We start from the raw sequence: 144,179 nt of genomic DNA, 5'->3' as shown, positions 1-144,179 counted from the left end.
TCAATTTGCCGTCCCTGGGAGTGGAATCTGAGGAAGCTCAGGAGTTATGGCAATGGGCATCATGGGACAGTGGTTACACACCCGTATCTGGTATTCCTGTCAGAGCAGTGGCTCAGTGATCTTTTGCTGGTGAAGCTTTTAGCGTCCCCTTTGTCATGGTCACATCACATCCTGATTACTATGGGATTCTTTGAAGCTGCAATCCACTAAGGTGAGGCTGGATCCATTAGATTGGTTCACCCCTTGCAACTGATGAACCCAGAGGGGTTTCACAGGGTAGTTGGGGAGTGTTCCTGTTGCTTCGCTACATGGTCCTTCCAAAGTTTTTATTGCTGTTTGGAATATAGAGTTGATTGAGGTATTGGGTTGGATCATGCCTATGAAACATCTCCCTTTGGCAAATGCTGTCATTTCTCATGATTTAGGGAGTTGAGGGAGATGAAATGGGAGCTGTTTAGAGCAGCACTGGTGTTCAACTAAGGACAAACTTGATTTAGAACATCAGTTACAATGGCAAGATGCCTCTCTTCTAGCAGCAAAGACAGTGAAGAGGCAGTACTATTCTGCCCGTGTTTTGTCTGCAGATTGCCACCCCAGACTTGTTTTATAGCCCCCATGAGTAAAATGGAGCAAGGAAACCTTTTGTAGGGATGGGTGGAAGAATTTGTTGAGCACCTGTTGGACAAAACTGCTCAGATTTGCTCACACTTGAATGCTGGCCTTTAGGAATGCTGCCCTAGGGTAGTCTTGCCTGGTTACCTGGGAATGTTCTGAATTTGTTGGACCTGAGGAAGTGGACAGGATACTTAGAAATGTGGGCTCAGTCACCTGCTCTTTAGGTCCATGCCCTTCCTGGCCCATGGAAGTAGATAGGTGTTGTGTGAGTGGGTCCTAGCAGTGATTAATTTTTGAATAAGGGGATTGTTCCTTTACCTCTTAAGGAGGCTTCATGTGCCCCCTCCTCAAGAAGCAATTGCTAGATCACACAATACTGGACTTTTCCCCAGTAATCAACCTTTACTTGGGGGAAGGTGATTGAGAAGGTGGTTGTGTAATCCCTTTGGCAGACCCTAGATGCATCAGATTATCTGGATCCTTTCCTTCAGATTTGAGATTGGGTATGGAATAAAATCAGCATTGGTTGCACTTTTGGATGATCTCTGGCAACAAAAAGGCAGTGATGGGGATCTATCCTTGCCTTACTTGATTTCTTAGAAGCTTTTGATACTATTGATCATGGTATCCTCCTGGACTGATTTAGAGGATTGTGAGGGGGCAGTACAGAGTTGTACTGGTTCACTTCCTTTCTATGAGGTCAGTTCCAGTTGGTGGTGATTGGGGAGGAGACATTCCCACCCTTGGTCCCTGTTATGTGATGCGTCACTTTCCCCTCCCCTATTCCACATCTACATGAGCCCACTGAGTGAACATATCTGTTGACATGGGATGAAGTATTGCCAGTATTCTGGTGATAATCAGTTGTACATCTTGGTCCCTGGTGAATTAAGCAATGCTATGGATATCCTATCCTGGTGTCTGGGGGCTATGAAGGTTTGGATGGGAAAAAACATACATCAAATGAACTCTGACAAGACTCAATGGCTTTAGATTCTATTCCACCAGGAGCTGTGATGATGCAGTGGTTATAATGAAATAGTGTAGGCTGACTGCCCAGAGCGAGGAGTTCAATCCTGACCGGCTTAAGGTTGACTCAGCCTTCCATCCTTCCAAGGTTGGTATGATGAGGAGGACCCAGATTTGTGGGGCAATATGCTGATGTTATAAACCTCTCAGATACTGCTGTAAAGCGCTGTGGAGCAGTACATAAGTCAAAGTGCTATTGATATTTTTATTGCTTTGGTACTGGAAGTGGTTGCCTTTCCCCCAGCCAACTGTGTGCAACTTAGAGGCCTTTTTAGACCCATGACTCCTGCGCAAGGAGCAAGGAGCAGTCATGGCTAGGCAAGCTTTTGAACGACTTCATATTGTGCACCAGTTGTACCAGTCTTGGATCAAGGAGCCTGTTCTGACCTAGGCTTCCCAAGAGCATGAAGCAAACTCCTTGTCCCCACAAAAACCCCTTGTAGTAATCTACTGTGAATTCTGCTCATTCACATCCAACAAAGTCTTTCAAGGGAGGATTTACAGTCACAGACCTTTTCTGTGTTGGAGAACTGACAGGCTGATATCTGCAAAATTTGGCAAGGAGTCTTGGAGAGTTATGAATCAATTAAGCAAACTAATTGTCTCTTACAAACTCCACTCCCTTTCGCTCCTCTTTATTTCCTCTGAGAGAAGCCATTCATTGTCCACCTGTGGCCTTATTCCCAAGTCGACCCCTGTTCTTTAGCTATTCCCTTTGTCTGGCAACTCTGCACATGCACACACTGGGAACAGGCTCCAGCTGTTCATATGCCTCACTGATGTCTGACTCTGAAGACATCTGATAACTGGCGTATGGCTCTGGTCCCCTCCCTGCCTCCAACACAGAGCCCTCATCAGAGCCTTCCTCAGACTCCAGGACTGGCCCAGGTTCCAACCTCTTCACTGTCCAAATCTGCTGCCAGCTCTGCTGGCCGCTGGCAGGGCACAACAGAACCCTACTCAGTCATTTTTGCCCGGTGACTGCCTGGTTGGACTATTCCAATTCACTTTACATCGGGCTGTCCTTGAAAAGTATTTGAAAAAGTTCAGCTGTTGCAAAATGCAGCACTGCAAACAGTTATATAATCTATAGCACATATTACATCTCTGCAGCAAGAGCTATATTGGTTCTTAATTTGCTTCTGGTTCCAATTCAAGACCCTGGTGTTGACCTTTAAAACCCTACATGGCACCTTATTTGAGGGACAGCCTCAGCCAAATTTTCTCCCAGTCGGGCCACCAGATCGAACAGAAATGGTAGCTACATTTGGTGGGTCACTGCACTTTCTTTTTTTTTTTGGTCTGGGTACCACATGTGGAATTTTACCGCACTCTCTAAAGTGAGGATAGCCTCATCACTTCTAGGCATCTGAAGGTCCATAAAACTTGGTTATGCTGGCAGGCCTCGGGATATCAGGGGACAGATAAATAAATGAGGTGGAACGTTTACTATTAACTTTCCTCATCTCTTAATCTTGTTTTACCTGCTTTTATAGTTTGTGGTTTAAATATGTGAATGATAATGATTTTAGATACTTATTTACTTGAGAGACCGCCTTCTGCCGATTACCTCCCTCCGACCGATTAGATCACACAGACTGGGCCTCCTCCGAATCCCATCTGCCAGTCAATGTCGACTGGCGACTACACGGAGGAGAGCCTTTTCTGTTGCAGCTCCGACCCTTTGGAACGATCTCCCCGTGGAGATCCGCACCCTCACCACCATCCAGACCTTCCGCACGGCCCTTAAGATCTGGCTCTCCCAGCAGGCCTGGGGATAGGTTCCCAATTTACCCGCCCGAGTGTTGACTGTTGAATGCAAGTTGTGTTTTATTATTTTATTTTGTTCACTTACTGTTTGTCTTTTAGTATTGCACCCCTTTCCCTGTAATTGTAAGCCGCCCTGAGTCCCCTCAGGGAGAAGGGCGGCCTATAAATCCTAATAAAATGTAAAAATGTAAATGTAAATTTAGTTTTGTTGTACCCTACCCAGAGTTACCTCCTTGTGAGATGGGAAGCTATACAAATTAGATAAATACTCAAGGGACTGCCTGCCTCCCATGAAATCTGCCTGGCTGATCCTATCCTGCAAGGCTGGTGCCCCTCCAGGTTCCTTTGATTGAACAATGTCATTTATCAGGATTCTGGAAGTGTGCTTTCTCCGTAGCAGTGCCTGCCCTCTGGAACAAGTTTCCCCTTCAGGTCTGGTAGATTCTAGTCCACTGTTGCTTAGAAGAGCCGTGAAGACCTATCTTTTCACCCAGGCCTTTGGTGAGGGAAAATGAGACCCTCACTTCATTACATTTGCCAACTTCTACCTTTAATGTCCTATTGATTTGATATTGTTCTTGTTTCGTTGTTGTGAGCTGCCCAGAGTCATTGACAGATGGGCGGCATCCAGGTTTAATACTTTATTACCATTAGAATAAATACATGAAGGAAAGCTAGGTTAAGAGAAAGGGGAAGATGGAAAAAGTTGTGGTTATATAGAGTTGTAGAATTCCTGAAAGAGAGAGAGATGAGAAGTTTAAAGAACAAAATGCAATGCATGAAGTGGTTGTTTCCTTAAACTTTTTTTTTTGCATACCACATTAAGTGGCTAGCTCTGAAAGGGACTAGAATGTTGGATAGGTATGGCTACATAATGTTCCCCTTTCCATCCACTAAAGGAGTCACTACTGCTGGGTTCTTGCTGCTACTGAGAATGGGAATGCTGCCATAATGAATTCTTTTGCTGGAGCTAAAGGGGAAGTTAGCTTGGGACCAATGGCAATCTGTGCAGATGACTACCAAGGGCTGTAGAGTATCCATTCTATTCTTTTCAACACAGAGAAATGTGTATCCTTTCAATACCATCTAATGGCCATGTAGATTTTTGCTGAATATTTTAAGCTTAAACCATAGTATGTGGCAAACATTTTATTTAAAAGCTGCCCTTCTTGGTATTAAGCTGCCCATCTTGGCACTAAGAGCCCTGGTGGCACAGTGGTTAGATTGCAGTATTGTGAGCTACTTCTGCTGACTGCCAGCAGTTCAGCAGTTCGATTCTCACCAGCTCAAGGTTGACCCAGCCTTCTGAGCTCGGTAAAATGAAGACCCAGATTGTTCGGGGAAATATGCTGACTCTGTAAACTGCTTTGAGAGGGCCGTAAATCATTGTGAAGCAGTATGTAAGTCTTATTGCTATTACAAAACAGACAAAAACTCCATAGATCCCTCTACTGCATTGCTGAAAAAATAAATTAGAAAAATCACAATATCATGGATCTAGGTCCATGATCACAAGATAGAGCCATTCATTGTAGTTACAGTATATGGCTTAATGTATCTCAGAAATAATTCTTTATTTAACAGATCATAATCATGGTGTAGCATGCTATGGGCACAAAGTCGTAGAGTCCAGAATTGTGGAAAGCCCTGTTATGCAACAGAAGGTTAACCTTGATTTTTAAAGCTTAGCTATTAAGCTATTAAGACCTGATCTTATAATTTCTATGATTGATGAATTTGAGTCCTTGATTTATTTTACCACGAATCAAAACATAACTAAGGTGTGCTGGTTATTTTGAATTAATTACATGTTATCGAGATGCATCTTTGCCCCTTTTGCAGGTCTTCTGTGAACACAGTATCGGTGACAAGTGGAAATTTAATCAACAATATTTTCTCCAGCATTCAAGACAACAAGAAAAGTTTCACCTGCTGATTTCCTGGCTGTCAAAGGGCAGGAGTCCAGCTGCCAGGGAAAAGAAAAAGCGAACAATGCTAGCTTTCACTGTGTTCTTAGATAAAACATTACAAAATCTCTTTTTTTTGCCCTTTTATTAATCATTCCAATGGCCAGCTAATGCTTTCTGGGTTTTGCCTGACTCAAAGGTACAACAATTAATTCTCAGTTGACAAAGTTTATATTTTTATTAAATCAATGATAAGTTACAAAGGAGGAAAAATATAGAATTATATGTACAGCATTTCCAAAGATAAGCCAAAGGGGATTATGGGGTAGGAGGGAAATTCCTCAGAGCCGCAAGAAAAGATGAGAGCTTTTTGCCAGGAAGTGATAGAGGGAAATTAAAGAGATCTGTACCAGCCAGGGTATAATGCCAAATGGACAACTGGTTGGATTGATTTATAAGAATAGCCCCTCCCCACTGCTTTTTTTTTTTTTGCTCCAATCCTTCCCTTCCTTTTGAAATCAAAATACTGGGATGCATATTGATTTACACCATCTGAGAATTTTATCTCTTTAGCTCGGTAAACCTACAGCATTTCTTCATCGATGGCAAACCTTTAACCACCATACAGTCAATGACTACGCATGCATGGTGGCCTTTCTGTACCATCCAAAATGTAGATTTGCAATGCTGGGGGTATGAAATAATCTCATCAGATGCCACTGCCTTTCAACACTCCGCATCTGCAGATATCCTTAAACCCAATTATCCTGAAACGTTTTTTTTTTTTTTTTGTCATCCTGGTTAATTTTTTTTTTCTCTAGAAAAAAACCTTTGGCATTGTACCCAATTGCGTGAGCTCAACATAATCAGGGCTGTGTGAAACCTGTGATTCCTGGAGGAATCCAGCAAAATAATAATAATAATAATAATACTACAGGATGTGCTGCTTGGGAACTAGCATTTATTTAGAAAGGGGCAGGTTGATTTTCTTGCTTCTCCCATGAATTGTAAATCTGGGTACAATGCAAACAAACAAACATTCCTCTCCCAAAATTACCATGCACAAAGGAGATATGTATTATGCATAGTTGCATATTCTATACAGGTCAGATAACGAACTTTTTATGGCACAGGATTGTGTTTGCGTGCATGCAGAATTTTAAATATTTTTGCTTCGTTTTACTTGAATGCAGACACTACACACAGCCCTGGGCTTTGCTAAAGAGTCAGTTGGTTCCACAGGAGAGGCAGAGCAAAAGGCAAGTTCAGTTTCTTTTCTAGCCTGATTCACTGAACAAGCACATTCCATCCAATGCCTTGTTATAAAGGTAACAGTTTGCTATTAACCTTGTAGTAGTTGAATAAAGAAATACAACATGCCAACCTGAGTCGGCAATCTGAGTCACTTTGGAGAAGCTATACTGTTTATAACCAGTTAGGTTGTAAAATCCTTGGCTTGGCAGCATATTTTCTGTACATTGCAAACCTGTAACTATTTACTCAGGAGCAAGCTACGCTGAATTCCTGCTAGACATGACCTCAATTTATTGAGACGATTACCAAATGTAGCAAATGTGGTTGTATATCTCTGGGATGACATCTCAGACCGAAGGGTCAGGGTCAATTACAATTCCTGTCTCTTCGCTCAAATGAATTTATATGCATTGACAAGTCCCCTCCCAATAGCAATAGATAAGAGGAAATGGGGATAATGGGGATTCTTTTTGGAGCATGTACTCATTCCTTAAGCCTGTATTGAAAAGGTCCTTGCCATCTCCAGGTAAAGCTAAGAAACTCTCTCTGATACTTTGGAGAGCCACTATCAGCTAGCACAGGAAACAACATACAACCAGAGATGGCTGGTTGTTGGACTTGCTATTAGGTGGCAGTTTCCTATGCTTAGAGTAAACATGGTGGGTTTTTTTAAAAATTATTACTGAGTAAGCCTGTTTAGAGCTGAACAATGAGGGATTGAACAGTATTAGTAAGCACTCATTGGAGACAACATCCCATGAGGGTAAGATAAATTCAGAGATGTGTTCATGGCATGATAACTATTCTATGACCTGCTAAGAAGAGTTTTCCTGAGGTATCTGCCATAAAAAAGACCTTGGAGTAGGTGTCTTCCATTGAGACTAAGTAGAATTGGCAGCCAGTGCTGGAGATTCAAATTTAGTAATACACTACACTATCTGATTCGCCTTTGCCCAGGTTTTTAGCAGGGAAGCCAAATATAAGCCAATGGCTGCTATGCAACTCCCTGTCAACAAGAGAGGGCAAAAGTTATTCTGGTAAAAGTTACTCCTTCGGTCGCTTTTTGTTCTAGCCAGCTTTTAGGGGGAAGCAAAAATTCAGAACCCTGTGTGTTTGTCAGAAACAGCCATGGTTTTTTTTTTAAAAAAAATTGAGATTCTTATATAGTTAGAATGAGATACATAAGCAGTTTCATATCAAGAGAGAAATACTTAGAACAGAGAACCAAAAAGTTTGCTTCTTGGTATGTTCCGTCATGTTTAAATCCTATATGCCTTCTTCTTCTTCTTTATCGATCAGATTTTTTTCTCCATTGTATCCCCCTTGAAAACAACCATCCATGAGATATAGCAGTGGCACAGCATGTACTCTATCATTACCATTGGTCAAATAAGCTTCATCTACTCCCACAATTGAGTTAAGACCTTTCCCAAGACCTCCAGTGCCTTCAATTTGAAACAGAGAATTTGTGTATGATTCAATTTTTCTCTAAGTAAACTGGTAGGTTTCCTAACAACACAACAGGAAATCAGATGGTGAGAGAAGCTGTTTCCTGAAGGAGATCAGATATATTTATGGAAGGTAAAAAAATCATAACACTTTGAGTGTGGAGCAGTAATTGTCCAATGGAGGCGAAACTTTAAGTTTAGATGGTCTTAATCACTACAGACTTCTCAGCTAGGATCAAGTAGGAACTATGGAGAAGAACCAGTTCTCTCTCTTGACTCTTAGTCAGCACTGCTCTCAACAGCTGCTGAGATTATATTCTCTCTCATCTCCTTACTTTCCAATACAATTGATTTGCCTCTCACATCATACTTAGTCTTCCCCCATGTAACCTCATTTTGGAGTGGCCTGATGTTGATGCCATCTCATGAAGCATGGGAGGGCCCACCCAAATTTTCCCCTCCCTGCCCCACAGCCCACCTTCCTGCTTCAGTATGGGGAGAACTTCTGTCTCTCACCCTTCTTGCTTGCATTGGCTGTGGAGATCTTGGTCGTGTAGGTGGCAAGGTTGCCATTGTGCCCCGTGGCTGAGGAAGGGGGCAGTGTCAAGAAGGGAATGGGTTTCAAGCCGATGAAGTTGGAGAGGGAGATGGCATAGGGGGGACCAAGCAAGGCTGGGGGAGGTGCGGCCACTGCTGTCAGCGCTGGGGCTGGCGAAGGGGTGAGGGGCTGGGAGAAAGTCATGCCGAGGTCAACGGGGGGCGTCTGGGAGGTAGATTTGGCCGTCTCTAAACTGAAGAACAAGAAGGGAGAAAGAATGAGACCTGTGCGTGCATGCCCATTTACATATAAAAATGCAGACATCTGTGGACATATACTTGGAAGTATATGTACCAATGTGTGCTGGAACAAGCTTGCACACAGCATAATATGCATAGGTATGGGTTAATATGTATAGTTTGCTTAATACATATATAACAGTATGGTTATGGATATGGATATGCATTCACAGAAAGACGTGTTTTTACTGGCATGCATAATGACATGTGCAACAGAATAGGTACACACACACACACACACACACAGACTGGAAATAGTGAACAAGGTGCTCTGAAGCATTTCAGCATCCGGATAAGATCTTTTTCTCCAGAATCCCCCTAGGACTATGATCATACGTTGACGGTAAGGAATCTTTACTGTGATTAAGAGGAGCTTATTTCCTCGACCAGTGTTCAGAGCTGGTTATGGGGAGGATAAGTTATCTTATACCCGTTAGCAGCTCCTGTTTATATAATCAAGACATCCCAAGGTATTTCAGGCACTCACGTGTCTTGGATGCATGACCAATGGCTTGAATCAGTATCTGAATTTTGCACCCTGAAACCAATTTCCCTGTCCAGGATGAAGGCGGTGAGCAGCAGCGGTGATAAAATTTAGCTTACTTTGGTTTTGAATATGTAAATATATTAGTATGTAAAATAAGTGCCAGGATGATTTCCATCAGAAAACTGACTGTATAAACAGGAAAGCGCATCCTCCAAAAAGCAGGCCATGTCCTACCAGCCTGTACCCCAGTGGCCATGATGCACAAAAGGAGAGCAACAGTTACTTCCTGCTCCAAATCTTAAAGCATCTCAAGTGCCAGATTGTGATACACCATGGCAAATACCCTTTCATGTATTCCATTCAAGTGCTGTCGTTTTGTGGATAATAGGCAGTTATTCCACACTGAAAACAAGAGTCCTTTCTGAACGGAACTGAAGGCCGCATCGGTACTTGCAGCTGCAAGGGGAATTTGAAGGGGAAAACAGAGGCAGCTGCCCCAAATACTATAGTTAATGATAATAGTCTTAGGCTGGCTCATGAGAAACTCAAAGATTGGAGGCTGTCATCTAGGCTGGAGAGACAGTGTGCAAAACTATTGACACCCCCCTCCTTGTGGGGGGTGCGGTAGGATGTTAACCGTTTAACATTCCTGTTTATTAAATAAAAGGCAGAATGGTTGCAAACTGACAACTCACCCACCATAACCAAGGGTTGCCTTTCGGTTCCTGCAAAGCTATCCATCTATAAGTCCCAGGGCTTAGACACAGGAGGAGGAGGAAGCCACAGCAATACCTGCATACACCTGTGACCATGGGGTCTCCTCCCTGCCTCATCTCCCCCAGAGGCTGTACTGGCTCTTACCAGGCTGTGATGAGGTACTGAGCCAAAGTGATGCTGACTGGTGTGCCTGTGATGGTCACATGACGTTCAGAAGAACCCTCCGTCTGATTCCCGATCTTGATGTGCGCTCCCGACATTTGCCGAATCTCACTGATCTTGCTTCCCTGGCGGCCAATGATGCAGCCAATCAGCTAAGGGGAACAAAGAAAAATCGCCTTTAGGAGGGAAGGGTGCGAGGAAGTTCATCCCCCCAAAATTCAAACCTTTATTGTCAGAGTACAACATGTGTACAATGAGCCTCCCTTTGTGCACCCCCCAACACAATACAACTCACAGTGAAAGACAAAAAATCCCTAGCCCAGTGAATCCTACTAACAAACACCCAGTCCTATTCCACCATGTGAACTTATTGCACGTCAATTGTACTATATTGTTGTAGAGTTATGTTTCGTTTAGCAGTCTGACAGCCCATGTATAAAAACTGTTCTTCAGCCTGTTTATGCAGCTGCCTATGCTTCTATATCTCCTTCCAGATGGTAGGAGAATAAAGAAGGGCAGACCAGGGTGGGAGTCGTCCCTGGGGATTTTCCTCACTCTCCTAAGGCAGCAAGCCCTAGCGATGTTGTCTAGTGATATCAAGAAAACAACTGAACTAAGTCGCATGGAGAATACTGAATCATTAAGTGATAGATTTATTGCAGTGAGAAACCGGGGACTGCCGGTGCCTTATTTACAGTAATGTTTACTTTTTAGGCAAACACCCCCCCCCCCCAAGATACAAATAAATGCAGTAATGCCTTATTTAAGTTATGGAACTGGTAGGGCATCCCAATCTGTCACAAACGGGATACAGCACTAAAACGAAATACCTTGCCAAAAAGAAAAGTAACATTCAGAAACAGATGTTCCACAGATCGAAACAGCAAAAAGGAGGCTATCATCCAATCTAGCCTGAGGCCTAAGGATAGAGTCAGATTTTATGGGATTTTATAAGGCCAGGATGGAGCTGTATAAATCTGGAAGGAAATTGTGTTCCAGAGGGCAGTTGTGTGACAGAGGCCTGCTTTTGGGTCTAACTGGGTGATTATTTAATCAATTATTTATTAAATATCTACAGAATATGGCAGACTACTGGAGATAGATGGTTCCTCAGATAACTAGGTCCTAAGTCATGAAGCACTTCATCAGTGGTGGGTTTCAAAAATTGTTCGAACCTACTCTGTGGTGTGGCCTCCTTTGTGGGAGTGGCTTGCCGCCCATGTGACCAGATGGGAATGGCTTGCTGCCCATGTGACCGGATATGAAGACGCCGACAACACTTGTCAGAACCACCTTAAATTACCTCACAAACAGCACTGGCATGCATAAGAATATGATGTAAAGTTGTTTTTTAAAAGGCATCTTTGGTTTGCATTAAAACAACTTCAACACACGCAATGTTCTGATTGCACCACAAATGCAGTAGTCATCCTTACCTTTCACAGAGGCACTGAGTTTAATAAATATGAGCATGATAGTGTAGAATAATCATATCCAAGGACCAGTGGTGGGTTTCAAAAAATTTTGGAACCTCTTCTGTAGGTGTGGCCTGCTTTCCGGGTCCACTGGTGGAACCTCTTCTAACCGGTTCGGTAGATTTGATGAACCGGTTCTACCAAATAGGTGCGAACTGGTAGGAACCCACCTCTGCACTTCATACATGATAACCACACCCAAACTGCATGTGGAGCAGAGGTGGTATGCGGCAGGTTCTAACCAGTTCTGGAGAACCGGTAGCGGAAATTTTGAGTAATTCAGAGAACCAGTAAATACCACCTTTGACTGGCCCTGCCCCCATCTATTCTTTGCCTCCCGAGTCCCAGCTGATCGGGAGGAAATGGGGATTTTACAGCTTCCTTCCTCTAGAGTGGGGAGAGAATGGAGAGTTTACAGTATCTGTCCCCTGCCAAGCCCACCAAGCCACGCCCACAGAACCGGTAGTAAAAATTTTTGAATCCCACCACTGATGTGGAGCTATCATTTTAGCTCATGTAAAGGTTACTATAGGGACATATCATGGCACCCCAGATTGCTCACACTGTTGCATTCTGGACAAGCTACAGCTTCAAGAGCAGCTTCATCTACAATGATGTGGAGTTCATAAGGTGATAAAAAACATGAGTGCCTACCTTAACACCTCCCAGTCTAAGTATGGCTACAAAGTAGAACACTAGATAAATTATGTCAAAGTTTTCTGGCTACAACTTCCAGTTGTTGCAAAAGCTATGAATTCAAGAAGACTCCAAATTTTGTATCAGTCCTTGAGAGGGGAGTACAATCCTATTTGGGACCAAAAATGAAACCTCTCCAAACTCAGGAGGTGCAAACATTCACAGCTACTCAATCTTGTCAGAGATGAGCCTAAGTTCATCCTTTCCAAGCCAGGATCATACAACCTTCACATACTGGAATTAGACATTGATAATATCATTTGGCTCCCTCTAAGCCAAGATGCATAATTTGACCCCAAATTGACAGATCACTTCAGTATGTGGCCTCATGCAGATACTAATCGGGAGAGGTGGGAACAACAAAACTTAAGCCCTCCTGCTTAAGAGCCAGGATTCTGGCTCAATTTCTCCCTCTTTGTCAATACTGACTGAACCCAACCACAGAGAAAGGAAAACCACCACAGGAAACACCACTCTCCACCTCCTACTCCCTTCAGGCAGTCCAGAAAGATACCATTGATTGATTGATTTGATTTATTACATTTATATGCCGCCCTTTTCCCCGAAGGGGACTCAGGGCGGCTCACAATTCAATCAGGGAAGGAGGTACAGACAGGGGGATAAAAAAGACAAGACATAACAATACAAAATTTAAAAACACACAACAAACCATACCATTCGAGAAGGGGGGCAAAAACTCTTTAGCCCCAGGCCTGTCGGAACAGCCAGGTTTTTAGGGCTTTGCGGAAGGCCTGGAGGGTGGTGAGGGTTCGAATCTCCACGGGGAGCTCGTTCCAGAGGGTCGGAGCAGCCACAGAGAAGGCTCTCCTCCGGGTAGTCGCCAGTCGGCATTGGCCGGCGGATGGAATTCGGAGGAGGCCTAATCTGTGGGATCTGATCGGTCTATTGGAGGTAATTGGCAGCAGGTGGTCTCACCATGATTGATGTTATCAAAAGCTGCCAAGAGATTAAAGTAGAACCAGGATGATTACAGCTCCTTTGTTCCAACTCCATCAAAGTTACCAACAAATTCTAATACCAGCTTGATATTATGCCCTGGTCTGAAACCGGACTGAAATTGGTCCAGACAATCTGAATCTTTCAGGGGCCACTGAAAATGTAACCTAGCGACATACTCCACAACATTCTCTTTCCAGGGAAGGTTGGAACCTGGATGAAAGTGGCCTAGGACAGTTGGGTCCAGCAAAGGCTTTTTGAAGAGAGGACACTATGTTCAAGGCAGGAAGGGCCACCCTTCCCTCAAAGAAACACACCACACTGACCAATGGCACATCACTGCATGGCCATCACCAGCCAGGAGGCCCATAGATCTAATATAGAAGTGGCCAGATTCATCATGCCAGGGATACTGTCCTTTTCTGGGAGTCATGGATTCCAACTCAGATGTTAGTAAAGGATAGCATCAATCCTGTTTGTAGCTGAGTGGGTCCCCAAGATTGCGCTGTTTAAGCAATTTAGCTGCAAAGATTTGTTGGACTGAACCACCTTCTATTAAACAAGCGAGAGACTGGATGGGAAAGGTAAAAAAAAGAATTAAGTCATGCAGTTCAGGTTTCTACCAGACTGTGGCAGGAACTGACCTACAATAATAATAAAGCAGTGCATCTTGTTTTGTAAGACTTTCTCTTTAAAGAAAATATTCCATCCTTCTTTTCCTTCTGCATGTAAAATTGGGGCGCTATGTAAAGGTCAATGTTGCTTACTACCCACATGCTTCCTGCCTTCAAAAATGACTGAATAAAGTCTTCAGTTTCCCCAACAGTATCTGCCGGTATCTGCAGAGCAGGCTTGCAGCTGGGTTGGCTGTGTGGGTGAGCAACTGGCACATTCTTCTTTTAGCTTGATATTCTGGCTTTTGCTCCCAGAGAGGAGTGAGTGTGAGGCTCCTGAAGTTGGGGGGAAAGTGGGTTTAAAATGCATATTTTCCATCCCTCTCTCTTAAGACTTTCCTGTGTGATTACTGTGCCTTGCTGTCTCCTGCTAGCCCTGTGAGGTAGGACAGGACAGGAAACGGGCCCCACAAAGATTCTAGGAATGCTATGTTACTGTAGTAGGATATAATAACAGAATCATGAAAGTCTACAAGACTTCCTCTCTGCCCTCTCTAACACGAAACAGAATCAAGACAGGACTATTTTGAGATCCTTTCTCACTTTCTCAGGATTGAGTTGTGGTTTCATTCCCCTCAGCACTTACTCCTTTCCAAAATCATCTCTACATTCCTTTACAAACCGCAGTGACAACTGAACCTTGTGACAAAAGGAAAAAGCCAAATGCTGATCAGACTCAAGTAACTGCGGATGCAAAACAAACTGTAATTCCTTTAATGTCTGATTGTTTCTAGATAATCCCTTCATGGTACAAACGATTAAGTTACACGTTTCCATGTCAGGCTGCCATGAAAGATGCAGCAGCACAATTAGTATTAAAACTCAAATTGTGATTTCGAACCTTCCTCCCTGGGATGGCCACCTTGGTATAGATTGCATTATTCTTTAAAACATTTGTCTTAGGTAGCGTGATGAAGCTTGGACTTTTTAAGCATTACTAAGCTTAGGAATTGGCTTTCCACCTGCTTCTTTGTCTTAGCAGAATTATAAATAACACCATAGTCTTTGTGCTTAGACCTGGGATAGAGGTAGCACAGGTCACTCCAGTTAATTATCTTTGTCAGATTCCAGATGGTGCAATGCCCTACTTTTAGTCTCCTCCTCCTCCTAGAGGCCTTTGAGATCAAGGTGTTCTTCCAGACTGTTTGTGAGGAGTGGAGGGTTGGAAGCACCATTTCACAGTGGTTCCATTTGGCAGATATAATGAAGAGTTACCCCAGTGGCTACTGTCCTGTGAGATACTAAAGGGCTTGTCCTCCTTCCCTTCCCTTCCCTTCCCTCTTTTTATATCTACATGAATGTTGAATGTTGATTTTATTTATATGCCGCCCTTTTCCCCCCGAAGGGGACTCAGGGCGGCTCACGACTCAACCAGGGAAGGGGGATACAAACAGAAAATTAAAACGACACAAAAACAATACATAATTTAAAATACACAACAGTCATACCAATTCGAGACGGGGGCAATAGTTCTTTAGCCCCAGGCCTGTCTGAACAGCCAGGTTTTAAGGGCTTTGCGGAAGGCCTGGAGGGTGGTGAGGGTTCGAATCTCCACGGGGAGTTCGTTCCAGAGGGTCGGAGCAGCCACAGAGAAGGCTCTCCTCCGGGTAGTCGCCAGTCGACACTGGCCGGCGGATGGAATTCGGAGGAGGCCTAATCTGTGGGATCTAATCGGTCTAGTGGAGGTAATTGGCAGCAGGCGGTCTCTCAAGTACCCAGGTCCAATACCATGAAGGGCTTTATAAGTGACGACTAGCGCCTTGAAGCGTATCCGGAGACCAATAGGCAGCCAGTGCAGCTCGCGGAGGATAGGTGTTACGTGGGTGAACCGAGGTGCACCCACGATCGCTCATGCGGCTGCATTCTGGACAAGCTGAAGTCGCCGAATGCTCTTCAAGGGCTGCCCCATGTAGAGCACGTTGCAGTAGTCCAGTCTTCTTTGTATTACTATACTGGGCTATGCTACAGATGCTTTGCCCTCATATCTGAAGACTGTAAGAGTCTGGGTGGAATAGAGTAGGCGAGACCTGAATCCAAGCAAAATAGAGATGTTCATGAATCAGACTCCGTGTTTTCTCTTGGACAGGAAATATTACTCCTGAATGAGTGGGGCTACAATCTGGGATCCTTCAGGATTCTCATCATATGGTGGGTGAGCTGGTTGAGGCTGTAACTTGGGGATTTTCCCCCGTTGTTGACAGACATGCTATTTGCAACCCTGTCTGAAACAGAATTTTGCCACAAGAACTGGTGACACTGCTCATCGAGACACCTGTAATGGACACTACATGAGTTTGTCCTTCAATTTACCTTCTTTACTACCCAGAAGCTGGAACTGGTAAAAATAAATTGCAGTATCGTACTCCAGTGGTTCTCAACCTTTTCTTCACCACGGACCTCCTTTAAATACCTTTTGTAGCCCTAGACAATCAAGACTTAACTCAAGATTTAAATCATAACATTTCTTCAACCCTTTGTGTGGGCCTTGTGACAATATGGACCATAGTCTAAGGATCACTGCTGTAATGCATTTGTCAATGAATATTTTATGTTGAGAGCATATTATCCCTGAACTCTAGGCGGTGCATTGCCTCTCAAGAACTCTGGACAAAACTAATTTCTTAAAATAGGTATGCTAAATGTTTAAAAGGTCCGACAACCCATTTTATCTTAAAACGAACAAGCCACACAATGCCAATTTTTTAAAAAAAGATCTTGAATTTTCAAGTCTTCCAAAGTCTAATGAAATTACTGTATCCTGCCACACTTTTTGCAAGTCTTAAAAGCTAAAAATAATTACATTTAAAAACAGCATTGTCTTGAATTAAAAAAAAGTTTCCTGTACTTGCTGTAGATGGCTAGCATATTAATTCTATTTTTAAAAGCTGTTTGCTACCTAAGTATATCCCTCAAAGACCAGAGTTCTGTGGTAGAACACAAGGTTCCCGAGAAGACGATTTCCAAATCATTAACTGGCTTCTCTAGGTCAAAAAAACAGATGAAGTCAAAGCCCTTTCTCTATCCAAGACTCTGCAAAATTGCTATCCATTGGAGTAAACAGTATTGGTCCAGTTGAAAAAAAAATAGCTGGGCCTGCCATAAGGCAACTTTCTCAATGGCAACAAGAAAAGAATTCGGATTTTTGATTCTGACATAGTTGCTTGGCAAAACCTGGCCCTTTGTTGGGAAAGATTTGGCTGGGGAGCAGATTTCTGCTTTTATCAGAATGGAGTCCCTCTCTACAGACCTTGATGAACAGGAGCAGAGGAAAGGAATGAAAAAGGGTCTGGATTTATGCCCAATGAGCTTTTATACTGATGTGAAATGGGAGGAACGGAAGTGGGTACAATTACAGCAGAGCAAACAAAAGACCAAACCAAACCACAGCATTAACCCAGCAGAGTAGGCAGCTCACATCAAAGTCTGACTTACATCATTGGGAACTAGAAACTCCTGAGAGCTATTCTGAGAGTTTGCATCCAGGCCTATGGAGAAAGAGAGAAAGAAGACATGGAATTACTGGGGCCCTTTGGCTACCCCCCTGATTACTCCTTGAATGGGTATTTCATAATCCTGCCTTCCCTAGAATAAGCTAGAACTGAAACGTTAGCATCTTAAAGACCCTTTCTAGGCACCCTAGTTACAAAGAGCAGGGAGGACACAAAAAGGATTGGATGGCTTCCCAGCTCTTGCAAAGCAATCAGCAGCTCCAAGAAGAGGCTTTTGTTTTATGCCATTTCACTTAGGTCACATTACACAGGACTAATTTTAGATAGTCCCGGTGGAATTCCAGCCTATCCCTGCCTCTTCCTGCTCGATGCAGACCCCATTGGCTACAGATACTCTTTTGTCAACATAAGAAACAATCCTTGTCCTTATTCAGATGGTTAAGAGCTTTGGTTCAATTGCATGGATTTTTGCTACATTTTTACAGGGACTACTTGGATAAGCCAAGTTCAATGAATGAATAAACAAAACCCAAAAGAAGGCTTCTTTTGCATTGTTTATCTGAGCTCCTTCTATTAGGAGAGATTTCAACTTTGGACTTGTAGCTTCATCCAGATGTTCAGCAACTCCTAATTATTCTTGGAATAACTGAATCCATCAATTCAATGTTGACTCTGAGCGACCACACAGATGGACCTTCTCCAGGATGATCCCTCCTTCAAATCTTATAACAGTGCTAGCACCCACTGCTTCTGTAATTGAGTTCATATACCTGGTTGTCTTCTTCTGTTTCATTTCGCTTTTTTCCCAATTTACAGACTTCTCGAGAGAGCTCCAGATATGTCTAAAATACGATTATGTGAGCCTGGGCATTTTTCTCTTTAATATGAACCATGGCTGGATTTGTTCTATGATCCATGATCGGGTTTTTTGGCCATCCAACATCACTGTTGGATGGTCAAAAAACTTAAAATATCAATACTCTTTCTAGCCTGCTTCTTCAAACTACTTGAAATTTTGCCCTAGATACAGATCAGCAATCTGTACAATTGTTGTTAAGATTTCATTTCCATAAAGTGTCACAGGAAAAACTGCTGTGCAATGAAATCATTTCCATTTTCAGCTGTTCGTGTAATGTCGCGTCATCAGAATAGCTAAGGCTATTGATGTTTCTTCCTCCAGTTCTAAAACCACACTCATCTTTTTCTAATCTAGTTTCCCTCAATATATATTCAGGATGTAGATTAAAAAGAAAATAAGGGGAAAATTTTGTCTCACTCCTTTGCCACACGGAGCGAGTCTATTTTGTTATGTTTTTGTGGATGGTGGCTTCCGGTCCTGTGCATAGGCTTTTACATTAGGACAAAATCAAAGGATATTGTGCAAGCTGTTGCTTTGTTCTTTGCTTAATGGCTTCTCTGTGATAAGAACAAAGATGCTAAAACTATGTTCAGCAATATCAGATCCAGCCAGAGTGCTACATGCCTTCGTTATGCCTCACTTGGATTCCTGCAATGTGCTTGGTATGGGGCTGCGTTTGAAAACTGCTCAAAATCAGTTGCTGATCTGCTGGTTCTGACTGCTGCCACAAAGCTGCTTTTCAAGATTTGCTATAGATAGCAAGAGATCTCATCTTTACAACAGCTACACAGGTTGCTGATCTGTATCCAGGCAAAGTTTCAAGTAGTGCCCAAGACATACAAAGGCCTATTCAAAATCACTTATTCCTTCACCCCCCACTCGTGTGTGTGTGTGTGTGTGTGTGTGTGTGTGTGTGTGTGTGTGTGTGTGTTATTTAGAGAAAGAAAATGGGAGACATTGAGAAAGAGTGTATGCTTGGCCCCTTGAGCTGATTTCCTTTATTCCTCTCTTCTGCATTCTAATCTGAAAATTGCTATAATGATGGATATATTGAAAATAAAGAGTTAATAAAAACAAAAATACTGTTGGCTAGTAAGGTGAGTTTCAAAATATTCTTCTTTAACTGACTGATGGTGCTCTAGAACTTATTTTTACATCTGGATTTAAACGATGCTAAGCTGTGATGTGGCTTCTACTGTTTTTGTGAGTGCAATAATTGTTCTCTGTAAGCTACAGGTTCTTCTTTGGTTATGTATGAACTCAGTGTACTGCAATTTATTCAATATACCAGGACTTATTATGAATTAGGATTCTGGTCAGTGCTTAGGAAATAGTCACCAATTGTTCTAGAAGATGAGAACCACTTTGGAAATTGGACTAACAGCTTTCTCCCTCCCTCTCTGGCCATATTTCTTTCCTGTCCTGCTGTAGATGATGTAATCCAGATGTCTGTGTTTGGCGCAATCAATTACAGTTTTTCAAGCAGACTGAGAATGACCCAAGTGCTCTACAATTGGGCTCTGTAAGCATCTTAATAAGTGGGTGACTGTCCTGGAGATTATAAAATTGAGGTGCACATTAAAAAATCCATTATCATTACCCCAATAAAGCTACCACACCAATCGTGTACTTTTACAGACATATTTCCTATTTATGTCTCTGACTCAAGTTTCCCTAATAATTATTTTTTTATTATTATTCCTTACATTGTTTTATTTTTCCATGAAAGATAGCCTTACTAATCTGGCATCCTCCGGCATGAATGCTGGACCACAACTTCCATAATACTCATCCAGCCCTTGCTAACTTGGGATAATGCTCACACTTGAGAGAATGGGAGATTGAGGCAGGTTGCTATAAAATCACAGGCTAGAAATATAAATGTCTTGACAGAGGCTCTCAATTGTGCTTTCCACAATTCTTTTGCTTTCTTCTTTTAGCATTTATATCCCAAATACAGTAAATCCTTAACAATTCATTAGATTTCATATCAGTTACCAATACCAATATCATATCTCTTGCCAATCCTCTGCCTGATCTGTAAAAATCATTTTAATGCAGATGCATTTTTGTGCCTATTTTATGCAATTCAAAGGTATGGCATGAAAGAATGACTCCATAAGTTTATCTGTAACTCTAATAAAAATACTGTTTACATTTCAATAAAAGACACATATTTTTCTTTGGAATGTAATGTTTTATTTGTTCACATTATAATGTTGTAGTGACATTTCTTAAAAATTATTACTACCATTTTTCCCTGCAAATAAGAAAGGGTCTTATTTTCTTTTGACCCCTGAAATAAGCGCTTGGCCTTATTTTCAGGGCGGTCTTATTATTCTTGAGGTGCAGGATACGGCAAGCGTGGTCACCTCATGGCTGCTGCTGTATTGCAATATTTTCGGGGAGGGATTATATTTGGGGAAGGGATTATTTTAGCACATGTGCTCAAAAGCCAAATTGAGTTTATTATCTGGGGAGATCTTATTTTGGGGAAAACAGGGTAATTAGGTTTGTTTGTAAATATGTTTCTGTCTACTCTCTCTGCAAAAAAGTATAGTTGCAAAAACTTTAAACTATAATTAAGAATCTGAGATCATCAAAAATTATATAGCCTTATCTAACCTCAGAACTCTTACACTAACTCTCTTACCTGCAACTAGAGATGGAGTTTGTGCCAAGGATGAAAATGAGACAGGATGTCCCGAAAGCTGCTGCAACTTTGTCACCTGCACAACAGGAAGAGGAAAAAAACCAGATAACCTTAAAATATAAATAATCGTCAATTCTAAGTATCTTGAAGGGTCTCTCAAAGCTGAAGATTTTATCATGGCTGAAAAAACTTGTGTTTCATTTCATCTGTATGTGAAATGAAACTCTATCGAACACTGTGTTTGTATTACTGTTTCAAATAAGTCTGGGGTAGTAAACTGTATGAAGATATCTTTTATGAAGCAATCTTGAGCTTATAACAACAACAGAGGCTCTTTTTCACTATGGTTCATGCCAACTTTAAATTAGGTTTTGGCCATAGCCAAAGGATCGTCTCCATCCAGTTAAACAGAGTTACCACTAAGGACAGAAAGACAGGTTTTCCTTAAGGTCAATATTCACCGACTGGTTAAAACTGAATCATTCTAAGTGCTTTTGTCTGTTTTTGTAAATTCAGCAACAGCCTTTAATATCTGACCACAATACGGAGCCCCCAAGATCTGTCTGTGATCTCCAGACACTACAGAGAGGCCAATATGCTTGAAACACCTGGTTGGAAAGATGATGCTTCTATAATCTTTTCAAGAAAAGAAGCATAGGATGGGTCAAGTCCAGAGACCAAAAACAAGATGTGAGGACCACAGAGGGGAAGACCTGGAGTTTAAATATAGATTGCCAGCTGGACTCACCTCAGCTTGAGATATTCCACTGTATTGTCCTTGCATGGAAAATCCCTACAAAAGGGGAAAATAATAACAAAGAAGAAAGATATTCTGAAAATATATTAGCGCTTCCTTGAAAAGTTCATTTACTGAAAAGGCTTAAGAATAAAGAAAGAAAGAAAATCACAGAGAAAAGCAGGGAGGAAAAGTGACAGGTGCAGTTGCAGCAGGAAAAAAAAAAACCACAACAGCAACAAAACGAAAGTAGATATCCTGAAAATCTAGAGAACTGGACAACATTTCCCATTTGATTTTTAAAAGATACATCAGAATCCAAGCAAGCATCGCACCTGTCTGCCATTCTTTAAAGCAGAGCTGCCCCTCTGATGCTACCCTAGGTAGAGGCTCAGCCTTTCTTGCTGCTAGATAAAGACTTGGCTGCTTTAAATGGTTGCAGGCAGGTGCTGCATTTAAACCATTATGCACTCTGAAGTGCCCTTTTGGAACAGAATCCAAAGCATTGCATAGCTCTAGAAACTAATATACTCAACGATCTCTCCATTATAAAAACATTATAAAAATCAAAAGGACTCAGGAGCTGTAGAAATTTGACCAGAAGTTTTATAATCATGCAGGGACATCTGGGTAGTTTTGTCTCTTGAACACATAACATTCAACATACTAGTACAAAAAATACATTTTGTAAGGACTAGCCAAAACAAAAGCTTGATTGAATGGCCTGAGAAATGCAACAAGTCTTTTCATTTACAAAAAAAAAAAAGGCCATTTCCATATCTAATGTGTTAAGGTTTTAGTTTGTTCAATTCACACAATATTCTCCTCTTATAATCTATTTTATCTGAGCTGAAATGTAAATGAGATGCTCTGAGTTTAAAATTCAGAAGAGTTAAGTACTACTATATATTATTTTAAAATGGACATCCACACCATTACACCTTTACAATTAATGCTGATTGTTACCAAGAAAAGTTGAATATATATCAGTGCTTTGTCACTGGCTAAGACTAAGTCACCCTCATTCATTTTACTAAGAGCATTTACGTTTATGCAGTAGTAATTTGATTTATGCAGCCATTCAGCATTTTTGTGCATCAACTCAGACATCCTTGGCTAGCTAGTAAATATGTTTTAATTTTTAAACAGTAGTTAATGTTTCTCAGTTGTACTGCAGTATAAAAAGTTATTAAAGTTAATACTGTGTGCATTATGATCATCAGTGTAGAACAGTGCAAGAAAAAACAAAAAATGATGGATTTTGTTCAAAATTTTAGTGAAGTCTCACTGAAATCCCTCTAAACTGACTTACTATAATATATTAATTTCTGTTTTTTCTCCCTTATAGGTTCAGATGGCAATCCTGTCAGGGAGAAATTGAAATTATGATACTTCAGAATCTGCAGTATATTGTCAACTAGCTGATAATCTGGTTTGTCCAGGTATTTATTTATAGGGGGGGAAATGCCAGACCAAACGTAATTTCTAATGTTGGATTTTCCCCCTTACCAGAAGAAGCCCTCTTGTGGAGTACTATGAAGCCGTTACCATGGCAACTCCACTGTGCTGTACAGTAGAAGCCATTTTAAGGAATAACAGGCTGTAGATTAACAGAACACACACTCCGAGGGGTGTTAGGGGTGTCTTACCCCCACCACAGTATTTGTTTCCAGAGAGTAAGTCATCTGTATACCAAGTTTGGTTAAAATTGTTCCAGGTGTTCCAGGGTTATGCTGGAACACACACACACAACCATTTATATAGAGAGATTGTGTTGTGGCCCGGCAGGAGCCGTTATAGCTGCCGCCAGACTCCGACAGCGAGGGGGCTTATGAGTCGGTCTCAGAGGAGGACCATGGACAGGGTGTCAACTCTGAGCAGGGCGAGGAGAGACTGGTTGGCCACCAGGTGGCGGCGGAGCCTTGGATTGGGAGTGTTCAGGGAAACACTTGTGAGTTGTTGCAGGATGCACCCTGTCGAAGGGTTACTCGACGGAAGGAACAACTGAGTATTTACAGGAGATGATTGCGAGCAGCTGTTGCTCATTGGGATCCTCTCCTGAGTATAAAGGGAACTGTTTGTGCCACGCCCTGGTTGCAGGAGTCAACGTTCACGTTCTCGTTCATGTTCATGATTCAGAGAAACCAATTTGGATAAGTGGTTTGCTGTGAGAAGCTTGTTTGCATTGCCTAGGTTTGTAGTAATTGCTGCCAGAGAGTTTATCTATTTGTTTATTTTGGGCTTTCGTTCCTGGACGGAGAAGGGGGGATCAGAACAGATTGTTATTATTCAGCTTTGATGAAGAACGTTTTTCTTCCTCTTTTATGGCTCATTCTGCTTTTATTTGGCTCTTATTAGCAGTTAGCTTGTACTAAGATCTCAATGCTGGTATAAGAAGGAAATGGCTTATGGGTACCATCCGTTAGGGACCTATCTTCCCTGCCGTGGTCTAATCCTAACTGTAAACCCTAATCCTAACCCTTATGAAACATTATTTCTCTCAATTATTAGATTAGCTCCATCCATGATAATCCGGAACTCCCTCAAGACCCGGTTATCACTCCTGGGACTCTAAATAAATGAACAGATAAAACCTGAAGTTGACGTTGACAAACTTGATTGTATTTCTCTCCCTTTCTCCCTCCCCCCCTCTCAAATTCTAAAACCACTCCTTAAACCTCACTCTTCAATCAGAATCTCTTACTAAGAATGGCTTGTCCTGACTTATAGAGAAACAAGAAATGATTGCTCAGTGCATGGTCAGCTTCTCTCACTCCAGGGACTGCTGAGAATCACTGGAGTTCCTTTCAGGATGCTCAAATTAAAGAAAATCCTTTTGTGGTCTTCAAGGCAAACAATATGTCATTTATTTAATTTATATGCTGCCCATTTCCCTCTATGATCAAACATAAATAAGATCTTAGGTATTTTCATCAACTCTGGACTCTTTTTGGTTAGATTCTTTTAATGATACAGGAATACATGGGAAGTTGGCATGCTGCAAACAAAGCACCATGTAGGAGAAGGAACGGCAGAACTTGGAGGCGGAGTTAAAAGAGGGATCAGCCTACAATCCCTATGTAGCCACAAACGAAGTTCCAAATCTCCTTCGAAACTCTTTTGACCCTTATATAACTCTAACCAGGTGCACATCAGTTAGTTGAAATTTTTGTACACAGATATTTTTGCAGTAAATCAGCTTAACTGTGTGAACCTTGTTTTTCATGCCTGACAAACAGTTTCTAGCATATTCTTCATTTACAAGAAAATATCACAGTCCCAGAAGATAAAAATGTATCCAGTGGTTTCTTTGGAAGCACGCCCACCAATGCAAAAAAAAAATATATTAAGTGGTGGAGAGCATTATTGGGGTTAACACAGTGGTGAAATTCCAATGTTTTTACTGCAGGTTCTGTGGGCATGGCTTGGTGGATGTGGTGCGGCCTGGTGGGTGTGGCTTGGTAGGCGTGGCAAGGGAAAGATACTGTAAAATCTCCATTCCCACCCCACTCTGAGGCCAGCCAAAGGTAGCATTTACCAGTTCTCTAAATTACTCAAAATTTCCGCTACCAGTTCTCTGAACTACTCAAAATTCCCGCTACTGGTTCTCCAGAACCTCCCAAAACCTGCTAGATTTCACCTTGGGTTAACACTAGGAGAAGATAGCAACCAGAGGTGGGAGTCTGCTGGTTTGCTCCAGATCAGGCGAACTGGTAGTGGCAGAGGTGGGAGGCTCCGCCCACCCACTTCTGTGCAGAAACATTGCGCGAGCATGCACGAACGAACCAGTAGTAAAATAAATTGAAACCCACCACTGATAGCAACCTTGCGAGTTTGTCTGCCAGGAAATGTTTTATAGCTGGTGACCTCCACTATTGCACACATATTGTAAACAGGCAAGCTGCTCCTCCCAATAGTGTATTACTACCGCTTTCAAATAATGGCAATCCAGATTCCAGTTATGCTGGGAGTATTATCTACATCAGGCAGAAGCTGGTTTGGATACTTCATTCCCCTTTTCCATCATTTTCCCACTGCTGCAGCTAATATTCCTACTGATCTTTCTCCACATTCCCAACACATTCCTACTGGCCTGCTCAACCTCTTCTTAGTACTGTCTCACCATCCTGCCTTTCATTCCCAGTGTTTTCTTGTTGGCCCATCCAACTCCCATCTTTCGAACCTCTTCCCATTAATGCTATCTTAACAGGGGAACCCAATGCCTCTTTATGTCTTGGCAAAATGATCTACTGATAGTTTATTTAAAGGTCTCTTACCTGATTGGCTGACAGAAGAACCGGTCCCAAGGACAAGCTGGGATGGTAAGGAATAGTGGCACCTTTTGGGGGTGACTGGAGGAAATCAGAAGGAAGTATCACTGCACAATTATATCTTTCTGTACCCCAAGCTGCTTTCTGATGCCAACAGGCACTGCCTTCTCTCATACAACAGGCATTCTGGCATTACATCAAGAGGGGATATTTTTAGCTAACTCCCATTTGGTTATGCTGAGTAATATCAGACATGGGCAGGATATGAAAAGTAAAAGATCACCTTTGATCATGTTTAGTCTCTTGCCCCTATTTAGACAATTAAAGGAAGAGACTACAAGAGAGTAAGAAAGGTTGCTACTTATTCTATATCCTTTGGGAAGGAAATTGACCCGGCTATCCAGCAAATTGGAGATTTTGATGAATCAAAACTATTCCAAGATTTCGGCTATGGAAATCATCTTCCCCTGTGCAATCAAGGTGGGAGAAGTCTCCCAGGCAAACAACTCAGAAAGGGAGCACCGGATTGGTGTTCAGAAGATGAGGCATTGCTGAGAAAGATTCCTGCCTGAAATCCTAAAGCACAGTATCTAGAGGAAGGTACTTGATATTTAACTCATTTAAATGTCTGACTCAACAGTTATGTAAATGCCCTTTTTTGCTTGCTTGCTTGTTTGCTTTCCTAAGAAATAGGTCTGGCAGCTGAAAATAGGACTTAACAGTAATGTGCTTGAGGTATACTTAAATCTTTCTTTATAGACCATCTGATCAATCAAATTGCTACCCCCAATAGAAAAGAAAGGTTCTGGAATGACCATCTTTTCTCCTTAGAGTAGAAAAGCAGCTAGACAGCGGGCATGCTTTCCTTCCTTCCTTCCATTCATCCTTCCTTCTCTCCTTCCCTCAAATTTACCGTATTTTCCCCAAAATAAGACCTAACTGGAAAATATGCCCTAGCTTGATTTTTTCAGGATGCTTGTAATACAAGCCCTGTCCCAAAAATAAGCCCCAGTTAAAATCGTCAGACACATTTAGTACCATATTTCCTCAAAAATGAGACCTAACCAGAAAATTAGCCCTAATGCATCTTTTCAAGCAAAAAATTAATATAAGACTTGGTCTTATTTTCGGGGAAATACAGTAGCTGTTCATCTTACAGCCAACTCTGGGCAACTCACAATACACATGCATTACTGCCACCGTTGTTCATTTAAAATTATATCTGCAATGGAGGGGGAGGTTTTTTTTGTATCCACAGTGGCCAAACAGGAAGAAAAAAAATCAGAATGGCACTCCAAACGGATAAAAGGTTTTGAAGTACCCAAGGAGTGCCTCTGAACTCAAAGTCCCAAAGTCCCACTTCTCCACAAAGGAGCAGAGTGTTATCCTCGCCCGACACATGAGAGCAAACAAAAGCTGTACCTCCAGTATAACTGCACAGATCTGTCGCACACACTGGATGATGGCATCTGGTACCCCAGAAACGGTTACAGCCCTTTCAGTGGAATTGGGCAGAAGGTCTCCAGCCACCTGGACCTGAGCACCTGTTGTCTGGAATGAACAAATGCTCTGTTTTTCTCAGCAGCCTCTACTTACATGGAGCTGCGTCAAGAACATTTTGTAATCCCGTGAGATTATTATGGCATTGTTGAAGGAGCTAATTTATTCAGAGATCTAAATGCTTCCTGTGATACCCCTTCCCCGACATAGCTATGACTTCTCATACAAACAAAATATTTCATTTGACTTTCACAAAGAAATGCAAATGAAAAAAAAAGTTGTCAATTTACTTTCAGTTTTTATTTAACAAGAAAGAAGTGTGCAAGCCGGCTTTTGAGATTTAAGCCATTCGCTCTGGGAGTATTCACATCAATAGCAATGAAACTAGAAAGGAAAAAAGTTAAGGCACAAAAAAATAAAGAAAGTAACAGTAATGCTCAAGTGAACAAGATACGATGATTGAAGTTCTCTACCTCTCGGATTTCCTTTATTTTGGCTCCAGCTTTGCCAATGAGTGAGCCACACTGGCTAGCTGGGATGACCAGCCTCAGTGTTACGGGTGGTTTGGAGATGGTGCCTCCGTTGGTTGCTCCATTTCCCAAATCCTGAAATAAAAGAATTTGTATTCAATTCAAGTGCAAAGGGATTCTTTCAAAGCCACTTTTAGTTATTATTATTATGCAGCATTTTGTGTTAGTACTCCCCTTATAGGATAAAAATAAATAAATAAATCCTAAGTATCTAGTTCTTCTAATTTCTAAGATCAACTGTTTGATAGTATCCAGATTTTTTTTTTTTGCATGCTGCATTCCTAATAATATTCTGTCTTGGTTTTTTTAAAGCAGAGATACAATTTGGTGAGATATAAATACAGTGACATTGCCCCCACTGGCTTTAATTACGGTTGTTTGGAATTCCTAGGAAAACTTAAACTATATATACCAAGAGAAATACATTACGATAAATGGCTGTTTAACCTTAATCCTTTAACGAGATACAGTACGTGCCAGAAAATTATCAAGACCTTTCCTGATTCAAAACACCACTACAAAATCAATGTTCTCATAAATAAATTGCACGACTCTTCCTTCTTTTTGGCAGGAACGGTATGAAATCTCACCATTTGATCATAGACGCAACAGCCATTGTAAGCTCTCAATAACTAGACATGGTTTATATGGCCAATGCCAGCTTTCGCTGGAAAGCTTCTAGCTTTATTGGAAAACTGATAGATATTTTTAGTGCTACAATATACTTAATGTGAGCAAGTAAGACGTGCTCTCTGGGAGCAACATGCAGCAGACAGAGACTGGGGCTACTTCACCTCCTCCAGCTTGAAGGCAATCATGGAAACAGCTCTGAAAACAGCATCCGTGGAACCTGTAATGGTAGTGATCCTCTCAGGGCAGGACCCTTCTGAGATGGTAATCCGGGCAGTGCTCTGAAGACACAGCAAAGCAGGAATAATCATGGAAAATACGTTTTAAGTTTTCTAATTGTTTATAGAACGCTTCTATCAAGCACACAAAATGTTTCATAAACATCCCAATAGTCTGCCAAGTTAGCTGGCTGCTATCTGCATACTGAAGATGTGGCTGAGAAACAGAAGAGATAGGCCCTGTCTGTTTGGGGAGTCTAGTCTGAATTTAAATTAGAAGCAAGGACTTCACGGCTCACATCTCTTTTTCTCATCCCTGCATTTCTCTGAGAGGTATCTGCTAGTGTCGTGGTTAAGGCAGCAGGCTAGAAACCATGAGGCTGTGAATTTTCTTCCCACCTTGGGCACAAAGTCACCTTAGGCCACTCTCTTTCTCTCAGCCCTAAGAAGGAGACAAGGGCAAACACTTCTGAAAAATCTTGCTGAAAAAACTGCAAGGACTTGTCCAGGAAATCCCTAAAAATTGGACACAACTGAACAGAATAAAAATAAATCTGCTACTTGAGAATCCTCATTTCAAGAGAGGATAAATTCAAACATCAATGGTTTTCATACCTATAGTATACTCTTACTATTATTGCATCATAGAATGTAGTAATATATTTAATACAGATAATAACTTCTGTTTCATTTCTATTTTTCAGTCCTGTTCTCATGAAGACTTTTGCATTGTATGCGTTAAGCTAGATTAGTACTGAAATAAAACTGGCACATCCAACAATGTCAGTTAATTGTCAATAAAGACATGATGCAAAGCTTCAAAAAAATGGCACAGCAATGTTGGAAGGAAAGAGCACCATCATTGAGCAGGTTCATACAGTATAGTATTAAAGCATCTCTGAGGATTCTGTAGAGATTCTCAGTCATTCAGGTCATGCTTGTCCCAAAGGTGCTTTTTCAGGAGGCAACTGGACTTCCTTGTTTTTTCTTTGAAGATGTTTTACTTCTCATCTAAGAAGCTTCTTCAGCTCTGACAGGATAGTGGGAATAGTTGTCTGCAAGGAATATAAATCCTTCCATTCCACACTATTCTGTCAGAGCTGAAGAAGCTTCTTGGATGAGAAGCGAAACGCCTTCAAAGAAAAAACAAGATAGTCCAGTTGCCTCCTGAAAAAGCACCTTTGGGACACCACTGAGGGTAGAAATACTGACCTTATCTAGTAGTGTTTAAGTTTATTCAATCACAATGAAGAACTAGAGGGAAGTGTATTCATTATTTCAGAATCTACTTTAGAATAATTATGAATTACATTTAGAAAAATAGTGACTACAAGTAGGTTGATCCTGCTTTCTGTCTCTCCATATTTTCATACTTTCATACTTTCCTCTTGATCTTCATTCTGCCTCCCTACTTTCTCCCAACAGATTTTTGCTTTTCGCTTAGCAATTCATCCAGCTAGAGCTATCAAGTAGATAGCTTCTTCCCACCCTTAGCAACTTTAATATAAGTGGATTTCAACTCCCAGATTGGTTAGCTGGGGAATTCTGGGAGTTGAAGTCCACACATTTTTAAATTGCTGAATTTGAGAAACACTGGAATAGCAGATCACCTGTATTTGGCCAATTTCCCCCATGATGCCTACCTGTTCTCGTATCTTCTTCACAGTCTCTCCTTTCTGTAGGATTAAGGACAATAAAGACAATTAGTCTTAGAATGTAGAGGAAAGGAATTTTGAAAGCACAGAGTGACCTACATTGATCTTACCTTGCCTATGATACTGCCAACTTCCTGCAGAGACAAGAGAAATGGAGTTAGAAGAGATACCCGAATCTGAAAGAGTCTAGCAATGCCTGAACACATATTTTTGGCTGGAAAATGAGGAAGCAATCACACACACCTTCTCAAAAAAGAAAATAAAGGTCATTCATGATTTGACAAATTGAATGAAAGGGTTATTCTTCCTTTCATGATCATTCTTTTTCTTCTCAATCACTATTAGATCTTTTTAAAAAAACTTAATGTTGAATTTGTATTAATCTTGTCACTTTGGCAATTTAACCCACTATTTTGCTTTAACTAATTAATTCATGACCGCACCTCAAACATCCCTGCAGAGTACTAAAAAAGCATATTCTAGGTTGGAGAGAATATTTCAAACTCCCATGCGAATTTGGAACAGTACTATAGCACACCACTTTAATATTGGGATGTGCAAAATAACACTTCCCTGCCATTCAAGTGACCATTCTGCCCCATGCAAGATTTGTTACTGACTATGAAGAGACCAAAACTGAAGCCTAATATGGCAGTTCTAATCTACTTACCTTTCCATGCATAAGCATCCGGAGAGTGAGAGTAATGCTGAGTTCCGTTTCATCCAATCCGTTATCTGAGCCACTCATCCTATCTGGTGATGCCACGCTGTAGGAATGCATGGATTTGCTTCTAAGGAAAATCAACACCCTGGCCTAGAAGGTGTTGAAGTCGGCAAATCTGCAAATGGACGAAGAAAAATAATTTCAAAAAGTTTCATATGGTACCTTGCTTGTAAATCAGCCCCTTAAGTTGGAGAGGTAGGGGTGATTAGTATTGTATTGATTTATTGTTTATAAAATGTACTGGCCACCCATGTTACTATAGGGTAACTCTGGGAGGCTTACTGTTACTTCTTAGTTAAAGCGTTAACATGTTGAAATCAAACCTTACAACCAAAGACACATGGGGAGGGTGGGTGCGGAGTGGGGAGAGAGATGGGATCTCTTATTACTCAATCAATCACCTCTTTGCGCTGATCCCACACTGGGGCCCCAAGCCTACTGGCAAATTTTCTTACAAAATGATAGGCAGGTTGGGGCCAACCTCACATCAGAGGGAAAGATGTTCCAGAGGGCAGGAGCAACAACAGAGAAGGCCCTCCTCCTGGACCATGCCAGCCGGAATACTCGGGCTGACGGGACCATAGCATGCCTCCTCTGCCGGTACGAGTGTAATGGGCTAATCCTAATGGTGTCAGGTTCGGGTTAATGTCAGAGTTCCAAGTAACACCCCCAATGAAAGAAGACTCTTGAGTTTCCTCAAAGTTCCATTTTATTAGAGATGCCATATTGGCACATCTGAGAAAACCCGAATCTGAAAGCTTCCAGGTTTTCCCCACCCAAACCAAAGTTCAATTCCCTGCCCAGCACCCACATGTCCATCACATGGTCGAATCAGGCACCGTCCCAACTGGAGATGTTTCTCAGTCACACCACTCCAGTTGCAGGGCAAGGTGTCTTTGACTCTCTGAGAAAGGAATGTTATTTGGACTATATATCTCCCATACCCCATATAATCCCCCCTCCCATTTTCCCCCAGCATTAATTGTGGCAGGCCTGAAGGCCCAATGCAAAAGATGGCTTCCAGGCCTGACAAATGGGATGAGAAGTAACCCGGACCCATGCCATAAAGTATGGCCTTTAAGGTGATCACCAACACCTTGAATTGTACCCAGAAGCAGACTAGTAATCAGTGCAGCTCGCGGAGCAGTGTTATTGTAGGAGCCATTCTGGGGGGGGGCAAAACTATCTACGCTGCCACTCTGCATCAGCTATAGCTTCCAAATGCTCTTCAAGGGTAGCCCTATGTAGAGTACATTACAATAGTCCAGTTGTGAGATGACTAGGGACTGAATGACTGAGTGCAGGGAATCCTGCTCCAGGACAGACTGCAACTGGCACACAACACCAAGTTGTGCAAAGGCTCTCCTAGCCATGATCACCACCTGTTCCTTCAACAGGAGTCGCAAATCCAGGAGAACCCCCAAGTTGCAGACTGTGTCTTTCTGGAGCAGTGCCACCCCATCCAGAGTCAAATATGATAAAGTCCCGGATTCCAGAACCCTGCAAACCCAAAGCCATTTGGTCTTACCAGGGTTCAGTCAAATGTTAGTAAGAAGAGGTTGGCTTTTATGCAACATCCCTTGATACTTCTGCTTCAGAGCATCTGGAAATGGTGCTGAAGGGAAACATCCCATAAGCAAATATGGCTTATTTAGCCATTAGGAAGGAGAAAACGAATGGAAACACACCAGTATCTAAATCTGATCTGTGAAATATTATAATCCATGTACATCAAAAACAATACACAGTAGTGAAGCCAACTGCAGGGTGAATAGTCATGGAGGTCACATTTATTTAAGTTCATACATATGGAATTGCATTCATCCACCAACACATATTTACCAACCTATCAGGTATACAGGTAGCAGTCACAAATATGGTTGTTTGGTTTTGACCTCATATGGTATGTGAATACAGATATAATTTGTAAAACATGCTTTATGACTTGGCATTATGGATGAACCATGTCACTTCGCTTTTTTTCTACAAACCATGTCCAGAATAGCTGTTTATACAAGTAGGACAAGTTTTTACTCCAAATGTACCTTGAAGAGGAAGAGTCTATAGAATTGTTTGTATCTGCAGATGGATCAGGAAAGGTTGATTATGAGGATAGTCTCATTCTTATGTGCAGCTCAACCATTCCTTCCTATCCTCCTTGCTCCAGAAATAATATTGACCTATCTATGCCTCCCTGATAGGAAAGGAATGGTAATTTTTCATATGAAGTTATGAAGTTAAACTGTGGACAATAGATCTAAAGATACATTTCCTCCTTGATTGAGATCCTTCTTTTCCCGGGTACCATCCACGTATAAAAACCAAAGCAGAAGAAACTGATGATTCTGGTTAGCAATGAGAGCCCCCACAAAAAGATTTTAAATTTATGATTGCAAGTGTTTCCTATATGCACAAATCTCTACTTAGATAAGATGGCACTTGGCTCCAGATATCTATCATAACTCAATGACAAAAATCAAGTGACCTGTTTATTGATATATCAGCTTTATGCTGAGGTCTTCCAGATGTATTGCAGTTCAACTTCTATAATCCCTCTGCTGACCATGCTATCTGGGGAATTATAAGAGGCGCCAGGTTGGAAGAAGATTAATATAAATGCATAGATGATAGACATACAGAAAGGAACAACTATATGCCTTCAGTTTCAGCTTTACCAAAAATGATTGTTATGAGCAATGGCCTGAAAAAAGAATTTATATATTGCAAAGATTGCAAAGATTCCTAGTGGTTGTCTCATCTCATCTCATCTTTGTCCAAATACTTTTATGTATCATATTGGAGTTATGCATGGCTAACTCTATTGCCATGTCACAGATGGATCTCACAACAATGGTATTACAATTGCACAGCCCTTAGTTGCAAGGCAATGCTGGATATTTATTCTTTTCTCAAAATACTTATCTTGCTTTGTCTTTCTAAGACATCAGAATCTCCACAAATATTTTTGTCTCACTTTAAGAATAAGTATTTCTCTCTCTCTCTCTCTCTCTCTCTCTCTCTCTCTCTCTCTCTCTCTCTCTCTCTCTCTCTCTCTCTGTATGTGTGTGTGTGTAGATATATCTATATATCTATATGTCTGTCTGTCTGTCTGTCTGTCTGTCTGTCTATCTATCTATCTATCTATCTATCTATCTATCTATCTATCTATCTATCTATCTATCTATCTATCTATCTATCTATCTCAAAAACTTCCCTTAAATTCAATTTACAGGATACACTGAATACAAGTAAATGCTGGGGAGAGGCTGTTAAGAGAGAGAAAAAACATTTGCAGAGATTGATGTAGGTTTTGGCATGGAATCAAGAAATGGTACTCTTTTTTTCTTCACTATTTCTTTACAGCTTAATGGAAGGCATTGGAAGAGCTGCTAAGTGGTCATCTTTCATATATTTGATTGCTTGCTAATGCTTAGTGATTTTTCTTCCAGTGGCCCCAGCCAAGCACGCCTACCAACAAGGGTGGGGCATCGGCCAATGTTCTGCTGCTGTAGATGAGAAAACCGTTTGTCAACTGCAATATGGCTAGCAAGAGGGAGAAAGATCTGAACTGCTACAGAAAGGCCCCTTAAGAGGCTCAGTCCAGTAGTGCTTGCTGTTAGGAAAACTGATGCTACTTCAGAGATTGATGCCGTCTGTCTGTCTGGGTGCCTGTCTGCTTCCACATGATCAATACATAAATAGGGAAATATTACCAATTTACTCAAAGTCTTGGCAGTCATCTGGAATTTGGGATGTATGTGTGTAGTGTGTACAAAGTATGGTTCAAAAACTTTTTTTTCCTTTTGGAAACATCCTATATAATATCAGGGCAGAGAGTAAGAAAAAAGAGAGAGAAAGAGAGAGAGAGGAAAAAAAGAGAGGAGGGGGGAGGAAAAAGAGACTGCAGAAGGACAAAAGATTTAGCATTTCTCCAGTCTGTGTGCTCAACCACAACAAAGCAACCAAGGGCTTAAAAATAGGACTGGGTATATGATAAAGGGCTATTTTGAAACCCCTGGCCTCAGAAACAATCTGGTTTGACATTACAGGATTCTCCATATGACAATATACAGACAAAAACCCTCCCAAAGAAATTGTTTCAGAATAAATCCTTTTGGGATTGGCCCTGTGAATCAGATCTCCAGAAATACAGTATGAATGTCATAATAAATAACAGTAAACGGTAGTAGATTTAGCCACATTAACGGAGTGTCTCTCAGACAAATAACAAGCACTACGATGCTGAGCTAACTCCAGATGGCCTCGGATTAGAAGAAACAGCCATGCTGGCTCAGGTCAAGGCAGCAGAACTGATAATGAGATGCCCTTGGGGAGTTTGTAAGTGAAACCACCTGAGTCCCATAATGCTCTTCTCTTTTCTTATTGCATCAACTGCTATGCTGGGGCCATCACGTAAAACTATTAAGGCTAGTAACAGTTGGTCTTAACTTTTATGAATCTCCCTCTTAATCCTTTCAGAAGTGGGTGGACGGACAGACGGATGGACGGAGGTACGGATGGATGATGTTACATTTAGAAGAGTGTTTCTTAAACTTGTCTCTGAACCTTTTCCCACTTTTAAAAATTGTGGAGGACTCCCCCAAAGAACTTTTGATTATATTTATTGATATTTATTATATTAAGAAATTAAATTTGACACATTCACTCTCCTGTAACTTCTCACCATTGTTTGATGGGATTTTAATATTATATTTTTCAATGTGGGCTGGCAATAATTCTGATTTCACAGATCCCTGAGGATATCTTGGGGGACTGCTAAGGGTTCTAGGATCAAACTGAAGAAACACTGATCTAGAAATAGCAAAATCCATGAGGAAGCATTGCTTTAATCTGCTCCGAATTTCCTATCATTCAGCTCAATTGAATGACCCATATCAAGTTCAATGAGAGTAGGAAAAAAAAACCCTTTCTATTCACTTACTGATTGGATTGCATTTCATATGCCTTTCTCATACCCCTTCCCCATTATCTCTTTTCTAAACTACTGATTGATCTTGATGCTCGCTCCTAATTTTGCAACTGAGACCTCCAACCGTCCTGTGATTTAGAATAAGTAGAATAAATCTGCTTATTTGTTTATTTCTGAGTTCAAAAAAAGGTCTTATAGGGCTTCCTATGCTCATAAGATAGTATACAGAAAATACTCCAAGTCATAATGATGTGAAAGTTCCTTAAATTAAAACCACATAACATCATCTTAAAGTGAGTTGTTACAATCAGTCAAGCATTGAAATTACTTAGGAGGAAGTACAATGCAGAGAATCAGACTGCAAAGTAAATTAATTGTTTGAATTCAAATGTACTGAGCTGTCATCTTGTTTTAAAGCAGAGCTTTTATTTTTAAAGACATCTCCCTTTTCTTAGAAATACTTCCTGCCAAGCTCAGAAAGACTAAGGTCTCATTATCTTTTTTAAAAGCACTTGAAAAACCCTTTACATGTATTTATCTGCAAAGGAGATAGGTTACAATTAATGCTGTAGTACTATTATAGCCTTTGTATAGATCATAATATCTCTGTATTTTTACATTTAATCTCTATGTTTAAAGTAATACGCCATTACAGTCTTTTCGTAAATCCAAGGATACATTTATAAAATGTGTAATAATATCAGTTTTTAGTAGACCTTGTAAAGCTGGCATTTTTTTTACTTGTTTTGTCTTACAAGCTTCATTCTGTTCGGGAGCTTTAGAAATGGTAACAAATATTTATAGAAGAAAGTGAAAAAAAGGGGTCATTTATTTGCCCATTTAGCTGGCCACTTGCAAACCTTTAGGGTTTTTTTATACTAAGAAGTCTTAATTAGAAGTTCAGAATGAGATGTCTTTTGCTACTTGCCTTTTGCTGGTGAATATTCTGAGAATTTTTATTAATTTACTATCATAATTTACTGCAAACCTAATAAATCATTCGGAGAAGGAACAATTAAAAACCTTCATAGACGTCATCTCTACAATACTGATATACGGAAATAAAATGGGAAAATTACAGGATCCAGCTTAGGTCTTTGGGGACATGGCACAAGCTAGATAAAAACAGCTTGGATTTTTAATCCTGATAAACAAATATCAGGTGAAGAGAGCAATATTAATGAAAGTGGCTGATATTATAGTTCACCTGTCAATCAAACCCTGGTTTTCCACTACTAATCTATCTCTCAAATGAGTATATGTATTAGTCACATTCATATTTTATATTTTTAGACATAAATTTAAAAGGGACTTTTAGAGATAACAGGATGTCAATTGATATTTATTTTGCATTCTTTCCTTCCCCCACTTGATCTTCACAATTCACAATTCTGCAAAACAGATGAAGCTAAAAAGTGTTTCAGATGATCAGCTGAGGGTCCTGGTTTACTAAGGTTCACTTGATCCAGTTCCCTCTCTTTCTGATCCAATAATCTATTTACTAACTATTTCTAGTATCTTCAGAACGATCTTTATTTTCTGGATATACATGCTTATTCCCACAGGAGCATAGGAAGAAAATAATACGTATTGTTTTTAATTATTTTCTTTAATTATCATAGAAATTGTTTAATTGCACTGCTAAGTGCATGCATACAATAACAGTTTACAGTTTGCAAGAAAGAGTGTGCATTTGGGGAAAGGAGAACATTATAATGGATAATGAAATAGGTTCTTAGATTATGACTTGGCTAGTAGTCAGTTTCTGCTGAAAGAGGCTAAAAATACAACTATATTAAAGAAGATACACTATCCGTAGTGGTGCATAGTTCTTATAATGTAAGCAAAAGATGAAATCTTTGATCAAGAAAGAAGAGAAGTGGCACACAAATTAAGAACTGGGACATCAAGAGGACTCTTTTCATACATCAGATTTTCTCCATGCTCCTGTTTATTGGGCTACTGCTTTCAATGAACAAATATTAAATGAAGCAAAGTTTACAGTAAGTGTGTGCGTGGTGAAGACTCTGATCTAGGCAAAAGAATAGCTGCAAAAATTTGCATGGCCATGAGATTATTTCTTTTCTGCCATCTAATGGGTGCCCTGATTTTTGCAGATTAGATCTTGAATGAGATGCCAAACTTAATAATGAATGTACTGAACAGAACATTTCTCCATTATTAAAAGCTAAATTAAAAAATAGCCTCACCACCACGGTCTCACAAATAGCCATTGCGCAAGGAGATTAATTAGTGAAGGTTCTGAGAGTTTTGTGTGCCTTGAATACTATTCATTTCAAAGAATACTAACTTTTATAATTATGGGAAGGGTGACTACATTTGCTTCTTATGGTATGGGAATTCTGGCCCCTAATGTAGCCACTGCATTTGTTTTCCACTGTTTGCGATCAAAGTCCCTATCAAAGATATCAGAGATTGGAATCTGGAAAAGGATATTCTTACAGTATTTGCAGGAACAACTTATCCCCTGAAATCAGGTGTGCTTCCACCCTCATATTGTTTAGAATAATAGTTAACAATTTTCTTCTGGACACCATTTGGTCTGGAAAGATATACATATCAACAGCCAAGGTCTTTTTTTTTACAATGCATTATTTATATAGTTTTTGTTTTATATATTGTAGACCATGTAGATTTGTATGAATGGAGTCATATTAAGGATGGTCAAAAAACGAAATGAAGTAGTCTTAATAATGCAATTCCACTCAAGAACAGGCAGACAAAGATAACCCGCTTCTATCTTTACTTCTCTTTTTTGGGGGGTGTTATAAATAGTTTCAAAAAGTCCTCAGTAAACAAGAGCAAGAATCTCATCTTTTTTTTTTTTTGCAGAGAATGCTTTCTGACAATCCACATCCATCAAGAAAGCTGGCAAGAGGGGGGTGCTCTGATGTGAGTACACCCTACTGCGGGCTTCCCTCCTGGGAATCAACTTGATCCTGAAGTGACCTCCCTCCCCCCACCCCAATTGTTTGGAAACTTGCTTAGACCTGGCAAGTTTGAAAAGCCTTGGGGACTGAAGATGACATGGAATACATTATCTTGTCTTAGGTCAGAAGTGGTGCTGTGCTTGGTGGAATGGATTTGTTACCAAGTTTATTAGTATTTTGCAAGTCACGCTATTGTTCGACTTTGGGAGCTGCTTAGGGCCAGCCATAAAAGTCACCATGATAAATAGATGGCTAATGTGTGTGTTTTTTCAGGATATAGTCATTACTTCTTTCTTTGTTTATTATGGAAGCAACTTCAGGCGGTTTACAATCAATTAAAAACAATAGGATAAAACATTTAAAAATTTTAAAATAATAAATATTACCGCCAAGGTTGAGTTTAATATGTACAAGAAGTTGGTTTAAGTTTTCTATCCCTGTGCAGAGGAGCTTCCCTCTTTCCAAGTTGCACCACAAAAGAACTAGATTGTTGCTCAACCAAGAAAGTAGAAAATCATCTGATGGCTAGACCAGATGTACGAGTGGTGATAAATTTCTCATCCCTTTCTCCTAATTATCCCCATTATTTCCAAATTCTTGATCAAGGTTTAAAGTAAGTAATAGGAAATTACTTGATGAGCTATTTGAGGGTTAGTGAATACAGTAGAGAAATCACAGGAAGAAAAGAAACAAATGGAAGTGTTTGGAATGCCTTGTGGATGTAAGAAAATGTTGGGGCTGTTCACTCCCTACCTCCTAAACAAATATTTTATGGTTACTATGAGTGCTGGTAAAGTTGAGTTTCTTTATATCAGGTTCTAACCCTAACTGTGCCCTCTAATTTGTCAGATTCCCATCTCTCTCATTTAAGCTGTTCTATAGTCATGTGTATTTTTTACAGAAGTAAAGCAAGTGTCAAAAGTCATGTTCACATATTTGTAGAAAATAAGATTTCAGACGTTGCAAACTAAAGACTCACCATGCACACGGTCCTATTACATCCTTTTGTTTGAAACTATTTATATTAAAATTGCACTAATGTAATTCTTACTCTTTAATTGAAAATATGACTTTTGCTAATTTCTATGCAGAAATAAAAACTTTGCCACTCTATCAGGTAGGAAGCAGGGGTAAGATAAATGATGGAAAGGCAATATAGAAGTTTTACTTTTTTTAAAAAAATGTTGTTTATGTACATTACTGTTTAACACAATGGTATGCATTTTTATTGACTTTATCCATTTGCTAAATTTATGCCGGGAGGCTACTCTAGGGAACTTTCATAGAGTTCATTCCCAAACAAAAATGCATAGAAATACTGTTTTAGAATTACACTGAAAGATAATGAAGAAATGCAATAAACATATGTATATTTATTTGGTTCCATTTATGCTACATTTCCCCCCCCCCCAACTCCCATTTTTACAGCCATCTTCAATACAATATATAATTTAGACTGCAGATGTGTTCCCACTGGAAATATTATATGATAAACTAGCTTGTAACCTCTGACATATATTTTCCTATGTTTGCCATTCTTTTGCTTCTGAATTTGTGAATATATCATTTGCAAGATATATACTAGGAGCACCAAAGATTAGTCTGCATACATTTTCTCTATGCCTCTATTTCCTTTTCATTTCAGGTTGGCACTACCATTAATAGACAAGACTGGTGCTTTGCCAGGTGGAAGATGGCAATGGATGGACTTGAATGTGCCCAAGTGCTGGATCTGCTTGTATCTTCAGAGATGGGAGCTCACATCCCTGCTCATGCTGGCAAGTGAAATTTTAGCCTAAAAGAAATTAGTACACATGGATGCCAAATAATTTTCCAAATCAATCTGTGATAAGGCTTCCCCATGTCTACTTAGCCTTTTGTTGCTGTTTTTATTGGTTTTGCATGAAATGAATTCATTCCTCAATCTTAGTTCCCTCCTTCTATCTTCTCTGTGGAAAAACCTTCCCCATTCCAAAACATCTATGCTCAATGCATGTTTACCTGCTAATCCACATTTAAACCAGTACTGCCCTCTATGTAACCTTTGCCATGCTGTCTCAATCCCAATCTTACTCCTCACACTCTGGCACACTCTGGACAATGTACTTCCCACCTTGACCTGATTTCATAGATAACGTTTTTTCTGGGGAACTAGGGATTCCAAAGCTTTGGGTTGGTGATTATGATGATTTCCTCTTTGATTACCTAAGATAAATAATATTAAATCCCTCCCGAAAATCCAAAAGTAAAGCAGGATGAAAATGCTAGTTAACCCTGGGATGAGGCGAGAAGGCAACAGCTGTGTAAATGCAACCATGGTCACCACCTCCCTTCTGATCTCTCAGCTGTCCCAGGCGGCAACTGTCTTATCAAAGAGTTTTAAGGGGCTTACTTAGACTCCACTGCCTTTATTCTTGCCTGGCAGATTGAGTGTCAGAAAAACCTGGGGCTTTGTTTGGAAGGACAAGTTGTGGCAGGCTGGACAACTATAGTCAAACCATCAGACTTCTTCTACCTTCTAAAGAAGGGAGCCAGCATGCCACTCCTATGGGGTAAGACTTTAGAAAAAGGATTAGAAAAGTGAAGTCATGGGGTGGGGGCACAGAGCCATGGAGAGAAGGATAGAGGTACCATTGCTTCCAGACACAAGTTTGGTCGCAGAAGCGCAAGTCTTACTTTGCTTCTCCTTCAGCAGACACAGACAGGAACACACACACACCCCCCAAATGAAGAGAAAGATCCCATTTGTAGCCTACTAATTTTTTAAAAAAATGAGATGTTGGTTTTCCTCCCTTTGTTTATAGAGTCCATATTTTAAAGAACAAACACATTTTAATGTGCAATTGGCTATATAGTGTGTGGGTTTTGTGTTTTCTGGCTCAATATCACCCAGGTGGTTTTTCATGCCTAAGGCAGGATCAGAGCTCATGGTCTCCCGATTTAGTGTAGCGTAGTGCCTTAACCACTACACCAAACATATATAAATACATTAAAATTTAAAAACCATTCTTATCCCTCTGTTTCTGTCTTCCCCAATCTCCTATCCTCTACCAGAGAGCTGAGGGTTTGAGGGTTCTGCATAGGATCTTGCTATTCCTAGCACTGCTCTCTTCTGAACACGAGAGCTCAGATGTTCTTCCTGGGATCTGTTGGAGTCACTTTAGTCTAGGCTTAGGAGTCACAGTCCTGAGTGTTCCTACCATGACTGTAACCACTTCAGTCTTTATGCTCCACATCTTGTCTAGTTCTTCCTTCAAACCCTGGTACTTCTCCAGCTTCTCACACTCCTTCCTGATGTGGCCAGTGCTTCAATACTATCTTTCAGCCTAATCCTTTGCCGTTACTGGAAAGGGCTGGATTAAATGTGCAGATAATTTCAGCAAGTTAATTCTTCAGTTATTTTTGTTTCGTTTGCTTTGGTATTATGATGATTAATTAATTAAATGGGTATATGCTATTTTAAATTTGTTTTTGTATATTGTTTTCTCTGCATTTCTTTTTTTTTTAAATGGCCAAGTTCACTTTTAATTTTACAAATAACAATCACAAATGGGACAACTGACTTACTTCAAAAAGGATTCGAATATATTTTGAACCTCCAGTGTTGTTCTTCCAGAGGAACATTACAAAACGAAATGCTTGTATTTTTATCAAGGTCAGTGCAAACTATTTCTCGTGCAATAGCAAAAATCATTACTGTACAACTTCCCACAAATTCTGTAGGAAAAAACGGGCTAGGGGTGTGAATGCTTTGTGGTAACGCCCCTGGAATGCAAGTGGGAAAGGTCAGGGTTGTGATATTATGGGATCTATGCTGTGATGTCACAATTTCATAGTTTTTTGGCATTGCAGTTTGTAGTAAATACCTATGATCAACTCTAATTTACTTGGCAACATATAATCAGTAAATATTTGCGTAGCTTTCAAAAAATAAGGACAATAGTTAGTTGGATACATTCCTGGTGATAAGCCTTTTGATCGATCATAGAATCGCTTTTCTTTAAATGTTAGATTTTATATAAATAAAGTTATGCTCTCAGTCAGAGGAATTACTGGCAGCTAGGCTATATTTATGAAGTTTTTTTCAGGTATGTTTCTACATAAGTGGCTATTACCATTAAACCCTTTCTCAAGTTTCTATTTCCCAGGAGAAATCAAACCTTTGTTAAATTTCATGATGATTTTATTAATAATTTATTTCAAAGAAAAAACTATGACATTTAATTTTGTGTCTTTAACACAGGATGAGAAATCGTCTATTTCAGATGATGTTTTGAGCCAAATCAAACCACCTTGGACTATTATTTAAAATATTGTGATCAAAATGCTATGCAATTTTTATATGTGTTGTCACTGTGTCACTATGTAAATTTGCATATATGTTTCCTTCTTATCAGATATTTGGATTTCTAATGTTGTTGGTAATAATTTAGTTATATATATATATATAATCATTTTTTTGGTGATAAATAAATGAAGGGAGACTAGTATAGATCTATTTCTAGCTATTTAGCTCTCATCAGCTAGCCACACCCTTATCGGCTGAGCAAGGGGAATAGTTAGATGTTTTGTCAAGGCACCTGGTATACCCAAATATGGGAGGTAGTATACTGCTTCCCTTTTGCCTTTCAGCTCATTAAAATTATATATATATATAATTTTATTGCATTCCACTATTATGCATTTTTATTCAAAAATTTGACACTGATCCAAGGGAGGCAGGCTGCTGGATTGCAGCATTATATGATAAAACTTGTCTGGACTGGGTCAAGCAGAAGCATGCTTGCTTACCAAATTAAGCCTCTTGTTTTGCAAAAAATGGTAAAAACAGTCAATGGAGATTATGCTATTGCCCAGCAAAGGGGTCATATCTAGTCAATTAATGTTTAAAAATTAAGCAGGGCCAAAGGCAATAACATTAGATGAAAGACGCCAAGAATCCTAGGGCTACAGTCTAGACCAGGGATGTCAAACTCAAGGCCCGCGGGGTGCTTAGATCTGGCCCATGAGGCTGCCCTGGAAACAGTGAAGAACTGGTGCGCGGTGCCCCTTCCAGAGCTCAGGAGGGCCACATTGGCAGAGGATTGCAGAAGGCTGTCACAGCTGAATACGGAGCTTGGGAGCCCGTTTTCCCTGGTAGAGTGCTCGGGTCACCACAGGCGCCACTGCAGGCGCCACCACCCCAAGGTCAAACACAACCTTGATACAGCCCTCAATGAAATTGTGTTCGACATCCCTGGTCTAGACCATGAAGCTGAAAGAAAACACTTTATAATACAGTAAAGCTAAATAGTCTGTGTCTGTGAAATCACCACGAACCAAACTTGCCTTGAAAGATAACTTAATGCCATCACTTGGCAGGATGAAAGATGCTAATCTCCTAGTCATAATATGGACATATTCATATGCTTCGCAATACCCAAAATGCTCCATTGTTTTTTTCCCCCTATAATCCTGGAGTTTTCTAGTGGTCTCTCTAGGAAAAATTATTGCCAATATAATTAATAATTAGTTACTGAAGTGTTTACATTTTTTTTCAACCAAAGCACTTAACTAAGACTTTTAAATGCCACTGATCAGTTGTATTTCAGTTTTCTAGTGTTATCAGCTAAGAAGCCTTGTATTGGCCATGGAAAATGAATAAATTCCTTAGACTGCATGAATTCTTATCTATTTGGGGGGGGGGGGGGAATGTATAATAAGCCAACAACAGTATGAACTGAGAAAGTCAGTTGAATGATCCTCTAATTTCAACAATAGTTCATTAGCAACATTCATTTGAAGCAACTATCTAATTGTCCCTAATCACAAAGATAGCAATCGTACCAACAAAATTAAAAAGCTTACATAATTGTAATTTTAACAGAATGGAATGCCACCCGTAGATCATTTTCATGCTCAGTGCTTGATAATTTGTATCACATTCTCTGCCAAAAGTTCCAATCAGATTCATCAAGTAGTGATTCTAGATTGCCTTCCTAAAGTTCTTATAGACTTATGATTAATATAAGAGGTGTGATTAATATAAGATTGAAAAAAAATCCCTCGCTTTTCAATGAAGTAGATGTATACCATCCTTCATCTTCTGATAATAGCCTGAGCTGATGAAACATAAATAATTCATGGGCGAAGGATTGAACTTGACTCACTAGAACTTGTGACAAATCTTTTGCAGAATATATTCATCACCACCAGAGTTTCTATCAATAATTTAATAGTTAATTCTATAAAGTCTTCTCTGCTATTCCTTGAATAGAACAAATTTATCCTCATGCTTAAAATAAGGGTGATTTGGGATGGGGAAAAAAGAGAAAGACCTGGAGATAAATATTGTTTGTACTTGTTCCAAAAATTTTAACATAATTTTAAAAATGGTTTTGGGATTGTAGATATTAATTTCTGAATGTCATAGAAGAATGATACTGTAAATAGCCAAAGACTAATTCAAATTTTACCCACTGAATGCTAATTGAATTTCTAATAATATGAATGAAATGGTTTAACTGATAAATACAATGTCATCATATTTTATATTTGTACACCTTCTTTCCATTATGCTTTTCTTTCTATATCCTTATCATATACAGCACCAAGTAGAAGGCAGCAGAACTGGGAGCATTTGAAACAAACAGAATTTTAAGAATTGTGATTTTAAATTCAGATACCTTGATTTCATAATATCAATAATCTAATCTAGATAGATCATGGATGTCAAACATGCCACGTCATGTTGCCATCAAGTGATGTTTCATGACATTTTTCCCCTTCATGGAGCTGGCTGGGCATGGCCTGCACATGACACATTGGGCCTGTGGCCGCCAGTTTAACACTAGATAGATAGATAGATAGATAGATAGATAGATAGATAGATAGATAGATAGATAGATAGATAGGATGTAGATAGATATGGATGAGATAGATAGATAGATAGATAGATGATAGATGATAGATAAATAGATAGATGATAGATAGATAGATAGATAGATAGATAGATAGATAGATAGATAGATAGATAGATAGATAGATAGATAGATAGATGATAGATAGATAGATAGATAGATAGATAGGATATAGATAGATATGGATGAGATAGATAGATAGAGAGATATAGATAGATAGATAGATAGATAGATAGATAGATGGATGGATGGATGGATGGATGGATGGATGGATGGATGGATGGATGGATGGATGGATGGATGGATGGATGGATGGATGGATGGACGGACGGACGGACAGACAGACAGACCCATTAGGAACCTATGGGACATCATTCTTTTTGTAATGATTCATGTTCCACAAACCTTAAAGTTTGATATACTATGAAAAAAAGTAGAGTGAACTTTTAACATGGCATATAATTCAAGTGGCTCTAGAGTGGTAAGACTGACAAAAGCTTCCAAACCGCATAGGACAAAATACAGGACTCCAGAGTCACATCTAGAAGTACCAACGTGGTAGTAGACACTTTTCTTTCCACCCATCAGTCTTCCTATCCCACCCATTTTTTTACACAACACCATCTTGCTGCAAAGTAACCCCAACCTCTCAACACACATCTAACATCACCTTTATTTTCAAGATGCTTCTGGGCCTCACCATAAGCATGATCAGCATGATATTTTGCTTAGAAGTGTGCACAGCTGCCTAGAAAAAAGGACAAGGATAAGCAGGGGTGGTAGAGAGCATCATGCGGTTGGGGAGGGACTAGTTTCAGGTAGTATTCTTGTAAACCAGTACTTTGTAAATAATTGTATTCATCTGTGGCAGCCATTTGGTGAATAAGAGAGCTGCCTAGTGGCCACAACATGTTTTCAAAATTCCAAATATACCCACCAACTCCAAAAGTTTGGTGACGTCTGGAGGGTAATTTTAAGGGGATTTACTGCATTGAGCCTTTCTTGGCCTACTGCATAGCAAAGTAACACCAGAGTAGAACTGATTCTAGATGAGTTCTCAATAGAACCAAAACAATCCTGGCAACTGACAACTTCATTGAAGCATGTAACTAAAAATGAGATGCATTCATTCCCTTACCTTGGGAACAATCCAAAATGCTATTATAAACTTTAGATGAGAATCTAAGTTGAGAATTAAACTTTAATATAGATGAAGGTATTATTTATTCTCTAAGTTAAAAAAATACTGTATGAGTCAATTCAGTGAAATCGGTTAAAACAAAATTATACCACTGTTACTTATCCCTGTTAAGTATTCCCCTTATTCTGTAGACTCCATAATACTTCATTTTCCATTCAGGATGTTCTTTTGTATTTCTGTGCCTCGTACATGTTCATTGTAAAAGGACTTGCTTTCTATACTTTTATTTACTCACAAGCCAATTGGCAGAGGGCACGTATTTTTCCAAAGTCATGCAATAAAAAATGTAACTCTTGCCAAGATAATACTTAACATTATCTCTGCAGATGGATTTCAGCTCTTGACCCATACCAAGCATTTACTATTATTAATGTGCAGCTAGAGATTTATACATTAGGGAACAAATACATTGACAAGAAAATAGGAGCAGAAATAAGAGAGCTTAACTTTGTAAACAAGAGTTTATTTTGACTAAAGAACGTTGAACTTTCACATATAAATGTACTATCATTTGTTACTAAAGTATAATGTTACATTTCAAGCTGCTTCATATTTCTTATCCATGGGGTGCTACATCTAGATTGTCTGATCACACACAATGACATGCCATTTGCATGGTTCAACATAGCAAAATACTTTTCCTGAGCAAGTAATCAATATAACTCCATACATGTGATTGAAACACAACCCATTAAGCATTTAATCTCATTTATATCCTGATTCTTTGGTGACCATGGAGACTGGCTTAGTTCAGAAGTTTCAGTGATAACGTCAATGCTATAAGGGTCAATTTAGATCCTAGACGTTTGTTCGCACAATCCAAGTAGTTATTTTTACCATGACAATGGATCTTGTGATTTAAAAAAACAAAGACTGCTCAGTGGATTATATAGGCATTTTACTGTCACTGTTACATTTCTGGCATAAAGTTACAGAAATGAAATTCCGAGGAACAAACATGTGACTTGCTCACAGAAAGCAGAAAACTACAAAATGCAGCTTTAGCTCTGTTCCCAGCTGAATAAAATTTCAAAAATAAAGGACAAGTGTAAAGTAAACAGCTACTCAGTTATGTGGAATGATAATGAACAAGCAGACATTTTAAAAACAAGAAAGAAAAAGGGATACATAACAACTTGAAACCAGAGGGGTATCAGAAATGTTAAATGTTGAGTTGAATTCACTCATGATCTTATCACTTTGTCAAAGAACTAGGGTATTCTTGCGGTTATAGTCCCAAACATATAGTTCTTACTGATTTGGGATTAACTCAATGGAACTGGTTTTTGAACATACATGCTTAGACTGCATCAAACATGATCGATCTTAATGCACATTTTCATAATGTCATACTTTGGATGGATTTGGTGATAGGAAGAAATGTCAACCCCCACTTCTAGAAACTGAGTCAAAAGTAAGCCTGTCTGATAGGAAATCTCCTGCTGTGGCTATTGTTGATTTCACAGATGACAGGGAAAACAAAGATGCCACAGACAGTATAAGCAACCAGCAGCTTGAAAAGACAGCAGATGGTAAGAATGGCAATATTTGCCAACGGAACGGATCATCAGCACTCACATCTTATTAGTGACTGATCCATTGACAGCACTTTGGCTCCCAGGTCTTAGGCCAGCTCTCAAAACCCTCAGATTACCAGCAGAGGAGAAAACTGAATTTTAACCAGCTGCAGCCAGAAACAGTTTAGGCGGTGGACTGTCAAAATGCTATGGAACCTGTTAATTATTGAGCCAGAAGTCTCAAAATATTAACTTTTCTTGCTTTCTCTAGGAGGCCTAATCAAGTAAATTTTCTTAATTTGCAAGGTAGGCACCAGTGCATTAGTGACCTATGTAAAAACACATTAATTTCTAGATGACTCATAAGAAACAAACATCTAATAATAGGTAAGCTTAAAGTTTCTTCAAGTTCAACTCAACTCCTGGTGACTTCATGGACATAACCACGTAGTTCTCCTGACAATAATCCAGAAGTGGTTGGCCCACTTGGTTGGTCTTCTTTCAGGGTGATTTTTCAATTTTCCCAGGGCTCTGGAATTCTCCGGGGGGGGGGGGGGCTCTCCACCAAGTACTAATCATACCAAATCCTTCCTAGCTTTTCAGCACAGACAAGATTAGCCAGGGGCTATCACTGGACAAGAATAGAGATGTGATTTTTTCTTTTTGAGATAGGACTTGTCTGTCTCATAGATTAATGTTTATGTTAAGGCTTTCTAAAAATGCAAGGGTTCAATCACTATTCTTCTAATGTATCCCAAATATTTGTTGAGATCAGCAACATGAAATTATGTAGGGTGAAGTCAACTAAGAAAAAAACAACACCAGAGCAAATTTAGTAGTCACAAAGGCTCATTAATTATTAGTCAATATTAATATGGATCATTGAAAAATATGAAAACAGGAGTTCAAGTGCTAAAAAGTGAATCACAATCTAATGGTTATATAAATTGATAAAGAGATTTGTTTTAATTTGGACATTTGATTCTTTGGATTGTTTGAGTCAATTGATTTATGGGGAGAGGAATTTGGGGTTTTATCTTCCTCATAATCCAAGCTACATATTTTACTTATTCAGTACTTGTCCTGAATAAAACTGTAACCTTAGTCCAGGTATTAGAATCCACACCCATGTAGAAAAATCATGGAAAAATGAAAGTTGTCTTAATTAATTTCATTCTCTTGCATCTATTTATTGTGCAAATAGAATAGCTTTGGTATTTCCCTTTCTTGTAAAAAACAAACTTTTTTTCTATTAGCCAGGATTACAATATTTCCCTAGCTACAGTCTAATTTGTGAATATATATTTTTTCATTATATGTAGTTCTTAAATAATAAAACATTATTTGCTGAAATTATTTCACATGTGGGCAAAAAAAACTTAAATTCTTACCAGAATATCTGTGACATTCCAACTGAAAATCAACAGGGTGGAAATAAGAATTCACTTCTCCACGTTAGAGGGTTTTTTTTTTAAACCCTAAATTTCTTTTTATTGGGGGGAGGGGATGTCTTTGGAATAAGGTGTCACGGAAACTTTAGATTTATTTGTTGCTGAGCCTATCTCTCCCCTCGTGTTCTCGCCTAATCTTAGAAAAAGTCAATCTTTGGCAGATAGGAGAGAAAGTCGAATGTCAAATTGTTGCCCTAAAAAAAAGTATCACAGATTCAATGAATCTTACACTAGACTCTTGTCCTTGAGCTACGAAGCTGCCACCTACATAGTTTTAAGTTAAACTTACTAGTTTACAACTGTACAAAGAAAAGGCTCAAAAGCTTAGCCCATTTTCCAGCAACTGGCTTGCAATGGACTTTGCCAATCCAAAAAGATATCCTGGCTGATGCAGGGGGTACTTTGAGACAATGGAATAATTTTGGCATTTGGCCTCAAATGGCAATATCTATCATATATCTATCTATCTATCTATCTATCTATCTATCTATCTATCTATCTATCTATCTATCTATCCATCCATCCATCCATCCATCCATCCATCCATCCATCCATCCATCTCTGGGATAAGCTAACACTGCTATATTAGGGGGCCCTTTGGCTGAATGGTACTTTGCAGTTCTATCCACAAACCCTATTCTGAATGGCATCACATGCAGCTGATATCAAGCCCTTCTAAGATAAATCATTATACCTGACTCACTTATTAGCTTTTCACATCTACTTTTATAAGAAATACTCTGAGCTACGGGAACAGGCCTGTGCATTGGACCGTATGCAGCAATTGTATATGGCAATAATAATATTTCTGGGATACATTACTATACTTGAAGTGCTCAGTACACTTTAAATGTCATATACAAATGCTCCTTATTATTATGTATACCATATTATTCACACCCCAATATATATGCATTCAATAAATATTACTTCATCTTTACATTCCCATAGGACTCCCAGGCCATTTTTAATTTCATACAAGCTTTTGTAGCATTTGGTAGCAGGCTCCTGGCAATATTCCCATCCTTTTCCAAGACTGATGAGATTCGTTTTATAGTTTTTGTGCTGGGTGTATAATTTGCACATACAGAATTTCAGGGTGAATAGATCTGCCACCTTTTGTTCTAAAAATAAATTAGACCTAAGGCATCATCTCTTCCAGTAGAAAGAAAGAAAGAAAGAAAGAAAGAAGGAAGGAAGGAAGGAAGGAAGGAAGGAAGGAAGGAAGGTAGGTAGGTAGGTAGGTAGGTAGGTAGGTAGGTAGGTAGGTAGGTATGGGGAAAAAAGTTCTACCATGCTTATACCACTTAGAAATTTCCTTTAAAAAAAATCACTGTAACAACAAATTGATAACATTAAGGCAGACATTAGTGGACATTCAGACTCCACAAAGTAGATTCAGAACTGAAGAAACTTGGGCCCAGGCCTAGTAAAACCAACAGGCAGTATTCAAGGCCTACCTCAGTCTGGTCTGAAATACTATAGGCAAATCTAACATTACCCGTAAACATTCACATAAGAAAAGCTTTGAAATAAAACTGTTATTTTAAAAAAAAAAAAAACCTCCCTCCGAAAGTGCATATTGACAAATTATGAATGTTTGCTTTAGACATTATTGAAGCTAAAAGTATCAATCAAACAACACCTACAGTCTTTGGAGTTCCCCAATATATGGGAACGGATGCTGGAAAAAGAAAAAGATGCTTCCTTAACAATCTGATATCTGAGAAATGGGCTTCACTTTGCATTGTGGTAAAGAGGGCTCTGCATCATTTCTCATTCCTGACCTTGATTATCTGCAATTTGATTTATTGTCTCATTCTGTTCCCCTCAGAAAACTCAATTCCTCCCTGTTGCATGACATCATCAGTGTTGTCCTTCTTTAGCTCATCCTGCTACTTCTTTAGAGCGTTCTTTACTAACCGTAAAAACCTTTGGAAGGTATAGAAGTGAAATCGATGTGTAATAGTCGGTCTAGCTTCATCATAATAAAACCAACATTAACTTTGCTAAAAGTTAATGTGGATTTTGTTATGATGAAGGTCGACTAACAATTTCTCACATCCAATCATTCCCAACTGGTTTTTTTTAAAGAGTGAGTGCCTTTAATTCTTTCTACTGTATAAAGAATCAAATATGAATATGTCTACTGGAAAATATTCAGAAGAGGACACTTTAAAAGCAGTACCTCACCAGTTTGAAATTGGTATTAGCAGAACTTATTTTTATCACTGATGACAATAGAGGGATATGCTGCGATGGTGAGACAGGATCTTTGGGCTTGATTCTAAACACACCTAAAGCAATTAAAAATGATAAATCCTTGTCCTTATGGGTAGTGGTTTTACTTTATCTTCCTAATAATGGCTATAACACTGACACTTTCCTGAAATGGTCATATCACTGATTGTATCATGGCTTTTTACAAAGCCACTCTTAAGTAAGAACTCTTTTTCCATTTCCTACCAATGCAGCTGGAGAGCACAAAGAATAACATAGTTTTAATAAGCTGCCAATGGAAGCTTGCTTATGTGGGCAGCTTTCTCATTAATCTTCCCCCACTCACCCCCAGCTTTCACATGAGAGGGATCTCTTACTGGGGCACACAAGAACAATTCCTGGTGTGTTTCCTGAATAGTGAAGAGGAGGAGAGGAGAAGTCCTTGGAAAAATGACCTCATTGCTGCTTTGAATATTGATGTGCAGTTCCCAAACTGCATGGACAGGGAAGGGTGGAGGATGTGTGGATCTTAGCAAGACAAAGAGGCAAATGTTTGAGGAGAAAAGGGGAACTGGGATAATGTAATCAAGGCTGTAAAAGCACCAGAGGAGGATGAAAAATCCACTAGAACAGGGCTTTTACTGTAGAGGATGCCCTGCAGAATTCATGAACAGAAGGCCTTATGGATGAGTTAGCTGGTCACATAAAATAGATTATTATCAGAAGAGTGGAGGGAGGAGGAGGAGGAGGAGGAGGCACCCCTTAAGATACAAGGTTCTTTCCTTATTTAATGAGGTCAAGGGCTGTTTTTTTAAAAAAGCCAAAATTAGTTAGACAAAATTCTATAAAAGGTACAGGCCAGAGTTGCGTGTCGCCCTCCACTGTTTCTTTGCTCAGCAGGTGGAAGCAAAGATCTGTGACCCTTTTTTAGGGCAAGGGCAAGGGTTAAGGGGTCTCTTATGCCTTGCGGATATTCCAGGAATCCATTTCATGTGCTTAAACTCCTGATCGTGCGCTCAAAATGGGCTCCGGCCCAGACTTTTTTTGGGGGGGTAGTGTGGCTCTTGACATACTGCATAAAAGGCTGGTGCAGCCCTTTAACTGCAGATCCCTAACTTGGGAGAAAAATTCTGGATGGGAGTAAAATTCAACCTTTGTTCTTGGCGCTCGCAGGATCTCATTTGTATTACTTTCTTTTTTTCAACATGAAGTAAAACATGTAAAAATTACTTACACAGACACACACTTCTGCCATTTAGGATAAAATGACATTTCAGTTAGCAAAAGCTCACTTTAACTGAATTTCTTTAAAAAAAAAAAGCTTTTCCAGCCTTTCCTAAAGAGAATTGATGTATTTGATTTTAAAAACATCTGCTTGGAATTAAGGCTTTTTAGGAACTTTTTAAAAAGTAAATATGTTTAGGACCTCATATCAGAGCCTGTCTGATATGGCCAGACAGCTTTGGGGAGACAAATCTATTCCCACCGAATGCCCTAGAGTGGTCATGTGACACAATGGGCCACTTTGTATGGTGATAGATCATTGGTGGCCCTCTCCAGCATGGCTGAGAATTGTAGGAGTTGCATTCTTAATATATTAGGTGCACACCATGTGGAAAGAATGTCACCTGCTAGTAAAAAGAGTTTCTAGGCAAAAAAATAAAGTACTGTGTACCCTTCTTGGCATCATCGTTAACACAAGGCTGGCTGAAACAAAGTTCCCCTCCCTTGACCAAGCCAGTACAATCTTCAGCATTATTTATGGTTATAATAATTGGTGCCCCCCTTCCCATTTCTCAGAATAAAGAGGATGAGAAATGACTGGGAAGAGGGCTAGCATTCTGTAGTGGAGGGGAACAAAAGGATGTGTACAGAATAAATACAATCTGCTGCCAAAGTGCAGGGGGGGCAGGTGCTGGAAACAGAGGCTGTGTGACAAATGGAATGAGCCCGGTAGAGATTCATCACCCAAGCTGTCCCCAAGGGCCTCACCACAATAGCAATCTGAGCACAGAAATAGGCCATGCCAGTTCTAGGCTCAGGACAAGGAGGATGAACAGGGTACAAATATAGGAATTGGGGGGGGGGGTAGTGGCAAGCAGGTGTAAGCAACGACAAGCAATGGAAAACGGCACAGCCCTGAAGTTAGTTGAAAGGTGCTAACAACTCATCTGTGCCAGTAGACAATTTAAGAAGTTGGCCATTGAGAGAAAGGAGGAACCACGCAGATAAAGTGGGACAGGAAGCTAATGAAATCAAAAGAGCTGGGAAGGGGGGGGGTGAAGGTTCTGACCCAGAAAAGCCTGCGTTTGAGGGGATCCTCCAGGAGAAAAAGAGCAGGTGCTGATCGTCAGCCGAGAGCAGAGTGGCACAAGAAGGATTACAACATCCCCAAGCGGCACCGAGTCTTCGTACATAGACCAGAGCTGGGAACTGCCGAATTTCGGCCAGGGATCATAGTCCTTTCTTGGACTCCGACCGCCTCAATTAACTCAACACTTCCCCCACTTCCTCTGAGAACGTGAGAAGTACGTGCGACCGGTCGCACCTGCCAAAGTTCTGCAAAGACGCAGCGCCAAACGAGGCCGCCGGAGTTACTCCTTAGAGGGATTTGGGGGGGGGGGGTGGAAGCGATCTTCCCAGGCTTCGGATTTTGAAACGCGCTGTGGATCCGGACCCCGCAAGGACCGAAGAGCTAACAGCGCGGGGTGGGATGGCGCGCCGCGGTCTGCGTGCGCGCGGAGAAAACCGGGCACCGACAACTAGTCCACCCACTCCCAGTTGCCGCAACACCGGACCCCATCCTGACCGTTCCCTGAAAGAAAAGCTTCCAACTCCGGTCCAAAACTGGCGCGGAAACAAGGGGCTCAGGCAGATGGGAGGCCAAACTTTTTTCCCCCCCTTCCCTTCCCTAGAATTCCCGCCGGACGAGACGAGCCGCGCCGCCTTCCCGGGGGCCGCGCGTTTTGCATGCGGCAGCAGGGAGCGAGCGACTCCTGCGGCTGCTAAAGTTGCTTTGGAGCCGATGGTGTGCCTGGGGGTGCGCGTGCTGCTCCGGGCTCGCTCCCCCAAGACGCCCGGTTCTTTTAAGCATCCCCAACTCCGACGCAGTTACTTCTCTCTCCCTCTTACCTTTGGAGTATCTCCAGAAAGGTCCTTTGTGCCTCCTAGTCCCACATTGTTACCCGAAGAAGCGTCTGTAACAACTGGGAGTGACATCAGCCTGGAACAATGAAATCAAGCGCTTGACAGGCGAGGGAGGCGCAGGCCAAAGCCTCGGGACTATTTTGCCTCCCCTCCGCCCCCAGCGATCTCGCCCAGCCTCCCTCCGTCCCTCCCTTGCTCGCTGGCTCCCTCCAGGATCCAATTACAGTGGATAAAGGAGATACTAAAGAACAATGCACACTGGGTAAGACCATCTGCCAAGGACAGAGACATTATACACCCCCCCTTCTCTCCCCCCCCCCCGCTTGCAATGCAGATTGCCCTTCCTCTGTTGTAGTTTGAATTCTTTTCCTGGAAACTGGTGAGCGAGTGGGCATCTCTTGCCTGCTTTGCAGCCAGCGGGAGCAGGAGGTTCGCGGAAGGCTGGCCCTCCTCGCGCCTACAATACTTGGTCTTCGCACTTTCGCTGGTTTTCCCCTCAATTTGTTTATACGAAACCAGATGGGTTTGGTTGCTTGCTGTCTGTCAAAACAGAACGCGTGTCATTCTGCAATAAAGAGTTGGAGGGAGAGGAGTTGAAGCTAGTTCCCTGGTGGTAGCAGAATCGCTGTGCGGTGACCGCGTCTTTGTGGTGATTTGTGCATACCGTGCAATTATACCCGCAGGAAAAGTGAGTCAGATTATCCTAAGGCAAAATAGGCTGAATCCTTTAAATGTGTGAGTTTGGGATTTATTATGATGTCCTTAGCATTTAATGCATTTTTCTACCATTAAATGCATTAAATGCATTTTTTAACCAGATCAAGAACTCTCTCCACTTAATATATCTCTAGGTTGTGTCTCCTGATTTCCACCACATTGCTAAACTGGTACTCCTCCCACCTCCACAATGTGGTTCGATTTATGAAGTCCCAGACATATTTGTGGGGAATTATTGTGATTAAATCCAAAACTAGGCCGGTGGGTAAGGCATTAAGTTGGGGAGAGGTTGCTGAATTAAGTCCTGTATACCTTTCAAGGAGCCAGAACTTTATTCATTTTACATTTGGAGAGAGGCAGACTATAGCCATTTTATTGTAATATACTTATCCGTCTTTGTAGAATACATTCAGGAAGATGATAAAACTGTTCTTACACCCTCAGGACCATTGCAGTCTTACATCAGAGAAAGTATCAGCACCATTAGCACAAACTATGTCCTTTGAACACTGTGTTCCTGGCAGTCCAGAGGAAAGCTATAGGTTGCCTTTAAAAACTCTGTGCCCTTTCCATGTTTCTGGCTATTTTTAGGAGAGCTGAACAGAAGGATGGTTTTTTTAAAAATATAATCAATAATAATAAAAACAAGAACAAATGTTTCGAACAGTTGCAGGGGTATTTTTGATGTTAGCATGGATTAGGAAAGCTTTCAAAAGTTTGTTTGTTTTTTTAAGATAAAGATAAAGATTCCCCTTGCACATATATGCTTGTCATTCCCGACTCTAGGGGGCAGTCCTCATCTCTGTTTCAGAGCCAAAGAGCCAGCACTGTGCGAAGACGTCTCTGTGGTCATGTGGCCGGCATGACTAAACGCCAAAGACGCACAGAAAGCTGTTACCTTCCCACCAAAGCGGTCCCTATTTTTCTACTTACATTTTTATATGCTTTCGAACTGCTAGGTTGGCAGAAGCTGGGACAAGTAATGGGAGCTCACCCCATTACATGGCACTAGGGATTTGAACAGCCAAACTGCCAACCTTTTGATCGACAAGCTCAGCATCTTAGTCGCTGAGCCGCCAGGTCCCTTTTTTTTTGTCCAGTGCCAAAATGAACCAAAATGGATTTGCTTCTTTGGGTAGATTGTTCTACAGCTGGAGGCCACCACTGAATAGGCTCTTTCTCTTACTGCAGAGCCTCCTTCACTTGAAAAGCACGCGCTGTGTAAACCCTGTTCTTGAGCTGTGAGAAAGAGCCTTAATGGTTAACCCAGAAATACGCTAAGAGCCCACGAGGGTGACAAAGCAGGGTGCCTTTATCGCCCACTCAGAGTTAGAAGTCTTACAGCCATGCCCTGAACTGTTGCTGGACTGTTTCAATGACAACCCCTTATTCACTACACTGAATTCCTGTCTCACTCCTCAAGTGCAAACTAAAATATAGGTTTGCATTGTCTTGTCTATTTGAGGATTATTTCCCCACTTCCATCCCACCCCTGCCTTAAATTAAACAATAGCTCTGGACTGAAAAGAAAAAGCTTTCGTGCCTAATAAAAAGCAGAATTGGAGGAGGGGGAAGTGGTGCTAAATGGAAATATGAGATGTTGCATTGCAAGAACCCACCAGAGACCACCTAGTGCTTTAGAGATGCCATATAAGCATTCTGACACATGATCACTCCTTACCTCTCCTGGCTGAAAAAAAAGTGGCCTGAATATAAATTCATCTAGCAGAATCTGCTTACAGCTGAAAGAAATATAAAGAAGAGGGTGTTGATGAAATATATAAAACATTTACAGTAAATGGGTCCTGAAAAAGGAAATCCATGTGTTGTCTATCATCCAGCTGTCGGTTATGCCACCTTTGCCCCCTTGTATGTGCAGCAGATCAAGCTGTTTCTCTCTCCAGCTGCCGGCAACTCCCGAGGGTCTCTCCCCTCCATCATTTGTTACCTGATCTGGGCATTAGGTTTTGAATATGGCACCCTCCACTGATACTGCATGAACTTTGCCATGGAGCTGTAGTCCTTTATGGTCTTTAAGTCACTTATTTACTACAGCAGTCATAAAAGAAAGATTCCTAGAATCAGAGTTAGGTAACGGAGACCCCCCATCCATTCAAGGCAACAATCAGAATTAAAACTTCCCCAAAGTTTTGCCCAGCTTCTGATTCAAAATATGCAGTGAAAGGGAGCCCATCACCTCCAGTTGAAAAGGGTTCCTCTTTATAGCTTTGATCATAAGAGAAACAAATGTGTTATTTTCCCAAAGTATTAAAGTCAAGTCTCTCTCCCCCTCCCACTTTTTTTTCTGCAGTGAAATTAAGCAAATTACTTGCTCTTATTTTAAGAAACTTCCCAATTTCTTTGTTTCTTTCATAGCATGTCAACCGTTTCCTTATTATCTTACAATGTTCTGATGACCAGACCCTGCTGCAGTCACAGAGTACCTTCTATGCCTAAATGTATACTGTAATTGTTCAGTCAGTGCAGTAGGTTCTGTAACATAGCCAGCTGTTTGCACCAGACTAGCAAAATGCAAGCGAAGGACTGACAATTTGCAAGGGAAGTAATGAAGGGAACTTGGATGCTTAGCATTGTCTCATAATGCAATTGCTGCTTAAATACGCCTATCTATTTTAGTAGGCATCACAGAAAGAAAGGCGAGTAGAGCAATCAGTTCACACATGCATGTTAATTATTTGTTGGCAGCAGTATTACTACCAGCAGATGACTGCCAACAGATCTTTTAAACTGCCCACTGTTGCCATAAAGGCATGCTTTTTTGCAGTGGGGGGTGAAGGGAACATGCAGGTAAAAACATTCAGCCGTATGAAATAGTAAGAGGTAAGAGACTGTTATATGCTGGTTTCTCTGGGAAGAGATAGATCCATTGTTATACCTGGAACTGTGAGGAAGAGGAGCTAATGCAGATGGTATAGATGTAAGTGCACTCTCAGCGTAGGAAGACAGCATCACCCCTCTGGGGTATTTGCTCTTCTCTTTTGTGTATCAAAAGCATTACAAAAGCAGCATTACTCTTCTTTTTTGTGTGCCATGGACAATGCCAAGTATACAGGACCAGGTTCTTGAAACAAGAAGTTGATTTTCTAGCATTCTATGCTTTATTTATAAGGACTGCAAGCTTCTACATTCAAATAAATATACGATCCATTTTTTTTTCTATTAAGGGCCATTAAAATTCTCCTGCAAACAAGCCATATCTACATGAAGAAATTCATTTCTGCCTTCAGGGACACTATCACCATAATACAGTAGAAAAGGGTTTTTTTTAGGTCTACTTCTATCCTGCTCCAGGTGGGAATTGGTTTTAAGGTGTTCTGAAAGGTGTATACTGTGTTGACGTCTACCTATATTTGTATATATGTTTACCTATATTACTATCTTTGAGTAACATGTGTAATTTATATAGAATTCTAACTCATATGATAAGGTAAAGGTTCCCCTTGCTCATATGTGCTAGTCGTTCCCAACTCTAGGGGGCAGTGCTCATCTCCATTTCAAAGCCGAAGAGCCAGGGCTGTCTAAAGACATCTCCGTGGTCATGTGGCCAGCATGACTAAACGCCAAAAGCGCATGGAGCACTGTTACCTTCCCACCATTTTCTACTTGCATTTTTTACATGCATTCGAACTGCTAAGTTGGCAGAAACTGGGACAAGTAACAGGAGCTCACTCCATTACGTGGCCCTAGGGATTCGAACCACCAAAGTGCTGACCTTTCTGATCGACAAGCTCAGTGTCTTAGCCATTGAGTCACCGTGTCCCTCATATGATTTGTTTTGGTAAAACTGTATATAAAAACCCTACTTTCAGATATAAGAATCAAGCCCTTTTTAAAAAAAAATGGGGTACTTTTTATATGTAGTAGGTATTTAATTATTTTAAGAATTATTATGTATAATATTGGGGCTTACATAATATTGTTAACCAGTCAGTTAAAAAAATAGAGCACAGCAAATGAAACTTGATTACCACTAACCCAGGTTAGCATTTACTGGCTTAGAACATTTTGTGACCCACTGTATAAAGTATAATGAAAGTGTAAACTTACAAAATGGATTCAGCCAATAATCAAATTAAGGAAGTTTGGCGAACACAACTTTTATTTTTGTATATCGCCAGATGTCATATACTTCCATGGGGTTTTACATGACTTCTACCCCCCCTGGAAACCATGTAAAAGTGGAGGGGGGTAGAAGTCATGTAAAACCCTTTAAATGTGGTTGTGACATAATACAAGATCTGTATCTCTTTGCTTTAGGAATTTAACTGAAGGTGGACTGTATGCACCATTCTGATAATGCTTCTAGATATCCCTTCCTGCAACTGCTGAAGATCAAGACTTTTTCATTGATTGATTATAACCATCAAAATATTGTTGATTCCTAGCGACCACATACGTAGATTTTCTCAATGATGGGATCTTCCTGGGAGGAGCCTGCTGGTGGTAGCAGCAAAAAAATCAGCTGCCTCCGAATTCCTGGCTACGTACCTGTTTAGAGGATCTTCCATCTGACGTCTTATCAGGTTTTCTTATCCTTCAGGCAAGAAGGAAAGAAGAAATTGTTTTGCTGGCAAATGCTCTTCGATTTTTGCAGCTTTTGTGCTTGCAGGGAAAGGGGGGCTAGCCCAAGGCAGAACAGCTATCCGTGCTGGGAACTTCAAACTGCCTTGTGCGGGACAAAGTAGGTCTCCCCCACTCAGTTCAAAGTTTTGTTTGATTTAATCTTATCACGAGCTGAATCCGTTTGCGTGGACAATAATTGTTTATCAACATTTTAGCTTCTTTTCTTTTTCTCCTCCGAAAAATTATTTACTTAGAGGCTTTTAAAATGGCGCCGAGCAGGCTGGTTTCTCCGGTAATAACGAACACTTTTTGTTAATTCTCACAAGAATTCAAAACAAAAGAGATTGCTTATCATTTGTTTTGGTTTCACAATAGGCCAGCAGAAGCTTTTTAATTAGTTTCATTTTTACAAGAATTTCACTCCTTCATTAATCTTGCTTATCTGGAAGTTAAATGGTGATGAATCTGCTGAACGGTCTTGTTACAATGTTTACTCACTGAAAGTTTTGCCAAGCCATCCTCAGTGCCTGGCACAAAGCTGCAGCCTCCGCTTCCTACGCCCCCTGCTGGGGATGTGTTAATGAAAGAATTTTTCCTGAGCAATCTAAGCGAGGCTCTTAATGCACTGACAATTAAAATGGAAGATAAGTTTAGAGATAATAGAGAGGTGGTAAAGCAGGAGAGAAAAGAGGAAATAAAAGAAATGAAAGAAGAAATCAAAAGTGAAATAAAAGGACTTAAACAGGAGCTGTATGAGAAAATTGCCGCTAAGGTTGGTAAAATTAGAGACGAAATGCTGAAACTTGTAACTGTATTAACAGAACATATTTCTGGAATGGAAGATACTCTAGAGCAGTGTTTCTCAACCTTGGCAACTTGAAGATGTCTGGACTTCAACTCCCAGAATACCCCAGCCAGCGAATGCTGGCTGGGGAATTCTGGGAGTTGAAGTCCAGACATCTTCAAGTTGCCAAGGTTGAGAAACACTGCTCTAGAGGTTCTTAATGATGCCAATGCTAACTTGACATTGAAAACAGAGGTGGTGGAACAAAAAGTGGAAAATGCTGAAAAAGAAATTATTATGATACAGTACCGACAAATGGAGTTCGCATTAAGAGTAAGGGGGCTGCATGAGGAGAAACAGGAGAACCTGAAACAGATCCTATCGGAAGCTTTTGACCGCTTGATGGGAAGACCAGGGACCAACCTTGACTGGCAAATCGACAAAGCTTACCGCATTAACTCCTGGCTGGCAAAGCAGAAGCAGCTTCCTCGAGACATCGTTATATATTTTACTACAAGAGAGCTTAGAAATATGGTACTGCAAGCGTCTTATAACACTAAGCTTCAAATTGGCGGTCAAGACCTGATTGTTTTGAAAGAGATACCACCTCAAATGTTAAGAGCCAGGAGAGACTACGCTTTTTTGGTCGAAGAACTCAGAAATCGTCAGATACAGTATAGATGGGATGCACCATTTGGCATCATATTTACATTTGATAAGCAAAGGTACCGCCTCAACTCTGTATGGAAAGCCCGAGATTTTTATTATAATATATTGAAGGTCGGATACCCTGCACCATCTGGACCTAGAGAAAGACCACAAGAAGGAGAGGATAGACAGCAAACTACACAACCACCAGACAAGGAACAAAAACCTAGCCGTATGACTACTAGACGTATGGAGAAACAAGCTAAAAAGCAACAGCATCAACAATCATCGGCCATCGATCAAGGAACTACAATAACAAATCTGGAAGCAGTGGGAGGAGCTAGACCTAAGGTTAAATAGGCCATGCAGGAAGCTCTAAAAATGCTTCAACCAACCAAAGATGACAACTAAGATTTTAACATGGAATGTCAACGGACTGAATTCTCCACAGAAGAGGAAGAAAATATTTCATTATCTCAAACAGTTTAAGAACAATGTAATTTGTTTGCAAGAAATTCATATCAAGTCAACTGATCATAAATATTTGATCAACTCAAAACTTGGTCAACATTTTATAGCTTCCGCTATGGAAAAGAAGAATGGTATAGTTGTATACTTAAGAAAAGATATGAAAGCTGTATACTATTGGGTGACTGGAATGGAGTGATAGATACTAAGATAGATAAGAAGATTTCCCGCCTAAATACTAAGATGCGAGCAAAGTTACCCAAACCTTTCTTTGACATTATGGATGATTTTGAATTGAGAGATATTTGGAGAGAAAGAAATGCAGAGGAATATGACTTCACTTTCTTCTCGGACAGGCATCAATCCCTTTCAAGGATTGATTTTATTCTAACCACTAATGATTTGCTTTCTAGGGTCAAGAAAACAAAGATTGCGGCTAAGGTCCTTTCGGACCATAACCCAGTTTGGATGGAGTTGGGAAGGGTAGTGCAGGCAAGAAGGTCTTGGAGATTGAATGAAAACTTATTTAGATAAGAAAAGTATATTAATGATTGTAAAAAATTACTATCTGAATATTTTGTTTTGAATATGAATAAGGGTACATCTATGGAATTTGTATGGGATGCAAGCTAAGCGTATATGAGAGGAGTCTTGATGAATATAAATAAAACACATAGAAATAAGCAAGGGTTAAAACGAACAGAACTGGAAGAGGAAATTAAGAGAAAAGAGCTGGAGTTAACAATGAACCCAGATGATACAAAGGTTAAGGAAGGGAGGTGTGGTTTTCTTGATGCTACATATTATCATATATGGTGGACCTGCCAAAAGGTTAAGCAGAAATGATTTAAACTGTTAAAAGTTAGTTCAGTAAGAAGAAGCTAAGGTCAATGTAGAATGTCATTAATTTCTTTATCTCTTTTTTCTCAATAGATTTTAGACTGTGTTAGTTAAAAATCCATACCGTGTACGGGTTCTGGGAAGTTGGGGGGGGGGGGAAGGAGGAGGGAGGTTGGGGGGGTGGAGGGAGGGAGGGGCACACACACAAAAAATTGTACTTCAATGTCTTAATGATTGACAAATGATGAAATATTTGTGTTTTTTTAAAAAAGAAATAAAATAAATATTTGTCAAGATTTTCTCAATGATGGTCTATGCCTAATTGGTCCTTCAGGTCTTCCAACAGTGCACTCATCACTGTTGTAAATGAGTCCACCCACCTTGCTCTTCTTTCTTTCTACCTTTCCCAGCATTACAGCTTTCTGCAGAGATAGATCTTTCATAATGAGTCTAAAAATCTAGTCACCTGTGCCTCAAGTGAGAACAATTCTGAGCTGATTTATACAGTGATCGGTTTGTTTGTTTTCTTGATTGCCCATAGTATTCTCAGAATTCTCCAGCATCAATGGCAGTTTTAAAGTATAGAGTCATCTAAACTACAAAGTAAGTTCAATTTCTCTGTGAGTTCAATTTCAAGTAGAGGGGTTGAGCCCAATAGACATCTGACTATGCAATGATGTTTGTGCCTTAAGCCACATCTTTAGTGTCTAGAGTCTAGTGTCCTACGTATAGTGTCCAACCTTCCAAATCCCATCTTATACACTATTCAGAACAACGGCATTTTCCCATGGGATGAATCTTATAATTAATTTCAAAATCTTTTTGGAATTCATCTAGAACCTTTGTTCTTTTATAATTTTCAAAAATCAATGTTCTAATTACCCATTTGCTATTTATTCCAAACCAAAAGACTTCTAAAAATACTTAAAATTTGCATAAAACATGTTTTGAATGAAAGGTTGAATAAAATGTACCTGGTGTAGTAAAAACATGGCATTATGAAGGTTCCTAATATCTGAAATTTACAAGCAATTTGCAAAATGGATTAAGAAAGAAGTATATGAACACAGTCCTTTTTAAAGGCACTGAGTTATGATTTGGACTACAGTGGTATTTTTTCATCTCCCAGATCTCAAACTGCTGGAAATGACTGATTTGTGGTCTCCTTGTAAGGAGCAACTGTCTAGAGCACTTGGGGATGATTTTCGTCCTCTCCTTCTCTAGAGAGGAATTCCAAAGAGTTGGCTTTTCATTCTGTTTCTCATTTGCTGAAGCCATCAGCTACATTGCACAATTTCTTGCCCAGAAGTCCTGATTATTGATCTCTCCTGAACTAAAATTTCTTCTCAACCCGGATTCTGTAATGAGTGAACAAAAAACCATCTGTTGTTTTGGCTTATACTTCTATGACACCACCCTTGTTTTCTGAACACACAGTGTAGAGTTCACCCCATTCACTCACAATTAAATCTGCACAGAAATCTGAAGCACACAATGAAGAATGCAGCTTACACCAGTGAGCAGTCATCAGCGCAGCCTTGGCAGTGATATGTGACGCGTGTGGGATGTGAGAAAAGCTACACAGTAATGTGAGCTGCTACCAACTATCCAAACAAGAACTGGATGCAACTGAGTACATAAGAAATTGTGTATGCACTAAACAACTGCTCTAAAGGTGGAGCGGGGAAGGAACTGCCATTATTATCCGTCTGCTTCATGAATACAGTAAGGGTTCACTGCCAAGCACCTGTTGTGGCACCAAATCTTGTGTAAGTAGGACTTTAGCTTTCAGGAGTAGCTCATACCCTGGATAGAAGATGATTTCTTGAAAGAGAAGTGAATGGGGGAAATGTTTACTTAGAGTCACAGTTAGGAGTGGGAAGATTTTTCTTCTGTGAACTTCCTTAGTGGACCACCAGCAGACTATTTCTTAAACTAAAAAAAGATAGAAAATAAATGGTTCTATCTAGAAGTTGGAAATGAGATGCTGTGTATGCGAATCTCCATATCAGAGTTGGTATTCAGCAGGGTCTGACTAGTTCTGGAGAACTAGCAGTGGAAATTTTGAGTAGTTCATAGAACCAATAAATACCACCTCTGGCTGGCCCCACTCCCATCTATTCTCTGCCTCCCAAGTCCCAGCTGATCTGGAGGGAATGGAGATTTTACAGTATCCTTCCCCTGCTACGCCTACCAAGCCATACCCACAGAACCAGTAGTAAAAAAAAAATGAATCCCATTACTGCTCCACATAATATGCATGTATGTGCCCATGAACAGAGGCAGATTGGATGCTTAATTTGCAGAGAGGGGACAGTCTAAACTTTTCATTCAAGTATGTCAATCTTTCTCAGTAGGCAAGGGCCCACCACTATGAAAAAAAGAGGGGAGAGCAGGCAACATGCTTTTACTGGAGCAAAGATTGCTGATGGAAGTAATTATTCTTTGTAGACTTGTTATTTTTTTTTATATATTTATATGGAAATAATCCAGTGCTTCTTATGACAGCCTCAGCACCATGTTAGGACATGAATGAAAACCTAACTGGATTTTCTCTAGCAAGTTCCTTCTTTCAAATGCTAAAGTAAAAATAGCCATTTTCATCCAGCCAGGAAACCTCACTTTTTAGCAGCTACTAAAATCCACGTTTACATACTTGCAAATATGAAAAAGATTGTTTTGTTCATATTCTCATACTTTGTTAAAAAATAACAATACAGAAATATGTAAGAAATATGTAATCTGCAAGAAATACAAAAATGTCTATTACTGCATTAGAATCAAATGCAAGATCAAAGACTGGATGGCAAGGACAATAAGTTACACTGAATTACCATGAAATAAAATGATCACAAATTGTTTAAGCATAAAAGAGCTTGTTCAAAGGCTTGGAACTAGGAGTACAGAGAAGTAAAACATGTTTCTCCAGTTGTAAAACTAGCTTGCCTTGTCACAGAGATACTTCATTTGCTACAGATGAGTAGTAATTTGATTTTCTAGCCGTACTAATTTTCTAAATAGTTCTTGCTTGCTGAGATTCTGGAAGCTGTAACTTCAATGGACACCTAGAAGGGAGTTTGAAATTGTCTGACTTAATGGAATGTTTTGAATACAATGAAGAAAATTGGCCCTCTAGATATTGCTGAATTACACCTATCAGCATCTCTCACTATTGGCCTGACTTTAGCTTAGTTGTGGCAGCTGGCTGGAAAGATAGTGTAGTAACATGTGGAGGGCCAGAAATCTGAAGCCCTAGCATCTTTTGCCTTGAAGATTCATTAACAGCGATGCTACCATGGTAGATTATATTTTCGGCCAATATAGCTGTGGTTGGTCTTGTAGGACTTGAATCCTTTTCCTTCGGTTACTCGTTTTACACCAACGCCTCTGCATATGAGTCCACTCCACATTCCAGTAGCTTTGATGTGTTTTCATACCACAACATTTCAGCATTAAAGGCCTCAGCTTCTTAGAAATGCCAGTGCACTTTGAGGTGCAGTCAATCCCAGGGCTTTAGATCCTAGATTTCAAGGGATGTCTCTGGCTGTGGACTAAAGGCCCGTCAGGCCTGGCCCACCCTCTGCCAACAAATCCTCTGCCTGACAGGATAAAGTTGGATGCTTGACAGCCATCCCGGCCGGCCTTCAGCTACTCAGAGCTTAGTGTGACAATTACAGCCTTCTTCTCTACTTCTTACCGCTGGCTCCATCTGTCCACAGTCCATCTGGGGAAAACAAACACAAAGGAACCAGGCCAGGTGGCTCTGGAATAGCCATCTATAACCTGTTTCCCATCTGTTCACCTTGGTTGCTAATGTAATAATCCCCTAGGAGTTTAAAGGAATCTACTTGTGGTTTTATACGAGAGCTGAGCTGGCATTTTTTTTTTCATATTGTACTAAGCTGGACTGTGTATGCCGTGAGGGAAAGGGCAGCGGAGGGACAGGGTTAGCCTCAACTTAGGCAGGGCACATGGCCTACCTCACTAATGCAGAGTCTGAGGGTGGGTGTTTGATTAGAAAGTCTTGCAGGTGATTCCTGAAGTCCAACCCCAAATTGTCACTAGGTCGTAATTTGATAAATGAAGGTAAATGTTGTTAGTTACATGAGGAGTACTTATGCTAACAAATTTAATTTGATTTTAATCAATTTAAAAGGAATGCAGGTTTTTTTCTGAAGGGGCATGGTGGCTCAGCCGAGCTTGTCGATCAGAAAGGTCGGCATTTCAGTGGTTCAAATCCCTAGTGCCATGTAATCGAGTGAGCTCCAGTTACTTGTGCCAGCTTCTGCCAACCCAGCAGTTCGAAAGCATGTAAAAATACAAGTACAAAAATAGGAACCACCTTTGGTGGGAAGGTAACAGCGTTCTGTGCGCCTTCAGCATTGAGTCATGCCAGTCACATGACCACAGAGATGTTTTCGGACAGCGCTGGCTCTTTGGCTTTGGAATGGAGATGAGCACTGCCTCCTAGAGTCGGGAACGACTAGCACATATGTGCAAGGGAAACCTTTACCTTAAGTTTTTTTGTCCCAGAAGCATTTACATTTTGCATACACTACCCACATAACACTCAAAAGGCAATTGTGGCTTTTTAATCCCAAATGTTATGTATTTGTGTTCTACACAGAGAAGATCCCAATCCTGGTTAGATAATCTGTTATTGTATAAGACAGATCCATCTGTTCCTGATGGTACTCCAAATGTTCGGCTCCCATTAGCCCTTCATACCAGTGATTGAGGAACATGAAAGATATAAACCAATCATATCAAGAGGGCTACAGATTCATTCTCTCTTTTACAGTATGATTTCCCATTGTTCTGCTGAAGTTTTGACCAACCTGATAAAAGCACTGTGTTAAGAGTAAAACACCAGAGATTTCTCAGAGTCTTCTAATTATCCTCATTTGCTACACCACAAATTTTCCCCGCCCAGTAGAAAGAATTCTTGTCCCTTTCTAGAATTTTATATCTACAGTATATACTGTCTAAAACTAATTTCAGTTTCGAAGGCCATGTAGTTAAGATTTGGCAGATGCTCAGCTTCTTAGGCTAAGAGCCTCTTTCAGGACTATCATGTCCTGAATTTAATAGCATGGCTGCTGATAGTTTTCTGATCTTTTAAGAAGGAAATGATACTTTCCAGAATGTTTTGTCCAAATGATGGATTAAACTTTTATTTATGATGTTGATACCTGTTAATGTACGTGGAATCTATCTTTGATTTATACTCTTATAGGCATATTTAATTTAGTTTTGAAAAAAGTAAAATAGCATGGCTATCACGTAATACTAAAACCAGCTCCACACAGACCAAATATTATTACCAGTTTTTCACACCATTGTTGTAAATCTACTCCAATATCATTTACAGAAATATGTTGTATTTAGATTTCTTTTAAAAAATCACTATAAAAACAGGTATAAATCAGGTTTATTTGATTACAAATGGATCCATTTTGATAATCAAAACTGGTACAGCAGGAACTCACCTGAAATCTAGGCAGCACCTGTACAACTATTGTTATTAATTTTTCTGCGCCAATCTTATTCTCAGAAGTTTGCATTCCCTTTGATCTATATTTCGAGCAAAGGAACAAGTGTGAAAGTGCAACAGGATGTTCACATTCTCTTGTTCAAAAAGTGTGATCAGTTTCTCCTTCCATTGACTATACAGGTGCTATCCAGGGAATCCTGCTAGTTCTACAGCTATAGTTAAGCACAGCTCTAATTAAATAGTCCCTTTAACCTCTTTGGAAGACAAGTTTATCACTATGAATACTTGTACATTCTTGAAGAAATCAGGCTTTCAAGAGTGAAAGTGTCATGTAACATATGTACAGACCTTGTCAATTTTCTTTGAAAAACAGCAGGAGAAAGTAAGAATTTATCCCAAAATATAACATTCATTAAAATCAGAGGATGGTGCCAACATACATTCTGTCTCAATATAAGTGCTCTTCACAAAGTCTCTAGTACCATTATGGGTTCTGGTAACAGAAAAATGGATGCGGTTCTTCCATTCTAAAGAAGCTAATCCAGATGCAAAAACATGTGTGGCCAAATAGCATAAATTGCAGTATAGCTTTCTTCAAACCTGCTACTCGATGTCCAGATGTAATGGACACCAACTCCTATACATTCTGATTAGGACAATTCCCATTCATGGTTTCCAAGCCTGATGAGAATTATGGAAATTAAAACCCAACATAGTTCATCAAATTGGAGAACGCTATGCCCAGTCATCAAAACAAAAAGTGTCCTGCTAATAAAGATAACAAGGACAAAGACATAATAGCGCTCAATGAAAGTTAGCTTATAGAAGAATCTATGGGTTAGAAAAATATATTTTGACATTTTGGCTTTCCTATAGTAAATAAGCCATATTAACTTTGTCTGATGCTAACAAACCAGGATTTTAATTTTAATCACCACTCCGGTGTCATACATGATGATATGTTATAATGGATAGATTCTTTGGGGTGCTAAGTCAAAAAAAAATTAAATCATCATATGTTTATAAGATACTTAAACCCAGCCATTGCCTTACCTTTATTACATCTATCTCAGCCAGCACTCAATCAGCTTTGAGGGGAAAAAAACTGTTCATGATTAAAATCTTGGCATTAGAGCTCATGATACCAAGGACCAACTCCTAATATATCCATGCACAGATCCTATACATTTCTATGAATGATTATTTTATGTAAATTTGACTTCAATTATCTCATGACCCAAACAAGAAAAATCGTACCTGGTTGCCTTAATTATGCAATTAATGAATCATGAATCAATGAATGCATTCTGGATGTAACACTTTCTGATAGGTTTAGGTCTATCATGGTTAGACAGTCCATAAACAACCTGGGCCCCACTCAGGTTAACTGACGGAACTGCAGAAAGAAATCCCAGCTCCTTACATGTGTATGCTAGAAAAACTGGTTAGGTCCTCATTGATTATGGGTTGGCTAGGCCAGTGCTGGCTGATTTTCTGTTTACTCTATGTTCTTCAGGAAATCCAGCAGCCTCTGGTGCCACTCATCTGGCTTGTCAAGATAACAGGCATGCCCTGCCCCTTTCATCATCATTATCTTGTGATTAGGTAAATTCTTCAAGTTGTTCAGGCTCACTTCACCCAGTTGGGCATCTTGATCCCCATATACAATGAGAGCTGGTGTCTGTGTGCAGGAGAGAAAGAGAGAAATCAAGCCCGGTTCAATCAATGAATGAACATTTTTGTCTGTCTTAGATTCTAATAATGAAAAATTAGTTCAGATGAAAAATAGAGACAGAGGTGCTCTCTTCCAGGAAAAAAAAATACTTCCCGTATTGCTGCTCAATTTATGTGGCTACATTAACCATGTAGCTAATTTGTACTTGCTCTCTGTGTTTTATAATGGCATGCTCTTAGCCCAGTTTTCAGGCTATAAATACATCCAATCAGTATTAGCAAGAGGATGATCCTTTCCTAGTGGTGATAGAAATGCAAATCTTCAGCAAAAACAAACCTTCTACATTTGCAAAACAGAGAACTGCAGCAGATATTTTCAGCAGGACTACAGGGAATTCCCATTATTATCAAAAACCCATCATCACCCTAGCTTAAAAAAACGTGCAGATCATATTTGCAAGGGCAAAGGTAGATTCTACAGATTAGAAAAGGCTAAAATCCCAAAAAGGGAGCAATCTGGATAGGGGTGAAATTAAATGCTCTACGCTCACAAGAGGCATGATAAAGGTTAGAGAATGTTCACAGAAATTTATCGCAGTGATTGTTGTAATTCTTCTACATTCAAAACTACATTCATTTTAAGTGTACCAGATTCTGACTGTTGATGCAAATGTGGAACTTATTCAGCCAATGCAATAAAACATGCATAAAATGAAACTGAACCCAGAGAGAATTCTCTGAACACATCTGAGTATTCTTCTAGAATGGTATTGCCCATTTTCTTGGTACATCTTCACAAAGCTATAAATATTCCCCAGATTGAATATAGGTCTGTTTTACCATATTAGTATTGTACTTGAGGGTAAGGCAGTGCGCATTGCCACCTAATGGACAGTTGATGAACTCCTGCAAGTTTTACAATAAATCTGTAAAATCCACTTTCATCCACGTTTTCCTCACATAGTTGTGAAATGCCAGTTGCATAACTGAGATAACACTGCCCTTCTAATTATGTCCTGGGCCAAAGAAGACCTGCTACAGATTTCCATTCTTCTTTAGACGAACATACCTTGACACTGGCATATTGGGTGGGAGGAAACTTCTCTGTACAGATGGGAGCCACCGGGATGTAGGCCTTCAGAAGGTGATTGTGCTGAAAAAGGAATGGGAGTGAATACATGCCACTGAGAGATGGACTGATCACCACTGCTTGGTCGAATTTCAGGGCCTCCAAGACATCCTTCAAGAAACTGCCTGGGGCCGGCTGTCCAACAGGAGCTGGAGCCACAGCATCTTTAGAGCGGCCAAATCCTGGATTACAAGAAACAAGACATCCTGCATCACACATATTCTGTATGTGTAGCCCTCTCCACCAAGCATCCTCAGTCAGACGGTAACTATAACTCCTAGCATTCCCAGCTCAAAGAGACAACTGCCCTTTTGGCTAGGAATTCTCGAAGGGGTTGTTTGAGGATTGAGCGATATATAAGGACTTAAATTATAAATGGGGTAGATCGGAATCATGGCCTGCATGTAACCCCCCGAGTTTCATATTTGTGACACTTGAAGCAATAGTATACCATCAAAATTGTGGTAAATCATCCAGTAAGATGTTTTTGTCTATTTTTTTCAGCGGGATAGAGAACTGTGATTCAGATGGGAAGCACCTCCAAAATCCTGTTCCCAAACCCTCTGGTTATATTTCACTACATCATCCTATTGCAAGTCTTGGCTTTGTGAAGATATGTGTTCCTGCAACTGGAAGCTACAAGGACCACTCTTTGTTTCCATGTGGTTTGATTCACTAGATTTTCCAAGGCAGAAGAAAAAACAACTAATTCCTTCCATATATTATACTTTTACCAATTGTCATTGCTTGTGGTCCTTGCTTACTGACTGCCTTATGCAGCAACCAACTGAAGTTATGACAGCAATAAAAAAAATAACTTTGCAACCAATCATTGCATTTATATGATCACCATTCATACTTGTGACAAGTAATTAACAGAGGATGCAGAAATGAAATCTTAAGTGGCATTATTTTTTGGTTAGTGACTCCATCACTTTGCTTAAAAACCAAAGGGGAAATAAGGTGGTTAAACCCATCACAATTACTTGATTTTGGGATTAAGCGACAATGTTGTGCATCAGCCAAGTTGCTGGTCCCAATTAATGTTTTTACTACCACCCTCATTCTACACCCGAGCTACTGATATTCATCACTATTGCAAACTGTTATTACTGATTATATAAATCTACATTCCCACATACACTATATTGCCAAAAGTATTCTCTCACCTGCCTTTACTCGCATATGAACTTACTGTACGTGACATCCCATTCCTAATCCATAGGGTTCAATATGATGTTGGTCCACCCTTTGCAGCTACAACAGCTTCAACTCTTCTGGGAAGGCTGTCCACAAAGTTCAGGAGTGTGTTTATGGGAATTTTTGACTATTCTTCCAGAAGCGCATTTGTGAGTTTATGTGGCCTACCACTTCGTGGCTGAATTGCTGTCATTCTCAAACACTTCCACATTCTTATAATATAGCTGACAGTTGACTGTGGAATATTTAGGAGCGAAGAAATTTCACGACTGGATTTGTTGCACAGGTGGCATCCTATCACAGTTCCACGCTGGAATTCACTGAGCTCCTGAGAATGACCCATTCTTTCACAAATATTTGTAAAAACAGTCTGCATGCCTGGGTACTTGATTTTATACAACTGTGGCCATGGAAGTGATTGGAACACCTGATTCTGATTATTTGGATGGGTGAGCAAATAGCAGTAGACTTATATACCGCTTCATAGGCCTTTCAGGCCTCTCTAAGCGGTTTACAGAGAGTCAGCATATTGCCCCCAACAATCTGGGTCCTCATTTTACCCACCTCGGAAGGATGGAAGGCTGAGTCAACCCTGAGCCGGTGAGATTTGAACCGCTGACCTGCTGATCTAGCAGTAGCCTGCAGTGCTGCATTTAACCACTGCGCCACCTTGGCTCACTTTTGGCAATATAGTGTATTTATACAATCTTTAAATATTTATTATAAGGTAACCAATATAGCATAAGAAAAAGGTAGTCTCTGATTTCACAATTTTAAAAAAATGTTAAGAAAAAAAACATAACACCCAAAATTAGTACTCTGAGAAATGAGGATGTTTATTGTGTGTATAAACTACTGACTGCAGATAGAAAAAGGGAATGAACTGGAGAATCCAGGAAGAGTCACAACCAGCAAATTGTATCTCTGGACAAAAGAACTATTAACAGATGCATTTTATTACAAATATCCCTTGCCTATAAAAAAAGCATTGGGGGAAAAATCTATGTCTTCCCTTGAATCCAGAAAAACATATAACACGGTGACACGTCTCTTTCATAAGGAACAGCTTTTATATGTTTTCTTACATACTATGTTTGCCCATTTTATAATATAAGACAACCATAAAGATGGAAATGAACTTACGAAGTTGAATACCATGACAGTGAGACCAAAGTTATCCTAAAACAATCCATTTGTTGGATTGATGTTTGAACTGAGCAAAAGTATATTTTAGAATTAGTTTGCACGTTTCATAGCAAGTGTGTGTGTGTTTAGTTATTAAAAAATAATCATAAAATGCATAATTTATCATGTTAACATAATAATTAGTCAGAGAAAGAATAATTCTTTTACTTTGGTATTGTATCATATAATACCAAAGCCTCATTTTTAACCACAATTTGTTGGAATCAGATTTTATATATTCTGCCTTAATTTTTGCTTCTGGTGAGACAGAAGCAAAAGTGAGTCTTCTTAAATATCGAATTGTATACACCTGTCTTTTGCCCAAATCTCCATTGCCCACTGAGAGTCAAGCCTACCTGGCAGGTCAATAGCTACAGCATGGTATCCAGCTTCTGCCAACTTAGACAAAGTCTGCAGGTTGAGCCACGTCTCTGATGAAAAACGAATGCCATGGAGCAGCAGGAGGGAAAGGCGAGGAGCCTGTTGTGTAGGTTTAGCCTGGCGGGAGAACAGAGTCTGCCCACCTACTACGATGGTTTCCTCTGTCACTTGTATGGCAGCCATCACTTTGGGATCTGCTAGGAAGCCTGAAGACATGAGTAGCAAACAAGGAGAAAAGGTAGCAAAAATTTAAAAGTAGGCAGAAAAAGGAATCAATATGATTCCCTTTGGCATTAATTTTATAATATGTTGCAAGAATAGATTATTTTTTGTTATTAAATGTATACATGACATACTTAACTCATTTGGTATGTTCATTCTTAAGAGTCTCCCCCTCCCCCTTTCGCTGGTCTGATACTTACATTTTTTTTATTCTTTTATCTGTTGGATACTATAACTAGTAATTAAATTGTTAGATCTATGTATATTTCTGGTTTTCAAAAATGTTTTGTATACAGCTTTCTCTGTAATTCTATTTTTAAAATTGCTATATAAACAGAGCAAGGTTTGCTCTAGGTAATTAATATACTGCATGTCGTGTGAACTACTGACCTACTTAATACGGGAGGAGGGTTTGATTCAAATCTGTTACTCACATGTTCTTACCTCTGAGCTGTTATGTAATTCTGAAAATCCAGTGAAGTGTTAAACAGTGCTCATATTTGAGCCCGAGAATGAAACAAGATGGATGCCAGTACAACCAACAACGAGGCACTCTGACACAAAAACAACACAAAACATGCCCCTACAACTGTCAGGCTGCAATGTCCAAGTCACAACCACTTTTGCCTGCCTAGGCAGTGAGGAATAGGCAAGAAGTGTGACATAGCTTTGCTAATACTTTTCTGTTTGCAGAATACAAGAAACCTGGACTGCGAAAATAAGTGGAGGATAAGTCTCCTGGATGCACTGATAATGACTGGATTGTGGGTTGTGTTATGTGTATTGTCTACAGACTGAACAACTGCAGGATTCTTGTCACAGGTAAATGCCTGAATTGGTCAAAATGGACACTGCTGCTATAAACAATGGGATGTAATTAAGATATAAAAATATTTAAGGGATGTAATTAAGATATAAAAAATATTTAAGAACTGCATTTTTTCCAATGCATATATTTCCAATATATATATTATTAACCTGTTAAATTCCCCTAAAGCCTCCCAAAGAGACAGAACTACAAGAAATGCCCATTTCCCAGCTGGGCAAATAAATCTTCATACAAGCAATCTCAGGACAGGGGACCTTTACATTTAGCTTCCTTTAGCTCTTCGCTCATCCATGTTCTCTTTTAACATGCAGTATTTTCCCTCTTATCTGTACTTTCCTTTTATCTGTATTTTCCTCTGTTCAGAGCTGTCAGAGTCAGGAATCAGGCAATCTCAAAACTGGATTAAACAAGTAATAAATAATTAGAAATAAAGATGTTTGCCTGAAACTTGCAGTTAGTGGGACAGGATTCCCACAGACATTTTGGGTTTTGTTGCAAGCGGCTAGGATCTTTTTTATGTCTTTTAAGAAAGTAATATGGAAAGATCCAAGAACCAAATCAGATAGTAACTTTTTAAATTAGCCATACCTGCCTGGTTTTTCCCCCCTGTGATTTTCCTATGTAAAGTGCAATGTAACAGGGAATCCAAAATAAAATAAACTAGACAAATAAAATGAAGATAATTTTTCTCAATGCAACCTACTTAACAATATATGCAGTGATCCATTGTCAAGAGTGAATCGGCTGCTTTGGAGCAGCTGAGGGAAAACAAACAAAGAAATGAGGTTTCTAAAACTTACCAAGTTATTGCCTTAATTAATCAAAACGGCGAAGTTTCGAGAACAGGCTAACTTGCAAGAGGCATGCAAACCGATCAGTGAAAGATTTGCCAGAACTTCCGGGTCCAAAGGTATTAGAGGAAGTTTGCCGAAAGAAGGGAAAAGGGTAATAATACCGTGAAAGTTGCAACATTTTCTGAGCAAAAGTTCAAACAAACTCTAGGGACACCTAGTGGTCATGAACAGAATACTGTACTTTTAGTTCTACAATAATTCAATAAAATGTGCAGTTTAAGTGGTTCTAGTATTATCGCTTTCTATGTAAATACGGTATTTATATTATTTTCCAATGTCTTCCAATGTTTATTCCTAAGAAGGAATAAACAGAAACATTTGTGTGTGTGGTGTTGTATGTTTGTATGCGGTTTTTTTGTGTGAGTGTGTGTGCAGTGCACGCCTTCAAGTTAATTTTTGACCCTGACAAGTGCTGGGACAAGTCTGTGTGGTTTTCTTGGCAAGAGTTTGGGAAAGTAGTTTGCCACTGTCTCATTCTTAGGACTGAGAGAGTATGACTTGGCTCAAGTCACTCAGCTGGTTTTATGTCTAAGGCAGGGTTAAGTCATTTTTTAAAAAGGCTCAAATCCAAATGAATATTATAATTTTTAAAAGTTGTAAGGTAATACTACCCATGCCATGTTGGATCATCATTTCAGAGATATTTCCATACCTAAATAGAGACACAGAATGACCACAGCTGGGCAAAGAAAACCAATGGGAACAGGAGCAACTTCCAAATTTCTTGCAAAAAAAAAAAAAAGGAAGGGAGCATCAGAAATCCTTCCTTCCTTCTTTCTTTTCTCCCTCCCTCCCTCCACTTCCCTCTCCTCCGTCCCCCAATCTTCCTTTGCAGGGTTCCTTCCTCCTTCCCTCCTTCCCTATCATTCTTTTTTTTTTACAATAATAGTATTAATATTTACAAATAAAAGATAAAAAATGAATACAAACTAATAAAAATATATTTAAAAAGTGAAAGGAGATAGAAAACAAAAAAGAAAAAGAAGATACATAAAAGTGATTCCTGCCCTCAGGCAAGACAATTTGGGTAACTTAACAGCTTCTCTAATATTTCAATTAAAAAACCCTTTTTATCCTATACCTTATCCCTTATCAATGGTCATTTCAAAACCACATAATTTAATCCTTATAGCATATTAAGATCAGAAATATTAACATACATAATTTAAATTTAATCAAAAACATCAATTTATAATAAAAATCTAGCACTTTCTCTAAGAAATAAAACAGAAAAAAATTGTCCCCACTTATAAGTAAATCTTTAAAGCCTTATCATTTAATCTTAGTCTATAAGAAATTCCATTAACAGCTACCAGAGACCACAACATGTATACTTTAACCCTGATCAAGCAGATTCATTTTATAAATATTCTTAAAAATCTTTAATCCCATTAAGTGGTAACTCAGAAATTAATTTATCATTTTTTCTTTGTCTCCTTCCAAGAACAGCTTGAGAAACTCTTCTTTGCCTTTTGTTTCAGAAAGAGTTCCACATTCCTTTTATAGATCCAAAATAAGAAAGCTTTCTAAATCACTCTTCCAATGTATTATTTGTATGTCCTCTTTAATTATTAAGACATCAACTGATTTCATTTGTAAATCAATTTTGGCATTATTTTCCATATTACACTATGGCATTTTAAAATCTATTTTCAAATCCACAACATCTTTTTGCCATATCACTTTTATAATTCAATATTTTTAAACTCCTAACCTACATTCAAACCAATCTCCATCTCTATTTTAGCAAATAAAATCTGGTGTCCTTTTAGATCTGGCGAACCTATAGCACACAAGCTGGAAGTGGCACGCAGAGCCGGTTCTCCGGGACCGCGAGCTAGCTCTTCCAGGGTCTGGCGCGCTGGCCACCTGGTCTTCTGGTTTTTGGCACACATGCACGCATGAAGACCAGAAATTGGAAGATCATCTTCCTGGTGCGTGCAAGCACACTGGGTGGCTGCTCTTTGGTTTCTGGTGAACGCATGTGCACTGGTCAGCTGGTCTTCGCACACATGTGTGTGCCAGAAACCAGAAGACAAGGTGGCCAGCATGCATGCATGTGCCAGAAATGGAAAAACCATTTTCCCAGTGTGTGCATAAGCACCGGGCAGCTGCTCTTCCGGATCCCATCCCCCATTTCGACACTCAGTGCTGAAAAGGTTTATCAACACTGTTCTAGATCCTCTGCCATACATATCAAACAATCTTGTAAGTAAGGTCTGAGTAAGTTGTTTCCAAAGAGGCTTAATTCAAAGAATTTTATACAATAATTTATAATGAATAAATACAAACTTGTTTGCTTGTTATCTTGGAGAACAACTATCAATTGAAATATAAAGTTTTGGGCTTGATGGATAAGTAGGAGGGTTCACACATTGCATTAACTGATGTTACAGCTTATTTGACTAAGTGTGATGTGTTAACCTAGCATAAATTATTCAAGCAATGAAAATTAAACCAAACTTAATACAATGCATGATTTTTTTGCAGATTTACTTGCAGATTAATATTTAGTTTTGATGTGTTGAGTGAACTGCTATTTGAAATCCAAACAGAGACCTTAAATGGGATGAATAAGCGAAATCTAGACAGAAAGCTCCAGAAACCAACTTTTTTGGAAGAATACTCCAGCTTCCAGTTATAGCTAATGATTACAAAATGAGTTTATCTGACCTTTTGATCATTTAGACATCAAGGATGGATCTATGTTGCTAAAGCTTGCGTATTTTGAATTAGGTCTACATTAGGAAATAGGAAATTTTTATTTTACTGTAAATAAGTATTAATACTTGTAGTTTAAGGTTAGAAATGAAAATTAATACAGTAATGCAATTATCCATTTGGTCCAGAAGAGTAGCTTCTGAACCAAAAGAGCAGATGGCTTATCTTAGTTCATAGAGATAGATAGATAGATAGATAGATAGATAGATAGATAGATAGATAGGTTTATTTATATGCCGCCCTTTTCCCTGGGGGGACTCAGGGCGGCTCACAACTTAAAAGGGGGGGGAGAGGAAGACAAACTTTTACATATAAGACAATACATAATTAAGAACTCAACATTCATACCATTCGGGCGGGTTACAGTCTTAACCCCAGGCCTGACGGGATAGCCAGATTCTGAGGGCTGTGCGGAAGGTCTGGAGGGTGGTGAGGGTACGAATCTCCACGGGGAGATCGTTCCATAGGGTCGGAGCTGCCACCGAGAAGGCTCTCCTCCGCGTGGTTGCCAGTCGACATTGACCGGCAGATGGAACTCGGAGGAGGCCTAATCGATGAGATCTAATAGGTCGCGTGGAGGTAATTGGCAGTAGGCGGTCTCTCAAGTACCCAGATCCACTACCATGAAGGGCTTTATGGGTGACAAGTAGCACCTTGAAGCGTACCCGGAGATCAACAGGTAGCCAGTGCAGCTCGCGGAGGATAGGTGTATGTGGGTGAAGCGAGGAAAAGACAGAAAGCTCCAGAAACCAACTTTTTTGGAAGAATACTCCAGCTTCCAGTTATAGCTAATGATTACAAAATGAGTTTATCTGACCTTTTGATCATTTAGACATCAAGGATGGATCTATGTTGCTAAAGCTTGCGTATTTTGAATTAGGTCTACATTAGGAAATAGGAAATTTTTATTTTACTGTAAATAAGTATTAATACTTGTAGTTTAAGGTTAGAAATGAAAATTAATACAGTAATGCAATTATCCATTTGGTCCAGAAGAGTAGCTTCTGAACCAAAAGAGCAGATGGCTTATCTTAGTTCATAGAGATAGATAGATAGATAGATAGATAGATAGATAGATAGATAGATAGATAGATAGATAAGTTTATTTATATGCCGCCCTTTTCCCTGGGGGGACTCAGGGCGGCTCACAACTTAAAAGGGGGGGGGAGGAAGACAAACTTTTACATATAAGACAATACATAATTAAGAACTCAACATTCATACCATTCGGGCGGGTTACAGTCTTAACCCAAGGCCTGACGGGATAGCCAGATTCTGAGGGCTGTGCGGAAGGTCTGGAGGGTGGTGAGGGTATGAATCTCCACGGGGAGATCGTTCCATAGGGTCGGAGCTGCCACCGAGAAGGCTCTCCTCCGCGTGGTTGCCAGTCGACATTGACCGGCAGATGGAACTCGGAGGAGGCCTAATCGATGAGATCTAATAGGTCGCGTGGAGGTAATTGGCAGTAGGCGGTCTCTCAAGTACCCAGATCCACTACCATGAAGGGCTTTATGGGTGACAAGTAGCACCTTGAAGCGTACCCGGAGATCAACAGGTAGCCAGTGCAGCTCGCGGAGGATAGGTGTATGTGGGTGAAGCGAGGAAAAGACAGAAAGCTCCAGAAACCAACTTTTTTGGAAGAATACTCCAGCTTCCAGTTATAGCTAATGATTACAAAATGAGTTTATCTGACCTTTTGATCATTTAGACATCAAGGATGGATCTATGTTGCTAAAGCTTGCGTATTTTGAATTAGGTCTACATTAGGAAATAGGAAATTTTTATTTTACTGTAAATAAGTATTAATACTTGTAGTTTAAGGTTAGAAATGAAAATTAATACAGTAATGCAATTATCCATTTGGTCCAGAAGAGTAGCTTCTGAACCAAAAGAGCAGATGGCTTATCTTAGTTCATAGAGGCAGAAAGTTCCAGAGTTCTCTGCCAGTTTGGATGCACCTTTATGCCATTTTCAGAACTTTTATGTATCCCAGTGGTAGTCAACCTGGTCCCTACCGCCCATTAGTGGGCGTTCCAGCTTTCATGGTAGGCGGTAGGGGTTTGCTGTAACTGTGCTTTATAAATTTTATAAAGTAAAGTTACTTCCCTACTTTATAAATCACCATTACTGTGGAACCGGTGGGCGGTTAGAAAATTTTACTACTAACAGAGATCCAAAAGTGGGCGGTAGGTATAAAAAGGTTGACTACCCCGATGTATCCTAATTGAATACACCATAGCTCAAGAAATGGTTAAAGTTTCATAAAGCCGAATGTGAAATTTTGATCCCCCTTTTTATATGTATACAAATTGCTATTGTTTGTGACTGTGAGCATCTGCATAGATTTCTAAATTTGTTGGAAAGGGAAACGTAAACCTTAACCTAAGGATATTCCATAATATGAATCAGTATGTTGCCAGTGCTAGCTTACATATAACATATTAAATCTTTTTTGTTTTTCATAAAGCTGTATCATGAGTTATTTGTTGAAATGGGCAGCTATAGAAATCAAATCAAATAAGTATAATTTTTATGTGCACAGTGAAATATTTAAATTTACTTATTGTGCTTATATATTGCTGTAATAAATTATTCCCATCAAAAGAATTATTGATATTGAACTAATACATGTTTCATAGATACATAAATACCTATCACACTATTCCCTTTGGCTTAAACAACTTAAATATTAATATCCTTACATATGAGTGAAATAAGAAATAAGGGTTCATCAACATGAACAGTTGCAGGAACTGGGTATGCCTAGTCTAAACTCTGGGTGTTTGGATTTGGGAGTGGAAATCTTCATATCTTCACATTGGCAGCCTTCATGTCCTGCTGTGGCCAGATCATTATACTGGTAGGATAGCTGATGACTGGCAGGCCATATGTGTTCATGGCAACGATCTTCACTGTCTGTCTCTTCAGGACTTGTCTTATACTTTGGTGGTACTAATGGTTGTTGTTGTCTTCCTTGCTTTCTCATCTTGGTTCCCATGTGGTTGTGGGATACCAAAGTACTTGTAGCTGGTCTATATGTCTGTTATGTGGCTCATTGGTAGTTTCACTCTATCAGTCTTAACAACTTTCTCTCTCTTGACTCCCATCCCGCCACTTTTCTCCAGTCTGAATGACATCCCAGTGTCCTTACTGTATATCCCTGTCAGGCAGATCAACAGGTCGATGTCTTGTTCACTCTTTGCATACAGCTTAATGTCATCCATATAGAAGAGGTGGTTGATTGAACTTGTATCTGTATCCGATCCTTGTAATTACCTAGTTTAGGGGGTTCAAGCCTATACAGAATAGCAGCAGGGACAGTGCATCACCTTGGTATATGCCATACTTAATGGCCACTTATGAACTTGCTTCCAGTGTTGTCTTCCACAGTCCCTTTGAGTTCTTGAGGAAGGTCACATAAGAGAATAACAGAATTGGAAGTCTTCTAGTCCAAACCCCTGTTCAAGCAGGAGACCTATACAAATCCAGACAAGTGGTTGTCCAATCTCTTCTTAAAAACCTCCAGTGATGAAACACCCACAACTTCTGATGGCAAGCCTGATAGTTTTAACTATCACGAAATTCCTTATTTTTAGCTTTGTTCTTTCCTTGATTAGTTTCCATCCATTGCTTCTTGTTCTGCCTTCAGGTGCTTTGGAGAATAGATTGACTCCCTTAGATATTGGAACACAGCTATCATGTCACCCCTTGTCCTTCTTTTCATTAAACTACGCATAATCAATTCATGCAACTGTTCTTCACATGTTGTAGCCTCCAGTCCCCTAGTCAACTTTGTTGCTTCTCTCTGTACTCTTTCTGGAGTCTCAACATCTTTTTTATATATTATGGTGACCAAAACTGGAGGCAATATTCCAAGTGTGGTCTTGTCATTATAAAATGGTAATAACACTTCATGTGATCTTGATTCAATCCCTCTGTCAATGCCGTTTAGGACTATGTTGGCTTTTCTGGCAGCTGGGGTATACTGACAACAAATAGGTCCTTAGTGTCCTGTTGACTATGTATAGTATGATGCACTCAGAGAAACATGTATGTGGCATTGAGGCATGAACTTTCCTCTAGTCAGTCCTGGCTTTGCTCCACAGTCTCAAAATTGATAAAAGCTGATGAACACTGCAGTAGTTAATCTCTTTATCTGACCTAACTGATTAATTTATAAAATACATACAAACAGATATCCAAACTTGGTGCCATTTTGACCCCACTCTGTGTTTTATTCAACTATGTTTGAAGAACAGCTTGTATTGCTAGTCCGTCCTTCTTGCACGGTGCAAAGCACATGTTGCAAGGAATTGAATAAAAGTGCAAATGTCTGGGTTTTTGTAAGAATTATGTGATTTTTTTTAAATGAAGGAGAAAAAGGCAATCTTGTGTTTCTTGTTAGTGGGGAAAAAAGAAGCAACACTTGATTGAGCAATTTCTACTGCATAAAAATTTTAGTCAATCAGTGTTTCAGGGCAGATTTCATTTTAAAAAATAGATCAAGGTAGTAGCAGAAATTACTGATACTTTATGTATCTTTACTATTAGCTAATCTATGCTTTTTTCTCCCAACAAGCATAGAAGCAACATTTTCAGTAACCAAGTCATGCATTCTTAGGTAACAAAACTCAGCCCAAGGCTGTGATCTGATCTGATGACTAAGAAAATTCCAGGGGGGAAAAGAACTATACTAAGAGCAGCTCTCTCTCTTTTCCATTGCAATAGCTCATTAAAATTGTTCAAGGTTTTCCTTGGGGAATACTATTCCTTACTATACATCAACATTTGAAAATAACATCAACACCTGCTAAGCATCTGAACAAAATAGAAACAAACATAGTCTCTTCCCATTTCTATGAGTAACAAAAACATCTACGGCACAAAACTGATCTGGATTTGTGCTGGGTTAGAAAAGGTTCAAAATTGTACTAATAATATTTTGTGTCTCTGTATCTATTTACGAATAGGCTAAATTTGTTTACCACACTGAGCCATTATTGTGTCTCAAATAAATCACAATTGGATAGATCTATATTTCCATACCCTACTCTACCTTCACTAAGCTAAAACCAAATAAGCCCACTGTAGTGCAGCCAAATACTAAACAATACCCAGTTTTATGGACATCTTCGCTGCTTCTAGCAATCATGTTAATTTTGCAGCTGCAATCTGATTGCTGTAAACAAACCTTATTACATATGGTTTAGTCTGATGTGAAAAAACAGCCATACATAGACTGAGCGGAAATACAGCTTAAATACATCCTAAGCAGCCAATATTCACCATCTGCACATTCATTTCCCCAAAATAACAATGTTTTTTCCTGGTGTGAATAATTTTGTCATATAACATGCTGAATATGATTTGGTTTTGGCTTTGTGTGTTGCATGAAAACTGCTACTGTCATTTACAAACCATGATTTAAACCATTGCTGTGTGTGCGTTTGTGTGCGTGTTTATGTATGTGTAGCACACTATGCTTTTTGAACAAACCATGGCTTAGCATAATGTATTGATTAAGTTTCTATCAGAGGCAGTGCACATTCTTTGGTTTGGCAGTCCACAGGTGAGTTTGGATTTCTATTTTAATAGCCCCTTACCCTGATTACATAGGAAGGAGCATAGAATAAGAGTGTCTGAAGTTCAAAAACTTGCAAAACACCAGAAAATGGCTTTCTTCATAAAATGTCTGGTAGGGGCAGAAATGGAGAAAAGTCCTATATGGAAAAAAAATTGCTCCTTCCCAATCCCCCTTATTTTAGGAATTGATTGGCTCCCTTAAAGAGGTCTCTGAACTAGGAAGCTTGATTACAAGTTGGTCACAACCAACTTGTAACTAACCATCTTTTTGCTCCCATTTAGTGCTTGTCCCATATCCAGCAGCTCCTTCAAGGTTTGAAGGCAGGAAATAAAGGGAAAGTCTCGCCCCTCTAGATGTCTAGGGAGATTCTTAGTCATCCAGGTCATGGTTACTATTGTCTATTGTCTGCTCACAATAAAATCCCTTAGGCCACCAGGCTCGAAATTTTGGGCTTGGACAATCTGGAACTGCACCACCTGCGGTCTGATCTAAGGATAGTACACAGCATTGTCTGCTACAACGTCCTACCTGTCAACGACTCCTTCAGCTTCAGCCTCAATACACAGGCAAACAATCGATACAAACTCAAGGTAAACCGCTCCAAACTCGATTGCAGAAAATATGGCTTCAGCAACAGAGTGGTCAATGCCTGGAATGCTCTACCTGACTCCGTTGTTACCTCCTCAAACCCCCACAGCTTCAATCTTAAACTATCCACCATGGAGCTCACCCCATTCCTAAGAGGTCCGTAAAGGGGGCGTGCATAAGCGCACCTGTGTGCCTAATGTCCCTGTCCTACTGTCCTATTTATTTGTACTCATTGCCTTTGTTTATGTCCATGTACATATTTATACCTGCTATCTCGTACAAGTTTTACATACAAATCAAAAAATGGTTGTCCCAAAGGTGATTTTTCAAGAGGCAAGTAGTCTTTCTGGTTTTTCTATGAAGACGTTTCGCTTCTCCTCCAAGAAGCTTCTTGGAGCTCTGAGCTGCAGAAGCTTCTTGGTTGAGAAGCGAAACATCTTCAAAGAAAAAAACCAGAAAGCCCAGTTGCCTCTTGAAAAAAAGCACATTTGGGCTCTCGCCCCTCTTAGTTTAAATAAAAAGCCCTGGATTTTCCTCGCCCCAAACACGAACGCGCTCCGATCCCGTCCGATGCCAAACTAGGCGACGGGCCCTTTCGCAGGAGGTGCGGAAGAACCGAGGAAGGCACAAGGACCAACCAATCCCGCCCCCCCTTCTCGCTGAGGACAGACAGCCCCCTCCTCCCAATTTCAGCCGCGCCTCCCGATCCTTGGCGGGCGGCAGGGCTCCCCTTGGCCGCTAGATGGGGCCCGGCGCGCGGAGGCGGGGAGCCGGGCCGGCGGGTCGCGGAGGAAAAGAGTTCGCGTCACTAGCTCGCGCAGCGCCCGCTCGTGGGAGGGAGAGAGCGAGAAGACGCAGCGGCTGCGAAGCGCAGGTATTGTCGGCCGGCCGGCCGGCCGGCCTGCCCCGCGGAGGGAGGAGCGTTTTGTCCCCGCGGCGTCTGGCTTGGCTCGTACGGTCCATGGCCGGTGGCTGATAAAGGCCCTCCCGCGTTGGGGCGGGCCGGGCCGGGGAGAGACACCTGGGGCGGGTGGATGTCGGCCTATGTGCTCCCTTCCCAACGGACCAGGGCCCGGGGAAGGGTTCGCCGAGGGATCGTGCCTCGCCTAGGTAGTCGGCGTGAATTTGCAGGAGTCTCTTCCCAGCCTTCGGAAGTTTTCGTTTGCAGAGATTAAAGCTCGGTTGCTTTTGAGTGCGCGCGCGTCGCATGTCAGGTCTTTTGCAAGAAGCGCGCGGTCAAGGGAGAAAAACAACCAGCAATATTTGTTTGGGCACGGTTCCCCTGGAAGCCGAGGCTAGCTCCCCCCCCCCAATTCCTAATGCAAAAGGGTCCCCCCCCCTTCATTGATGGCTTATAGGCCGGAATGCCGGGCGTGGGAGTAGAACGGGAGCCCGACAGGTGCTTGGGTCTCCCACCTAGGAGATCCTTCGAAATAGGAGGGGAGAAATAAGAGGCTGACGCGTTGGTGGGCGAAGGGCTCTTGGAAGTGCCTGAAACATGGGAGGTTGGGATTGAATTGAAAGACTTGCTAGGTCAATGTAAGAAGTCTAAGGGGAGTAGAGTGGGAGATGGTGGGTGTCGACTGTGAAACTCTTGCTTGCTCTCACAGCCCTTTGTGAATTTGTAAGCGTTCAGTAAGGTTTATATTTTCCCACCCCATTATAAACAATTCCTTCCTCTCACTGTCAAATGTCAATGAAATTGTTTGAATAGAAACAGGGTTTGTATGAGTAGGTGTGCACAGTCTGAGGTTAAAAAAATATGTCACCTGGTAAACAAGGGTGTGTCCTCCTATACTTAAACCAAGCAAAGGCAGTGGAAAGCTTGTCTCAGCAGGAATGATGCCGCTTCTACTGTTTTCCACGTACAATGTTTCGTCTGTTCTGAAAAGGAATTAGCTATTGGCTCCAAAGATCCAAAAAAGGAAGTAGAACAAGGGCTATGATGGATCTTAGAAGAATTCAGGACGCACACTTCTCTCCTCATGTGGCAAATTCAGTTCAGGAGCTGTTGGAGCAAATAATATCTGAACGTGATGCCTTACGCCAAGCCTTGGCATCTCTCTCTGCTGGTTTAGCAAAGCTTGAGAAATGCCTGGAAGACACAGATCACCGTGTGGGAGCCCTGGAAGCAAAGGTGGTATCTACTCAAGGCTGCGTTGTCAAACATGCTACTTTAATGAAGGAGCTGGCAGTAGGAAAGTTGGTGACTGACTACAAGCTCGAGACATTAGAAAACAAATTGCGAGCTCGGAACTTGAGGGTCACAGGTATCCCAGCCGCCATTAGAAATGTGGACCTTATCACGTTCATAGAAAATCTGTTACCGGCTGCCTTAGATTTAAATGGCAAACAGGTTCCCATCTGTATAGAAAGTGCTTACCGTCTCCCAGCAAATAATGCCCAGGTGGGTAATGGTAGTACTGTACTAATCACTCTTTCTGATTTGCGGCATCGGGAGAAAATACTGAAGACATCCTGTACAAAAAACTTCCATGGGCACAAGGTTTCCTTCTTTCCTGATCTCAGCCCACTGACATATGCCCGACGTAAACGTTTTGTGGCTCTCAAGCAACAGTTCCTAAAGGAAGGAGTTCAGGCCTATGTATTGTACCCTGCAAAGTTAAAGGTTCTGTACCAGGGGAAAACCTACATCTTCAAGGACATTCAGTCTGCAGTTCATCTACTGGATGAAATCCAAAAAGGTAGTTGGTAAATGGAGAAAAAAATAGTACAGACTTTGAGAAGAAAGCTTTGCTCCTTTTGGGTATAGTGTTGACCAAGATTAGAATTCTTTAACTCTTATTTTGAAGTAAGGATAATGAATACCGGTTGTAACAGATTCAGTGGAATGAAATCTAGTTTTGTGTGCCATGATACGCAGGCATGCAAACCAAGCCTTCACTTCAGACAGTGACATCGAGAGACACCTGGGAAGACTTGTAATCTTGGGGTCTTCATCTTCCTCATGACTCATTGCATATGTCTGAATACAAATATATGACTTAGGGTCTTTACCTGAGTCTATTTAATGAAATAGGGGTGTTTTGGTTCCTTTCGTGTTTGTTTCCTTGGTGATTCTTTTATCTCTCACTAGTAAGCATAAGGTTGAGAGGTATATTTATACCCATTTGCAAGATTCTGCTATTGATACAGAAGTGAAAAGGGTGCTTCAAACCCTTGTAATCAACTAGAAAATTACATCATTTACAAGAGGGTGTTTTTTCATTGAGTACCTAACTTCTACCCTATTTATAAAAGATTTTTAAATGGCATTATGCTAGCAGGAGATTTGTTTGCATTACTGTATTTTCAAGCGTACAGAACTCTTTGGCACAATAGTCCTATAGTGCTAGGAAATAATGGACTGACGTTTCTTCTTCGCATACATACACAATTTTGCCTGCAAATGGGTTTTGCCTAAAATTGATTTTGTGAAATATTTACTAGGTTTCCGTTCTTAACCCTAGCTCATACTGTGCAGTGCTACCCACCATCTCCAACTTCAGTGGCTACAACGGAGATGGAAAGATTTAAGCCCTGGTGCAAGGACAAGTTAACACAGCTAACACTAAGCAAGATGGACTTGATATATGATTATCCTAATCACTCAACCATAAACTTGATTTCTTGTATCAAATAAAGCCATAATTATTTCCCTCCCTCCTCAAAAAAGGCATAATGGTTGAGGAGGAAAGAAAACATGTCAAGTCACTTGATTTCCCATGTTCTTATACACTACAGCAGTTATCCTGCAGTTTTGTGGTGCATGCTATTTGTTAGTTCATTACCTTACCATAGCAAGCTCTCTGATCCTAGTGGATCTTTCTTTTTCTTTCAAATCCTTTCAGAAAAGATGACTATGACTTTGATCCGCAACAGGCTGGCGCTGCTGGTCCTAGGAATCCTTGTCACTTTTGTCCTCTACCTGTTGCTTCCTGCAATCCAGCAAGAAAAATTTACTGCTTCAGTAGACATCCCTAAACCACGGGCCATGGAGGAAGAGGCGAAGGGTACAGGTGCTGGGAATGTCACCATCATGACAGGGACAATTTTGCACTCTTCCGTTTTCTTCAGGGAAGCTGTGCTAGTACAAAAAGATGTGGCTTCCTCCACTGAAAGGTAAGTTACCTTCCTGGTTTTTGAGACTTCAAAGAGTTAAATCTCCTTCACATAACAAATAACACTCAAGCACCCTATCTATTCTAATAGTATACCGGAAACTTTAGCTTGAGTTTGGGCTGCTGGCAGCAAATCTGGTTGGTTTAAAGAGTACCAAAAGTATGACAAGTGTTGGCTGATTTAATTTTTAAAAGTGAATCATTCTCTTGAATGGTTGATTCATTTTGCTCCACTAAAAGTTGCAGTTTTGGTATTACTGTTTTTCAGTGAATAGGTGATGAAATATATATATACTGATCTATTTTCCTTGGCACTTTCTAGATGGATGTATTATTACTCATTTGATTCATAAGCTGCCCCTATTTGTATGACCGTGCAGCTTTTTAAAAAAACCAATTATTATTCCTAACTAGATCCTGGATCCATAGAGAGAATACAGTTTTTTTCCTGCAGAGTGCAGAGTAATTCAGCATTGGTAATCCATGGCTGAATCCTGTTTGCTGATGCTGGAATGTTCGTTCTACTGTGCATTTGTTGTGTTAATCTGTGGTTTTTTTGGTGTACAAAATAAGAGACACAACTACTACTCGGATATTGCAGAGAGCCTAAATACATTTTTCTCATCACAATATGCCACAAAGGAATCTTATTTTCTAAGTTTGTAAAAGCATAACTTTTCATCTCTTAAAAATGGCTTTTTCTTAATTAGCAATTATTTGCAATTAGGAGCATCATATGTTTTTTCACTACTCTTACTACCATACAATCTATTATTGATTGTGGTAATTACTCAAGATATTTAAGAATATGTTTTCTATCAGATAATCTGAGTATTTATTTCCTTCTGTACTAGTACCTATAGCGCATAACCTTTTAATGATTGGAAAGTAAATATAGCAAAGATTGCCAAATATATCTAATTTCTTTAATATAGCATGTTATTTTATGAATTCTTTTTCAAGTCTTTAAATTGTTTGAGATTAGTCTTCTTTAACTTGATGAGAATTGGATGTATTGAAATAATCATTATCAGATCTCTATTGATTGTATTGCAACATATCTGATGTATTACAAAGTATCCACCAGGCAATATTATCATAAACAATAGAATACACATCTATTTTCCCCAGCTGTATTTATTCATTACATTGCTCATGTATCTCATGGCCAGATAACTTTTCCTAACCATACTTCAGGCAAGTATTATTGTGGTGCTAAAAAAATTCCCCAATTCTCTTAATTTTCCTGTTCAAAGGGGCCACTTTTTTTCTTTTCCTTTTTTGAGATTAGTTTAGGGATTTTGTTTTACTATAAAAATAAAATATTTTGGAACTTAAGTATTTTTTTAATACATTGCTCATATCAGAATAGTAAAAAAGATGACATCAGCTGCTAGTTCTTTTTCTTAACAGGCTGGCAGTGGTCTTCTTGCATGGCCAATCCTTCTCATCCAAGACATGGGAGACTCTAGGAACACTGGCTTTGCTTGCAGAGAATGGCTATCGTGCAGTAGCTATTGATTTGCCTGGTAAGAATAAACAGTGAAATAATTACTATTATTTTTAGCCCATTTTGGCTTTTCAGTTCTGGCTTCATTTTCTCTTATAGGCTGATATTCAGTAATATACATTTCTGGGGGTTTTGCTTTGGCAACACACTTTGGATGAAGGCAGCGAACCAAAGTAGAGGGATGAGCATTATTTAGTAAATTACTCCCATCTGCATGTTCCATTGGCAGTAATCCCCTCCCCTCTTTCCCTCCCTCCCTCCCTCCCTGGAGTGAATGCCAACAGTTGTAGAGGCCCTTCTAATGCCTCTGATCTATTTTCATAACAGAGAGAATGTAGTTTATTATTTAATAAGGGGGAAAAGTTCTTGGAATCTGTTAAGTAGAAGGGAGAGCCCGGTTTGTTTGAATGGCATACCCTGTAAAGGTTGTGATCAGCAGCATATTGAAGATTTCATTGCCAAATATATTTGGCAGATGTATTCCCCCTTTCAAATACTATTGTATTTTATTGTCTTTGCTGGAGGAAAATGTTTGGCTTGTATTTGTTTAGCATCCCCCTCCCCACCTGAGTCTTTTTAGCTCCCATTCTAAAAGTCCCTAAAAACCCTTGTTCTTCTAAGCTTTGGGAGTAAGGTGGCTGTTGAATCCCTATTGAGTACATTTTGTGCTTGGAATTTGTGTCTGGCTGTGTATAGTGTCTTTGTTTTTTATTCTTTATAATGTAAGCCTCAGAGTCTCTCTGGAGTTGGGTAGCCTTAAGTCTAATGAAAAGCATAAATATGAAAACATTAATAGCTTTAAAATTAAAATTAACAGCAATTAAATAGAAGGTTAAAACCAAAAGCATGAGGTAGGTCTTTATCTCTCATTCAATCAACCACCTCCAGCATAGAGCATCCCCATCGGGGTGCCAAGCAAACCAGCAGCGCCAGGATTTAAGGCCATTCCAGAAGGCCAGAAGATTGGAGAGGATCTCACTCCTGGAGGCAAGATGTTCCAAAGGACAGAGTTATAATTATCACTTTGGAGAAGTAGCAGGGCTAGTTTATAAAAGTTCATTTTACATTATCAATGATTATATTTTAGAAGGATTTCTAGTGGCTGGTGCTATAGGGTGAGGGAAATTGCTTAACTCATCAAAAGAAAGCCAGAAGTAAAAAGTAAGAAAGCTATAGAGATTGCTGGGGTAACTGCATAGCCATGTTGTTTTTCTCTTTGAGAATACTTTGAACTCTGTACAAACTCAGTGATATATTTTATAGCATATTTCAGTCTCACAGATGTGAGTTGTGTAGTTTAAACATGCTTTAAATAAATAATGCTTCTTTGGAAGGACATAAATTTGCCACAACTTCTCTTAAGAGCCAAATTTTACGTTGAAAGTTGGAGGACAATGGTACGTTGCTTCACAGCCTTCCTGTACCCTCCAGATTTGTGGCCTGAGAAATTCTAGGAGCTGTAATTTCAGCATATCTGGAGGGAGGTTAAAAAAAGATACTTCCTCTATAAAGATCAGAATGATATGAATTACAACAATACATGTCTTGATTTCTAGGCTTGATATCAATGAGCAAAGCTATTACTTAGAATTGTTTTAATGATTCTCATTGTTTCCTTAAAATTATTTTAGTTGTTCCAATTTTTGTTTGCTTCTGAATAGGTTATGGGAGCTCCCCACGTTCAACCTCCATCGCGACCGCAAAAGGCCGCATTTCCTTTCTGGAGCAAGTCTTCAAGGAGCTGGGCCTTCAGAAGCCCATTTTGATAAGCTCATCTATGAGTGGCCGATATTCCATTCCATTCCTCTTTTCTAGTGGAGAACAGCTGAAGGGCTTTGTTTCTATTGCACCAGTGGGTACAAAAGATTTTTCAGCTCAACAATATCAGCAGGTCGAGGTAAGAGATCAATGGACTGGAATAACTGTTATATTTATTTACATGGAAGATGACATCTCTTTTCCAAAGCAGGAAAAAAAAGTATCTCGGTGAATCTAAGCAGATCCTTCATTTTAAAGACAAATTATTTCGGATAAATGCATATATTCATTCCAAGCAAATACAATTCATTTAATATAAACTTTAATTCCATTAAATTAGTGTGGTTATTTTCCGTATGTTTAACCTTTCCTAACATCCTAAGGAAATAGTCTCTCTTCGGTATTAACTTTCGAGGCTGTGTAAGTTACAGATGTTTTGAAGCAAACATGTGTCTCCCTGGGATTGTAGACGGTACAGTCCCTGGTCTAGAGTTTATTAAGAAAAGATGTTTTAAATTTTCCTTGCGATTTTAGTAAGGAAGTGGAAAAGAGGGATGAATGGAAACTTTCAAGGACACAGCGGGTGTAGAATCTGATGTCTGGCATAGAGGGCTTTTTATACAAATCCACAGGGCCCCATAATATAGATGTCTTAACGTATGTTGAAATGCAGAAATAGGAAAGAGAGACAGAACTTGAAGGAAGTTATGTAGACAGTGATGCCAGGAAGGACAATCTCTCTAGTTTTATATGCCTGAAAGAAGGCTGGGGGGGGGGGGGGGGGGAGTTCTACTATGAAAATACTAGGTAGCATAATCATTGTGTCAGTACAGGTCTTTCCCAAACTTTATAGCCTGGGGAAATCCTTGAAGTAATTTCAGGGAACTTGTGCATAAAATAATAATAAAAGTAACCCACAAGAACATCACAATACAATTTCCTTCTAACCCACACAATCCTCATTTTACACTGGTAACAACAACTGCAAAGCAGCAGGTCAGTAGTTAAGTTGCAGGATGTAAAATTTCCTTCCCGGTGAGCATCAGCACTGCACAAAGTGTAATTTTTAAAAACCCATGGTGTTTTTTTTCATTTATGACCTCTCATGGAACCCCACTTAAGAAACACTGTTCTAGACACTTGCTGGGTTTGTTCAGTTTTCCTTATGACAGATATAGCAAGCATGTGTTAATGGTCCACATAGGATTGCAGTACTCCAAATACTATTTCATCACCAATCCCTACCATTTATTTCTTTTTTTTCCTGCCATGGCACCTGTCCTTTGGAGCACCATGCCTCCTGAGATTAGATTGTCCCTGTCCCTGTTGGCATTTCATAAGATGTTGAAAACTTGCCTCTGTGCCTGAGCACAAGCACAGGTTAAGAGTTTATCTCCTGGTTGTATGGATGATAGGTGAGACTGTGCCTGACTGCTATGCGTTTTTATTTTTGTTTTCTATTTCTCATATATATATATTTGCTTTATTGTAAGCTGCTTAGTGTGTAAAAGATGGACAACTATATGCATTGAGCAAATAAATAAAAACACATTTCTATACTTTGGCCACCTAATGAGAAGGAAGGATTCACTAGAGAAGAGCCTAATGCTGGGAACGATTGAAGGCAAAAGAAAAAAGGGACGACAGCGAATGAGGTGGCTGGATGGAGTCACCAAAGCAGTAGGCATGAGCTTAAATGGACTCCAGATGATGGTAGAGGACAGGAAGGCCTGGAGGAACGTTGTTCATGGGGTTGCAATGGGTCGTGCACGACTTCGCAACTAACAACAACAAACACATTTCCATAACAATATCCTTTGAAACACCTGATGTTCTTTCCCTTGATTTGAATAGCCAAGAGCAACTGCTTGAAGGGCCAATAATAATTGAAGATCCCACCCTCTAGAATTGATAGTATAATTGGCCCTCTTTATCTGCTGTATTAATGTCAGTCTTGGGAGTACTGCAGACAAGAATTCTGCAGAGTACTAACTCTTAACTTTCATTGTAAGGTTATATTAACAGAATCTCGAGAGTCTGAAAGTACTGTACATTTCTCCCCACCTCACTTTGCCAGTCTAAGAAACTAGGGAAGGTATCTTCTGAGATGTTCGCCACAACCTCCTTCCTTCTGTGGATTTAGCTGCCATTTGTCTGACCATTCGATAGTCTGCAGTTCTCCTGTCTCCCAAGGTCATTCTCATATAGTAGACCATTGTATCCAGATTCTGATCGCCACCAACAACCTTTGGAAAGGGCATTCAGATTTGTCATGCTGACGTATTTCACAGGGCCTTGTTGCATGGAAGAGCCTTCTGGAACGATCTCCCCGTGGAGATCCGGACCCTCACTACCCTCCCGGCCTTCCGCAAAGCCGTTAAGTCCTGGCTGCTCCAGCAGGCCGGGGGGCTTTCGAAATATCCAGCCCCTCGGAAATTGTGACTGTTGTATATTTTAATATGTTGTCTTGTGTATTATCCCCTTCCCTTGTTTTATTGTAAGCCGCCCGGAGTCCTTCGGGAGTGGGCGGCATACAAGCTCAATAAAACGAAACGAAGAATGGCAATTGTTTAGCAGTGATTGGGAAGTGATTTTAGTGTTTACATAATTCTTGTGGACCATTGCTCATTTATTTATGTTTTAATATTTTTAGATACCAACATTGATAATTTATGGACAGCGTGATACTGACTTGGGTATACAGTCTCTGGAAAGTCTTCAGCAGATTCCCAAATCCAAAGTTGTCATGTTGTTGGGAGCTGGCCACGCCTGCTATCTTGATAAGCCTCAGGAGTTCCACAAAGCAGTGCTGAGCTTCCTCAGTGAACTAAAATGACTGTGGTGTCCATCCTCATTTGCTCTGCTGAGTCCCATTTTCCTTTTCCCAGGGAAAAAAAGTGAAGACAATGTCTGTTACGTAACCTGGATGATGTGCATATTAATCTGGTTCTTTATACTTCAACAAGGGCTATAGAGCTTTCTGACTGATAGAAGAATTTATCTCTGCTTTTTTGTGGGGTTACTTCTTTTACAAGCGCTCAAGGTATAATTGCCAGAATCCTACAAACTGGCAGAAGTATTGGATCAAGGACATACAGAGCAGGGTGGCATTTTCACAACATGTTTGTGAAAAGACTGAAGAACTTGATCTGCACATCACTATTCAATTTTCATTCGTTTTAGGAGCTGATCTCTCCAGAGAAAGGTACAACATCAACTCCAATATCTTATTTCAGAAACCTGGGCCACAGATATTACATCAAGATTGATATTTTGTTTTCATTAACCACCATCTACTACTTTTAGTGTGCATACTTCTGTTTTGAGAGTGTTTTATTGTACTTTTTATCTTAATTCTATTGTGATTTGGAGGGTCTGCTTCAGTTTTTTTTCAACAGTGGAAGGAGACAAAATTGATGTGCTTGTCCTTGCTAAGAGCAGGTAATGTTTGAAATTGCCCAAGAGACATTTGGGAAATTTGGAAAAGAAATGACACATTTTTAAGTGTATTTTTTCCTTTAACCTTGATGACCACTGTTATCCATTGGTTGCCCAGCTGTAACATGTTGACGCTCTGTGAATGAAGTATTTAGTTAGAATTTGTCATCCAGACTCTCACGTGAGCAGGAAAATATGGAAGACATAAGGAGAATGAGTCAACCTTTCGAAGAAGCATAGTCCACATGTTAGGAGAGGGATAATTTCTCCTATTCATTAGGTCATACGCTATCTAAGTTTTTGAGTGTTGAAAACTGTTTAAGGGTTAATAAATTGTTTATACTGGTATTTGTTCTATGTGTCTATGTACAAATATACAATGCTGGACAGAGACTATGCAGAGACTATTTTCACTGGCAGAGTTGCAAGAGGCCATCGCAGTTGAAAACTGAGTTTGCAAGGGCTGCGCACGGCCCTCCTGAGCTCCATCTTTGCTGGCAGAGAGTTGCAGGAGGTTGTCGCATCCAAAAACGGAGCTCTGGAGCCTGTTTTCACTGGCGGAGCGCTCAGGGCACCACAGGTGCCCCCAACACGAGTGATGTCAAGCTGGCCACGCCCAACCTGGCCACATGCACCCTCCCCCTCCGAGCTAAAACACAACCCTGATGCAGCCCTCAATGAAACTGAGTTTGACACCCCTGCCTTATAGAATAAGATTCTATTTTGTTAGATATTTTAATTATAGTCTATTACAAGAACTATGCCCATGATTACCTACCTCCCTATAATCTTAATTTTGTATTTTCCATACAGGTTTTCCAACTTTAATGCATAGACTCCTTGTAGGAGTTTTCACCCAATTACTAAATTTCCTCTCAATAAGTTCATTATATATTCTGTTCCACATTGAATTACCAGGGTATTTTCAACTATCAGATGAATAAGAAAGGGTGATAATTCACTTTCTTCCATCATAAATGAAGCTAAGAACTTTTGTTTTCTTGTGGTCTCAAAACAGAGTTATTAATTTATTAGAAGAGATAAAACTTTTGTCTGAACAATTCTGGTATTCAGAAATTTTTAAGCGATGATATTTAAAAGGTTTGAGGGATTTGTAGCTTATCTTGATGAGTGATATTTTTAGAGTAGAACAGAAAGTTTGTAAAGGTATGTTTCTTCCAACTAGATTTTGAAACCAATGCTAGATACCTGATACATTCTATTGCTTTTGTAGAAATTAACTGCTTATATTTTAAGGTTCTCATTTAATGGCATGTGCTTTCACTTAGTTTTATTCAGACCACTCTTTTATTTGTCAGACTTATAAGTGCTCATGTGAGTGAGAGTGCAGTTAAAAGAGAGTACTGTAGACAGAGACAATTGGATCTATGTCGCCAACAGGTTTTTCCTATACTTCTGGAGATTGTAAACTTTTCCTTATCTTATAGCAGGGGTGTCAAACTCAAGGCCTACCGGTTGCTTAGATCTGGCCCCTGGGTCTGCCCTGGAAACAGCAAAGGATCGACTCGTGGTGCCTGTGCCAACGAAAACAGACCTCGGGAAGGCCACATGTGGTCCTCCTGAACTCTGTTTTTGGTCACGATGGCCTCCTGCAACCCTCTGCCAGTTAAAATGGAGCTTGGGGAGGCCACGCCCAGACTTCATTTTCAGCTGTGATGGCCTCCATTTTCAGCTGTGACGGCGTCATACTGCCTCCCTGGGCTCCGTTTTCACAAAGGGTTCTAGGAGGCTGCTGCGGCCAAAAAAGGAGCCTCGAATGACATCGAGTTGGCCACGCCCTCCCCCAGCCCCCCCCCCCCGGGTCAAACACAACCCTGGTGCAGCCCTCAGTGAAATTGAGTTTGACACCCCTGGCTTATAGAGTCCTGTGTTTGCACATTTGGTGTCTGCTGCCTAGTTATAGTGTGACAGGGAAAAGACTAGGCTTATGCTTTAGTTCTTTTTTCATAGATATGGATTAATATTGGAAAGCATGTTAACACTTTAAAGCAGCATTCCTTGGCCTGGTGCTCAAATGATTTCCAGCTAATTGGATATTATGGCAGTATCCAGCCCATTGCAAAGCCATTGAGTTGGGCAGGCTGACCTACAGTACAATAATACAAAATCCAGAGGGAGGCTAAATTGCACAGTTAGTTGCTCAAGATAATTATTGAAAGCCTAGTTAGGTAATAATTATCAGTGCACAATGCAGCACATGCAAAGTCCAACTCTTACATTTTGTATGCAATAGATATTGTTTTTAGACTCATTTTCCTTTTGGCCTAGATTACTAAAGTAAGCATTTATCTATGTGACATACTAGGATCTCTGCAGAATATAACATTTTTTTACTGATATTTTATTGAATACCCACATACACATTCTCTTAGCATTTGCAAATCATTTCAAATAATTTGCTTCAAAAGCTATGGTTGGTTATTTCTCTCTCATTAAAAGCATATCTGCTAATCCTTTAATTTGCTACCACAAAAGCCATGTTATACACAACTAAATGTGTGGGGTATCTGATAAGAATGCTAATGCTGGCTGGCCTTGTTGCCTAAGTGAATGCTGCATATTAAGTACAATTTGTTGCAAAATCAAAATAAATTGGATCCGAAATATCAATTTAATATGAAGCTTAATTGTCATAATGATTTGAGAGCTGGAAAGCATCATTCTCTATTCTTCTTGTGAAATCTGATAGCTAAGAAGTTGTATCTCATGTGATACAATGAGTGAGACCCATCTATCTTATTTAAACCTTATTTGTGAGTACCTTGAAACATCCTTTCTTTAGAAACTTAGATAAAAGCTTCGTCTCTATTTTAATATTTCCTTTTTACAAGCCCCTGGGAATTTGACATATATACCTGTCATTCCTTTCACTTTCAGGATAAGTAAGGTAATTAAAAGTGCAGAAAGGAAATAAATGTTAAGTCAAAATATTTTTTTCCAAAGGTATAGTATGTGATTAGAAATCAGGAAATATAACTAATTCTAGTTAGAATAGTTAGAATGAATTCTAGTTATATCATCACTATACAGCAAGACCATTTACTGTACCACTTTGGACCATTCTCTGTTTGCAAACCATTCCTGCTTCTACCACTTCATACATTGCCTTTTCATCTTCACATTTCATATAGCTGGCTGGAGAATTCTGGGAGTTCAAGCCCACAAGTCTTAAAGCCATGTTTGGGGACCCCTGATCTAAGCAGACACCTGTCACTATTTTCATTCATTCATAGGTCTCCATGTAGCTCAATTATTTCTTCTATATTCTCTTGGCACCTAAATTCTTTTCCTGTCTTCTCCAACTGCATTCATTAAAACTTTTGATTTTCCCCCCTCAAATGCTCCCTTTAGGAGTTCAACAGGTAAAACTGAGTAAGATTTTTGCCAGTGGTGCTAACTCTGACTCCAACCCCAGCGGCTATCTGGTAAAATGATGTACTATGGCCCACTAACCTGGAAGTAGATGCAGTGTACTGATAAACACTCAGGATATCCCAGAACATGAATAGAGGTAATTATAAGAATGCATGTAATAAAGTAACTGGAAACTTTAAAGGTAAAGGTTCCTTTGCACATATGTGCTAGTCATTCCCGACTCTAGAGGGCAGTGCTCATCTCCGTTTCAAAGCCAAAGAGCCAGCACTGTCCAAAGATGTCTCCATGGTCATGTGGCCAGCATGACTAAACGCCGAAGGCGCATGGAACACTGTTACCTTCCCACCAAAGGTGGTCCCTATTTTTCTACTTGCATTTTTTACGTGCTTTCGAACTCCTAGTTTGGCAGAAGCTGGGACAAGTAACAGGAGCTCACTCCGTCATGTGGTGCTAGGGATTCGAACTGCTGACCTTTCTGATCGACAAGCTCATTAATAAAATGATCAAGTGAATTTATACCTAAAGTATCATTAGTATGTTCTGTATATTTTCAATGATACTGTTTTTTGTTGCATTTAAGCTATTGCTGCTATGTGAGTACTGCAATACTGCAATACTAGATTTTTTCTAGGGATGCTTGGAGAGGAACCTTCTAGGCCCCGTATTTGTACAAATTCTTGTTCTTGCCTGACTTTGAATTTTAATGGTGATACGCCTGGGAACAAATATGAATTACTTACTTGGCTTTAGAGTTCAAAGTTGTGAATAAAATATTTTGTATCTTTATATTTTTTTTGTTCATAAATGATACTAGTTGTATCAAAGTCACCTTAAGCAGTTCAGCAACTTTTTCTTAAAACAATATGAAATTACCATTTAAAATAATGGTAAATTGTTTAAAAAGCTTAATTAGAAACAGCTGGAATTTGATACTATTTTAAAAAAGGCATTTGTTTAGCAAAATGAACAAAAGTTAATTAGATCTTCTCGGTAAAAGCATGAGTTTGGCTTAGTCTCGTCTTGCCTCAGGCTAGATCTGAATTCTAATTCCCCCTTAGGCACAAAGACAACTGGGTAACCTTGTATTTTCACCTCCTTTCAGCACTAGGAAGCAATTAATGGCAAACCACTTCTGAATCTTGCCAAGAGAACTTGCAGGATTTAGTCACCAGAACTCAATACAACACAACAAACTCAAAAGACGCATATGCACAAAGAAACCCCAGATATATAGGTTCAAATTACAACAAGAATCTTTTCCTATTGTGGAATCAGTCATATTAATTAGGGTCCTCATATTTTGAAAACAATCTGCAAAAAAGACCTCAAGTGAGTTGATACAGAAATACCTTTCTGGTATTCTGTATATGCAAAACAAAAACAAAGAGATGCTGTTTCTGGAATGAATCAAATAATTAAAGCGGCATGTTTTTAATCTGATCTTTAGTTCATGCATAAGTCTGATTAACCATGTTTACATTCATGAATAGCAAGAGGTATTATGCTCATGAGATCAGAAGCACTTCAACCAAATACTTTTCAAAGTGCCAAGCCCTATTCTATGTAATGAAAATACTGTCTTTGCTGAATAGTGATGAAGCAAAATTTAGATCTAGTCTTTACTACTGTATAACTGGAATCTTAGAGGCCTGTTCAATCTGGAACTTTATGTGGCTGTTTTAGGAACAATATTCAGATTGGCTCTCAGCCAGTGCTGGAAGATGCTTAAAATTCAGACCCTATGCTGCAGCCAAAACTGCAACTGAATGAAGACATTGGCCTGTAAGGTCTTGAGTAGCAAAGGCAATAAATAATACCAAAGAGTTTGGGAAGCTGAAAGGGAACATTGGCAGCAAATGTTCCAGCAAAAAGCCTGGTGCCATGTCACTTCATGCCACAGGAAGACTAAAAGTATGCAACTTTTATGCAAGGTGCATTCAAAACTCACTGAACAGTATAAAAATGTCAGAATGCTTTCTGTATATAACTGCATTACTTCTGGAACCTGTTGTATGCAAACATGAAAAATAGACTTAATTGTTTACTTGGAATTGGGTTACAAACTGAAGTACTGGATGGGGAGGGGGGTTATGCATGTCCGCCAAGACATGCATTCAAAAGCGGAAACTTTGGTACTTTCTTCCCTTTGTTAAATTGGCAACACAATAATTGAATATAAAATAACTCACTTTCTTTAAAATAATAATAAAACAGATTATCCAAGCAGGAGGGGAGACCTAGAATCTTGGAACTGTTTCAGTAATGGAGCCTTGTCTCTTGATTGCTAAAGCTTTGCAAGAGATGAAAAAATAATATATTTCTTTCTCCACATGCTGAATTTTAGTAGCCTAGTTTTATTGAAATATTATAATATAAAGTATAATGGGTGATTTCCCAATGTTCTGCCACAAGTTCCTCATCCTCAGATCTTGATTCTATTATATGTTTTATGGTGCTCACAAACTATATTATTATTAAATAAATATTAAATTTATGCAGTACTTTTATCACCAGGCTGTATAGAAAAACCAATTTTAATTCACTAGAAGTTACCTAAGTGCTAACGTACATCTGGCCCAAAATCCGAACTGTTGGTTTCACCACCCAACACAAATGGCTAACCACAAAATTGGCTGTGCTTGTACATCTTTGATGATTTTACTGTGTATTACTCATCTTCTCTGCTTTTAAACAGTATGGTAGATTAAAATATGCTTGGTTTGTGCTGCTGAAAATGAAAACAGGTGGTTTCTGGCTGGGGAAGAAATGTTTATAAGGATCCCAATTCTGAATAACAAAATAACAGAGTTGGAAGGCATATTGGAGGTCTTCTAGTCCAACCCCTTCTCAGGAAAACCTATACCATTTCAGAAAAATGCTTGTCCAATCTCTTCTTAAAAACACCTAGTGTTGGAAGTTTTTAACTTCTTGGGGCAAGTCGTTCCACTGATTATTTGCTCTAACTATCAGGAATTTTTTCCTTAGATCTAGGTTGCTTCCCTCTTTGATTATTTTTCATCCATTAGTTCTTGTCCTGCCTCCAGGTGCTTGGGAGAATAGATTGACCCCCTCTTCTTTGTGGTAACCCCTTAGATAGTGGAACACTGCTATCATGGACCCCTTATCCTTCATTAAAGTAAACACACCCAATTCCTGCAACTGTTCTTCATATGTTTTAGCCTCCAGTCCCCATATCATCTTTGTTGCTCTTCTCTGCACTCAACATCTTTTTTATATCACGATAACTCTTGATTACATGGTAGTTTAAGACTGGCCCTGCTATGGAGGGCAGCCAAACTATATTTCTCCTGAAGGGCCATCGCCCATTGTCCCGAGTAACCCAAAATACAGGTAGTCCTCGACTTACAACAGTTCCCTTAGTGACCATTTGAAGTTACAAAAGCACTGAAAAAAGTAAGTTAGGACCATGTTTTATACTGTGGCAGCATCTCCATGGTCACCCAATTTACACTCAGATGCTTGACAACTGACTCACATTTATGACAGTCAGTGTCCCAGGGTCACGTGAGATCGCCTTGTGCTACCTTTTGACTAGTCAAGAGGGAAAACAGATTCACTTAACAATCACATTAAAAATTTAACAACTGCAGTGATTCACTTAACAAATGTGGCAAGAAAAGTGATAAAATGAGGCAAAACGCCACAAATCTCTCAACAACATAAATTTTGGGCTCGGCTGCGGTCGTAAATTGAGGACTACCCGCTATGGATAAGATTTGAGGCCACCCATTCCCTCTGCCAAAGTCCTGACAGTGCTTCGCGAAGTCCCTGACTGCCCCACACAGCTACTTTCTCAGCTTTCGGCTTCCTTGCTTGGAAGAAGGCAAATACCAAGTCCAGGCACGCCGTGCCGAACCTAGGCGCGTCGGGTGGTTTTCCAAGCAAAATCCCGCAGCTCGGGTTTGTCCCCGCCGGCTTGGGCCGGAGCAAAGCAAGGGCTGCAAGGCAGGGCGGGCGCCGGGTTGGGCGCGAGCGAGCGGGCGGGCCGGCGCGCGCCTTGGAGATTGGTCTGCTCTGCGCTCAGCCCTCCCCAGCGCTACCGCTACCGCCGCCCCCGAGGACTGTGTGGAGTCAAGTCGCGGCGAGCCGAGGCTTGAGGGAGGCGGTGGCTTCCGCAACGAGCAAAAGAGGTGGGCGAGGAGGGAGAGGGCCACTTCTGAGGGATCCTTTGCTACCCGGGAAAGCTTCCCTGTCCCTTTCGCCCGGCCGCCGGCTCCTTTCCACTGGGGGAGCGAGGGGCAAGGCCAGCCCATCATTGCCTCCGAGGTGCCTGCCCAAGAACTTGTTTACTTGTCTACCGCTGGGCCAGGAGCTTACAAGGGAGGCAGGCGAGCGCTGGACTGCGGTATCTGGGAGGGAAAAATTCAATGAAAGCGGGTTGGGGTGGGGTGGGTGAGGTGTTATGCTCTCGCTGAGGGCCAGAGCCGGGCAGTTTCTAGCTTGCCTTGCGCGCTTGTATTGTAGTCTGCCGGACTTTCACCCCTGCAGCTGAGGAGCACTCCGTGAATGGGGTGTAACTCTCACAGTTCTGCAGAGCATGGTTGTAGCTGTGGAAATTCTGCCTTGACTGCAGCAGATAAAGACGGACTGTATAAAGTATCTGTGGGAGAGTGGCAGTTTCATTCTATCCTCTGTAACTCTTCCGGGTATTTTTAATACTCTGTTGTTTTTTTGTACTTGAAGGTACAGGACGGTACCTTTATACTGTACAGTGCAGGAATTCCAAGGACCAAACATAACCCTACCACAATTTCCTTCCTTATTTCCGGGATAACTTCCTTCTCCCCCAGTCCCAGTTGAAAAAGTGGGTTTCTTGTGTTCTTTATCCTCACTTTCTGTATGTTCCTCTCTTACTGTATTTGATATAGTACTCTGCTCTCTGGAGTCCAGAAGGCTAACATGCTACCAGACTCTAAAAAGTTTGGGGAGAGGGATCCCCAAGAAGACCCATCTGTCACTCTCTTCCGGGAATACCTGAGGATCAAGACAGTCCAGCCTCAGCCTGATTATGGTATTAAGTCTCATTTTTCTTCTTTCCTTAAAGAAAGCCAAAGTCATACAGCTTTCTGTTTGACTAGATCCACCATCTGATAGGAGCACACCAAAAATCTGATTCCTTTTATCAGTGAGAGTTGGCATTCTTCCATGATTCATTAGACAAAGAGAAGCAAACTGATTTCTAAAGTTTACTTGAATAGAATTTATCTTACCTGTTTTGTCCATGGTGCATTCAATTCATTTGCCATGTACAGTTGGTCTTATTGTGAAAAGAAAAGGCTCATCCAATTCAGTTGTATGTATGTGAACTATAGTATATGTCTAAACTCCTTCATTCCTTTTTATTCCATATGAATTTAATGCTGCTGTAAGGTTTTGAATGCAACTCAGAATCTGATAAATCCAAGGAAACTCTGAACACAAGGCTATTGATAATCAGCTTTTCTAGCTAGAAAGCAAAACTGGCTGACCCTTTTTAGTCTCCCACCTTTAAAGCAGGCAGAGAGAAAGACAGGTGTGTGCAACAAAACCCCTTTTTGTCAAACTTCTTATAGTCTTACATAGCTTGCGCTGACCGTCATAGTGTTAGAAACATTTCATATTACGCAAACCTCATGATTTTTTCAGCGCTTCTGAGAACAATGGACCTTAGAAGGGGAAAGAAATATTTTCTGGCATATAACTCAGAGCTTTGATAGAGGTTAGCATTATTATCTCTCATTAGGTTGCTGAGAATACACATTCTAAGTTACAGCAAACAAATAGAATCCATATTTTGCACTTCAATAAGTTACTTTGCTAGGCTAAGCTTGCCAATTCTTCTAGAGGCTTTTTCTCTGCAGTTGGCACACTAGGCTACAATGGCACTCAGCTTATCAGGAAATCAAAGGTCAAGTTAGGCACTCTCTGTATATGCCCAGGATGTCGAATCTATGGCACGTGTGCCACATGCGGCATGCGGAGCCATTTGTCAGGGCACGCGAGGCGTTGTCCTGTCAGCTGGCCAGCGCGCATGCATGCGCTGGCCAACTGACTTTGGCCTTCTTTTGAGGCCATTTTTCGCCCTCCCCCAGGCTCCAGAGGCTTTATAGGAGCGTGGAGAGGGCAAAAACAGCCACCCCTGCCACCCTGGAGGCCCTCCAGAAGCTTCAGGAGCTCCCCTGAAGCCTCTGGAGCACAAAAAATGGCCCTATGGGCAAACCGGAAGTTCAGGAGCCGGAGGGCTAAAACCGACCCTATGAGCAAACCGGTTTGCTCTTAGGACCATTTTTTTGCACTCCAGAGGCTTCAGGGAAGTTCCTGAAGCCTCTGGAGGGCCTTCGGGAGTTGGGGAGGAGGCTGTTTTCGCCCTTCCCAGACTCCTATAAAGCCTCTGGAGCCTGGGGTGGGTGAAAAAAGCATGCCAAAAATGGTGGGAGCGCTGGTCATGCGTGCATGTGTGCTGGGGTCATGTGCATTACATTATGGGTATGGCACTTCCCCTGCTTTTGGCACGCGAGCCAAAAAAGGTTCGCCATCACTAGTATATGCTCTAATCCTTTCACTGCAATATTACATATCTTGTGCGTATTAATTTTGAAAATTTGTTGCACTGATAATCAGCATTTGGTACCTGAAACTTGTTAACAAAAGGAAGGGGAGGAAAGAATTAACTTTCATATTATATCTTTTTTTTTTTAATGTTGAGAGCAGTTTATTATCAGACTGTACTATATTACATTATGAGATTATAATTCTTGGTAAAGAAAAGGTTTTTTTAAACCCTTTTAAAATTATGCATAGCTTGCTATGTACTTTTGTACAAATAACTAGCACAATGTGTAGCATATCTTTGCAAGCTGGCTATATTAAATGACATTTTAAATATATATGTATTAAATGAAGATTTTCCTGAGCAAATACACTGTACCAACATAACTGTTTAATTTATTATTAATTTATGCACCTGCATGTTATTTTGTTCCTGGCGCGTTCATACAGAATTCTGCCTATATAAGAAACATATTAGGAGTGTGATTATTTAGGATAGTTTATTCATTTGTTACTAAAAATGCCCCAAATAATGTGATAAGAAATGTGTGTGTGTACACGCGCACACAGACACACACACGCATACATCTGGGTATGTATGTATGTATGTAGTCCTGGATCTATGACTATAATAAGGGTCAGAATTTCTATTGCTAATTTTTTAAATGATTTTTAAATAAATCATATCCAATTTTATGACCTTTTTTCACATAGTTGTGAAATAAGCAAATCACTCCAATTGTGAAGTGAATTGTGCAGTCATTAAGCAAATCCAACTCCCCCCACTGGGTGTTTATTGGAAGTAGCTGGGAAGGTTACAAATGACAATCATAGATCCCAAGGATGCTGCAGCTTTCGTAACTACATGTTGGTTGTCAAGCAACCAAATTTTGATCATGTGGAGGATCTGTGGGGATGTTACGATTGTCATAAGTGCCAGAACTGATTGTAAGTCATTTTTTTTCAGTGCTGTGGTGATTCAAATGGTCTCTAAACAAATGATTGTAAGTTGAGGACTACCTGTGTATGTATGTGTATATGTATATGTATATGTATATGTATATGTATATGTATATGTATATGTATATGTATATGTATATGTATATGTATATGTATATGTATATGTACATACATACATATGTGTATGTATGTATATACATACATACATACATACATACACACACACACACACACACACACACACACACACACATATATATATATATATATATATATATATATATATATACACACACATACATACATACAAGATTGCTTGCTCACATAATTATTTCTAGGTAATATCCCACTGAATGCTTTATCCTTGGGCAAAGTTTTAATTTAAATATTGCACATGGGGAAAAGTTTTATAGAACTTGTGCTGTCAATTTAAAAAATTAAATATCGATTGAAATAAAAAGATGTGTAATTTTCATGGTGACTTCCTATTCTCTTCCAGAAATGGCAGTAAAATTCCTGGAAAGAATAGCTTCTGAACTCGGTCTACAGTGTCTGAAAGTGGAGGTAAAATAGTGAGAAACACTTGCACTTATTTCGGATTCTGTCACTTTCTGATTTGTTGCTGCATGGCCTCTTTGCGCTCATAATTTTGGAAGAAAATCAGCTTCATTTATCTTAGTCATTCAGGTTTAAACTTTTGAGATAAAGGATTTAAGAAAATAAAACTTCACCAGCATATATTGTTATTGATAGCAAGATAGAAGTGATTTTTAATTGCTTTCTACAAGGATGGTTGTGAGAGGTGGGGTGGGAGAAGGATTTCCCTATCTAACATTATCAGGAAATCCCCCATTAAAGTTCTATGCAAATCTAATCTAATTTACTTTTTAGCTTATAAAAATATCAGCCAGACCCTGCTATCTGCTGAGTCAAAGTAAAGGAATACTGTTGCTCATATATATTACTGCTACAGCTCAGGATTTCAATTTCATTCCATTGTTAAAATAGATATAATGGTACATTGGGGCAATTTTTGTTTGGCCAATTTTTCAAAGAGATATTTCTGTGCATTGTTTAACTAATGTTGTTTTACTCTGTCAACTGAGTTAAGAATAAGGAATAAGGTGGAATTCATTTCAAATTAGGAGGAAAAAAACTGTAAATGATTTTAACAAAGTTCAGTAACATAGGCTAAGGGCTTGTTAACTAGAAACATGTTTAAAAAATAGTGACCCGAACATCTATCCAAATTAAACTCTTTAATAGCATATACCAATTATCCACAGGATAAAATGGACAATTGGTGGGATTTTCATTTTTGCAACTTATCCCCTTCAAATGTTTTTACTGTTCTCATCTGTTTCTTTTCTTTTCAGAGTTGCGTAAAGTCTTATTTCCTGTATAGTTGCAAGCCACATACCCATGTTACAATTGCATGTGTGATAGAAATGCAAAGATACAGACATGCAGTCAGTAGATCAGTTTACATATCTGTTTTCCATGAAATCTGCATGCGTCAGTCAAAGAGAATAAATTCATGCTGCTAGAATTAGTCCAGGCAGTTGCATCATTCACATATCATTGTCTAGGGTTACAGCAGTGGTTTTCATGTGTCTGTACAAAGCATATTATTGAGATAGTGATCATTATTCAAAATCACTTGGATCATGTCATTTACCAGCTATAGTGTTAGCTACCTACTTAAGCATGGCTATCTAAGTTTGTTAGTCTTAATAATTCTATCTTACTTCTAATTTCAAAGACAATGTATTTAAATATCAGTTACTGGGGACCAATAATCCTCCTGTCCTGCTTGTAAATCTACAAGCACAAGCAAACCGGTAGCTCCAGTATTTACAATCCACCTCTGTCCATAAACATCATGTAACTGATTTGATGGCCTCACATACCAGAACCTAGTTATGAGGATGAAAATGAGCTGATAATACAAACAAGGATCCATTTAGGTTAGTTTAACCATCTTGGACAAAAAGCAAAAGAGAGATGTACTAAGAGTTCCATTGCCAGGGTTTTTAAAACTGATTTTTAATTTTGATTAATTAGGTTCCATTCAATGCTCCTTTTGATTAATTAGGGTTCCTGGCATGAAGATAATTGATTCAGGCTTACTATTAAGTGTCTGATTGAATCATACTATGGTATGTTTTAGATTGTTTATAGTTTGTAGTAAACCTGTTGGAGCTGTGATCCTTTGAAGAGCCTGCTCTCTAGTTAATCTGTTATTACAGGTTCTATATCCAATAACCCAGCCTGACCTTTTCAGCTTTATGTGCTGCATTTAGACTGATACGTGTTACAAATGAATGCTATGGAAAATGTTTTTACTAGGAATAGGCAAGAAATATCATTTTGCTAGGCTGTTCTCTTATGTATGTCCCCAGGTTGACTGAGCTGAAAGTGTTAAAATGCTCCTATGTAAATAAATCATTTCAAGAACTGGAACTTGCCTTTCTTTCAATATTTATGGTAATCAGAACCAGTTTTATAAAACTAAATAGACTTCCAGCCTATGCCGTTTTGAGTTGCTATGGGCTCCCTCTAATGACATCTGGATTTTCTCTAAACAGAAAACTAAAATTGAGAAGTGGTAAACGGATCTTGATTATATGGTACTTTGTAGTTGCCTGAAGAGACAGTAGAAAAGGAAGGCATGTCTGTCTAAAAAATCATTTTGTACTTTCTTTTACAGTTACTTATGTCTGCAAAGCAGTTTTGTATGTATAAATATTATATGCAGTGATTATTGCTTTCACTTTCTGTGTCTGTACTTCTGCTATTGTTTTCAGTGTCTGGATTCACATAGCATGCTAAGCCATAATGATACGGTGTTGAGCAAGATGCTGGGCTAGACATAAGTTATCTAGCAAAAGTGACTATCATACAAGTCAGGATTTCAGCAATGAAACTGTGAAATTCTTAGCAATCATGCTGTCTGCTTTTTTAAATTAAATTTAATAAAAGTATTTTGCCATTTTCTTAGAATAAATAATATAACTTTTCAAATTCAAAATGTATTTTATAAAATTGTCTTCTCCCCATGAAATATATAGTGTGTACTGACTGAAAACTACACAAAGTGAGTCCTATTTTCCAAAGTGACACAAAGAAGATGTAATGTTCTGTTGCAGGTCTGCCCTGATCGTGTGATCACCATTCTGACTTGGAAAGGCACAAACCCACAACTCAGCTCCATCTTACTGAATTCTCATACAGACGTTGTTCCCGTGTTTGAGGTTAGGAGATCACACTGGGGATTCAGTAGCAAGCCAGGAAACATTATTCCAGGGGAGAAGTGTTGGGTCTTATCTTTCTCTTTGCTATTCCTTGTTTTAATTTACAGGTAGTCCTTGGCTTGTGATCATTTGTTTAGCAACCATTTAAAGTTCCAGTGACACTGAAAAAGGTGACTTATGACTGGTCCTTGCACTTAAAATTGATGCAATGCCTCCATGATTACGTTATTGTGATCCAAGCATTTTTGCAAGTGGCTTGCATTTACAATATTTGTAATGTTCTAGAGTCATGTGACCACCATTTGCCTTCCACCACTTTCCATCCAGCTTTTGACAAGCAAGGTCAATGGGGAATTTGGAAGGGAAGATCGCAAATTGAGATCATGTGATGTCTCTGTGATTGTGGTGATTCACTTAAGGACCACGGCAAAAAGAAATCATAAAATTGGGTATGGTCACTTGATTTCTGACTTAACTACTTCAGTACTACTACTACTTTAACAATGAATTCATGGTTCCAAGTATGGTCATAAGCCGAGGACTACAACTGTAGTTGTAGTGCAGTGGTTAGAATGCAGTGTTGCAGGCTAACTCTGCCAACTGCCAGCAGTTCAGTTCTCACCAGGCTCAAGGTTGACTCAGCCTTCCATCCTTCCGAGGTGGGTAAAATGAGGACCCAGATTGGTAGGGGACAATATGCTGTCTCTGTAAACTGCTTAGAGAAGGGTGTAAAGCATTGTGAAGTATATAAGTCTTAAGTGCTATTGCTACCTATACACAAGATACAGATTATACTGCTTTTATGATGTGATGAAAATTCAGGCCATTAATAGTGCATGAAAATTCCTTTCGTCTTTGGAAATGAAAAGATGAGTTACACGATGAATCTCATGATTTTTCAATCAAGGTTCAATCTGCACTTTGTAACATTTTCAGTTCTGAGATTTGTAGGAATAGAAACAATATGGGGAAAAATAAAAATCTTATTAACTAGTGGTTGTTTAATAAAGACATTTTATTTTACTGTGGATATTTGCAAAGAAAAAAATTAGTTGTTTGGTATATCTGTCTATAATATTGCAACTCCTCATAATAACAATGGAGTAAAGAGAAATCAAACAACTTGCTTATTTATGTACTTACTATCGGAGCAGTAAACTGATATTGCTCATATAAGGATTCAAGATGGCTTACAACAATAATTATGTGAATAATTATTAACAATTATTGGCTTTCAAATAGCAAACAAAATGATGATGGGTGTAAGCCAAGAGCATATCTATATTTTTCAGTAACTAGAAGTATATCCTAGAATGGAAAGAATGGATAGGTGTCATGTAGCCTCCACTAAGTGGATTTTTTTTCCACTTCACATTGTTTACAAAGCAATCTACACGACTGACAAACATTTTGGCATTATGTCAATTTGTATAATTATCCAAGTAACATACATTATCTCAGTTACATAAATTTGCATTTAATGGACTAAATAGACATTCATTCTGTGAATGAAGGCAAATAAATATACACATCCCAGGATAATGTTGCAGGATCCAATCTGAGTCTCTCACTATGAGTCTGACTCTAAAATTGTGGCCCATAAGCAGTATATCTGTTCCAGGCAAATCTTATGAGCTTGTATTACAGTTGTAATACTCTAGTGGAAAATTGCTACAAAACAACTACTCCATAGTTGCTGAGATTTTATTGTGGTATAAATAAAAGTAGAAACTGCCATTCAGTGCAGCGAATCAGTTAGCATAAAACCTCTGTTTTTTTTGGGTTTTTTTTAAAAAGTGGTTCTGAAAGAGGAAGCTCTGTGAAATGTTAATGTAAATCCAGAAAGCTCCAATAACATTTGAGACTGGATGATGGAGAGTTCTAAATGAAGCTCCCAGCTTTAATTAAATTACCATAGCAGATTTACAGCCTCACCAATTTTTGGTAATGATAAAAGGAGGCAATTAACATGATGCCTTCATGATTATTTTGCTCCTGGTTACCTTGCAGCTTCCATGCTTTGCAACATTTCCCAGAAAAACTACTTCCTCACACAAACAGAGAATCCAAAAAAGCACCTTTCCAAAAGTCATCCTTGCTGAACTCAGAAGCAGGTTTTTCAAAGGTTTCCTAATTTCTCACGTTAGGAAAGTGTAAGTTTATGTAGATTTCTTCCCAGTATTGTAGCGTGTCTCCGAAAACAGTCAGGCTTTTCCTTTAATGTCTTAGCAGGCTGCCATAAGGGCAAAGCCTCTTTTCTCATCAATTCACATTTTTCTAATTGTTTCATTTTCTTTCCTGTAGGAATATTGGAAGTATGATCCTTTTTCAGCTTTCAAGGACTCTGAGGGAAATATCTATGGACGGGGAGCTCAAGATATGAAATGTGTATCCATCCAGTACGTGTAACCCATCTTGTCTTTCCATTTATGTTCTAGAACAGGGGTGTAAAACTCTGGGCTATCACGTTGTTGTCACATGATATATCATGACTTTTCTCCCCTTCACTAAAATGGGGTGGGTGGGTGGCCAGCGTGTGATGTAACCGGCTTGTGGGTCCTGAGTTTGATACCCATGTTCTAGACAGTACAAAAGACATTTATTTAATAAGGAAATCTAATTCAACGTTTTATCTTGAAAAATGATGGAAGTGAAGGGATGTGACCAAGGGAATAATTCGTGCAAAAAGCATTTTAGTTATAACTGTGAAAGTATTAGAAATCAATATATAACTTGATTTGTTAATCCTGTCTGTTTTGATTCTGTCCTATTGTTTGTTTGTTTGTGTATTTGTTTATTTATTGAATTTATATTGCCGCCTATTTGCTCATGGCGACTCAGGGTGGCTTACAGAATAAAAGACTACATTTAAAACAATAAAAACTAACAAAAAGAACCAAATAAATTAATATAGTACAATGTAACAAAATCACCCCACTGCCTCCCACTCACCCCCTGGCAACAGCAGATCACATGAGCCATTTAATGGGCTCCATCCCGCTCTGGGTTCCCCAGGCTCGCTAGCAGAACCAGGTCTTTAGCCCCTTCTGAAAGAGTATTAGAGTGGGGGAGGGGGGAATGATTTTCCAGAGAGAGGGAGCCACCATGGAAAAGGCCCTTCTTCTGGATCCTATCAGGTGTATCTCCCTCGGGGATGAGACCCACAACATTCCCTGCCTCCCTGCTCTGATTATACCCTATTGTTTCATAGTGACAATATAGATCAGGGGTGGGCAATTAATTTTTACAAGGGACTGTTATGATGGGCCGAACGAAAAAACTGTGAAGATATATAGGCAGGGACGCATGGACATGTGTAAATTGGAAAAAAAAAGATATAGTTGCTTTCAAAATAAAAGCAATGCACTTGTATTGAGTGCATAATGTAAGTGAGAACAGTCTACTGGGCCTCTAGCAGCCCAAGAGGAACTAGTCTACCTGTCTTTGACGCATGAGAGGGGCTTGCCTGCCACTCTTGCTGAGACAGTTAACTTCCCCCTCTGGTATTTCTGGCAGTTAAGCCTATTTAATTTCCCATTTATAAGAGCCAGACAGAGATAACCAAAGGGCTGGATGTGGCCTGGAGGCCATAAAATGCCCAGATCTGATATAGACTTTCTCCATGGTAACCTGTTCCTCACCTACTCCTTCAGGTCATTCATAAACTCTGTAACTGAGTACGTCCACCTTGGTGTTGATTGTTCTTTTCTTCTTTTTCCTTCCACCTGTAACTGACTGCCTATCAACATAAAGCTGATCAATATTACCCCATTTGCTGTGGCTTAATGCTGTATTTTAAAGATCAGCTGCTTTATATAAATACAATATACATTGTATTCTTTTTGTCCCTTATCTTATTTTCTCTTTTTTCTCTTTGTTTTTATTCTTATATCTTTTTTTCTTTGTTTCTGTTTATAAATGCAATTACATAAAAATGTAAAAATGGTATTTCATTGGCCAAAAAAAATAGCAAGCTGGAATTAGACAGGTTGCTGCTCCATTCAGAAGATTGCTGAATGGTACCTGGTTAATTCTTGCAAGCAGAAAATAGGTGCCTTGTATGTGAACAACTGACTCTGCTTTGCCCTCCAAGGCATGTTTTAGAATTCAGGGAGTTTTGATCCAGACTCCAGCTAAGTGTTTGCTTCTTTCCAATATCCAGTATCCATCATCAACACACACATTCCTTTTCCTTAAAAAAAAAGCTATATTACCTTTTTAATGAGCCACTAAATAAGGCATTTTTTTTCCAGATACCTAGAAGCCATACGGAGACTGAAAGCTGAAGGAAGACATTTTCCACGAACCATTCATATGAGCTTTGTCCCAGGCGAGTTAAATAATGGGCACATAGTATAATTGAGTGTCTCCTAGTTTTTGCTCAAACTGATAGATCATAGAAGCCAAAAAATGGCAACTCAACACCATAGGGTTCACTCTGCTTTCATGTGCAAAGGGGCCTCAACTAATAGTCTGCTGAGGACATATTCTCACAACAGAGCATCTCTTGTGTGTCCATTCAGCAGCAGACCAAAGACAAGCTAAGGTGCTCTGTGATGAAAATAATGTTATGCTTGGCAGAAAATTTCCCATGTGGACATTCTAGGATATGTGGAGATCAATCGTCTACTAGCTTCTGTTGTTGCTCCAGAATTGCCCTGTCCCAACTGGCTGGTGTTTCATGTCTTCTGCCATTCTTGCCATACTAACACACTTTTTTTCTGTGTTCTTATTGTTCAAACATGGGAGCATGTTTTGGGTCTTCCACAAGATAAGCATTTCCATTGAGATGCAAAACTAAAATCTTCGTACGTGGAAGCCCCCTTGTGCCCAAGAGCTTTCCTTCATCTTGGAGCTTCTCTTCTTCCAAATCAAGAGTCACATGCTGGTTTTTAAAAGTTCTGTCTACAAGAATACCCAGCAATTGATGCATATATAGCTAAGGTTTTAAAAACCATTGCATGATTTTCAGAGCCCAGATAATAATTTTAAAGGGTTGAAGCTTGTGATTCTAAGCATGCAGTGCTGTGTTAAAAGTGTAATTCAATAAAAAGGGCTTTCAGAGATACTCAAAGCAACTGTTCCAAGAAGCATCAGAGCCAGCTGGAGCAGAGGTACAAGGACAGCAATCGGCAATTCATTTTTCCTAATAGATAATTCTGTGTGGAAGGGAAAAGGAGAAGAAATACTCCTCCAACCACAGCTCTGAAACCTTTGTAGGCTGTCATATTTTTGACTTGAGGACAGAAGCCATTACTGTGGATGTGAGGAAGAGTTTTACTTAGGAGTGGTGATGTTATTTCCCTAGGCAAATGAGATGCAAGCTAAGTTGGCTAGTAAAACCCCAGAAACCAACAAAGTAAACATTTTCAGTATGGATTTGCAACAGAATATTTTCAGTATATTGTTTTGGAAGAAAAGCATAGATTTCATTTCTGCAGCAAAATCTCAAAACCACATATTTATCACTGTTGGTTAGACAACATGGGGAGATTAAGTAAAACATATAAATACAAGAAAATATTAGTAGCTCAAGGTTGAACTTTTACAGATCACTCGCACATCTTCCAGCAAAATGAATAACCACACAATTTTATCAAAAAGTCCTGGCCATTTAACACACTATAATTCAACCAACACAAGCTATTAAAAAAAACAGCACTACCATACATAAAAAACCTAACGAACTATTGCTACAACATAGCATCCCCATAGCCCACAAACCAACTAAAACTTCTAATTTCTAAAACATTGTAAGTAAACCAAAAGACCTATGGTAGGAGCTCCAAAAGAAAAAAAAAACAGGAGTTATCTACAATATACAGTATAAGCGTTATTCCAGCCACTATGTAGGACAGACAGGCAGAAGACTAGCAGAGTGCATCCATGAACATTAACTAGCATTCAGAAGACATGATGAAAATTCCTTAATTTCACAACATATGGACAGATCTAACCATAGTTTCAACAGATGAACTGTGAGTTACCTAGACCAAGCTAAATCCAATATGCTGGAGAATTCCATGAAAGCCTAGGACTCAAACAAATCAGTGAAAGGGTAAGCCACAGCATATATACAGGGAGCAAACCCCACTTCCTTCTAGCACTGAAGATGTTACCTAATTGTGTAATGAAACATCTGCAAGAAAACAAACTCAGCATCAAGGACTCTATAAAACATACATGTTTGATATCAGGAGACAAATCTATATTTAGGAATGGGGAATATGTAAAGAATGAAAGACAAACAATTAGTCAAAATTTCATCACAAGGCTGATTAGCTGTTTTTATTACTAATTTGTAATGTTAAGATTAAAATTCACACCTCCCCCCCCCAAACTGTAGCAGTTGTTTCCTTTAATACTTCTATCAAATCATAAATGATAGCTTAAATAACTCTGTAACTATTGGTATACCAAACCTCTCTGTTTAGTGTCCATATTTCCTCTCAGTAACCATAGAAGAATGATAACTCTTGATTTCCTCCCTGGGAGGCTACTTGTTCCACAGATAACCCCAGTAGCAGTAGCTGGGTGGAATGAGAAATTTCTGATGGTGGTGATGGATTTCTTTAGCCAAAGAAAGAGAATATTTACTGATAGAGTTCTCATCATCTTTTGCTGCAGGACTATCTTTGGATCATACTAGATGGCATGTGGAGAAGATAATTAAATTCAGAAGTAGATACAACACCATCACAATGCCATTTTAAAAAATGATAATAATAATTTTAAAAAATCACAGTGCCTCCAAATTTTCATTAGGACCCAGAATAGGGGAAGAGAGACTAATCCTTTACCTTGACACAGTTTCTTTGACAATTCATCCCATCTGTGATCAACCAGAATATTACTAGGGTGTGTTATACTCTGCTCCGGGGCTTACAGAATATTTGGGGGCGGGGGGGGGAATTAATTGAAGAATAACACAGAGGCCTTTGAGCAAATAGATGATTTGGAATCTTTTTGCAGTTCTTCTAAGGTGGATCTGCTCTGTTCTTTTGTTACATTCCAGTGAAACTGCACTTGTGGCCTCAAATTTAATGTGATGTCATGTCCCCTTAAACAGAGTGATTGCTTTCCTGATTAATAGCAGGAAACAATTAGTGCATTACAAATTTTGGGACAGACACACAAAAAAGCTGATGAATGGATTTTGGAGAAAAAGCAATTTTTGTTCTTTGTGGGCTACGCCAGTACAAAGAGAGGAGGCCCCCTGCGTGCCAGATTGCAAAGCACAAAAGCTCCCTTGGATCCTAGTGGGGACTCTGCACTGTAATTAGCTCTTCAAATATTTCCCCTCTGAAATGCTGGTTTGGGGATCAAAGCAAAAGTAACTGACTGGGCTTTCTTTTTTCCTGCAGATGAAGAGATTGGGGGCCACAAGGGGATGGAACTGTTTGTGAAGACTCCTGAGTTTGCGGCACTTAATGTTGGCTTTGCCCTGGATGAAGGTGAAAATCCATAGTATGGCATTTGGAAAGCAATATTGGAATTGGAAAATATGAAGTAACAGAAATCATTTTCCTTTTTTTCTTAATAAAATTATTCTTTGTGATTACTTAGTTTCCTTCTCAAAGCTGTATGACTATAGGTTTGTTGTCTCAGAAGGAAGGTCTATGCAGCCTTGGTGCAGATTCTTTACTTAATAATGATGATGATGATGTCCACCCCTACCTGAATACAAAGCCAGTTAGTTGATGCTATAATCCTGCTAGCCAAAATGTTTTGAAGAAAGGCTCCTCTATATTTGAATGGCATTTGTTAATTTATGATTATTGTTTTGTTTTCTCCTAGGCCTGGCAAACCCAACGGACACTTTCACTGTATTCTATGGCGAGAAATGCCCATGGTGTAAGTAAGATCCGAAACATTCTACTTCCTCTCATCTGTTTTCATTTTAATCTGCATCATCCTAAAATCTATACTGAAAACCATCTGTCGTATCTCCACCACACATAATGCATGAATTCTTTTGAACAGTTTTTGGAGTTTTGTCAGTTTTATGTCTACTGTAAAAAAAAATTTGTTAGTTGCAGCTGTATTTCTTTGCCACACCAGTTTTCACTCTGTAGAACTGTAGTCACAGTTACATCACTGGATTGATGTAGAATTTTAGACCTCCCCTGATGCCTGTTGTTTTATAGTTTGGAATTTCAATAAAGGCATTATGAAACTTTCTGATATTTTATAGTATATGCCTGCAATTTAATGCAAATGTTGAAATCTGATTCTCTGAAAACTCAAAAGTACTGCAGTTAATGTTGGCAACTAAATCTAGTTATTAGCCTTTACTCTGTGTGTGTATGGTGTGTGTGTGTATTTATAAATTATGTTTATTATATTCTATTTTATTATAGAAGATATGCATTATCTTTTCCCCAAATTTTATTTATAAATTACAAGAAAATATGTAAAATGTAAATACATTTTTAAAAAGCAACAAAAAGAACATACACAATTAACAAGATAATCTTCAAATATAAAAAGAGAAAAAGATTAATAGAAATTTTAAAAAATTTAAAATAGAACATTTTTGTTTCTCTTCAAAAGGTATATGAATTATGGTTAGGAGGTAGACTTTAATGGATCATTTTGTTGCCATTTCCAATGTGCAGAAGCAAACCTCTTCTTTTATTAAAGTTGCTGATTTGTTTGAAACAAGAATATATCTGTTAATTATAGTTGTGTCCTTCAGTGCATTGTAACTTCTTTGGAACATGGCACACTTTCAGGTGAAAAAGAAAGATATATCATGTATATACACTATTAAAATGTGTTAATCTTTGGGATCTAGTTTGAAATAATCTCTTCTCCTCCCCTCTCTCTTGTATACACATTAATGGCAATTATATCAAATACCTGCTGTATCTTGGGAATTGTACACTGTATCAATGCATTAGGAACCATAGAGTTATTTTGTTTCACGCTTGTATTTAACAGGAAGAAATACTGAGGATAACTGATTAACTCAAAGTTAGTTTGCAAATTATTTTAAGTTTTTTTCTCACTATATTGATAGTAATTAATCTTAAACAAAACTACCAGGGGACTGATATACTTTTTAACTGCACCCGTTCTTGCTGTGGTAGTTAAATCGTGTAACTGTTTGGCTTTCTTTGCTTTACTTTATGTTTACTTTTACATTTACATTTTTTTGTAATGACCTCAGGGATTAAAGTGAAAGTAGAAGGGAATCCGGGACATGGATCCAGATTCATTGAAAATACAGCTGCTGAAAAGATGGTAAGAGACCATTCTCTATAATATATAGGACCAAGGAAGGCTGGGAAGTAGAACTACTTATTCGTATCAGCATGTAAAATCAAATCAACATAGAAAATCAGATCAGACACTTTATATAAACTGGCTGTTGTGCTGGCTGTAATGTGCAGTTTAGAGTAGGATTATCAAACTGCAGTACTCAGATTTCATTAGGCCATAACAGTTGATTATGAAATTCATCCAGGAAACCTCTATGGTCAGATGTTATGAATCTTGTAGCCCATCAGTTTCTAGAGAGACAAAGGATGCCTATTTTTTGGTTTACAAAGATTTGTTTCCATTTTATCATAATTTGCTAAAAGAGGTATAATCCCATCTTGCCCAGAAGCTGACACTAAAGGCAGTCCCGTAGAAGCACTGACAGTGAGGCGAATGCTTATCATTGCATTTACTTTTGATTTTCCTGTTCATAGCACAGAGTGATCACTTCTTTCCTAGAATTCAGAGAACGTGAAAAGCAAAGGTAAGAAATACAAAAAGGTGAAGTCTATCAAGATAGGGAAAGGCAACGCCTGACCTTTATGACTGAATAACGGCATTTTCCCATTCTGTGTATTTTTTTAATAAAAATACAATAAAAGAAGAGGGTTTGGCATGGCTTTCATAGACTGTATCCTAGTACATGAAATATACAAAAGTGATCCAGCACCACTATCCCAATCTTTTATTAAAAATAGATTGCTATCACAAGTGTCCATTTGAACCTTCAGCCGTGATATAGAAAACAATTCAGATTTTTTTTCTATAACTGGACTGAAAGATATGGGTGACATATTTCTCTCATTGCCCTTTGATTCTCTAAAATGGGTCTGGGAGTTTTTCATTTTAAGGATGAAGAGGGTGAGTAATGAGTTGCAGAGCCCAGCTCTGCCATAACTCTACTCTGAGATGAAATTCACAAAATAATTTCACAAAACCTATCCTTGCCTTCATATATAATACTATACATAATGATGCACATCAGAAATTCTTAGGAATTGTGCAAAGTGAAGCACTTTAAAGAGATGCTTTGTAAATCCAGAATGGCATTATATTCACAAAGGACATTTAATTTTTAAAATTATCTGTCTAATGACATTTGTTATTATATTGTTGGATGTTACACTGTCAACCATTTGTCGTGTATTAACAGCAAATACTCAGAAATATGGCTGGGTCCACTTGTAGGAGCGACTCTCACAACACTAGGATGTGATTGGTTAGAATCTGAGAACTTTGAGCAACACGTCTGAGATTAAATTAATGCATGTAACAATTCTGATAAATGCAGGGATGCTTTACTGTGATGGCATTTGTACTGCCAGGGGTAGAAGTTATGTTTTGCATGTATGTTTTTAAGACAATGTATAAATTACAGAATCAGGTATCTTCGCAGTTTTTGTTGGGCAGTGATTCCTATAAATATTTGGGCAGGTGATCACATGGTCTTCCACATGTCTTTTCTTCATTCTCAGGGATTTAGCAATGAATTTTTTTAAACATTTCAAAGAAACTGTATAATTTTTTTGTTCTTTCTCACAGATTGAAAACAGAAGGACATCTCACTTTAGGAGATGTAACATCCGTGAACCTGACCATGTTGAATGGAGGCGTATCATTCAATGTGGTCCCCTCTGAGCTCTCTGTTGCCTTTGACATCCGACTCCCTCCCACAGAGGACTTAAAGGTACAGAGAAGAAGAAGGTTATCAGTTTTCACCCCATAAAGATTTGCCTTGAATCTCTCACCATAACTGGCCATAGAATGTATTAACTCTTCCCACCTATGCTAGAAACAGCAACAGGAATGGAATGGAATGAGTTGGAAGGAACCTTGGAGGTCTTCTAGTCCAACCCATGCTTAGGCAGGAAACCCTATACCATTTCAGACATTATTATTTATTATAAAATGAATGTACAGAAGTTATTTGCAAGTAGTTATGGGCATATCTTGTTATGCCCATGTAATACCACTATTTGATGAACTACACTGGTGCAATTCAAGCTGCTAGTTCTTATTTTTTAAAGCCCTATGTGGCATAGGATTGGATCACTTCTCCTAAGAACATGTCCCTATGCCACATTCTCTCACAAGGAGGACATGCTCCAGGTTCCTTCTTTTTAAATCTTGTCATTTTCAGGACTTAGAAAGACTGCCATCTTTTGTGTTTAGCCCTAGAAGTATCTCCCCTCCCCCCATGTATGGCAGCCCCCAACCTTTCTCGCCTTTAAGAAAACCATTAAGACCTGGCTCTTCCCTTAGGCATTTGGGGCTAGCTGTGTGGGAGTTCCCCTGTGGTAATATCAATAGCAGTAGACTTATATACCGCTTCATAGGCCTTTCAGGCCTCTCTAAGCGGTTTACAGAGAGTCAGCATATTGCCCCCAACAATCTGGGTCCTCATTTTTACCCACCTCGGAAGGATGGAAGGCTGAGTCAACCCTGAGCCGGTGAGATTTGAACCGCTGACCTGCTGATCTAGCAGTAGCCTGCAGTGCTGCATTTAACCACTGCGCCACCTTGGCTCTGTTTCTTTTTTTTGTTGCCAGAAGGCATGTAAATATACCATAATATTTTGTTCACATTTTAAAACTTTGTAAAATCAGATTACATCCATAATTTACTGTTACACTATAAATAGCACATTTACAGTTATGTGAACAGCACATATTAAGATTCAGATAAAATTGTTTGTCCACTAATAAGGGGAGAGGTAAAAAAAAAAACCATGTTATATACTAAATGCTACAAAAATATTAAAAGTGAATATTAGTATTCTAAATATATGCTAAAGTTAATTGGCATACTAAAAGGTCAACTATGTGCTATGGCACTGTGTCAGTGGTTCTCAACCTTTGGGGGTCGAAAGACCCTTTCACAGGGGTCGCCTAAGACCATCGGAAAACATATATTTTCGATTGTCTTAGAAACCGAGACACCAATTTTATGGTTGGGAGTCACCACAACATGAGGAACTGTGTTAAAAGGTCGTGGGATTAGGAAGGTTGAGACCCACTGCGCTATGTAATCCTTCACTGTTTTAGGAATTTTCAGAAGTATATTTTGCATTTCTTGGATCATTTTAAGAAAGAAATTTGCCATGCATATTAAGTACTTTTAAAAAGGTTTCACATTTTTATGTTATATTAGTAGTTATGGGAAATGAATTAAAAATGGAATTTCTAAATGGAATGGTCTCATAAAGTAATTTGTAAAACACTTTTTAGTGTCTACCCCCCACCACTAATTTTCTGAGCTCCATTAATTATGTCATAGAAAAATTTAACAAACATCTGCCGCCACTGTGTAGAATATGGTTTAGGCTGGTCCTCCTGATGTAGGGAGTCTTTTTGAAGCGTTAAGTATCAATTACATCATCCTCTGTATAATCTTCTGCGTGAACAGGAACTTCTGTATCATGTTGCTGAGCAGCTACATGATCTTCTTTATGTTCCTCCTTGTGTACTGATTGAACAGGTTCAGTAACAGAATCTGAAACATCTGCATCACGTTCATGTATTTGTTCTGGACGATCAATTGTTTCAGTATTTTCATTGAAGTCTTCTCTCTCTAATTCTTCTTCTTCTATATGGTCAGGCTGTTCTGCATTTCCTGGACCAGATTCTGGGATTTCTGGCTCATTTGTGTCTTCTTCCACAGGAGAATAGTCATTTAAAACATCAGTGTCATATTCTTCTTGATCCTTGGGTTGGTAGTGACTTGCAGGTTCTTCTTGGGTAGAACTTGATTTCTCTGATGTTTCAGGTATTTTATCTTCTATTTCTTTATCATAAGTCTCTTCTGTTGTGGGTTCTTCAGATACTTCATTATTGTCTTCTTTTTCTTCCTCCTCCTGAAAATCTGTTTCTTCATGGTCTTCATCTACTTCATCTTTTTCGATTTCAACTTTTTCTACATCTATTTCACCTTTTTCAAGTTGTGAGTCAAGAACTTCATGTAGCAAGGCCTCAATTTCATCTTCAGGTTCTGTTTTAACATGTACGTGTTCTGTTTTCACATGTGGCTTTTCTGCAGGTTGGATAACCTCTTCAGCACTTCTTGGTATTGATTGTTCTGGGACAGATCTTTCCTTAAGTCCTAGTAAAACCTTGGCATCTTCCATATCAAAATCACCATCACCATCAGCATCATAGATCCCAAGTTTTCCTAGCACTTCCTCGTAATCAACAAGTTCAAACCAAACTACTGCAACTGATGTCCATACTCCCAGGAGGGCAATTACCATGAACCACGTAAAAAAAGAGCTCCCGGAAACTCCTTCTTTCTTGGCACTCTTGTTTCCACCATGTTTTGCTTCTCTCCGGGCTCCGGGGCCGGGATTGCCGCTTTTAGGGTTCCTGCGCGGAGCCATGTCGCCTCCTGTCAGGTAACAACGCTGCCTCGGAGCGCAGGAGCCAAGATTTGGGCGGGGCCGACACGAGGTGAGGATGACAATACTTTGGTGATTTTGTTGTGTGCCTGTCACCATTTTACATTTATAGTTTGTTTATTGTTATATATGTTTTTTTTTGTTTTTTCCTCCTTTTTTATTTATTGTTATCTTTATGCTGTATACCACCTATTGTTTGAGAGGAGCAATCTTATAAATCTTAACACTGTTTCTGGCTGAGTTTGTTTTTACAAAACTTGTTAAACTGTCCTATAAAATATTGTTAATTTGTTTAACAATCTTGCAGTGCTTGCAGCTCTCATTATGGAAGCCCTTAATAACTTTTCTTGATGTTTGAAAGAATTGGAGAACTTAATTCCTTTGCTTGTAGATTACTTTCAAGAGTCCCGAATTCTGGTAGCCTTGAGGGCTTTCATGCTCTATGTCTATTTAATGAAAGATCAACCATGTTTTGCAACACATTCCCCCAAAAGCTGCCCTGGAGAGAAATGTCAGGTATCTGTCATACAGACTTTTGATCAATATGTAGCTTTGAAGCTATGCTTTGGATGGTTCCTTACATGTAGGGAAAAAGTATTCTTAAGCAGGCAAGAAGGAATTCAGAGAATTGTACAATGGAATAAGATAATGAAAAGTAGGATATTTGGCCAAGAGTTGCTCAGAACAAATTGCCTTATCATATATCATATATTGATTTGTCTTTGCTTTGCAGGCATTTGAGGAGCAACTCACAACTTGGTGCAAAGCTGCTGGAGAAGGTGTTACATATGAGTTCCAGCAGGTAACTGGGAAATGAGGGTTCATTCCAACTACTTTTCCTTTAGTTCTAGAAGCAAAGCTTTAAGCTGCTTTTGGCTTGTAGCCTTCCAGAGTACTGCCACTGTCTTCTCTCCCTTCCCTCCTTGGGCCTTTATCTCAACAGGGCTGTCTTTCTATGGTGCCCTGTGCTCCACAGCCTCTTTTAGTGCTACTGCTGGTTCTGCCAGGCTTTTGCCAGACATTCCTGGATTTTGAGAATCTGTTGCCTCCTACGAGTTTCACCTTCTACCTTTTCCCTTGGGTTAGAAATACACGGATCAGACAGTTACCTCCACAGAGGAATCTGATCCCTGGTGGAAGGCATTCAGTGACACCTGCAAAGCCATGTGAGTATGTTGTTACATTTGCCTTTTCTCGTTTTTCTTCCTTTTTCCTTAGTCATTTTTTGGGATGGGAGCAATTTCATCTGTTAGATAGGAGCAAACTATATTTATATTTGGGGAAGAAGTTGCTATTGACTGCATTCAGAAAAAGGTTGATATATATATATCAACCTTTTTCTGAATGCAGTATATATATATATATATATATATATATATATATATATATATATATATATATATATATATATATATATATATATATATATATATATATATATATATATATATATATATATATATATATATATATATATATATACACTTAAAGTCACAACCCCTGGTATGCCCAAGTGTGGGAGGAAGGTCACACTTCCACTCTCTGTCATTAGGCTCGTCACAAGAGTCCATCCAGACAGAAACCCAATATTTTTACTGTTGCCTTTGTTATATTTGTGTTTTTATTTAGTTCGAATCCCAGTAAGGATATGGCTAGCTGATGAGAGCTAAATAGCTTGAAATAGATCTATACTAGTCTTCCTTTATTTATTTATCAGCACAAATAAAAACATATATATATATATATATATATATATATATATATATATATATATATATATATATATATATATATACACACACACACACACACACACACACACACACACACACCAGGATATACCTTAATGCAGAACAGCTATACCCAGACTGCCAGCTGTCTATATTCAGAGATCACATGGGCTAAACCAACAGAGTGTTTGTAAGATGTCTGGATTGCTTCAAGTTGGGAAAAATATGGAAACTCCGTCTTCTCAACTACTCCAATTCCAGATCATCCCAGAAGCCTGCAGTTCCCTTTTTTTTCAGTTGATAAATTCTACTTTTGGAATAGCTTGAAACTTCTGAAGCTACAAAAATATCAAGTTAAATAACAACCATCACATGGGGAGCTTCTCTGCCATTGTGTCTCTGTCTCTTCAGGAATATGAAGCTGAAGTGTGAGATCTTCCCTGCTGCCACTGACAGCCGCTACATCAGAGCAGTGAGTATAGATGTCTTTCTTACAGGCACCTGACCAGTGGAAGTGCTTATCTTCTACTCACTTGCTCTAGCCTCGCTTTCTCACAGCTGCTTCTCCTTCCAATATATTCCAGGCAGGTCGCCCTGCAATTGGCTTTTCCCCCATGAACTACACGCCTGTGCTTCTGCATGACCACAACGAATTCCTGAATGAGCAGGTCTTCCTTCATGGGATTGAGATCTATGCTCACCTCATCCCGGCACTGGCCAGTGTCCCTCCTCTGCAAGCAGAAGCCTGAGATCCTAGCAAATGGCAGTGATTTGGGGTGTGTGGTGGTGATGGTGGATTGGAGAGAAAAACCAAAGAAATTGAGAAAGGACACTATGATCTTGTGACCAAGGACTTATGGTGCCTGATCATCTGTGTTTCGCCAAGAGGAAGTGGAATTCCAGGATCCCTTGATGTCACACAAGGGACAAAGCAAACTGGCAGCATCAGTTAATGCAACCATATGTAAATGAGGGTCTTATTGATTTCAATGACTTTTTGTCTGCTGCATACTAATGAAGGTAGAGACTCTTCTTCTCACAAATCCAGATGGAAAATCACGTCTTTTTTTTTTCTACTAACAATTCTCCATTTGGAGATAAAAGGATAGTCTTTGTTGCTTCTAAATCAGAAAATCTTAAAAGACTAGTTTCTCACTACTAAAATGCAATTGAACAGGAAACTGTTACTGTCATATTAATTGTCTTCCTGTTACTACCGTGCCATTTTGCTGTGTGGTAAGAAAAACAACATCATTTACATTGATAAACCTAAGGAGAAAGCAAAATAGAGATGAAGACTCTGAAATCTTGAGAGGTTGGGGTCAAGTGAGAGAGCTATTTAGGCTGATGGGGTTGTTGTGGAGTTATTCTTCGTTCTTTTACTTTATGTGGCTAATACTACTATGGAAGACTATCTCAACACTTACGTAGAATTCTACCATGGAGAAAATTTTTCCAACTCTGCTATAATACTGAGCATTTTTCTTAGTTTTCCTATTTATAAAAGAGAATCAGCTATGACACTTATTCTTTGCCCCATGAGTTTTTTTAGAGGAAAAAATGTTTTGAAAATAAATGAAAGGGAATTTAGCATAGCAACAGCACTTAGACTTATACACTGATTCACAGTACTTTAAGCCTCCTCTAAGCAGTACAGAGTCAGCATATTTTTCCCAACAGCCTGGGCCTTCATATTATCCATCCTGGAAGGATGGAAGGCTGATTCAACCTTGAGCCAGTGAGAATTGAACTGCTGGCAGTCGGTGGAATTCACCTGCATTCTAATCACTGCTTTCTTACCACGGCTCTTTTTATTAAATAAAGTTTAATTACAGTGAGAGACTCAGATCTTGAAGGAGGAGTTAAGAATTAATACGACCTTCTTAGGAATTTTCCTCCCTATTCTACTACCTTATCCCACAGGAAAATGGGGATGTCTCTGAATTTTTACTCCTTGAGGATTCACTGGCAATACAGCTGACTGCCTTAATTATCTACTGAACCTGTATTTCAGCTAATTATAAATGAATGTCATTTGGATTCTTTGAATGCCAAACTTCTAAGGATGAAATGGAGAATATCCCACCAATAATATGGATGACTTTTCTCCTAAGAATTCCTTGGGGGGTGGCACCATATCAGAATGGTGCATCCTTTCCTTTGAAGCATTCTTTTCTAAATTGGAATTCTGCTTCAGTATTAAGGACAGTAAGTAAAGGTACTGTATGTGGCTTAAGATAAGGAGAAACTTTCAGTCACATTTCCTTGAATACGATACCATTCTCTTAAGAATTCGTTAACATGCACCTGCCTCTTGATTATTAGCTTTTTTTCCCCTCCACTCACAGCATTAGCAAAAGCCAAACCATCCCATGAAAGGGATATTTTTCTCAGTTTTATATAAGATAATTGATTCAGACTGGAAAGTGAGAGAAGTTCTCCAGATATCACATTGACATGTTTTATCTCAGGTTCTCTTCATCCAACTTGTCATTTGTAACAAAACCTGAATTTCTTCCAGAAGGCTTATTTTTCATACACGGTTGTAATGCAAGATCATCCCACTGTATATACACTGTCAGGTACACTTTCTATTTTAAATATTGGGTAACATCCGTTAGAAACTTCACTCATACTTTCTAATGTCATAGAGCAACACCTACTTAGGGGATATAGAAATTTCCCCCTTTAATAGTAGTCTATTAACTACAGGTGATTTTTAATATGAAAAGCACAGATAACAACACTGTGATTTGTCTTATTATGCATACAATAATAATCTGTGAAATTTACTGTGAAATTATAAATGCTTTGTAAAGTCTTGTGTCCCAAAATGTTCAGGTGTCAAAATAGGGCTAAGTCAGGATTCCTGGGGGGGAAAGGCTAACTCATGCATTTTTACAGTTCTGTAGAGTTTTGTACAATCTTACTTGATAGAAAGACCCATTGTGCTCTGTTGTGTTTTGGTAAACGTGCACTGAATTGTTGCATATGTGTAGATGTGGAGATGTTTTTAGATGAACATACCTCCTTTGGGAAAAGTACATTTCCACATAAGTCTATACTAGTATCAAAATTTTGTTTAGCGTTGCTTTTTTTTTGTTCTGTTTGCCATGTTCCATGATGAATTGCTTCTCTTAGTTAGGTTTGGCTGAAAAGAGAAATAACAGAACTATATATGGTTATTAGATTGTTAACTGTATATTAGGAACATGAACAGAAAGCTGCTTCTGGGCTTCCAAGAGGCTTTCAACGCTCTTTGATTCAATACAACCTATTGGCGGAGGTGGAGGGGGGCAGCATCTTGTCTCACATAAATTTAAGTTGCCTGTTCCAGAGGTGGTATTCATCAAGTTCTGACCAATTCTGGAGAACTAGTAGCAGAAATTTTGAGTAGTTTGGAGAACCGGTAAATACCACCTCTGACTGGCCCCGCCCCCATTTATTATCTGCCTCCCAAGTCCCAGCTGATTTGGAGGAAATGGGGATTTTACATTGTCCTTTCCCTGGAGTTGGGTGGGAATGTAGATTTTACAGTATCCTTACCCTGCCACGTCCACCAAGCCACACCACGCCAGGCTACACCCACCACATCACGTCCACAGAACTGGTAGTAAAAAGTTTTGGATTTTACCACTGGTCTGTGCCCACATGAACAAAACCATGGAACAAAACCAGTTCATACCATGGATTCTAGCAACGCTTTTCAAAGTTGGCAACTTTAAGATGTGTGGACTTCAACTCCCAGAATTCCCCATGTTAAAATTTTCTTGGCAAGATTTCAAAAATGGGTTTCCATTGTCTGCTTTCAAGGGCTGAAACAGAATGATCTGTCCAAAGACATCCAACTGGCTTTGTGCCTAAGGCATAACTAGAACTTCCTGTCTCCTGGTCCTAGTCTGGTGCCTTAACCACTATAACAAACTAGCTATCGCATGTCTCCTCAACAGCATAGAAAGACTGTTTTTCCACAGACAGAAAACTACAACATGCCATATGTTTTAGCACACGATATAACTATTTTTAATTTCTATAAATGTTGACAAAACCAGCTATATAAAACTTGTATGCCATATATATGGAGCAGCTAGCATTATCATTTCACTCTGTCTTTTTCCTCAGCAGACTGTGAACGGCCATATATAAGAGTTTAAAAGGAACTCCTGGTTCCTTTTTGCCATCCTTCCTATCTAAACATAGATACAAATTTATTCAATCTTAGAAATATTCGTTTTTTCAGTTTATATAAGAAAAAAATCTATATAAATATATAATGGCTCTGTGTGTGTGTGTGTGTGTGTGTGTGTGTGTGTGCGCGCACGCGCGTGCACTTGCACGCGTGCCAACATAACTCTGGAATGCCTCCAGCAATTTCAACCAAACCTGGTACTTACTCTCTGGAAAAAAATATTATGGGGGTAAGACCCCTCCTAAAAAAAACCCAGGGTGTGTGTTAAGATACAGCCTGTTGTGCCTTAAAATGGCTTCTACTGTACTGTAAAGTGTCTTCTACTGTACAGCGCAGTGGAGTTGCCATGATAGCAGCTTCACAGTACTCCACATGGGGACTCCCTCTGGTAAGGAGGAAAATCCAACATTAGAAATTATGTTTGATCCAGACATTTTCCCCCTATAAATAAATACCCAGGCATCACTGGGTTATCAGCTACAACATAATAAATCAAACCTTATTCAAATTTTAAAGTTAGATTTGTGTGCTAACTTGGGAGATACAAAATCGGGTGGTAACACTTGAGCGACCTTAGTGGAATTCTGAAGGCAAGCAGGAATGGGACCTGAGTGGCATTTTGATAGGAGGAGACTAATAAGGAATTCTAGGGCTGGGAACTCAAACACATCAACACCCAAAAAGGTAGTGGCAAACTATTTAAAAAACTAATGTGCCTACAGTTGGTCCTCAACTTATGACCATAAGGGACTAGAACATCTGTTGCTAAGCAATGCACCCTTTAAGTGATTTGAACCCAATTTTATGACTTTCTTACTGAGATCAAGTGAATTGCGTGATTGTTAAGTGAACCTGGCTCCCTCACTGACGTTTCCCCCTGGGGAGGTCACAAAGGGCAGTCACATAACCCTGGAGTGCTGCAATGGTTGTAAGTGTGAGGACTGATTGAAGACACTTTTTCAGCACCTTTTTCATTTTCAAATGGGTGTTAAACAAATGGTCATAAGCTGAAGTGTCCTTGTATACCAGTAATCCAGCTTGCCTCAAATTTTCCATTTTTATTCCAACAGTAATTGCTTGGAACTATTTTCCACTAGATGGCGAACTGCACCTAAAAATCCTCCAACATGGAATAATTCAACCTAAGGAACAACTATTAAATATTGGTAATACTGTTGATATTGCTCGTATTTGTTGGGAATGGGGTGGAACAGTGTGTGTGTGTGCGTGTGTATGTGTGTGTATATATGCAAATACAAATACAAATATATACAAATAAAAAAAACACCATATATATATGTGTGTGTGTGTGTGTTTTATTTGTGCTGATAAATAAATAAAGGGAGACTAGTATAGATATATTTCAAGCTATTTAGCTCTCATAGCTTGAAATAGATCTATACTAGTCTCCTTTTATTTATTTATCAGCAGAAATATAACACAAATGTAACAAAGATAACAGTAATAATATTGGGTTTCTGTCGTGATGGTCTCTTGTGATGAGCCGATTGACAGATAATGGAAGCAGTTAGCTTCCTCCCATAATTGGGGCATACCAGGGGTTGTGACACTATATATATATATATATATATATATATATATATATATATATACATACATACACATACATACATACATACATACATGATAGATGATAGATGATAGATGATAGATAGATAGATAGATAGATAGATAGATAGATAGATAGATAGATAGATAGATAGGACAGGGAAATAATTAAAAATTATTGCTTGATAAAAGGAGAAGATGCACAAATTTTTAAAAAAATATTTGCAGCAACAGAATAGCATGATAAATAATAGTCTAAAAGTTGAACTATGTACATGTACTTTGAAGCAAAATTACGGTACTTCCATTCTCCGTTCATAGGCTGACTTTATCAGAGGGCATAGAGAGGTGATCATTTCAAACATAGTAGCCCAGTGTATGAACTTTGTTAGCTGAGGGTCAGTGAATATGGACAAGTGGTAATACCTATTTTCTTTTGCAATTATTCAAGCAATTATTTCATAGAATAAATATTAATATATTGTTACATTTACATCACAAATTCTGCAAGAGTCAGCAAAACGTTTACAAGAGAATGTTCCTTCACTCAGGGTCTTGACATAATCTCTCGGTTTTGAGTTAAAATATCATGTGAACCTGGACAGATATGGTCATACAGATAGCATAAAATAATTTTATGAATTGGTTATAAAAAACAGGTGTAAAGAGTAATTTTACAGTAGAAAGCAATCCCAACCTGTCTATTTCCAATGCCCTCAAAGAAAGAATACAATGTTATTTATAGTTATATTTTACTGAGGAGAATAGGAAGTTGTGTGAATGTTCAATCTCAGGTTAAAATACCACCATCAGCATTAGATATTACACAACTTTGAGGCAAAGAATCACTTAAGGAAGCAAAATGCATTGAACCCGCTCTAGCAATGCGGAAAGTTTATTAAGAATATGAAAAAGGATATAAAAACCAAGTTGGGTGAAAATGTACCCAAAAGAGACAGTATACCATTTTTCAAAGCAAAGTGGAAAAAACTTCATTGATCAGTGATGATCACATATTGAAAAAGTGAAAATCAAAATGACAAGAGGAAGTGACCATACACATCGATCAGAATGTAACAGCGGCAACAAGGACTCAAGCAATAGTTGCATTAGAAAAAATGGCCGTGTTGTTTGGTTTTGATCAACCCAAATGGAGACAGCTTTGCTGACAAGTTTACCCTGCCATAGCACAGGAATAATGCTAGGAAGGAGGAGGAAGGAGAAATCAAAGAGGAGGAGGAGAAGAAAGAGAGAGAGAAAGAAAGAAAGCAAAAAATATTTGGAGGAAGGGAAAACAAAGATCTTGGAATAACTGGTCTGCTTGTGGAAGCCATCCCCCCAAATAGCTGTAGCTATCACAAAAATCTGACTAGGATGGAGCCATTTTGTATTGCTCCAATGTGTTCTGTTACTGGCGGCCCCTCCCCAAAGAAAAACTCAGAGGAGACTGCTGTTTTGATCCAATAAAGCAGGGGTTTCAAACTCGCATCATCACAGTGGTGTCACATGACATATCGGGACTTCCCCGCCCCTTTGCTAAACCAGTTGTGGGCGTGGGCCGGGAGTTTTGACAGCCCTGCAGTAAAGCTACTTTAATTTGAATCTCCTTGTTTGAGAGGCACATTGATGTAGTAGTTAAGGAATCAGGCTAGAACTCTGGAGACCATGAATTCTAGTCCCACCTTGGACACAAAGTTAGCTGAGTGAGTGGGCTAGTCATTCTCTTAGCTCCATGAAGGAGGCAGTGGCAAACTATTTCTGAAAAACTTTGCCAAGAAAACTGCAGGGATTTGTCCGAGCAATCTCTGAGAATTGGATATGATTGAATGGAAGGGGAGGGAGATAAACCAGGATACTACTTGGCTATTTGACAGAGATCTGATCAAAACCTCTTGAGTTAGACACAGTCTAGATGCATCTGGGATTTGACCTGGCTCTGACTCGGCCTCCAAATTTTGAGTGTCAAAACAGTGCATTTTCTCCCATTTGATAAATCAAGCCAGGTGTGGAGAGTCAAGTCTGCTCTTTAGCATCTTTGTACACAATACATCTCAGTACAAATATCTACATGGTGCAGTGTGAAGTCAAGGGAGGGCATCATGCAAAACAGCATGGTTTCTCCTTGGGGAGTGGGAGGGTAGCTGATCAGTTTCCACCACAGTCTGTTGAAGTTGCATGCCAGCATTTGCCGAGGCCTCTTACTCTGCCGCCCTGCTGTCTCCACACTACTCAAAACACAACAGCAAGCAGCAAGCTGGCTTAAAGCAGCTGTTGAAATTGAAATCAGATGAGATGCAAAAATATTATGCTTTGGGTCTGAACTTTCCTCTCTTCATAAATGAGATCCATGTCTTCCAAGGCAAGGGCTCTCTCTCTAGGGCCCCCAGATGCTGCCTTGATCGGAGAACGCCAGTGAGTAGCTGTGATGGCAGTCCAAAGAGGGTAAGATGGGTCGGTGCAGGTCCCCACAGTTCAATTTCCTGAGCCCTGAACCCCAGATAAAAGATAGGACCCCACTACTTGTTGTAGGACTGATGGCTTTTCTGTGGGAAAAATGGGAGATGGAATTTTTAGATTAGGGTTTCATCTCAGTACTGTAAAAACAACCTGGACTGTTTCGGGTTATTGGTTTCAGACTGACAAATTTAGTTTTAACATTAATTTTCTTAGAATAAATAATATTCTAATGTGAAGCTGAGTCAGTGGTTCAATTCCTAATGCTGAAAAAACATGCAGTATATTGTGACAAATTTAAAAAGTGTAACCCCATATTTTCATTCTTAAAAGGGGGTAGGATTTCACTCATCATAACATTTTTACTCTGTCCCTCCCTCCAATTACTGTAACTAAACATCCCTTGAAAAATAGTATGAATAAAATCTTTTCAAAAATCTATTTTGAGTTGTATACTGAGATTTGTTTTTCAAAAAGGATTTGTCTCCATGACCAATGCAGAAATTGACAAAGTTCGTTTGCTTTCCATAACACTATCATTCAACTTTATTAGCTTCCTCTTATGAACTTGTTAACTCCGTTGCATTTTTTTCTCTCATAGCCATAATTACTTTCTGGGTTTTTGAGAGAAAGCAGAGCAGTGCAGAAAACATAAAAGCAGTTGACTCATTGTAGCCTAATGCACCATATTTATCCATTTAATCCACTGCTGATGAAGTGAGCCATGCTCTAAAGTGGATCGGTTGCGAAGATAAAACATGGAAATATGCAAGTGATGGAAAAAAGAGGTGCATCGCGCAATCTGTTTTTATCTTGGGGAGGATTTTTATTTTTCTCCCCAAGTTTCTAACCTTGTCCACCCATTATAATAACTTCAATGAAGCTTTTTGGCTTAAATATGATCTTCCTTCATTCTTCAGCACTGCTATTACTACTACGCTACACTGCGTAGTAAAATATTCTTGGGAAAGGCATCTGAATGGGGAAGAATGCCAGAAAATCCCACCTCCCCATTACTTGAGATGCCACCTGACACGGTAGCTTGAATGCAGGGCCCGATCATTAATGAAGGCTTCTTGGACTTTTCAGGATATTTATTTTATAGGGATTTTCCCCCCTGCAGTCCCCCTCATACATGCCTCTTGAAAGTCATTTTTTTAAAAATCGTGAACTGTACAAAGTATATACTGTAGGTTGTGTGTGCAGGAGGAGTACAGTACTACCAATTTTATAAATTGATTGTATTTTGGGGAGTACAGGGTTTTTTAAAATTAATTTGCAATTAGCAGACTCTTGATGGTCTTGCTAAGGAGGATATTCATCTGTTAGAAAGCTGGAGTCAGCAAAGCAGCAGTGAGTAATTAGATTCAACGTTGGAAGCTCCAGATTGTCCAGAGCATACAAATGCCAAAGTTAATACATTTGCCTACAGATCATGAAAAGTAAAAATGATATGGAATAAGACCAACTTTGATTTAAGGTTAATAGCGTTTGCATATCAGTATGGGGCTTACAAAAATAAATACTCTTTATGGGATAAAACTGATTTTTATATAAGATATTAGAAAGGCTTGGAAGTGCTCTTAGAATCTACTTTTGGAGCCCTAAGATTTCTTGACACCCTAAAACTCAGCATTATGAGTATTTGTGTGTGTGTGTGTGTGTGTGTATGTGTGTGTGTGTATGTATGTACGTATGTATGTAAGTGATGTGTGTATGTATATGATGTGTGTATGTATGTATATGTATGTATGTGTGTATGTGTATGTATGTGTGTGTATATATAGATACACACACACAAATACTCCCCAGTGTATACATAGTGTAGTAAGGATGACATACATAGTGGCATATTATCTCTAGAGCCAAAATTGGGAGCAGGGCAGGGGAAAGAGGGAAAAAAGGTTTTTTTTTACATATAATTCATCCAAACGAATTGCCTCTTTGAGAGTCTGCCAGCCTTCCATGGGGTCTGCCCATCGTGCTCTGACAGAACGTGTTTGCTTTGAGACACCCCACTTTTAAAATAACACTATCTAATATGAGTCAAAAAGTGGGCGTCTTCTATTTCAGCATCTGTCCTTTGAAACAGTTTCTCCTGGAAATGCATATACCTTAATGATATCTGTGTCACCCAACTGCTAATAGGTTCTTCATATTATTATTATTATTCTGCATGATTCCCAGAATCAGTGTTCAGTGTTATCCCCCAGTCAGCTATCTTTGGTAATTGAGCTAATGTATTTCTTGTTTAATTACAGTATAACTCAAAGTGGGGGGGGGGAAACATCTTTCTTTTTGCAGCGCTGAAATGTTGCTGAATTTGCAAGCAGTCTGCCCATCAGCAGGAACTCCTGCCTCACCCCAGCTGCTGGCTCCCTCTTCCCAGGTGCTTAAAGTGGAAAGCTGGTCTCAATGGCTTATAACAGGGGTGTCAAACTCACGTCGTCATGGCAGCATCACATAATGTATCAGGACTTTTCCCCCCTTTGCTAAACTGGGCAAGGGCGTGGCCAGCGCATGACGCATCTGGCCCACGGGCCGCTGCTTTGACAGCCCTAGCTTATAAGGTCCCCTTATTATCAATTGCTTAATAGTTTTTAATTTGTATGCGATAGATGCAGCATAGCCTGATTATATTGGAACTGGAGAATTATCAGGGTATTCTAGAATGCAGAACTGACCACTCGGTGCTTTAAAAGTCTCATTCTACCCACAACTCTACCACCTGCTGCATCACTGGCTTCAGTTGACACAGCAACATGTTTGCTCCTCTCAGAAATAGCTTGATGATGAGTGACTCAGCATCTCACATGCCAGGTTTTGGGTGCTGATGGTCAGATTAGATCCTCTGTGCCCTATGGAGATCTGTGACTTTTGCAATAGGATTTTGCTGTTCCCTAAATTAAGTCAAAATTTACTAAGTTTTAAAAGGATATTACAAAGCTACCTTTCATATTTATGATCCAACATAAGTGAATGTTAATTCACTTCTTCACGCTGTTTAATTGTAGATCAGACTTGCCTAAATATATGCACTTAGAACCTGGAGATCTTGCACAACTTTGCACTGGCTTGTTCAGTGTCAATGGAGAGAGGTTTCTTTGTGCTCTGATTATGTTAAAATTAGCACCTAAAAACAAGACCCTAGTGAAATTATCCAAAAGTATTATGAACAGCTTTTTATAGGGTTCAAGCAACTCCACATTTCAACACCGTTGCAAACTGCCTCACAAATTGCTATAGCTCCCTCTAGAGAAATTTTTCCTAAAGAAATTTCCACTCAAGCTGAATTCATCATAGTTAGTTGGGAAATCCAAACCCCTAATGAAAAGCTGCAAGTTTCCATTTATTATGCTAGAGAATGGAAACCAAAAAGAAAAAAAAACAATACATGACATTCCAAATCACATCCCTGTAACAATGAGGGACATCCTTGTTCCATATGCCTCATGCAGATTTACCCTTGTGACACAAGACAGCAGTACAGTGGTTTCCATTTCTGGCTGGCTGCCAAGTCCTCGAAAGCAACAAGCTGTTTTCAACAAAAGGGACACTGGAAAACTCTCCGCCCTTCTAGGCTTCTGTCCAGCCTTCTCAACATTGTGTTCCTTTTCTGCCTTGACAACTGGCTGGGCTGGAAATGCTGTCTCAAAAAGCTCTATAGCAGTGGTTCCCAAACTTTTTTGGCCATGCCCCACCTAAGCATCTCTAAAATCCTGATGCCCCCCCCCCCCCGATATACAATTCTTACTTTACTCAAAAATTGACCTCTACTCAGGTAGAGGAAGGCTAAAAGGCCATTAACGTGGTTTAAACAAAGTTCAAATTGCCTCCATTAAAAATCAAATTGCCCCCCTGTGGGGCATGGGCCCCACATTGGAAACCACTGCTTTATAGGTAGTCCTTGTTTAACAACCATAATTGGGACTGGCAACTTGGTCCTTAAATGAAGCAGTTGCTAAGGGAAGCTGCAACTCTGCTTATGATCTTACTTCAGTTTCCCTTTGCTCTGCAAAAGTCATAAATGTGAGGATTGGCTGTAAAGTTACTGTTTTGTCAATGCACTGATTGGTTGCAGTTATGCATCAGTAGAACATAGAGGTGAAAGGGGATCTTGGAGGTCTTCTAGTCCAATCCCCTGATCAAGCAGAAGACTAGTCTATACCATTCCAAACAGATGGTTGTCCAGTATCTTTTTAAAACTAACAATGAATAATTCCAGCTGGGCAAAGCTGTGGATTGTGACATCAATAACTGTCTCAGCAGAAAAGGTAAAATGCCATATAATTTTTACACAATGAAGTTGCTATTAGCCAGCATAAGAAAGAAAACAAAATAACATGAGAAGAAATATAAGCAAGATTTACTCAAAACCTGTGAGTCAGTTGCTGTTGGGGAGTGATATTGGTCTTCGGGAAACCAAGTCCTCTCTATTTTCTGCTCTTTCTTTATTTCTGTTCTGATCTATCCTATTAATTACAATCAAACCACAAGGGTTCATTTAATGAGCATTGGTTGGGACCATGCAGTTTTGAAGTTCCCAAATTCGGTCACTATACAGTAGTCAAGTCAAGTCAGTGACTAACATTGACACAATACAGAATAGGGTAAGAAAACATGGTTTGGCATGTTAGGTAGTAGACATAAAAAGGAAACGTTGTCCTTGTTTGACCCTAAGTTAAATACAATCAGATGTGTGATGCAGCTGCTAAAACGGCAAATGTTGGCTTGAGGTTATTACCAGAAACATAAAGTTCTAATCACAGGAAATAATTGTTCTGCTCTACTTTGCTTTGATTGAACCTCTGTTGGAATATTATGTTCAGTTTTAGATACCAGGGTTCAAAAAGGATAGTAAGAAATTGGAGCAAATTTAGAGATAAACTAATAAGAGGGTGAAGAACCTAATCAGGAATGGTGAAACAATCTGGCTATGTTTAGCCTATAGAAGTGATGACTGAGAGGAGATGTGATAGACTTCAAATATCTGAAGGTTTTCACCCAGAAAAAAAGTAGACTTATTTTCTTTTGCCCCAAAGGACAGGACCAAATCAATGAATTAAAATTACAAGAAAGTTTCTGACTGCATGAGTTGCTAGCCTGAGGAACAGGCTACCACATAAAATAGTGAGTTCTCTTTCCCTACAAATCTTCAGTGAGGTCTTCAAACAGACTGGATGGTCATATGCCAGAGGTAATTTAGTGGGTCCTTCTCTAATTACCTGATGAGATTTGATTACTTTCAAGGTTCCTTCTGACTCTTGTAATTCTAATTCCAGTCCCCACCCACCCCCACACATTTAAAATGTTTTGGCCAAGATGTTGTCTCTCTTGTCCTCTTTTCTTTTCTAGAACTGTGTTTCTCTACTGGTGCCATGAGTACACGAGTTAGGGAGGGAGAATTGATAAACTTCCTCAGATATGCAGATAGGAGAAAGGAAAGATGAGAAGTTGAATCTACAGATCAATGCACCAAAATAGGTTGACTCTTGAACTTGATGGAGACATTCCAGTTGGCAAGAAGAGGCATAGGCTCAAGGTTCCTCTGCTATAGTTATTGGAGGTAATTTCTTTCTGCTCCTTTGGAAAGAATTAGGAAGAGGTGAATACTAAAGAGAAGACAAGATGTGGGAGCAACTAGAGGGAGATGAGGTCACGGCCATCTTCAATGTCAAAATTGTGGGTGTGACTGGGCGATTTCAGTCCTGCCTCTCTATACTTCCATGCAATGCATGTTCAAAAGAAGTAGGACCTTGATCACTTGTTTGTACATGCCATTTTGACCCACCCAGGATGGACCCCTTGATGTGCCCAGACTTTGGATAGTTGCCAGGTTAGGCGGCTGAACTGAGGTAACATTTTCTTTGGACTGAGATGAACAGTATCTTCATTGTGTTAGATTCTTCTTAGGTAGGAAGAAATATAATTTTCTTTTTGAGTAACGTAAAAACTTGGTGGTGTTTTAAGACTTCAGTATAAAGAGAACATTTATTTTCTTGTGACAAAGAAGATAATCCCTTCGTTACATTGCACTAATCCAGTGCAGAAGAAAATTTTCTTTTCTTTTGGCAAAGAAATCCTTGCATTAGTTTTAATTGAATTTAAATTTATGACTGAAGCTGGATCGATGTTGTGTTTTATATTTACTTGCCCTAAAATAAAGAGTTGGCAAGAACTGGGAGAGATTTAATGTTACTTTCTGGAGATTTCAAACAAAATATTACAGGGATATTCCATTCATGAACACACCAAAACCTTTAAGAGGGAGGTGAGGCAAGGGGAAAAAAATCAGTGCTACAAAGATGTGGCTATCATTGCTATGTGGAATGTGAGACCCGTGAACCAAAGTAAACTGGTTGTCAAAACAGAAATGTCAAGATTAAACAACTGATATTCTGGGAATCAATGAACTGAAATGGAGTGAAATGGGTGACTTCACATCTGAAGAGTTCAGATCTTTTAATGAGCACAAAAAAAAATCATAAAAAAATAGAGTCGACATTCTTTTTTAACAAAAGAGCATCAATACTCAGATAACCCCCACTCAAAGATAAAAGAACCTTAATACAAATCCAAGGCAAGGCAATCAGTTTTCTGGGATTTAAATGTATGGTTCACTAACTGATAACGCAGAGTAAGTTAATGCTGAATGGAATGGCAACCTGCAACACCTTGTTAAAACAATGTACAAAACACACAAAAGATATACTAATTATAGGAGAAAAGAAAGTTGGAAGTAATCTGGCAACTGAATTAATGGGGAAACTTGGCTTGAATTTATGGGGAACAGACTGCTAATAGGAAAGATAGTCTTCATGAAATCTGATACTGACTGTGCCTTAGATCACAAACCTCTTGCAAAACTACAATTTGGAGCTTGAAAGTGAGGAGTATGGCCCCTTGGTCCAAGTAGGTCCATTTACTCAGTGGTTTTTTAAAAAAAATATTAATCTGTATGGACCAAGGGTGGGAGTGAGTAGTGTTAGTTTCCAGTGGTTTTGCTTGGTCCTAATCAGTCTTGGTGGAGGATGAACTGTTGAGACTTTGGCCACAGATCTGACTCTTTTCCCTTGCTCTTTAACATCTATATAAAACTACCTAGAACAAGTCATCTGTCAATTTAGAATGAGGTCTCCCCAATCTTTTGATGATGTACAATTGTATATTTCTAGCCTAGGTTGTGGTTCTGACTAGGTCTGATGGCTATGAGGGCTTTAGTGGAATAAAGAAAGCTCAGACTGAATCTGAATAACAAGGTGGAGTAACTGTTTATCTAAACTCATTGGACTTTTTCCCATGATAGTTTTGGATGAACTTCCATTCCCCCAAAAGAGTAGGTCTATAATGTTGAGACCCTCTTGGATTCACAGCTGTTTGAAGATAGCTCAGAAAGGAAACAAAACCAAGGAACCAACCAATCTTAGCCCTGCAGTAAAGCCCCAAGGAAAAGATGGGGGCCAGAATTGCTACAGAGGTAGTTCATAATGTAATCCCTCAGACACCATAAATTAAGTCAGCATGTTTTTCTGCAGCCATGTGGGAAATTAAATATGCCTTCACAAACTTCACACATCGGAAACAATGTAATCCTTTTCGCAGGGGGAAAGAGGCAATGTAGTATCTTGACAAAAGATATTGCCTCCCCTCAAAGATTGTGTTTTTTTTTCCTTTTAAAAATATATATTCTAAAATACATAATTAACAGAACAATCTTTAAACAATCTTTTCTATTTTAAATGTTTAAAATGGAAACCAAACCAAAACAAACAAAAAATTAGGGGGGGGGGGAAATCTAACAAAAGTAGAAAAAAGAGTATAAAGCGTGGGGAACTTACATTATAATTTAATGTATACATAAAAATGGGGGGGGGGGTGATATTTCATATACATCAATAGTCACTGATAACACTAACTACAATCTGACCACTAAAAATATCTCACAAAATCTCTGACATAGTAGCACATATTAGTGTATTCTTTGAAATACACCATTGCATTTTCCAAAACCCTTTGAAGGCTGCATTATCTTCTACTTCTTTACTTTATCTTCCTCGATCACTTACACTTTGTGTTCCAGCACTTACAAAAGCTGGAAAGGCTTATTCTGGCTTCTGTAAATGCTGTTGTGAAGATGAGAAGCCGGTGCAAAGCTGAGGTGCAAACTTCAGATGCAAATCTGAACTTGGCTGCTTCCAGTGGTGTATTAACCATTAAGCAGAATAACCACAGGCCCAAATGGGGACCACAAAGTTGAGAAAGGGAAAAAAAACCAATGAAGAGTTGTACAGTATGTACAAAGGAGGAGGACACCAAGAGTTTTCACTGCTTAGGGTACCATTGAGCCTGAATCCACCACTGACTACTTCTTTCGCCTTAGAAGGGAGATGGCCCTTGACTTTGTCCGGCTGCTTCAAAGGAAAGTCTCATTCATCCCTTCATCAAAGTGAAGTTCCCTCCTTGCAAATTTGCAAATGCATATGATAGATTTAATTATACTTCAGACAAAATAGGAACAACAAATACAAGCAACTGCTACATTGCATAGATTATTTCAGATAATCAGACTAAAAATATCAGATAATTTAAAATGCTTTGTTTTTAAAAATCTGCAGATGATCCTTGAATATGATAGTAGCGGATGATGGATCCATTCATTTACACTGGTAAAAAGCAAAGCTGTTTCTTACAATGTAAGAGGAAGGCAGCTATATTAAATTTCCAAGTGCTCTAATATTAAAATAACTAAGTATCTACTATTAATTATTTTGTTGGTTAAAAATAGCAAATGCACTTGAACACACACACACACCAATATAGCAGTTTTACTATTTCATCAACTTAACTCTAAAAGAAAGGAATGCTAAAATAAATTTTCAATTGAAATCAGCTTTGAATTGTTTCAATATTTCAAATTCTAGTCTTAAAATTGAGATGCCTGTCAGTGAAATGCAACCACAAGGTTTTCACTAATGATGCCAAATTAGTATCACATTTTCTTGGGTTATTTTTATTTTATAGTTATGCAATAAAACTGACTGTCAATAGTGTTACTGAAATATTTAATGTCCTTACAAGTTGTAGTAACTGATAAGTAGAATAGCCGAAGCTCTATAAAATATATTTATGTCTTTCTCAGAAAAGTGTTTTTTTGTTTTGTTTCTATTTTGATGGACCCCACTTTCTTTTAGAGAATGATTGGTGGGACTTAAAATATGAAAGATGGTGAATGATTGTCCATAACAATGTCCTGTATGTTTAAACAGCTTTCTAAAAGAATTTTAACAGCTTATTCTTAATAGTTAATTCTGCTTTTTAAAGGAGGAAGTTTCTATTCATTTTTTGTGACATCCAATTGATCTTTAGCTGAGCTGGGAGAGCTTGAGATTTGGAGAGCCAAATCATACAGTGCTGGATTGAGTAAAATAGTTTGATTTAAGTGAATTCTCAGTCTGAGTAAGCAGTTCTATGAAGTTATACAATGGTCCATGCAACTTCAGCTGTCAAGTGGGATCAACGATAGTTTTTGAGTGACTTGCTACTCTGAAAATCTTCTTACAAATATACAATATAGTAAAAAGGGCTGAACTAAAATGATTGTCCTCAAGGGATTCATAAAAATATATGGAGAGGTTTCTTTTTAACATAAAGGAATATTTAAAACTTGAATTCCCTGCTTGTTGTCTAAAGCAATTTAGTCTAACACTCTAAGGGTCTGATGCCTCCTTTCTCTCTAAATCCAAATTAAGTTCTTTACGTCACAATCACCTAATAGCCCTTAAGGCTGTCAACAACTGCAGCAGGGCAACACTGGATTTTAAAAAGGACAAATGAGTTTCCAAAGTCAATGAGGTGAGGGTAGATAAAACAGAGAAATGGTAGACAAAGGTAAGTGTTAATTCATCCTGTTAAGGGTCTGCTTCCCTCTGTCTGGTTTTAAATGTGATTGTAGCACCCACAACTGGCTCCAGACAGAGATAAGCCACCATTCATCCCATGCTCATCACGTTCACTGCTCTCAGAACATGGTAGTCTAATGCAAAAATAATGATTTTGTCATCATTATTTAGGGGCAAAAGTGGTACCCGAAGAGCTTTGCTATACTGTTCTATTCTGTTACCTTGCA

At 39.4% G+C, this 144,179-nt stretch overlaps 5 protein-coding genes across 12 annotated transcripts; 2 read left to right on the top strand and 3 right to left on the bottom strand.

Annotated features, from left to right (window-relative positions):
• Positions 1 to 4,042: 4,042 nt before the first annotated feature.
• On the bottom strand, positions 4,043 to 55,789 carry PCBP4 (poly(rC) binding protein 4). 4 transcript variants are annotated; one of them, XM_087709209.1, is made up of 15 exons: positions 55,555 to 55,789; positions 31,200 to 31,368; positions 30,640 to 30,663; positions 30,518 to 30,550; positions 28,821 to 28,937; positions 27,970 to 28,101; positions 27,419 to 27,547; positions 26,003 to 26,077; positions 21,738 to 21,782; positions 20,990 to 21,065; positions 17,461 to 17,513; positions 10,209 to 10,378; positions 8,540 to 8,814; positions 5,344 to 5,380; positions 4,043 to 4,147 (listed from the first exon to the last, which is right to left on the bottom strand). In XM_087709209.1, the coding sequence occupies exons 2-15, from the start codon at positions 31,308 to 31,310 to the stop codon at positions 4,048 to 4,050; spliced, it is 1,377 nt and encodes a 458-aa protein (XP_087565335.1). In that variant the 5' UTR covers positions 31,311 to 31,368; positions 55,555 to 55,789; the 3' UTR covers positions 4,043 to 4,047. The 4 variants fall into 4 exon arrangements, with proteins under 4 accessions (XP_087565335.1, XP_087565337.1, XP_087565336.1 ...); XM_087709211.1 differs by lacking the exon at positions 55,555 to 55,789 and adding an exon at positions 46,704 to 46,768; XM_087709210.1 differs by lacking the exon at positions 55,555 to 55,789 and adding an exon at positions 32,782 to 32,856.
• Positions 55,790 to 69,024: 13,235 nt separating this feature from the next.
• ABHD14B (abhydrolase domain containing 14B) lies at positions 69,025 to 76,680 on the bottom strand. 2 transcript variants are annotated; one of them, XM_014063993.2, is made up of 4 exons: positions 76,525 to 76,680; positions 74,649 to 74,879; positions 71,848 to 72,089; positions 69,025 to 70,785 (listed from the first exon to the last, which is right to left on the bottom strand). In XM_014063993.2, the coding sequence occupies exons 2-4, from the start codon at positions 74,854 to 74,856 to the stop codon at positions 70,603 to 70,605; spliced, it is 633 nt and encodes a 210-aa protein (XP_013919468.1). In that variant the 5' UTR covers positions 74,857 to 74,879; positions 76,525 to 76,680; the 3' UTR covers positions 69,025 to 70,602. The 2 variants fall into 2 exon arrangements, with proteins under 2 accessions (XP_013919468.1, XP_087565334.1); XM_087709208.1 differs by lacking the exon at positions 76,525 to 76,680 and having other exon boundaries at positions 74,649 to 74,889.
• Positions 76,681 to 86,228: 9,548 nt separating this feature from the next.
• ABHD14A (abhydrolase domain containing 14A) lies at positions 86,229 to 96,646 on the top strand. Of its 3 annotated transcripts, none has more exons than XM_087709207.1 (5): positions 86,229 to 86,345; positions 89,323 to 89,593; positions 91,006 to 91,121; positions 92,764 to 92,999; positions 95,514 to 96,646. In XM_087709207.1, exons 2-5 carry the CDS (start codon positions 89,328 to 89,330, stop codon positions 95,694 to 95,696), a joined length of 801 nt encoding a protein of 266 aa, XP_087565333.1. In that variant the 5' UTR covers positions 86,229 to 86,345; positions 89,323 to 89,327; the 3' UTR covers positions 95,697 to 96,646. The 3 variants fall into 3 exon arrangements, with proteins under 3 accessions (XP_087565333.1, XP_087565332.1, XP_087565331.1); XM_087709206.1 differs by lacking the exon at positions 86,229 to 86,345 and adding an exon at positions 86,560 to 86,581; XM_087709205.1 differs by lacking the exon at positions 86,229 to 86,345 and adding an exon at positions 86,616 to 88,176.
• A 7,129-nt stretch (positions 96,647 to 103,775) lies between these two features.
• ACY1 (aminoacylase 1) lies at positions 103,776 to 129,914 on the top strand. 2 transcript variants are annotated; one of them, XM_014076312.2, is made up of 15 exons: positions 103,776 to 103,845; positions 104,584 to 104,726; positions 107,703 to 107,767; positions 110,353 to 110,457; positions 112,762 to 112,856; positions 114,711 to 114,787; positions 117,822 to 117,911; positions 118,255 to 118,311; positions 119,630 to 119,703; positions 120,156 to 120,205; positions 121,264 to 121,408; positions 124,845 to 124,913; positions 125,198 to 125,277; positions 126,253 to 126,313; positions 126,426 to 129,914. In XM_014076312.2, exons 2-15 carry the CDS (start codon positions 104,615 to 104,617, stop codon positions 126,588 to 126,590), a joined length of 1,245 nt encoding a protein of 414 aa, XP_013931787.2. In that variant the 5' UTR covers positions 103,776 to 103,845; positions 104,584 to 104,614; the 3' UTR covers positions 126,591 to 129,914. The 2 variants fall into 2 exon arrangements, with proteins under 2 accessions (XP_013931787.2, XP_013931786.2); XM_014076311.2 differs by lacking the exon at positions 103,776 to 103,845 and adding an exon at positions 103,856 to 103,981.
• Positions 122,281 to 124,135, bottom strand: LOC148048012 (uncharacterized). The gene has a single exon (XM_087709204.1). It carries the CDS (start codon positions 124,091 to 124,093, stop codon positions 123,080 to 123,082), a length of 1,014 nt encoding a protein of 337 aa, XP_087565330.1. The 5' UTR covers positions 124,094 to 124,135; the 3' UTR covers positions 122,281 to 123,079.
• Positions 129,915 to 144,179: the final 14,265 nt, after the last annotated feature.

This window comes from Thamnophis sirtalis, unplaced genomic scaffold, assembly GCF_051295495.1.
Source record: "Thamnophis sirtalis isolate CommonGarterSnake01/CBP01778 unplaced genomic scaffold, rThaSir2_p1.2 scaffold_3, whole genome shotgun sequence".
Classification (NCBI taxonomy): domain Eukaryota; kingdom Metazoa; phylum Chordata; class Lepidosauria; order Squamata; family Natricidae; genus Thamnophis; species Thamnophis sirtalis.
The sequence above is the reverse complement of the archived record's forward strand: the minus strand, read 5'-3'. Positions and strand labels throughout refer to the sequence as shown.

Bases quoted from the DNA above. Each gene is read 5' to 3' on its own strand.
- ACY1 (XM_014076312.2), top strand. From the start codon at position 104,615: ATGCTACCAGACTCTAAAAAGTTTGGGGAGAGGGATCCCCAAGAAGAC. The intron at 104,727-107,702 runs GTATTAAGTCTC...ATTCTCTTCCAG, and splicing joins CCAGCCTCAGCCTGATTATG to AAATGGCAGTAAAATTCCTG. The intron at 112,857-114,710 runs GTACGTGTAACC...TTTTTTTTCCAG, and splicing joins ATGAAATGTGTATCCATCCA to ATACCTAGAAGCCATACGGA.
- ABHD14B (XM_087709208.1), bottom strand. From the start codon at position 74,889: ATGTCTTCAGGCTTCCTAGCAGATCCCAAAGTGATGGCTGCCATACAA. The intron at 72,090-74,648 runs GTAGGCTTGACT...CTTGTAATCCAG, and splicing joins TGTAGCTATTGACCTGCCAG to GATTTGGCCGCTCTAAAGAT. The intron at 70,786-71,847 runs GTATGTTCGTCT...TCCTGCACACAG, and splicing joins CCCAATATGCCAGTGTCAAG to ACACCAGCTCTCATTGTATA.
- LOC148048012 (XM_087709204.1), bottom strand. From the start codon at position 124,093: ATGGCTCCGCGCAGGAACCCTAAAAGCGGCAATCCCGGCCCCGGAGCC.
- ABHD14A (XM_087709205.1), top strand. From the start codon at position 87,414: ATGATGGATCTTAGAAGAATTCAGGACGCACACTTCTCTCCTCATGTG. The intron at 88,177-89,322 runs GTAGTTGGTAAA...AAATCCTTTCAG, and splicing joins ACTGGATGAAATCCAAAAAG to AAAAGATGACTATGACTTTG. The intron at 91,122-92,763 runs GTAAGAATAAAC...GCTTCTGAATAG, and splicing joins AGTAGCTATTGATTTGCCTG to GTTATGGGAGCTCCCCACGT.
- PCBP4 (XM_087709209.1), bottom strand. From the start codon at position 31,310: ATGCATTCCTACAGCGTGGCATCACCAGATAGGATGAGTGGCTCAGAT. The intron at 28,102-28,820 runs GTGAAGTAGCCC...CTTTTATTTCAG, and splicing joins TTGCCTTCAAGCTGGAGGAG to GATTTGGGAAATGGAGCAAC. The intron at 8,815-10,208 runs GTAAGAGCCAGT...CTTGTTCTTCAG, and splicing joins CAGTACCTCATCACAGCCTG to TTTAGAGACGGCCAAATCTA.